Genomic DNA, 144,179 nt, shown 5'->3' on the forward strand with positions numbered 1-144,179 from the left:
CGAGCACCCAGTACCATACGTTCATACTCAAAATGGATTGGCGGAATCTATGATTAAACGCATCCAAATTATTGCTCGCACCTTGTTGATGAGATCTAAGCTCACTAGTATAGCATGGGGCCATGCGGTATTACATGCATCAGCATTAATAAGATTACGCCCGACGGCTTATCACATGCATTCCCCAATGCAACTGACATTGGGCTTTGAACCAAATATTTCGCATCTACGTACATTTGGATGCGCTGTACATGTGCCAATTCCTCCTCCTCAGAGGACGAAAATGGGTCCCCAACGCCGACTTGGCATTTATGTTGGGTTTGATTCGCCGTCAATTATCAGGTTCCTGGAACCAATGACGGGTGATTTATTCACCGCTAGATTTGCGGATTGTCATTTCGATGAGACAATATTTCCAACGATTGGTAAGGACAAAGACGTCCCGAATAATGATAAATCAAAACCAATCGAGGATCTTACATGGTATGAACAACGTTTGTCTCATCTCGACCCTCGTACCTCTGAGTGCGAAAATGAGGTCAATAGAATCATCCATCTACAAAACATTGCCAATAGACTCCCTGATGCATTTAATGATGCTAGTAGGGTCACAAAGTCCCATATTCCAGCTGTAAATGCTCCAGCTAGAATTAATATTCTCAATGAAAATGAAAAAATGGATGATGGTCCCCCAAGACAAAAACGGGGTAGACCAATTGGTTCAAAGGACTCTATTCCTCGAAAAAGAAAAGGAAAGTTAGACGAAACCACTAATCAAGTGGGTCCTAGTGAGCAAGCTCCAGATGAATCTGTAGAGCCTTATACCCCAGAAAAGGAAATTTTAAATCCCGGGAACACCGAGAATTCCATAAGTTATTACAATGAAATATGGAATAGAAAGAATATAAGCATTGATAATATTTTTGCATTCTCGGTTGCTCAAGAAATCATATATGATGATTACGATAGTGAACCACGTTCAGTAATAGAATGTCGCCAGAGAAAAGATTGGCCTAAATGGCAAGAAACCATAAAATCTGAATTATCTTCCTTAGAAAAACGAAGTGTATTCGGGCCAATTATTCAAACTCCGGATAATATAAAGCCCGTCGGATACAAATGGGTATTCATCCGTAAGAGAAATGAGAACAATGAGATTGTAAGATATAAAGCTCGTCTTGTAGCTCAAGGATTTTCTCAACGACCTGGAATTGATTATGATGAAACCTATTCACCAGTAATGGATACAATCACTTTTCGTTTCCTTATTTGTATGGTTGTCCAAGAGGAATTAGACATACGTTTAATGGACGTAGTAACGGCATATCTATACGGTTCATTAGGTCCTGATATATATATGAAAATTCCCGATGAATTTAAAATAAGTACACCCAATACTCCTCGTGAGTTGTACTCTGTCAAATTACAGAGAACATTGTATGGTCTTAAGCAATCCGGTCGCATGTGGTATCATAGATTGAGTGAATACCTTATCAGGGAAGGTTATAAAAATGATCAAATTTGCCCATGCGTGTTTATCAAAAAATCTGAACCCGGATTTGCTATTATTGCGGTTTATGTAGATGATATAAACCTAATTGGCACCCCTGAAGAGCTACAGAATGCTGCTGAATATCTAAAGAAGGAATTTGAGGTCAAAGATCTTGGAAAAACTAAACTATGTCTTGGTCTCGAGCTTGAGCATAGAAACGACGGCATACTTATTCATCAATCAGCATACACTCAGAAATTACTCAAAAGATTTAATATGGAGACTGCTCATCCCTTAAGTACACCTATGGTCGTACACAGTCTAGATCCAAAAAAGGATCCCTTTAGGCCTAAAGAATCCGATGAAGAAATTCTGGGTCCAGAAGTACCGTATCTTAATGCAATCGGAGCATTATTGTACCTAGCACAATGCACTAGACCGGATATCTCTTTTGCAGTAAATGTGCTTGCTAGATATAGTTCTGAACCAACCCGTAGACACTGGAATGGCATAAAGCATATTTTCCGTTACCTTCATGGTACTACGGATTTGGGATTATTATATTCAAAGAAATCCCCAAGCTCGGGGTTAATAGGTTATGTTGATGCCGGATATAGATCTGATCCACATAAAGCTCGCTATCAAACCGGATATTTATTTTGTTATAACGGTACAGCTATATCTTGGCGTTCCACCAAACAGACATTGGTAGCTACTTCTTCAAATCACTCTGAAATTATAGCTCTTTATGAGGCTGGCAGAGAATGTGTTTGGCTAAGATCAGTTATAACACATATAAGAAATACATGTCAATTAAATCCGGTTACAGAAAGACCCACCATTATCTATGAAGATAATGTTGCTTGTATAGCACAAATAATGGGTGGATATATAAAAGGAGATAAGACCAAGCATATCTCACCAAAATTTTTCCATACGCACGAACTTCAGAAAAATGGAGAAATAGATGTTCAACAAATTCGCTCATGTCAGAACCTTGCCGATTTGTTTACCAAATCATTACCAACATCTACATTTGAAAAATTGGTATACGACATTGGTATGAGACGAGTCAAGGTAAATCAAGATTGACAACTATTTTGGGGAATTTTATAGCTCGTTTTCAGGGGGAGCGATAGTGCGCTGTACTCTTTTTCCCTTATGTCTGGTTTTTATCCCATTGGGTTTTTCCAGCTTGAGGTTTTTAATGAGGCAGCTTATGCACACAACTTCAGATTTGAGTAATGCACTCTTTTTCCTTCTGATCGGTTTTGTCCCAATGGGTTTTCCGACTTAAGGTTTTAATGAGGCATAAATTTTACTCATTTGAAAATTGACATTTACTGAATGTGTTTCGTCCCAGGGGGAGTATTATAATATAATGGACTCAACACAATTATGTGCCAAGTGTAGACACAAGATAGGAGAAAAGGCTAGTGTTGACAAGTGTAGAATTAGGTGTCCTTTGTTTTTCCTAGTGTTGACAAATGTGTAATTGTAATTGGGCAAAAAGCCTATAAATAACAATGTGTGCAAAGTAATAAAACACACTATTTTTTGCTGCACTTTCTCTCTCTACTTTCTCTCTCTCTCTCACATACGCACTCTCTCTCTCTCTCTACTCACACACTTTCTCTCTCTATACATATATTATATTATATTATGTATAATATTATATTATATTAATTAGTGTGCGTATTTATACATATATACATAACCGTATATACATATATATATATATATATATATATATATATATATATATATATATATATATATATATATATATATATATATATATATATATATATATATATACAAGTTCCATATTAAATATTAAAACTAGTTAATATTAATTAATTAATAATTTTCACACCATTAGTGTTTCTAATAAAATATTTAATAATCTAATATCTATTTCACAACACAATTATTAATATTTTTTTCAATGAATTGTTACCATTGTTTTCTTATTAATTGTTAATCATGATTAACAATTAATTATTCATTAATAAACTAAATCTTTAAGAAATAATTATTAAATATTTAAACAAATAATAATACCACGTCCACCTACTGGAAGAATGCAAATAATACCTTGATCCACTATTCACTAAAACAAGCAAATCTTATCCGAAGCTGAACCCCGGATGAGTATAACTCAACTAGTTCAGAAGGTGGTAAGTTGGTGCAAAGTTTTAGGCAATGTTTTCAAAATCGGACCGGACATCGAACCGGAGAGCCGACTGGGTCACGGTTGGACCGGTCCAACCGGGGTCCAACCGGGCTTTTTATTTATTTTGTATTTTTCATTATTTATAAATAATTTGAAGTGTTATATTACAAGTTTACATTAAAGACAACGGATTTATCTTAAACTGCACCAACAACGACTTTAATTTAATTATTAATTATTAATTATTTTTAATCCAATTTTTTTTGATGAATTTATAATACAATTAAATACATAGAAAACTAATATATGGATATTTCTTAATAGCTTTGTCACTCACTTTTCATCACGTTATTTTTTATATCCTAATTTAAGCAAATAAACAAAAGAATAAAAGGTAAACCCTAACACCCATTTTATTTCATCCGCCGCCCAACCAACTCACAAAGACTCACACTTCTGATCTCTTTCTTCTTCTCAACCATTCACCCAGCTCCATCCACAACCGAAGCACAAACTCTCATCTACCGATATTCTACTTGAGATATTTTAAATTCACAATAAATATTTTTTGGCTTCAATGATCAGACACTAAATTCACACTCTTTATCTTCAATGTTTGTGCTGGTGCAGTACACTACCATCCATTCTTTTGTACTTGGTGATGCATTAGATCTGAATGCGTTTTTAAAGAAACAGAGATGAAAACCCGGTTTTGATCCCGGTTTCCGGTTTTACGGTTGAACCACCGGTTTTCCGGTTTGTTGCCTTTCAAACCGGGTTTTTGCATTTTCCGAGTTTTGGAGTCCAACCGAACCGGATCAGTGAACGGTTCCCGGTTGAACCGGTCCGACCGGCCGGTCCGGTCCGGTTTTGAAAACATTGGTTTTAGGATCGAGTACTGGCAGCCGCAGTGTGAGAATATCAACTCCAATGAAGGTCGATTCCTTGTGGGCACCAGACCCGGGTCCACCATCTAACGGACCGTTGGAGTCTCCATGATTTACATCTCTCCCACAACTAGTTCTGAAGGTAATAAATTGGTGCAAAGTCCTAAAATCGAGTATATAAAGACAATTTATATATAAATAAAAGGTTATGTATGTTTATATAGCATATTTGTAAATATATCCCGATAGTTTTTATATTTACACATTTCCATTGACTTCTTCCGACAGACGCCATGCCTGACCTTTGACTCTTAGACTTTTAGACGTGAATTGAATTATTTGGGACGGAGGTCATATTAAATTCAAACGAGTTGAAAATCGAAAGAAATTTTCCTATTTTATTCAATATTAAAACACTTTAATGAAATTGCATAGAATTTCCGAGTTAAAGAAATTTCTCCGCTAAAAGAAAATTCGTGGACACTGTTCCTACAACACAAAGTCAGACACTCACGAAAAAGGGGCGTTTAATAGTCAATCTCCTCAAGTTGTTTCACAATTAAATGTTACGTAGACAAGCGGTCATTAGTGATAAGCCCCTCATATCGCTAATAAATTGTGATATATTCAGCCCTTAAATCTTTTTTTGTGATAATCCCTAAAAATTTTATTCTCAATACTACCCTTATATCAATTAGCACATTTTGTCCCAATTATTCCTTTTCCTTTTTTTTTTCTTTTTTTTTTCCTAATTGCTGAAAATCTGTAACCTAACAAAAAAAAAATGAATTTTTTTATTTTTTATTTTTTATTATTTCGAATATTATTTAGCATTTCTTTTTAATAAAAATATTTTTTTAAACAAAAAAATGATTTATTTTTTCTCTCCACAGGTTTACTACTTCGAATATGACTATAGTTGAATATGACTATATGTGACTATATAAGTTGTAGTCATATTCTTTCTTTATCTTGCAGTTTTTTACATTTTTAATTTAAAAAATTCCGATTATGTATGTAGTACAATCCAATCAACATCCACACAAAATATCACAATTTGAATCTTATTATTACAAGTCAACTTGAAAAGTTTAGATAGATGTAGTCATAGTCATATTCACAATAGTCATATATTCGAATATGACTATAGTCATGTTAAAGTCATGTTACTAATGCTGTTTTATCTAGAAAAAAAAAAGACGACAACAAAGATTGTCTATTATTTACGAAAACAATCCAATCAACATCCACACACAAAATCACAATTTGAATCTTGTTATTACAAGTCAACATGAAACGATAAAATAGAACATATTCGAATATGACTACAGTCATATTCAACAAAAGTCATATTCGAATATGACTATAGTCATATTACTATTGTTGTTCAAATCTGAAACTATATTTTCAGATCTGAAAAAAATTAAAAAAATACAGACATAAAACACACACACACAACGCACACATATACAAAACACGCACACATACACACACACACAAACACAAACATTTCACCCACAGACCCACATACAAAATCACAAGAGATCCAAAGATCTAAAAATCACAAGGGAAATATACAAAGAAAAAAAAATCACAAGACAAATCTAAAGACGCACATACAAAATCACAAGAGACGGATCTAAAGGAAAAAAAACACAAGAGAGAAAGAGAGGTAGTGAGAGAGAGAATATTTCACACACAAATACAAAACACACGCACACAGACCCACATATCTATACATATATGATAAAGTGATTTGTTGGGAGGTTTGACGGCAGAACCCTAGGCGACAGTTGTGATCGGTGGTGGGTTGAGTCGATAATGGCGGTGGTGTGAAAAAGAGGGAGGAGGGCGGCGGCGCTGGTGTAAATCTCGAAGGAGAACGACGGCCCTGGTGTTGATTTCAAAGGAGAACGGCAGCCTGGTGTAAATCCCGAAGGAGAACGGTGACCTTAGTGTAAATCTCGAAGGATAGTGTTACAGATCTGCAAAGAAAAAAAAAAAAAAAAAAAAAAAAGAAGAAAAGAATAGAGGGAGAGTGAACGTGTGAGAGAGAGAGATATAGAGAGAGAATGCGTGTGAACGTGAGAGTGATAAAAGAATGAGGAATAATTTTAAAACCCTAATTAACACATATGGGCACTTTAGTCTTATCATATCTGGTAAGGGCCTAAGAGGGGTCTCACTAATTTAAATTGTGATTTGGGTTATGGGAAAAATCTTTAAAGTCAATTGGGTTTAATTCAAAATATTTTCCAAATGAGGGGGGTATTGCATATTTCCCCGGTAGACAAAAGTAAATAGGAAAAATTATAGTTTTCACCTTTAAAATTTGCACGGATTCCACATTTGGTCCTTCATGTTTATAAAAAACATATTTGGTCCCTCATATTTCAAAAATTCATCATTTTTAGTGTTATTTCCGTCAATTTTTTGTAAGTACCAACGGAATCAAGCGTGTACTGATGATTGCCTTAACTGACGAACTAACGGTAAATTGACGAAAAAGACCAAAAATGTTAAACTATCGAAACACAATGAATTTTGATCGTAAAATAGCTTTTTGGACGCTCCACCAATGTTAACTAAAATTTGTGTTTTATAGTCTACAGTTTTTTGTGATTTTTATCGTGAAATAGTTTTTTAGATGTTATACCAATTTTAACCAAAATTTGTGTACTATAGCATACAATTTTTGGTGATATTGATCGTGAAATAGTTTTTTTGGACGTTACACCAATTTTAACCAAAATTTGTGTAGCATACAGTTTTTGGTGATATTGATCGTGAATTTTTTTTTTTTGACGTTCCACCAAGTCTACCCAAAAATATGTGTATTATAGTATACAGTTTTTGGTAATTTTGATCGTGAAATAGTTTTTTGGACGTTGCACTAATTTTAACTAAAACCTGTGTACTATAAGTATACAGTTCTTAATGATTTTGATAGTGAAAAAAGTTTTTAAACACACTACACCGAAAACACATACTAGACCGAAAACACACACTACACCGAAAATAACAAAAAAATTACACACACTACACCGAAACACACACACTAAAAACAATTGCACACACTACATTGAAAACACACTAAAAAAATATACACACACTACACCGAAAACACACACTATTCGGTGTAGTTGTGTGTGTTTTTTTAGTGTGAGTTTTCGGTGTAGTGTGTGTATTTTCGGTGCAGTGTGTGTTTATTTTTTAGTGTGCGTTTTCGGTATAGTGTGTGTATAGTTTTTTAGTGTCTGTTTTATGTGTAGTGTGTGTAATTTTTTCTAGTGTGTGTTTTCGGTATAGTGTGGGTATAATTTTTAGTGAGTGTTTTCAATGTACCGTGTGCATATTTTTCTAGTGTGTGTTTTTGGTGTTGTGTGTGTTTTCGATGTAGTATGTGTAATTTTTTTAGTGTGTGTTTTCGGTGTAGTGTGTGTATATTATTTAGTGTGTGTTTCCGTAGTAATGCGTGTGAAATTTTGTAGTGTGTGGTTTCGGTGTAGTGTGTGTGTATTTTTTCAATGTGTGTTTTCGGTGTAATGTGTGTATTTTTTTAGTGTGTGTTTTCGGTGTCCTGTGTATATTTTTTTTAGTGTGTGTTTTCGTTGTCATGTGTGTATTTTTTTTAATGTGTGTTTTTTGTGCAGTTAGTGTGTAGTTTTTAGTGTGTGTTTTCGGTGTAGTGTGTGTACATTTTTTAAGTGTGTGTTTTCGATGTCGTGTGTGTATTTTTTTTAATGTGTGTTTTCGGTGTAGCGTGTGTATAATTTTTAGTTTGTGTAATTTTTTTTAGTGTGTGCTTTCGGTTTAGTGCGTGTAATATTTTTTAGTGTGTGTTTTCGATGTAGTGTGTCTATTTTTTTAGTGTGTTTTCGGTGTAGTATGTGTATATTTTGTAATTTGTGTGTTCTGTGTAGTGTGTGTATATTTTTATAGTTTTTGTTTTCGGTGTAGTGCGTACGTAACTTTTTTAGTGTGTGTTTTTTGTGTAGTGTGTGTAATTCTTTTTAGTGTGTGTTTTTGGTGTAGTGCGTGTATTTTTTTTAGGTTGTGTTTTCGGTGTAGTTTGTGTAGTTTTTTAGTGTGTGTTTTCGGTGTCGAATGTGTATTTTTTAAGTGTGTGTTTTTCGTGTAGTGTTGGATTTGTTCGACCCTACACCCGGTGATAAACACCGGGTGGGTCTTCTGCTGCCACGTGTCTCTTTTTTGTATTTTATAATATATTCCCCGCTAGGATTTACCTTTAGGGGTTTTAGAAAAATAAAATAAGGGACACGTGGCAGCAGAAGACCCGGTGTTTTTCACCGGGTGTAGGGTCGAAGGAGCCGTAGTGTTAGTGTATTTTTCAACTTGCGTTTTCGGTGTAGTGTGTGAATATTTTTACAGTGTGTTTTCTCAGTGTCGTGTGTTTATTTATTTTTAGTGTGTGTATATTTTTTTCGTGTGTGTAATTTTCTTACAGTGTGTTTTTGGTGTAGTTGTGTGTAATTTTTTTAGGGTGTGTTTTCGGTGTAGTATGTGTAATTTTTTTAGTGTGTGTTTTCGGTGTAGTGTGTGTATATTTTTTAGTGTGTGTTTTTGGTGTAGTGTGTGTTTTCGGTGTAATGTGAGTATATTGTTTAGTGTGTGTTTTTGGTGTAGTGTGTGTAATTCTTTTTAGTGTGTGTTTTCGGTGTAGTTTGTGTATTTTTGGTGTAGTGTGTGTAATTTTTCCAAGTGTGTGTTTTCGGTGTAGTGTGTTTATATTTTTTAGTGTGTGTTTTCGGTGTAGTGTGTGTAATTATTTTTAGTGTGTGTTGTCGGTGTAATGTGTGTAGTTTTTTAGTGTGTGTTTTCGGTGTAGTGTGTATATATTTTTTAGTGTGTATTTTCGTTGTAGAGTGTGTTTTCGGTGTAGTGTGTGTATATTTTTTTTATGTATGTTTTCAGTGTAGTGTGTGTATATTTTTGTAGTGTGTGTTTTTTGTGTAGTGTGTGAATTGTTTTAAGTGTGTGTTTTCGGTGTATGGTGTGTATTTTTTTTAGTGTGTGTATTCGGTGTAGTATGTATAAAAAAAAATTCACGAAAAACTGTATACTATAGGACACATTTTTAGTTAAATTTTGTGCAACGTCAAAAAAACTATTTCACGATCAAAATCACCAAACACTATATACGACAGTACACAAATTGTAGATAAAATTGGAATAAGTTTTTGGTGATTTTGATCGTGAAATAGTTTTTTGTACGTTCCACCACTTTTACCCAAAATTTGTGTACTAGTATACAATTTTTGGTGATTTTGATCATGAAATAGCTCTTTGGACGTTCCACTAATTTTACCAAAATCCGTGTACTATATAGTATACAGTTTTTAGTGATTTTGATCGTGAAAAGTTTTGTGGACGTTCCACAAATTTTACCCAAAATCTGTGTACTATAGCGTACATTTTTAGGTGATTTTGACCGTGAAAAAGGTTTTTGGACATTCCACAATTTTTTTCCAAAATTCGTTTACCATAGTGTACAATTTTTGGTTATTTTGACCGTGAAAAAGTTTTTGGGACGCTCCACAAATTTTACCCAAAATCTATGTATTATCTATACAGTTTTTGGTGATTTTGATTGTAAAAACGCTTTTTGGACACTATATAGCCTACAGTTTTTGGTAAATTTGACCGTGAAAAAGTTTTTGGGGCGTTCCACCAATTTCCCCAAAATCTGCATATTGTAGTATACAGTTTTTGGTGATTTTGATCGTGAAATAGTTTTTTGTACGTTCCACCACTTTTACCCAAAATTTGTGTACTATACAATTTTTGGTGATTTTCATCATGAATTTTTTTTTTGGACGTTCCACCAGTTTTTCCCAAAATATGTGTACTGTAGCGAACAGTCTTTTGTGATTTTGATCATGAAAAAAGTTTTTTGGACGTTCCACAAATTTTACCCAAAATCTATTTCTATATAGTATACAGTTTTTGGTGATTTTGATCGTAAATTAGTTTTTTGGACGTCCCACCAATTTTAACTAAAATATGTGTACTATAGTATACAATTTTTTGTGATTTTGATCCTGAAAAAGATTTTTGGACGTTCCACCAATTTTACACAAAATCTGTGACTATAGCGTACAGTTTTAGGTGATTTTGTTCGTGAAAAAGTTTTTTCGACGGTCCACTAATTTTATCCAAAATCTATTTATATTGCGTACAGTTTTTGGTAATTTTGATCGTGAAAAAATATTTGGGACGTTCCATAAATTTTACCCAAAATCTATGTACTATCGCGAAAAAGGTTTTTTGACGATTCACCAATTTTATCAAAAAATTGTGTACTATATAGCATACAGTTTTCGGTGATTTTGATCGTGAATTTTTTTTTGGGACATTCCACCAATTTTACCAAAATCTTATTACTATAGTACATAGATTTTGGTGATTTTGATCGTGAAATAGTTTTTTGGACGTTCCACCAATTTTACCTAAAATCTGTATTCTAGTATACTATTTTTGGTGATTTTGATTGTGAAAAGGTTTTTCTGACGTTCCATCAATTTTACCATAAATCTGTGTACTACAGCGTACGGTTTTAGGTGATTTTGTTCGTGAAATAGTTTTTTGGACGTTCTACCAATTTTATCAAAAAATTGTGTACTATAGTATATAGTTTTTAGTGATTTTGATCGTGAATTAGTTTTTTGGACGTTCCACAAATTTTACCCAAAATCTGTGTACTATAGCGTACAATTTTTGATGATTTTGATCGTGAAAAAGTTTTTGTGACGTTCCACCAAGTTTACCCAAAATTTGTGTACTATTATATTATACAGTTTTAGGTGATTTTCATCGTGAAATAGTTTTTTGGATGTTCCACCAATTTAACCCAAAATATGTGTACTATTATAGTGTATAGTTTTTTGTAATTTTGATTAGGGCTGGGACTTTGGGATCGGGATTCGGGATCCCGTCCCGTCCCGATTAGAATTTTACTATTTGGGATTAAAACATCGGGATTACGGGATTCGGGATTCAAGATTGGGATTAGGAACAAATACGGGATCGGGATTCGGGAATTGGTTCAATCCCGATCGGGATATTTTAATCCCGAATTAGGAAAAAAGAAAGAAAAAAACTAATAAACACACACACACACACACACACACACACACACACACACACATATATATATATATATATATATATATATATATATATATATATATATATATATATATATATATATATATTTGTCAAGGAGATGATAAATACAATATAATATATCGTTTCAACTTATTTTTAAATTTTTCAAATTTCATTTGTTCCAAGTTTTGTGGTAAAAATAAATAGTGCAATAATAATAGTATGTATATAATATATTCAAGTTGGTTTAATGTATAAAATAATACTAATGAAAAAAAAAAACAATATTTCTTAGTTTTTAGCCAAAATATAGGATCCCGATCCCAATCCCGAATTCCCGAAATATTTAGGGATACCGATATTACCGGGATTTAATATTATGGGACGGGATTGGGATTTAAAATTTCTATCCCGAATCCCGAAATCCCGATCCCGAAAATCCCGAATTCCCGAAATCCCGTCCCGAACTCACCCCTAATTTTGATCGTGAAATAGTTTGTTTGACGTTCCACCAAATTTATCCAAAATTTGTGTACTATAGCATACAGTTTTTGGTATTTTGATCGTGAAATAGTTTTTTAGATGTTGCACTAATTTTAACTAAAATTTAATGTCCTATAGTATACATTTTTTGGTGATTTTGATCGCGAAATATTTTTTTGGACTTTCTACCAATTTTAACGAAAATCTGTGTACATACAGTTTTTGGTGATTTAATTTTGATCGTGAAAATTTTTGTTGGACGTTCCACCAATTTTATCCAAAATATGTGTACTATGGCATACTATTTTTGGTGATTTTGATTATGAAATAGTTGTTTTGACGTTCCACCAATTTTACCCAAAATTTTTGTACTATAGTATACAGTTTTTGGTGATTTTGAACGTGAAAAAGTTTTTGGGACGTTCCACCAATTTTACCCAAAATCTGTATGCTATCAGTATATAGTTTTTTGTGATTTTGATTGTGAAAAAGTTTTTTGGGACGATCCAACAGTTTTATCAAAACTTTGTGTACATCATACAGTTTTTAGTAATTTTGATCGTGAAATAGTTTTTTCAACGTTTCGTCAATTTTACCCAAAATTTGTTTACTTATTGTACACTATTTTTGGTAATTTTAATTGTGAAATAGTTTTTTGGACGTTCCACCAATTTAACTAAATATTATGTACCATGGTATAAAATTTTTGGTGATTTTGATCGTGAAATAGTTTTTTGGACGTTGCACCAATTTTAACTAAAGTCCGTGTACAATATAGTATACAGTTTTTTTTGGCTATTTTGATCGTGTAAAAGTTTTTTGGACGTTCCACCGATTTTACCCAAAATCTGTGTACTATAGTCTATCATTTTTGTTGATTTTGATCCTGAAATAGTTTTTGGACGTTCCACCAATTTTATCCATAATCTGTGTAGTATAGTATACATTTTTTGGTGATTTTGATCGAGAAATAGTTTTTTGGACGTTGCACCAATTTTAACCAAAATCTATGTATTATTGTATACAATTTTTTGGTGATTTCGATCGTGAAATAGTTTTTTGAACGTTTCACCAATTTTACTCAAAAACTATGTACTGTGTAGTATACAGTCATTGGTGATTTTGATCGTGAATTTTTTTTTGGGATGTTCCACCAATTTTACCCAAAATTTGTGTACTATGAATACAACTTTTGGTGATTTTGATCGTGAATTTTTTTTTTGGACGTTCTACCAATTTTACCCAAATTTGTAAACTATAACATACAGTTTTTGGTGATTTTGATCGTGCAATAGTTTTTTGGACGTTCCTCCAATTTTACCCAAAATTTGTGTACTATAGTTTATAATTTTTAGTGATTTTGATCGTGAAATAGTTTTTTTGGCGTTCCACCAATTTTACTCAAAATCTGTGTACTATTGTGTACAGTTTTTTTTTTATTTTGTTCGTGAAATAGTTTTTTGGACGTTGGATCAATTTTAACTAAAATCTGTGTACTATAGTATACATTTTTTGGTGATTTTGATCGTGAAAAAGTATTTACGTACACTACACCGAAAACACACACTAAAAATAATTACACATACTACACCCAAAACACGCACTAAAAATAATTACACACACTACACCGATAACACACACTAAAAAATATACACATACTACACCGAAAACAGACACTAAAAAAATACACACACTACACCGAAAATACACACTACAAAATATACACTAACTACACCGAAAACACACACTTAAAAAATACACACACTACACCGAAAACATACACTAAAAAGAATTACACACACTACACAGAAAACACACACTAAAAAATATACAACACTACACGGAAAACACACACTAGAAATAATTACACACACTACAACTAAAATACACAAACTACACCGAAAACACACACTACACCGAAAACACACACTAAAAAAATATACACACACTACACCGAAACACGCACTAAAAAAATTACACGCACTACACCGAAAACACACGCTAAAAAAATTACACAAACATAAAAATATACACACACTACACCGAAAACACACACTAAAAAAAGCGGCTTTGACTTTTTATTTTTCGTAATATACATCATTGTATAGTTGGTATCGAACGGGAGATTCCGAAGCAACGAGCACAGAGCAATAACTAGCTGCGTTGGACCAAGAATATCCGTGGCGTGTTTTTTCTCGGGAAATATAAATAATTGGAATAAGATTTACGGCCCCATAAAAGAGATGATATCGCAAGAAAATCCGGCAATGTACAGAGATATTGTGTTGGGTGAATATATTTCCAGATTTTTCAAAGCTGGACTGGACGATTATCGTGGTCTCGATTATTATTACAAGGTGTGAATATTAGTTGTAAGTGGTGAATAAAATCATTCATTGAGACTGAAATTATGGAATTTGTAATAACTTAAACTAAAATATCATGTAAGAATAGATTGTGTGTGTGTTTTAACTTTTAAACTATGCAGCACGTACGGGAACTTCAACTTCATAACGTTTCCGCGTTTCGAACAGGTTTTGTGTCCGACGCTCGAGGAGACCTGTCGAACACCTTATGAGCCATTTTGCAATTTCAAAAAAGTTACAAAAATGTTTGAATAGCATATCTTCAAATATTTTTTTTGCTTTTCTAATTATTTACATGGTTTAATGATCAATTGCAAACTGATAGTTGATAGTAAAATTTATTTTGAATGTGTCTGTATGAAAATATATAAAGACAATTTATATACAAATAAAAGGTTATGTATGTTTATATAGCATATTTGTAAATATATCCCGATAGTTTTTATATTTACACATTTCCATTGACTTCTTCCGACAGACGCCATGCCTGACCTTTGACTCTTAGACTTTTAGACGTGAATTGAATTATTTGGGACGGAGGTCATATTAAATTCAAACGAGTTGAAAATCGAAAGAAATTTTCCTATTTTATTCAATATTAAAACACTTTAATGAAATTGCATAGAATTTCCGAGTTAAAGAAATTTCTCCGCTAAAAGAAAATTCGTGGACACTGTTCCTACAACACAAAGTCAGACACTCACGAAAAAGGGGCGTTTAATAGTCAATCTCCTCAAGTTGTTTCACAATTAAATGTTACGTAGACAAAAGTAAATAGGAAAAATTATAGTTTTCACCTCTAAAATTTGCACGGATTCCACATTTGGTCCTTCATGTTTATAAAAAACATATTTGGTTCCTCTTATTTCAAAAATTCAACATTTTTAGTTATTTTTGCCTTATGAAAATTCGAAACGAGATACAGAAAGTGAGTGCGTGTTGTTGTGAGAGAATGAAAGGACTTTGAGAAATTTCGACACTCATCAAACGTAATAACGAGGGTATAAGAGTAATTGTACAGTAAAAGTTAACACTGTCAAATGTCTGGGCATTGACTGTTAAAAGCGGGGGGGTGGGGGGTATTTGTAGATTTTGATAGTACATGGGGATGAATGCGATCTTTTCGATAGTACAGGGGTGCAAACTGTAATTCACCCTAATTATTAAATTTGTTATTAATTAATTGTTAATCATCATTAACAAATAATTATTCATTAATAAACTAAATCTTTAAGAAATAATTATTAAATATTTAAACAAATAATAATACCACATCCACCTACTAGAAGAATGCAAATAATATCTTGATCCACTATTCACTAAAACAAGCAAATCTTATCCGAAGCTGAAACCGGATGAGTATAACTCAACTAGTTCAGAAGGTGGTAAGTTGGTGCAAAGTTTTAGGACCGAGTACTGGGTGTGAGAATATCAACTCCAATGAAGGTTGATTCCTTGTGGGCACCAGACCCGGGTCCACTATCTAACGGACCGTTGGAGTCACCATAATTTAAATCCCTCCACAAAAACCTGTCCGACAAGGGACAACACGAGGGCGTGAGGGATTTCGCCTTTCGACGATCCAAGCAAATCTTGTCCGAACGCTAAATAAATATCTAAATAAAATGATAAATATGAGACTCAAAGTGAAACATTTCCTACAATTAATTTGAATTCAAACTTCAACATCTTTTTTAACCAAAAAAAAAAAAAACAAAAAATGAACATCATCTCAAGCATGAAAGACTCTCTACCAGAGGCAACAACACAAAGCTACGACCGCATCAAAGATTTGAAGGCTTTCGACGAAACGAAAGCCGGCGTCAAAGGACTCATCGACTCCGGCATAAGGAATATTCCGAGAATCTTCATCAGGCCGTCCGACGAGATCGCCGCCGATCAGAAGTACTCCAACAATACTCAGCTACATATCCCTGTAATAGATCTCAGTGGAATCGGAGAAGACGACAAACACAAGAAAATCGTCGGCCAAGTGAAACGCGCATCGAAAGATTGGGGATTCTTCCAGTTGGTGAACCACGGAATCTCCGAGAATGTTCTAGAAGGTATGCTGGACGGAATCAAAAGATTCCATGAGGAAGATGCCGATGTGAAGCTAGGGTTTCATTCTCGTGATTTGATGAAGAATGTCAAGTACTCGAGCAACGTGGATCTGTATCGGTCAACTGCTGCTAATTGGAGGGACTCGTTGACCGTTTCTTTGCCCAATTTTGACCCGATTGAACCTCTTCACTTGCCTCAAATTTGCAGGTCAATTTCCTTTTTTTTTTTTTCTTTTCTTCTTGATTTAAAAATATTGATTTTTCAACAGATATTTTTAGTTGTATAATTTAATTATTCTTTTAGTTATTATTTAAAAAAAAAATAAACAATTTAAGGTATTAGGATTTAAAATACAAATTGAATTGAGCTTGAGGCGGCTAAGTGTTACAAATGATACTTTATGATGGTAAATGTTACAGAGGGTATACATTAGGGGTGTAAACTGTATTGAACCCTATATATTATTCACGAAAATTGGTTAATCAAAGTACAAAAAAACACAAATATTTAGTTCATGTAGGTCCAATTTGATTAAATACTTCAGCTTCAAAATCGTTCGAGCAAGGGGTGATTTAGCCGTTGGAGCAAGTGAGTTTGTGTCAGTTGACTCAAATTCGAATCCGCTTGCCAACGGTCGCTAGGTCGAGTTTGTCACACGTGGTTAGCTTAATATGGTTTGCGTCTTCCGTATGGTTTACAAGTTATTATACGATAGTGTAGGTTTACCCAGTGCACCTATATGGTTGTATTACGTCTAAGATTATAAAAATTCATACATCTTACTAAGGAAATTAATTAGTTAACTAGTACGAAATTGCTGCAATTCAATCTAATCCAACTCATCTAATTGAACTTGCCTCAAATATTAGATACTATTATCGACGAAAGAGACAAATTATAATGGTAATCTATCCACGATTTCAAATAGTGCTAAGTGCATAAGTGAAAGCGAATAGAAACTCGAAATTACGACGAATTTCGACATTGTTTAGACCCTTATCTATCCAATCTTGCAAAAAAAAAAAAAAAATTAGGAGCTTAATATGTTGTTTATTAGGAAATACGGATTTTATTTCTGTAATTTGGGTTGTTCGTACGATTTTTTCAGCACTATTAGAAACTTGACCTTATAAACTCATTTTCACCTTCAATTTTAAAGGGATTCAACAATCGAGTACATCAATGAAGCCACGAAGCTAGCACAAACTTTACTTGAGTTGCTATCGGAAGCTCTTGGCCTAAAACCCGAACACCTAGCATCCATCGAATGTGGCAAAGGGCGCACTTTCACCGGCCACTATTATCCACCCTGCCCCGAGCCAGAACTTACTATGGGCGCCGGGGCCCACACAGACCCGGCTTTCTTAACAATTCTATTACAAGACCAAATTGGCGGACTACAAATTCTTCATCAAAATCAGTACGTAAATGTACAACCCCTCGCCGGAAGTTTAATAGTCAATATTGGAGACATGTTGCAGGTTCTTCTAATTATTTTTAGTGAATTTTTTTTTCCAATTTTACTAACGTAAAAAATAAATTTGAATTTTTGGATTTTTTTTATTTTTTTGCAGATGATTACGAACGATGAGTTCATAAGCATGGATCATAGAGTTGTTGCGAACACAGTTGGGCCGAGAATTTCTGTTGCTGGATTCTTCTCCGGTAGTTCTTCGCCGGAAAATGTGTATGCTCCGATTAAGGAGTTGGTATCGGAGAAGAATCCACCTCGGTATAAGGAGTTTACGGTGATGGATTATATTTCCAAGTTTATGTCGAGGTCGATTGATGAATCCGGGCTTCGTCAGTTTAGGTTGCAAGAGTAGAAAAAAGAAAAAAGGTCCGAGTGATAAACTGATGTTGTAATAAATGTGTAATAATATCTTTATATATGCTGCAAAAAATTTATGTGCTATGACAACAAATAATAAAAATAAATAAAAGATTAATGCCTTTAGTATATACTAGCATTTTTCCCACGTGCGATGCACGGGATCGTATTTTAAAAGTGGAAAAGAATGATCAATTTAACAAATCGAATTTCTGTTTTTATTTCTTAGGATTGAGATATATTGATGAAAAAAAAGGAGATTGAAGCCGTAAGGATTCTTAACGGTTCAGTGTCAATTTTGATAATTGCTGAAAATATAGTTAGAAAATGAGTACAAAAAAAAAGTTATTAAAATATTAATTACATAAATGCCATTAGAGTTTGTTAGGGTTACCCAACGTTTCTTTCTTTTATATATAAGATTAATTGCACCTGCACCCTCCAAGTATTAATGCCGGCCTGCGAAAGAAGATATTATTTTCGTTCACTTGCCTTCAATTATTATTCTACCTATCTACCAAAATATGGACTCAAACAAAATTGGGCTGAATTGTTAAATGCCTTATCACAATCCATATTTTATGTAAAACCCAGTTAGAAAAGCAGAGCCAATTCCACATTTGAAATTCAAGTTCCGGTGATTGATCTGAGCGAAATCGAGAATTCGGACACTCTAGTCGAACTACTTTCCAAAGCCCTCGGACTAAAACCCGATCATTTAAATAACATATTGGAATGCTCAAAAGGTCATCATATTAGCTCTCACTACTATCCACCGTGCCCCGAGCCACAACTAACTCTCGGATCGACTCAGCATTCCGATCCTGGTTTTTTTACAATCTTTCTCCAAAACGAAAGCAATGGATTACAAGTTTTTTATCAAGATCATGGGTTGATATTGAACCCTCTCGTGGAGGTTTGGTGATAAACATTGCAGATCTTTTCCAGGTACTTATAAAACTTGTGACATTTTTCTTTCCTTCTTTCTTAGGGTAAATTACCAAAAGCCCCTGAACTAAGGTCTAATTACAAAAACTAAGGGTAAAATTGGTATTTTTTTGAGGAATATTATTCCATGAAATAAAACAGATTCCGTCATAATTCACAGTATAAGGGGGGGGGACAATGTAATTTTATAATTTGACCGTAGTTCAGGGGTTTTCTCATAATTGACCATTTTCTTACAATCATGTTTTTGGTTTTCGGGATTATGATTTGTTGTGATTGATTTCGGGATGGATATATATAGTTAATGTCGAATCGGAAATTTGTGAGCAATAAGCATAGAGTGGTGGCAAACAAAATCGGACCAAGGATTTCGGTGGCATGTTTTTTTTCTCGACCCGTTCGTGAAGTTAAAGTTTATGGACCAATCAAGGAGCTGATTTCCGAAGAAAATCCTACTAAGTATAGAGATATATTATTGAGTGATTATATGCTCAAGTTTCTGAAAGTTGGACTTGATGAGAATCTTGGTCTTGATTACTACAAGTTGTGAAGACTATTGTAATAATTTGCTATTACTTCACTACTTAATGAAGACTCAACTCTTGTATACGTAATTACAATCACCCCATCAACTATAAATTTTCTTACATGTCCACACTTACGGTGGCAAATTCAAATAATCTTCTAGATTCCGTGAAATATTCTTTAGTAGTACTCGTTTTGTGCAAAAATGCAGTTTTCGATGCACCACAATCTGATGTTTACAAGCTAAGAGACACATCATATGTTTATCTTATGTCAAAATGTGGAGCTTCAATGGGATAAACGGGTACAAATTAGCTAAGAGACACATCTTATAATCATCTTTGTAGCAGCAAATTCTTATCTGCGATTTAGACAAACAAGAAAAAAACTTGCACAAAAATAATTTATTGAATTAAAATAAAATATTACGGGTTACAAACTCTAATTTAATCCTCTGATTCTTCTCTCAAGAATAATGTGCGTTTGACTTTGAATTTCGGAGTCGGGTCGTTGACTTGATCTTCTCCGGATTTGATTTGGATTTGAATAACGTCTTCCGAGGGTATTGCGACTTGAATATCAGATCGAACAATGAACTTTGACGGGTTTTGACTTGAAGATCTTGGAGTTCTTGATGGATTTGGCCCTTCAATCTTCCTTCGATCTTGATTTGTTGAACTTTGACGGGCTTTGACTTGAAGATCTTGGAATTCTTGATGGATTTGGGCCTTCAATCTTCCTTTGATCTTGATTTGTTGAAGAACGTCCTCGATTTGATGAAGAACGCCTTGAATTTGATGAAGAACGACTTGAATTTGATGAAGAACGACTTGAATATTGTAGAGAGAATTTTCTCCTACGGTTTTTCTTCTTCTTGGGTTGTGTCTTGAATTGTGTAGGGAGGGTCCCTATTTATAGTGGTAGAATAAGAGTCCTACTTAAAGTCTACTTGATGACGTGGCACGATTTGATTGGCTCTCTTTAAATTGATATTTATCTCTTATAACTTGGAAGAGAAGAAACAATCCTATTGGTCAATAATTAATTGATAATTATCTCCATGACTTATTTTGCAAGATAAATTATAATCTTGGGATTCAATTTAATATAATATAAATTATATTAAATTTACGTGTCTACAATCTTATTTCAAAATGTGGAGCTCCAATGGGATAAACGAGTACAAATTGGAGAACATTTCAAATAATCTAGAAGATTCTACTAAATTTGACACCGCATGAATGAATGTGTAAGAAGATTCGTAATTGAGTTGGTGTGGTTGTAATTATCCAAACATGAGAGTTTTTTTCTTCGTAATTTGACTTTATCTTAGAGGCGGCCGTAATTTGTTCCTATTTTTTAAGTAAGCTATCCAAACGAGCCCTTACTTTATTAGACAGCGCGACAAAAACGTGAAGCAATGCTATAAATAAGATATTGGTTCTTTGGACCATCGCTGGTGACTGGTGAATATAGATACGTCATCGGTTACGACATCATCTTTTGTCTTTTGGAGAAGACAAAGTTCATCCTTATCTTTATGTAATGAAACAAACCACGTTTTTTATGTCTAAACATCATACTCATCTTCCAACTACTCCAATATAAGGGTAAACACACTTAATTTCACCTGGTTGCAATCTTTTGCGGATGACTTCTTCGTGTTCGTAATATCAGTACATAACCTCATTAGTACTCATCAGTCATCACTACCTCAAAAAAAAAAAAAAAGAAAAAAAAAAGAAAAAGAAAAAAAAGAAAATGGCAGGTGGAATTGATGCTTCAGACTATGAACACCAGGTGTTCGACAGAATGCAAATGCTAAAAGCCTTCGACGAAACAAAAGCCGGCGTCAAAGGGCTAACCGATTCCGGACTTCTCGAAATTCCCGCCATTTTTGTACGGCCACCCGATGAGCTGGCTGAAGAATCGACGTACAAAAAGACGCAAATTCAAGTTCCGGTGATTGATCTGAGCGGAATCGATGATTCGGACGTGCGGAAGAAGATTGTCGAAGAAGCAAGAATTGCGTCGGAAACGTGGGGATTTTTCCAGGTTGTGAATCATGGGATTCCTCAAACTGTTCTTGATGGGATGATAGACGGAATACGCGATTTTAACGATCAAAATATCGAGGAGAAGAAGAAGTATTACTCGCGAGATAACACGAGACGAGTGAGGTTTAATAGCAGCTATGATTTGTTTACGTCAGCAACTGCCAGCTGGAGGGATTCTTTGACCATTTCCTTCTCCGGCCCTGATCCAATGGATGAAGATGAATTGCCCCCTTCTTGCAGGTATTATTAACGGTAAATTGCACTTAACCCCTGTAGTTTGAGTTTTATGCACATGACCCTCTGTAGTTTGAATTTTGTGTAGATGACCCCCTTTTACTTTCAATATAAGCACATAAACCCCCTATGATATTCCATTTGATAAATAATCATGCTCATTAGAATTACGAGATTTTTAAAAGTACAAGGGGTAGTGTGCACAGGGTTCAAACCACATGGGGTAAGTGTTATTTACCATATTAATCTTGAGTTTTATTAGAGATTTAAATATTAAATGATTGAAATCACTAACAGTTTAAAAAACATAACACGAAAAACGTGAAAATAATTACAAACTACTACGTCGTTCCAAATTATGTCGCTTTAGAGAAAGAAAAAAAAAATTATGTTATCTGTCATTTAAAAGTTTCAATAATTCATTACATGCATTTTTAAGCAATAGATTCCGGAACTAATTATCACATTCTTCTTTTCCGTACGCATGATTTACAAGGGAATCATCTCTAGAATACTCGAAACACGTCGAGAAATTCGGAAATACTCTGCTCGGGATATTATCCGAGGCCATGGGGCTCAAATCCGACCACCTGGAAAAAATGGAATGCTCTAAGGGCCACCGCCTTGGGGCCCACTACTATCCACCGTGTCCTAAACCCGAACTAGCTATCGGGACAACAAAACACTCTGATCCTGGATTTCTTACGATACTTCTCCAAAACCAAATCAATACTTGTCTCCAGGTTCTTTATCAGGGCCAATGGGTCGATATTCACCCCATTCCAGGAGCTTTAGTAATAAACATTGGTGATCTTCTCCAGGTATCTATATCTGTATATATATATATATATATCTATATCTATATCTGCATAGACTCTGGAGTTTATTGCAATTAGTACCCCTGTGTTATATCGGATTGATAAAAAACTATCCCATGTTATTTTATTTACATTTTTTTTATAGTATAGAACCCCTACACAGGGATACTAATTGCTGGGGGTTTTTTTGCTAATAAAATAATATGGGGTGGTTTTGTAGCAATTCAATATAACAACGGGGTACTAATTGCAATAAACTCTAGATTATATTGTTTGTTTAATTGCAACAATCAATGTTTTTTTTTTTTTATAAGTTGGTATCGAACGGGAGGTTTCGAAGCAGCACGCATAGGGCGATAGCGAGCTTGACGGGACCGAGAATATCTGTGGTGTGTTTTTTCTCGGGGCCCGCTAATGGGAGTACGATTTATGGGCCGATTAAAGAGCTTTTATCAGAAGAAAATCCACCGAAGTATAGAGATGTTGTGTTGGGTGAATATGTCACCAAATTTCTCACTACTGGATTGGACAATTATCGTGCTCTTGATTATTACAAGGTGTGAAGATATTACGGTGTAGTTCGTGTTTTTTTACATCTGTAATTTTTCAGTGCAATGGAGTGCTCTTTTTTATTTATTAAATTCACTTTCGGTTTACGGTGTAGATCGTGTTTTTCTTTTGCTGTTCGTTTATGGGAGTTATTTGAACATATCTCCTTGTGTAATCTGTAATGGCTTAAAAAAAGTCCCCGTATTAAAAGAATTAGCAATTACCCCTTATGTTGCATTTTATTTAGTTCATCAGTGCCCCTTAGCGGAAATAAAGCATCAATAAAAATAAATGAAGGGTCGTCTTCCATGTGCCACCTCCCCACCACACCAAACAAATTGTAATAAAAAAAGTCTGTCATCTACAACTCAACATGGTTCTTCCCCATTCATCTCCACCGCCATCTAGATCTCTCATCTGCCATTTGCCATGGTCGTCTCTGTATCGTACACCACACTCGCAATGAAGGTACCAAAGGCGAAGGAGCAGCAGCCACGGAAGCCTATAAGGGTATAACGGTGGGCTACTATCGAGAGACGTCGGAGAAGAAGCCAAAAAAATGCAAAAAATAAATTTTTTTGTTGGATTTTTTTTCTTCTGAAAAGCTCTGTTTATTCTGAAAATTTCCGATGAGCGCAAATGTTTTCTTGGATTTTCACGAGTTGTTGATGGATTTTGTAGAAGAATAATAAGCTTGAATCTTAGATATTTTCCACTATTTTTTTTTTTTTTTTTTTATCTTGGTCAGAAGAGAGTTGAGTCTCAGATTTGGGTTTTTTTTTTGTTTGGAGAGAACATGGTGCTCCAAAATTAGAGAGAATAATGAGTTAAATGTACTCTACAATTCAATAATTTGAATCCTTTTTATCCGTCGCCGAAGTTTTGCCTTTCGTAGTGGAGGAGCCGTGATCGAAGCTGAAGGGCCGCCGGAATTTTGCCTTTCCTCTTTTATTCGGCCTTGTGCCTAAATGGGAAAATTGCAATTCAGTCTCCTGACTTGGGGCTTTTCTGAAATTTCAAGGGACTCAATTGAAAATATTGAAAGCTTTATTTGGGGCTTATTTTTAAAATTTATAATTCAAAGGGTATTTGAGTCTTTTCACGTCAAAAAAGCGAACCCCATTCGCATATTTGGTGAGTGTACCACACAACCAACTCACAGGGTTCTTACTGGCTTTGACTATCTTACTCGGAGGGTTCTTACTGTGTTAATTGGTTTAACATAAAGGCTTTTTTAGTCATTAGAGATTACACAGGTGTACTGAATGCTAAAAATTATTGTTTATGGTGTAGTGCGTGCTTTTTTTTCACTATGTTTTTTCGGCATCGCATACAAGTGAAGGATGAGTAACTAGATGTTACACCTGATTATTTATAATCACACACACCCAATATGTATGTGTGCTTATTGGATAATTATTTAATCAGATTTACGATTCAAATTCACCCAATATAAATAACCAGGTATAGTAACTCTAACTCCCGTAAAAGATTATAAAGTTTGTTCTTTGTTATAACAAATGGTGTAACAAGTTGACGTAATCAAACCTGAAAGGATATTTATTTATATTTTCAAACTTGGTGGGTATAGCTGAGATTATGCAAAATCTTAAGTAGGTGGATCACGGAAAAATTAGATGCTACACCGGATTATTTACAGTGGATGAATTTGAACCATAGATTTACACATAATCGCACACACGCACGTGTATGTGCTCTTAGTAGATAGTTATTTGATCAAATCTACGATTCAAATCCACCCAATATAAATAACCAGGTATAGTATCTAACTCCCGGTGGATCATGGGTGTAATTTAATCTATTTTGTTATTACTCTCCCACAATCACATAATAATTAATAAAATACATATAAAGCCAAACAAATTGAACTAAACTAACATGTGATAAATACCTTATCCCAATATAAAGTTGACTAAAAAACAATAATGCAAGTCACTAGTTTGGGGCCCCAAGTAGAGATAAAATATTGCCAAATTTGATCATCAAAACACAAATCAGATTCAGAACCACTCTCTCTATTACAAAAAAATCAAGTAAGAAAAAACAAACCAAGGACAATCACAACTAAATGGCAGGAGTAGTTAGTCCCTCAGATAATGAACACCAGGTGTTCGACAGAATGTCAATGCTAAAAGCCTTCGACGAAACAAAAGCCGGCGTCAAAGGCCTAACCGATTCCGGACTGCTCCAAATTCCCAAGATTTTTGTGAGGCCACCCGATGAACTAGCTGAGGAATTAACATACAAAAAGACTCAACTTCAAGTTCCGGTGATTGATCTGAGCGAAATCGATGATTCGGAAAGGCGAAAGAAGATTGTCGAAGAAGCGAGAATTGCATCGGAAACGTGGGGGTTTTTCCAGGTTGTGAATCATGGGATTCCTCAAACGGTTCTTGATGGGATGATCGACGGAGTCCGCCATTTTAACGAGCAAAATATCGAGGAGAAGAAGAAGTATTACTCGCGAGATAACACGAGACGAGTGAGATTTAATAGCAGCTATGATTTGTTTACATCAAGAACTGCTAGCTGGAGGGATTCTTTGACCATTTCCTTCTCTGGCCTTGATCCCATTGATCAAGATGAATTGCCTCCTTCTTGCAGGTATTATTTATTAATCAGTGATTATTAACTGTCGATCTGTACATAATTGCACACACATATCTATGTGCATGTTATGTGTATGTGTATTTACTGGGAGGTTATTTAACCCATCAATAGTTAACAATCATCCAGTGTAAATAAGTCAGTTAGTATCTAGATCCCATATTTAGACTCAATTAAATTTCAAAATTCCACATTTGAAATTTGATTCCGGCCGCGGCCCGTGGGACTCTTTAGGATCTGCAAATGAAATTTTACGGGCCGCGGCCTTTAATATTTGTGTCCTTATATTCGACTCGGACTCAGTTGCATTTGTGTTTTGAGTCTTTTGACCTTCATTAACCATTTTTTTAAGTAGCTACTTATTTTATTTTATTAAATTCAAATCATGTTACAAATTGAGATGCACAGGATTGAACCCTAGTGAGGTTTGGCCAGTAGTTACTTAATTGGTTATATACGGTTTTGCATACATCAGAGCATCGATAAATTAATACTCGATAAATTAATAACCTCGATTAAATAATAGTTTCTCTCAGTCTTGACTCGGTGAAAACGTGTTAAATTATTAACTCGATAATTTAATAATTCGCTAAATTAATAGGATTTCCCTAGTCCCGACTGTATTAATTTAGAGAAGTTTAACTGTACTTAGTGATTGTTTTAAAACTCGATCGACAGGGAACCGGCTTTGGAATATTCCAAACACGTCGAAAATTTGGGAAATACTCTGCTCGAGATATTATCCGAGGCACTGGGGCTCGAAACGGATCGCCTGAAAAACATGGAATGCTCCGATGGACACCGCCTCCACTGTCACTACTATCCGAAGTGCCCCGAGCCCGAACTAGCTATCGGGACGGGCAAACATTCCGATGCCGGATTCCTCACAATTCTTCTACAAGACGAAGTTGTCAACGGCCTCCAAGTATTGTATCAAGATCAATGGGTTGACATTCAACCTATTCGAGGAGGTTTAGTAATAAACATTGGTGATCTTCTCCAGGTATCTAATTTTATTTATTGCATTGTGTACCCCTGTATTAGGGAAAAATACATTTCATGTCCCTCAATTTTGCATCGATTTCACATTTGGTCCCTCATGTTAACAAAAAACACATTTGGTCCCCCACGTTTCAGAAATTTAACATTTTTAGTCATTTCCATCAATTTTCTGTCAGTACTAATGGAATCAAGCATGGGGCCATCACTGTCTTGACGGTAAATTGACGGAAATGACCGAAAGTGTTAAATTATTGAAACACGAGGGACCAAATGTATTTTTTGTCAACATGGAGACTAGATTGAAATCAATGCAAACTTGAGGGATGGGAACTATAATTTCATCATATTATTAATATTAGCAAAAAAAAACAAAAACACTATAATATACTTTTTTAGCACTCAACCCCTAAATAATGAGTTTACTAAAAGAAATTGATAATTAAAGAAAAAAAGACTAGGGTACTGACGGTAGTAAACTCATTTAATTTTTATTATTCTGGCGTTGATTTTTTTTTTTTTTTTTGTAATATATATCATTGTATAGTTGGTATCGAACGGGAGATTCAGAAGCAACGAGCACAGAGCAATAACTAGCTACGTCGGACCGAGAATATCCGTGGCATGTTTTTTCTCGGGAAATATAAATAATTCGAATAAGATTTACGGCCCCATAAAAGAGATGATATCACAAGAAAATCCGGCAATTTACAGAGATATTATGTTGGGTGAATATGTTTCCAGATTCCTCGAAGCTGCACTGGACAATTATCGTGGTCTCGATTATTACAAGGTGTGAAGATTAACTGTAAGTGGTGAATAAAATCATTCATTGAGACTGAAATTATGGAATTTGTAATAACTTATACTAAATATCATGTAAGAATAGATTGTGAATGTGGGTGCGTTTTAACTTTTAAACTATGCAGCACGGAAACTTCAACTTCCAAACGTTTCAGCGTTTCGAACAGGTTTCGTGTCCGACGCTCGGGGACACATGTCGGACACTTTATGGGCCGTTTTGTAATTTCTGAAAAGTTGGAAACATGTTTGAATAGCGATTTTTTATGTTTCCCTAATTATTTACATGGCTTAATGATCAATCGCAAACTGATAGTTCATAGTAAAATTTATTTTGAATGTGTATGTATGAAAATATATATATGAAGAAGAATTTATATAAAAATTAAAAGTTATACATGTTTATATAGCATATTTATAAATATACCCCTCTAGTTTTAATATTTACACGTTTCCATTGTCTTCTTCCGGCGATTTTTGAGTCAGACGCCATGCTTGACCTCTGACTCTTAGAATTTTAGACGTGAATTGAATAATTGGGGACTGAGCTCGTATTAAATTCAAACGAGTTCCCAACAGTTGAAAATCAAAAAAAAAATCAAATTTTATTCAACAAAAGACTTTAATGAAATTACATAGAAATTCTAAGTTAAATAAATTTCTCCACTAAAAAAAAAATTCGTGGACACTGCTCCTACAACACAAAGTCAGACACTCACGAAAAAGGGGCGTTTAATAATCAATCTTCTCAAGTTGTTTGACAATTAAATGTTAGGCCGACAAAAGTAAATAGGGATAATTATATTTTTCACCCCACAAGTTTGCACTATATCCACACTTGACCCCTTAAATTTACAAAAAAAACATATTTGATCCCCATATTTCAGAAAATCAACATTTTTAGTTATTTCCATCAATTTTTCGTTAGTACTGATGGAATCAAGCGTGTGCCGATGACTGCCTTAACTGATTAACCGACGGTAAATTGACGAAAAAAACCAGAAGTGTTTAAACTATCGAAACACGATGGATCAAATATGTTTTTGTTTTGTGTGACATGAGATACCAAATGTAAAATCGATGCAAACTTGAGGGGTACAAACTGTAATTTTCCCAAAGTAAATATTATAATTCTAAATAATGACACATAATGACACATCAAACCCCCCCCTCCGCCCCCCCCCCCCCCCCCCCCCCCCCACACACACACATATATATATATATATATATATATATATATATATATATATATATATATATATATATATATATCAATAAAAAAATAGAGTATCATAAGTTAGTTGTGTCGATGATGCTTCTTCTTACGCGTGTCCACCACATTTTCTTGCAACTTGGGTGCGATTTTCTCGTAAATGCCAACACCTTTTCCGCATTTCTTTGTCTTGACCATTTTTTCAATTTTCTTGATTTTGTTTTTTTAGTTAAATGTAACTAAAAAAAAAAAAAAAAGCAAGCCCATCAAGAATTGATGAGATTTAATGGGGTTTTGAGTAATTGATGAGATTTGATGAAGAATTTTCCAGGGACACCTGGCACTTGGACTGGGCTAATTTTGAGGATGGCACAGTGCTTATTTGCAGCTGGTTCAATTGCTTCAATGGCCACTACCACTTCATTCTTCAATTACACAGCTTTCTGGTATTTTTTTTTTTTCTTTTTTTTTCTTTTTTTTTTTTTAATTCTGCTGTGAAAATTAACACTAATAATTATTTGAACTTGTGTGTGTGTGTGTGTGTGTGTGTGTGTCTGTGAAGAGGGGTTTCTTTACACACACATTTAAATAAGCAAATGTTGTGAATTCAAGAAATGTATTGGAGAAATGCTATTACTCAAGAAAAGAGGTGAAATCTCGTAAAATCGAAGCGTTTTGTTGTTTGATCATGGTTCGTTTAATCCGAAGATTTGTTGCTTGATCATGGTTCGTTTAATCCGAAGATGTGACACGTTCACTCTTACGTTGTCAAATTTACATAGGGGTGTTCATCCAGTTGGTAAGCAGACCGAACCAAACGAAGATTCGGTAGATGCCGGTTACTGAACCAGTAATTCGGTTCGATATATACGTGTGTGTGTGTGTGTGAAATATTAGTATTTAAACTAAAATTAATTAAAAAAAAAAAAAAAAAAAAGCAAATTTTAATTTTTTTTAATAAAATTTCGATTCAGTTATTTACCAAACCTATGAAAATTTGGCGTACAGTACGATTTTACCGAATAAACACCTCTAAATTTACCAACTGTAAGGGTTTTTTTGTAAGACAATATATAGTTGAGGGGTAGCTCTTATTATGCAAACAAGAGGGTTTTTTTCGTAATTTAACCTTATCTCAAGGGTGGCAGTAATTTGTTCATAATTCAAAGATATTCTTACACTTGTCGGTCTCATTGATTTATTTCTTGATTATATATTTGTCTGAACGTTTTAGTTATATAATGTCAATGCCACAACCTTCTTGTATACTTTCAACGAAATATGTTTAAAAAAAAAACAAAAAAAAAAACCAACTATTTTTCGTCTATTTCAATTTAATCGACCACATTTCCTTGTAATTGCTCCAGCTATTTAATTGCTTCAATGGGTCTGCAAGTAATCTGGAGTTGTGGGCTCGCTTTAATGGATGCATACTCCTTACTAAGGAAGAAAGTTCTACACAGTCCTGCCCTAGTCAGCCTCTTTCTAGTCGGGGATTGGGTTCGTTTTTCTTTTTTTTTTTTTTTTTGTTAAATGCAAATTCAAGTTAAACTCTCTTATAAGTTTTAATTTTTTCAACAATTTTTTTAATTTTTTCGTTAAGCAGGTGACAGCAACGTTATCACTTGCAGCATCTTCTTCCTCGGCGGGAATAACGGTTCTTTATTTCGGAGATTTGGGAGTTTGCGGTTTGGGGGAAGAATGCACTAGATATCAAATGGCAGTTGCATTGGCTTTCTTAGGTTGGATTAGTATTGCTATTTCATCCCTCATCATGTTTTGGCTTCTTGCAGCTGGTTAAGGGATTTTTTTTTATTTTTTTTTCGTCGATCGACTATTGTAACGACAAAGGTTGTCTTTTTTTTCTTTTTTCTTTCTTGAGAGAGAGGAAGTGTGTGTATACCAAATGGTCGTAATCAAGATTTAATGATTTTCAAGAATAGGCTAGATTAATTTTCTAATATTATATTCTAACAAAAAAAGGAGTTAGGAAGAATAAAGAATATATTATATTCTAACAAAATGATAAATGGTTAAATCACATTAGCTTAAGATTTTTATAGTGCAGAAAATGACGACAGCGTAGAGCTCCAGAATATTGTTACTTTAGTATCTTATGCTTCAACTGATGTAATTATCAGATATTGCAATTTAAATATTTAATACAAAGCAAATTCAAGAATGTAATAAGTTGTGGGGTGACTTCATGATGACAGTGAGTGGAATTTAGATGTTTTTTAATTAAAAAAGTCACCCATCTAAATATCCCTTTATTTTATGAGTAATATTTGATCATGGATAGGTTTTAAGCTTAAATTACGAAATAACCTCTCATGTTTGGGTAATTACAATCACCCCTCAAGTATCAATTTTCTTACACGTCCATCACCCCTCAAGTATCAATTTTCTTACACGTCCATATTTGCAGTGTCAAATTTAGTGGAATCTTCTAGATTATGTGGAATATTCTCTAGTTTGTACCGTTTTACCGTATTCGAGCTCCACATTTTGAAACAAGATGATAAGATGTGTCTTTTTGGTTTGTAAATATCAGATTGTCGTGCATCAGAAACTGCATTTTGCACAAAACGAGCATAAACTAGAGAACATTCCACGGAACCTAGAAGATTATGTTGAATTTGACACCATAAAGGTTGAAGTGTAAGAAAAAATTCACAGTTGAGGCGGGTGGTTGTAATTATCCAAACATTAGGAGTTTTTTTGTAATTTGACCTCACCTCAGGGGTGGCCGTAATTTAACCAAAAAAATTATTATTACTTGCAACAACCAGAAACAGAAAAAGAACAAAGAAAAGGATGAAAACAAACAACAGAAGAACTTTATTAAAAGACAATGCCCAAAATTAGCAACTTCTACCAGACTTCAGTTTTTTTTTTTTTTTTTTTTGCAATAATACTTGTGATCTATAAATCGTGCACGTATATACATTAACGCAACAGCATATTTTCGATTCCCCATTCTTCGACTCGATTCTGACATCATGTTGGGAAACTGTCAGGTCTCGGGCCCATAACATGGAACATGATACCAAAAAACAACATGCAACAAGAATCAAATCAATCCTCACTTGTTCTTTTCTTCCTATATTATTACCAGTGGCGAACATTTGTAAGAAAATGCAGTTTGTGAAGAGAGTACGACAATAAACCTTTTTAATTCTCCAAAAAACGAGAAGCAAAAAAATGCAGCCGATTACGGGATTTTACCTGCGTTTCAAGCCTCACATTCTGATGGTTCTTGCTCAGATAGCCTACACTTTCATGTACATCATTACGGAAGCTTCGTTCAACCACGGCATGAACCCTTTCGTCTACGTTACTTACCGGCACATAGTTGCCGGTGTAATAACGCTGCCTTTTGCCTATTTCATCGAAAGGTAAAATCAAAACATTCAGCAACACAAATTAATAACACAACCTTGTTGAAAAAGGTAAGACACTAACCAGTGGAATTTTTCTCGATAAAAAAAAATGCAGAAAAATTCGACCAAAACTGACGTTGGCTCTTTTCCTGGAGATCTTTGTCCTCTCTCTTCTCGGGTAAGAAAACCACATCGGCATATTTCTTGTAATTAATTCAAGAAACGATTTTCAGACATTAAACTATAATTTGCAGGGTGAGTTTGACACTAAACATGTACTTCACGAGCTTGAAATACACGTCTCCAACGCTACTGGCATGCATGGTCAATACTATAGCTTCCTTGACATTTATACTAGCTGTTATACTCAGGTAAATAAAATAAATATATGCAAGAAAAAGACTATAGTTTATACGAACATTCATACCGGAATTTTCAAAACATGGATTTTTATTTTTGCAGAATGGAGATCGTAAATATTCGCAACCCTCGAGGGATTGCGAAAATCCTAGGAACAGTAGTCTCGTTGGTCGGTGTAATGACTATGACATTGTACAAGGGACCAGCTCTGAAAAACATCGGACATGCACTTATACATATAAAAGGAAGCACAGGCGTTGTAGAGGGGAACTGGTTGAAGGGTTCTCTTCTTACCGTTGCAAGCTGCATCACATGGTCTATTTGGTACATCATGCAGGTATTTAAAAAAAATCCAATTTTTTTTTTACGAGCATATGAATATCGAATCATAAAAGGGTCTCTGAAAATATGATCGATAAGGAGATTAATAATGCTTCAAACATATTTTTGTTCGGCTCAAATCATTTAACAATATCTTAAAGAAAGAGTAGTGAAATAAAATTCTCTGACATCAAACATAAGCTTGTACAGTCGATAGAAAAAACTTACAGATCAGTTTATACTATGCAGGCATATACTCTGAAAAGATATCCAGCACAGCTTTCACTGACCACATGGATGAATTTTGTCGGAGCAGCACAGTCGGCTGTATTCACAGTTATCGTACAGCACAAACGAGCCGCATGGACAATCGGTTTCAATATTGATCTCTGGTCTACCTTATACGGTGTAAGATTTCAACAAATTACGATAATATTTGCAATCACGATGAAATTAAATTTGAACTAACCTCGTTCGCTGTAAGGAAATTACAGGGAGTAGTTATCTCGGGTATAGTGACTTTTGTTCAACTGTGGTGCACGGAAGCTAAGGGGCCGGTATTCGTGACAATGTTTAATCCCCTTTCGACATTGCTGGTTGCAGCTTTAGCGTATTTCGTACTTGGTGAAAAATTGAACGTTGGAAGGTATGTGCTAGTTTACATATATACCCCTCTCTGTGAGTGTGTGATGTGGACTAAAACTGCATTCGTGGTTCTAATTTTTCAATCTCGTGTGCTTTATTCGCAGCATACTAGGTGGAGTTATTGTTGTTATGGGACTCTACTTGCTACTATGGGGAAAAGAACTCGACGAAGCACAGATAAATCTGAAAGGGAATGAAGAACCGAAATTCTCTTCTGATGAAAATAATTTTAAAGGAGAAGCATAGAAGTTCTTGATATTTCCTTGGCCAGAAAAAAAGAAGAAAAAAAAAAAAAGCACAAATAATATATGTAGTATTGAGACACGAGAAACAATCAAAGCACTCATGCCTGCAGTATGGAGAAACAAAAGACAAATTTGAGTAGCCTATGGTTATTCGAGTACTAAATTTCTTTAGATCCTAACAACGTAAAAAGCAAGAAAGATATTTCGACATCTTGTGGGAAGCATTTTGTATTTGAGTAGCTCACTAAACCGTCTATCATGACATAGTCAAGGAAGAGCATTTACCTCATTCGACGTATGCATTCTCAAACCGAGTAAAATAAATGGCACCAATTCCTCGGAAAATCTGAATATCCTATTTGATATCCATAAGCACCTCTGCCTGTAATAAATACCATGATGGCATGACGATAAAGATGCTCTCAACATAAAAAAAAAAAGTTACAAATAAAGACAAGGATATAATATAATGTAAACGGAGTTGAAAAGATTAGACACAAGATGGTAAATGATAATGTAATCCATAGCTTTTAAGATCTTTCCATTTGTCCAATACCCGATGACAGATTAACTGAACCAAGATTAAATTAACCAGCACCTAATTATTATTTACAATTATGTATGAATCTTCTTCGAACAGCAGCAATTTGTGCGAATATCAAGCGGCAGGTGGCCTGAGCTCGTGGTCTTGGGAAGTGTCACGGGTTGACTGTGGTAGATAATGCCACATTGGAACAAACCCGTAATTGGGAAACATCGGCACTTTGTTTACCTCAGCTTGATATAACGGCGGATGAGCTGGCATGAACCCGATCGGCGAAACACTCGTGGTTTTCAACTGCTGCTCTATTTTTCCTTTATCTGCCTTAAGCGTCAGTTTCTCTTCACGAAGCTCATTCTTCTCAGCCTGTTTTAGAATAAAAAAAAGTGATTGGCTGTTTCATTATTAAAAAGAACTGCAGAATTACGAATTGCTGCATAAATGTGCTGTCTAACCTTCAAGCTTTTTATCTCTTCCAAAAGCCTTTCGTTCATCTCTGTGTATTCCTGGGTATCAGCTTTCAGCTGGTTTAGAGCTCTTATGGCATCGGTGAGTATGGCCAATTTGTCAGTTTTCACGGGTTTTCCAGGTTGCAATACAGCACACAATTCCGAGAACCTGCATTAAGAAAAAAAAAAATTTATTCTATTTGTAGAAAAAACAATCTGTGTATACTGTGTCTGAGCTAATAATTGAAGTATTCGGACGCATTGGAAAGGGTTACATACAATTCATCATTTGCTCTGAATAAATATGCATTAAGAACAGAATATTATTTTCCTACCTCTCATTTAACTTCTCTCTCCTCATTCTCTCACGGCATGCTTTTGTTCCGGTTCCACCATCTGGATCACTGCGCCCCCTGCGTACACAACCAACAAAGACAAAAAAAACTTTTGCTGTTAATTTAATACATTTAATTAAAACCATCAAAAAACTATATTTTAACTTTAGGTTACTCATAAATTCAGGTGAGTGACACGATTGGTCTGTCTGAGAAGTAAAGTGCACATAAATTTTTTGATTGTCAAATACATAAATTGTTAGTTCCATTTCTAAATTCACCAGTGAACCCGTATTTTCTTTTCCTAAATCTTTGTTTCATTTCAAGACAGTCATATTTTACGGGAAATAAAATGCTTAAAGTGGAAGTCAAACGAAGGAAACTGATTGTTAATCTTCAACGATTCGTTGTGTAAACAGTATACCTATTTACTCATACTTTGGTCTTAAATCTTAACAGAAGCAGATGCTTACAGAAATACTACTCGAATCGATCAACTTATCCTCTATCATGCATAGATCACAAAATACAGAGTACGCAAATCTATGTAATTTTCTGCGTAGTCCTACGCGTTATTATGCTCGTACTCGTTTTTTAACTTTCCTGATGTTTCAATCTACTCAAAATCATTCATTTCTATTGAATTCAATATCTATTGAAACATGGGCTATGCCTAAGATAATTCCACGAATTTTACCTCTTTCTACGAAATTCTCTCTCTGCACATTCGCTTACTTGCGATGAAGTTTCGCTGATCGAAACATCCACTGCCATACCAACACTGCAATAAGTCAATATAACACGATCAATATAAATAAAAAGCCTTTATTTTTCTATTTAAAAAAATAACAAAATTCAACTAATCTACATCTCATAGGCAAAATCCCAGCATCAATCACGATCTAGCTGTGTCACACCAAAATTCAATTAAAAAATTAACAAAAACATTACTTTTTTGGACAAATGTTGCAACACTGGCTCAATTTCAAACCCGGAAAACTAAAACCTTCAGGAAAAAAAAATGTAAAATTAAATTCCGACACTCACTTTTGGGTCTGCTGCGGCGGCGGAGGGTTCCGACTAAGATCGGCCGGCGGAACGACGTCGTCTAACAGGCTGCTGTAATCGAGCAAGTCACACCAGCAATTCTCATCGAAAGACTCCACATGAACGTGGTGGTGATTCATTTTCTAAACCTAATTTCAAAATCGACTAAGAACAATCGTTGGATTCAGGAGGTGGGAATTTAATCGAATGATAAGGAATTTCTCTGTTTTTGGGGGAGAGAGAAGAAAGGATTTGGGGATTTTGAGGTTAGGAACAGAGCCAATGAGAAGAGGACACGTGGATGAAATGGTCAAAACAAATTATTGAAGTTAGCGAAATTAGCAATTATTTATTTTTATTTTTTTTCTGACGAGCGTTGAAAGCTGGATGTGTGACATTTGATTTGATTATACATGATTTAATAAATAAAAATTAAGTTTCTTTAATATTTATGTTTCAATCACATACTGATTTGGTCCGTGGGGCTCTTCCTCGCGTCCTCTAAGCTCTCTGTCGGATTCCGGTAGAAAAAAGACCTGCAACGCCGGGAGGTGTTCCCGGCGGGAAAGCTCCGACGATCAAGTCAGTATGATTTCAAAGCGAGTTTTTAGAAAGTACGTAAAAGTGTGTGAAGAATGTATATTATCTGTGTGGAAAAACGCAATATCATTCCCTATTTATAAATGAGGAAACCTTGGCCTCCAAGGTTTCCTTTTTAGGGTTTTTTCCCCTCAAGCCATTGTGTGTATTGGGCCTTTTATAACCCTGGGCTCGATTTACCACGAGCCGATACTGGGCCTGCGAGCCGAAGTTCCGCAGTTCGTCGTTGAGGTCGTACGACCTAATGGTCTTTTTATATCATTGGGCTGAATTGCCATGGGCCTTTTGTCGTGGGCCTAATTCGTATTGGATCTTCCCAGAATGGCCCGTATCAACTACTCCCCCCTACTCCTTAATTATCGGGCGAGATAAAACTTCTGTTTTGTCCCGTTCGATGAATATGGAGTATGGAGTGCGAGGTAACAGTTCGTTTTAGCGTTTAATCTTTGATGGGGAAGCGTGCTCTACCGCCTTCTGCTGTCCTATCAATCAATGCAGTCGATTCGAGTTCCCTAGGTCATAATGAGGGAATTTCAATCGGTGCTTTCCGCGCCGAATTCGAGGCGGCCTGCTTTTGATCTCGTTCGTCCGAATGAGTGGTTGAGATCTAATTTCCTCTTATCTCTTTCCCTATAAATACCTCATTAACCCAACTTGTAAAAGTTTTTTCTTTTTGCCTACACGTCTCTCCTCCTGCTTGATTTCTGGTGATTCCATTTTCTGAGACAGAGCTTTCCTCCCTCAAGCCCACTCTTTCTCTCTAGCCAAGGTATTACTTCTCTTCCCCATCTTTTATTACCTCCATCTTATTCTTCAATTCGATAATGTCAGCCCATTCCCCTGACCCTTTTGGCCAAAAAGCGCCTTCCGGGGAGGGGGGTGAAAACCCTGCTTTTTCTATCTCTTCTTCGTCGGAGGAGGGGCCTTACTTCTCCCCTTCGGGTAAACTCTTGGAACGACCCAAGAAGAAGGGCAAGAAAGAGGTTTCTTCTTCTGCGAGGAGTGGTTCGCCCTCCGTATCTGGGGGGAGGGATTTAGATGACCAATGGGGGCCCAGTACCCTGACCGACATAGATCTGGCTAACTTAGTCCGCGACATAGGCCTTTCCACCGATGTCGAGTTGATTCTTCCTTCGCGAGATGACCGTCCTTTAACTCCCCCCTTAGGTTTCAGTACTTGGTTTTCAGAGCAGTTTTATTTCGGTCTGTCCTTCCCTATCTCGCCTTGGTTTTCTGAAATTGCCCAGCTATGTAATGTGTCCCTTAATCAATTCCACCCTCACGCTATAATAATTATGACGGGATTCCGTATGCTATGTGCTTGGTCGGGGGTGATTCCTACACCAGCTCGATTCCGAAGTGTCATGGTATTGAAAAATTCCAGTCCTTTCCATGTTTCTATCTCGGCTCGTCCGGGTTTTAAAATTCTGATGCCACCTAATAAAACCGATGGGTGGCAAGGTCATTATTTCTTTGCCAGAAATCCTGTTGACACGCCCTATTTATGTCCTTGGCTCGCCACCCTACCTGAAAAGAAAAGAGGTAAACCTTTGGCGGTTGACGAATGTTTATTAAAAATGATATCCCATTTTCAACCGAGTCACGGCGTCCCGGATAGCCTCACCAGCTTTCCGCCGATGCTCCGCCACTTCCGTTTTCACGACAACGGCACATATTCTCTAACTCGAGAAGATTTAGGTGGGTTCGGTTATAACACTAATTCTTACTTCGACTCACTGTCTCACTTGGGTCGGTTTGTCTTTTGTTGCTTCGCTAATTATGTACTTGAATGTCTCGTATCTCACCCACGTATCTCCCCTTGCCCGTTTGTTTTGGTTCGTAGATCTAAGGATGAAGAGGATGTTCCGAGGTGACAAGCCGGCTACCCGTCCGTCCGATCCGGAACCTGGGTTCGAGGCGTCTGAGTTTCAGCGTCCTCTAATCGCCGAATCCGAGAAAAGATCCTCGGAGGAAGGGGCTCTAAGGCCCAGGCCATCGAAGAAAAACGCCGCTCCTCCTCGCGCCCGTGGTGGACCTGCTTCGCGAACTGAGGATTCTGAGCCTCTTAAACAATCCTCTGCGATAGTTCTCGCCCAGTCACCGCCTCCTTCCTCGACCGAAGAGGTGGTAGAGCGAGAACCTGCTCCGAAGAAACGGAGATCTGAGCTGGCCCTTGGGGCGGCTGGGTCAGCTTTACCGGCCGACTTTGGACTATACCTCTGCCGGAATGCTGAAAACGCCATTGCTGCGTGCCGGTCCTTGGCATTCCCCACCGATGTCGCCCATTTCGGGCAAATGAGTAAGGGCGACCGACTTGAGTTGCTTCTCCATAACATTACACAGGTTTGTTTCACTCTGTCTTTGTGAATCAATCTTTGCCATTGCATCTTGTATTTAAGATTAACTCTATTTAACCTCTTTGTGGGTGCAGCAATTCGCCATCGCCTTTTCGGGTCCTTTGGGGTGGGACGATGTGTCACGCGAGGCGTATGATAATCAGAGGAAAGAGGTGATGCAGCTCCGGAAGGAAGTCCGGGGTTTAAAGGAGAGCCTGGGGATGTCGGAGTCTTCGAAGGAGGGGCTGTTTGCCGAAGTGAAGAGGCTGAAAGAGAGAGAAAAAATCCTTGAAGCTGAAAAAGACTCCCTTGCATCCCACAATGCCAGTTTGGAGGAGAAAGCTAAGGGGCTTTCCAACGAGCTGTTCGCAGCTGGAGTACAAGCTTCCACCAATTTCACCGAAGGGGTGAAAGAGGGGCAAAGGTTGTTCCCGGGGTCGCCCGAGGGTCTTCGCTTCATCGAGGAGTTTGTTCGCCGCTTCTTTCACCGATTATGGCGTTCCACCACTTTTACTCGAGAAGCTTCAGGTTTAGCTCGTTTCTTCTTTTCGTCAGCGGTTGCGGCTGTTCGGAAGAGGTTAGGCGGTGCTGGCATCGAGTTCCCGTTGGTGGAAAACGAACTGGCGGAGGACCTCCCCGACGACGTGATCCCGGGTTTTGAGGGGGATGTAAATGAGGATCCCAACTTAGAGTGGTGGAGGCCGGTTTATCAAGGCCTTGTTGAAGAATTCTCCCGTCAAGGGGCTATCACCGACTTTGCCGGAGATATTGGGGCCCTTGGAACGGCGGTTAGTTCCGAAGAGGCACAGCCAGGTCTCGTTTCGCCGCCCCCTCCGGATGCTGAGAATCGGAGTGAAGCAGACACGGCCATCCCGAAGTGAAGACTATGAAGAAAACTTAACCTTTTTCTGTTTTGTATTCTGAATATGTATCTTTTTTTTAAACATTATATTTTTTACTCCCTTTTTGTCATGTATCCTTAGCAATTCCTCCGTTTTTCCATATGTTCAGAAGCGTCTTTATTCGTTTTTCAAATTCGTGCTTCGAGCTTTGATATTCATCTTGTCTTGACTTCAAGTTCAATTCATGTTTCCATATCTCAGATCATTCTCATTTGTGCTTATCCTCTAAGCTTATCAGTTAACTTGATCTCAGAAAACTGTTTTTATATTTCAACTTGATGCTTGACCTCATCATCTCGCTTATGAATACGCGACTTAGCGCTGCAACAGAAAACACAAACCATTGTCACACTAAAACATGCTTTTTACTTACTTTAGTAAAACACGCGATTTAACGTCATAGTGAAACACGCGTTTTAACGCCACAGTGAAACACGCGAGTTAACGCCACAATGAAACACGCGAGTTAACGCCACAATAAAACACGCGAGTTAACGCCACAATAAAACACGCGAGTTAACGCCACAATGAAACACGCGAGTTAACGCCACAGTGAAACACGCGAGTTAACGCCACAATAAAACACGCGAGTTAACGCCACAATGAAACACGCGAGTTAACGCCACAATGAAACACGCGAGTTAACGCCACAGTGAAACACGCGAGTTAACGCCACAATGAAACACGCGAGTTAACGCCACAATAAAACACGCGAGTTAACGCCACAGTAAAACACGCGAGTTAACGCCACAATAAAACACGCGAGTTAACGCCACAATAAAACACGCGAGTTAACGCCACAATGAAACACGCGAGTTAACGCCACAATGAAACACGCGAGTTAACGCCACAGTAAAACACGCGAGTTAACGCCACAATGATACACGCGAGTTAACGCCACAATGAAACACGCGAGTTAACGCCACAATAAAACACGCGAGTTAACGCCACAGTTATAACTTAAGTAAATAACACAAGTACTTTTTTAACGTGGAAACCCTCCAAATAAGGAGAGAAAAAACCACGGGGCCTAGCCCAGATCGGAAAATGGATGTTTATTAATGGTTGTTTTGTCTGTACAAGGTGTGTCTCGATTTTGCTGGCGTAATTGCCTCGATTTCCTTTATCTCTCTCTTTTTTTTTTTTTTTTTTTTTTTTTTTTTTTTTTTTTTTTTTTTTTTTTTTTTTTTTTTTTTTTTTTTTTTTTTTTTTTTTTTTTTTTTTTTTTTTTTTTTTTTTTTTTTTTTTTTTTTTTTTTTTTACGCGAAGAAGCGTTTCAGATGTATTATGTTCCAAGCCCGAGGTAACGGCTTCCCGTCGATGTCTGCCAACTCATATCCTCCGCCGGCCAAACACCTGGTGACTGTGTATGGTCCTTCCCAATTAGCCTCCAACTTTCCGTGTGTTTTAGCGCGTCCGCTCGTCGCAAGACGAGGTCTCCGATCTGGAATGAGCGGGACCGCACCCCTTGATCATACCGAGCTTTGATCAAGTTTTTACTTCTTTCCATGTGCAAATACGCCGTTTCCCGAAGATCGAAAACTTCGTCCAGTTGCGATCTTAAAGCATCATCGTTTGTTACTTCGTCAAATGCGGCGATGCGGAGTGTGTCCATTGCCACTTCGACCGGTATAACCGCTTCAGTTCCGTAGGTTAACCGGAACGGTGTTTCGCCAGTAGCTGCTTTGGTTGTGGTCCGGTAAGACCAGAGGACGGAGGGCAACTCGTCTACCCAACTTCCACCTAGCTCGTCTAACCTTTTCTTCAACCCATTGACAATGGTCCGGTTTACGGACTCCACTTGTCCATTGGCCTGGGGGTGCGCTACTGCTACAAATTTTTGTGCAATTTTCATCTCTTCGCACCAAGCTCGGATTTTCTTACCGTTGAACTGAGTGCCGTTGTCCGATACAAGGCTTCGAGGTAGGCCAAATCGACAGCAGATATTCTTCCAAATGAAGTGCATGACTTCGTCTTCTGAAATTTTCGACAAGGCTTCAGCTTCAACCCACTTAGTGAAGTAGTCTACCGCGACAATGATGAACTTTTTCCGACCCGTGGTTTGAGGGAATGGCCCCACCAGGTCGATTCCCCATTGGGCGAAAGGGCATGGAGCACTCATGATGGTCATTTCTTCCCCCGGTTTGTGGATGAGCGAGGCATATTTTTGGCATTGTACGCAGTGTTGAACATATCGGTGCGTGTCTTTCTTCATGCCAGGCCAGTAATATCCGGCCCGATGTAATTTCTGCATTAGGGCCCGAGCTCCTCCGTGCTCACCACAACCACCTCGATGCACTTCATCCAGAACATGCTTTACCTCCTGCTTTCCCAAACACCTTGCATCTACTGTGGTGAAGTTTCTTTTATATAATGTCCCATGCCGTACGTAAAAGTGCCTTGCCTTATATGCCAAACGGTGCTGCTCCCTCTTGGTGCCAGCTCGCTCTCCTCTGAAGTATTTGAATAACGGTGTTCTCCAATCCGGCTCTTCGTCTATTACCATTACGCCCGTCGTTGGGGTAGGGGCAATAAGGATAGTGATCTTTCTTTCAATACAATCGACGACTGACGACCCGACTTTAGCGAGGAAATCAGCTCGCTGGTTGTCGTTTCTCGGAATTTGATGCATGGTACAGACTTCAAAAGCTTCTTGCACAGCTCGGGCTTTATTTACATAACTTTTCATTCTATCGTTTTTTATTTCGTAGTCCCCTTCGAGTTGGTGTATTACCAATTGAGAGTCGGAGTATATTCGCACCACTCGCGCCCCGAGCTCTTGAGCGATCTCCATACCTCGGATAAAGGCTTCATACTCTGCCTCATTATTGGAGACCCGAGGTAACCTAACGGCAAACTCAACTTCCGTTCCAGTGGGATCAATAACTATTATCCCTGCCCCTGCTCCTGTGGTTGTAGATGAACCATCCACATAAATTTTCCACTCCTTCTCGATGGGTATCCTGGTGGTTTCTCGGATGAAATCTGCCAGCGCCTGTCCTTTGACCGAGGTACGGGGTTGGTATTGGATCTCGTATTGTCCCAGCTCGATGGCCCATTTAACAATTCGCCCTGACGCGGTAGGCTGACCTAGTGTCTGCCGAAGGGGTAAGCTTGTGCGAATCACCATGGTATGCGACAGGAAATAAGGCCGGAGTCGTCGCGTAGTGAGGACCAGTGCGTACGCTATTTTCTCGACTTCGGAATATCGGCTTTCCGACGTAGTGAGGATCTTACTAGTATAGTAGATCGGCCTTTGTTGATTATTAACTTCCTTAAACAACACCGAACTGATGGACTCATCGCCCACTGACAAGTATACAAACAGGGTTTCGCCCTTTTCGGGGGTGCTAAGAATCGGCAAGCAAGTGAGAGATCGTTTTAATGCTTCGAATGCGAGCTGGCATTCGGTGGTCCATTCGAACTGAGCTGTTTTCCTTAGTACTTTGAAGAAAGGCAGGCTCTTATCAGCCATTCGTGATATAAACCGAGCTAGGGCTACAACTTTTCCTGCCAAGGATTGGACTTCCTTGATGGAACGAGGAGGTGTCATCTGAAGTACGGCCTCAACTTTATCTTGGTTTACCTTAATGCCTTCCCGATTAACAACGTATCCCAGGAACTTTCCCGCTTGTACTGCGAATGCACACTTAGCAGGGTTCAACTTCATTCCATATAAACGAAGAGTTGCAAAGGTCTCAGCTAGGTCTGCGAGATGCGTAGAGCGCCTCTTGCTTTTAACTAACATGTCATCAACATAAACTTCAATGTTGCGTCCGAGTTGGGCCCGAAACATCCTATCCATTAGTCGCTGATACGTGGCTCCCGCATTTTTCAGGCCGAAAGGCATCACCACGTAACAGTAAGTCCCCGTGGCGGTGACAAAACTTACTGCTGGCTGGTCCTTTTCGTCTAGCGGAATTTGGTGGTATCCCTGCGAGGCATCCATCATGCTAAGTAGTTCGCATCCAGCGGTGGCATCTACAAGCTGATCTATGCGAGGTAAGGGATAATCGTCTTTCGGGCAAGCCTTATTCAAGTCCCGAAAATCGATACACATTCGCCATTGGCCATTGGCTTTCTGCACTAACACCGCATTGGACAGCCATGTAGGGAACTGGATTTCCCGGATGTGTCCGATTTCCAGAAGTCGCTGCACTTCCTTTTGTATGATTTCGTCCTTTTCGGTACCGAAGTGCCGTCGTTTTTGTTTGACAGGTTTACACTCGGGCCGCAAATTGAGCCTGTGCACAACAGTACGAGGTGAGATACCAGTTAGGTCACTTGGTTGCCATGCGAAGACGTCTTCATTACATCGTAGTAACGCTATTAGCTCGTCTCGGAGAGATGGTTCTAAATCCTTGCTTATCCGGGTTTGTTTCATCATTCCGGGGACGAGATCAATCATCATTAATTCGTCCATAGGTTGTACATGATTAGTCTTATCCTCGGGGTCAATTCGAGGGCGTTTCTCGTCTCCCAAATCTTCTTTGGTGAGGGTATCACGTCGGCCTTTCTCTGCTACTTTAACCATTTCGACATAACACGATCTCGATTGGGCTTGGTCGCCCCTGACCTCTCCCACCGTTCCATCAACTGGAAACTTAAGCTTTTGATGAATGGTTGAAGGGACCGCCCGAAAGGTATGTAACATCGGTCGCCCTATCACGATATTATACGAGGTTGGCGATCCTTCGACAATGACGAAATTGACGGTTTGAGTGCGTATTCGAGGTGGCGTTCCTATAGTGACGGGGATTTTAACTTGTCCAACCGGCGTCAGGGATCCTCCCGTGAACCCAAATATCGGAGTAGTGACAGGGAAGATTGGGAGGTCAAGCTCCATTTGCAGGAAACATTCGTAGGATATGACATCCACCGAACTTCCTGGATCAACGAAGGCGCGAGCGACATCGTACCCCCCAACGTTAATCGTGATGAGGAGAGGGTCACAGTGGAAATCCTCTAGGTCCGCTTCATCTTCCGGACCAAACGAGATAGTGGGATATTGACGATACTTCGGTGTCGAGATTTGGCAAACCTCATGATTATTTTTGAGGCTACCGAGGTGGCGTCTCCTAGCCCGGTGAGTATCTCCTCCCGTAGGACCCCCCGAAATCATCTGAATGTACCCTCTTTTCGGTGCTGGTGGTGGTGGCGGTGCTCGTGGCGGGTTCCCAAACTGGGCTTCACGCTTTTGTCCCCGAGGTGAATCTATCTTCACAAAATCCCCGATTTTGTTATCTCTGATGAGACGTTCCACTTCGTCCTTCAGATGTGCGCAATCGTCGGTCGTATGTCCATATTCATTATGAAAACGGCAAAAAGTACCCAACGTTGGATCTCGACGGGGGGCTCCGCGAGCAGTTCGAGGCCATCGAAGATCAGCCCTCTTCTCAATCGCGCACAACACCTGGGACAGAGGAGCCGTAAGGGGCTGATATGATTGAAAACGAGATCCCTTAGCATCCGGGACAATACTCCGACTAGGGGCATTGGCATCCCTGCGAGGTAACATGAGCTCCCTGCCTTTCTTTACTTCGCTGACTCGTGCATTTGCGACTTGGTGAGATTCTTCCACTTTCTGTTGGCGGGCCTCTTCTAAATTGATGAACCTAGATGCCCTTTCTAATAGGTTATCGAAATCAGGGGACGGCTCCAGCGCCAAAGCTCGGAAAAACTCATCATCTCTCAGTCCTTGAGAAAGAGCTGCCATGAGTACCTCATCACTGGTGGTCGGGACTTCCAGGGTGGCCGAGGTGAACCGTTTGATGTAACTCCTGAGGCTTTCTTTCTCCTTTTGGCGAATGCTAAATAGTGACAGGGAGGTTTTTTTGCACTTCTTTGAGCTGGCGAACTGGTTCATGAAAGCCTTGGCAAATTGCTCGAAAGATTGTACGCTCCCGGAAGGCAGCAAACCGAACCAGGCCTGAGCAGATCCGGCTAGAGTGGTAGCGAAGGCACGACATCTCACCCCTTCTGTGAGCTGATGAAGCGATGCTGTATTGTTGAAACGGCTTAGGTGCTCGGCGGGATCCGATGTGCCATTGTACTCGAACGAAATGGGTCGGTAGCTAGCTGGTATGGGGTCATCATCAAGGTGTTTTGCGAAAGGGCTAGATCCCACGAGATCTCGCGCTGGCCTGTTCCGTAAGGCCTTTAATTCATTCATATCGCGTCTCAGGCTGTCTACCTCGGTCCTGACTCTATGACTATCGCCTCTTCGATTTTCCGAATAACTGTCGCCTTCGTCATCAGCTCGTCCCTCGTTCGGGGAATGTCTGGGATCCCTCCTGAGTCGGTTATCGTGAGGTAAACTTTGGGTGTAGTTTCTGATGGCCGCGGTGATCATGGTTTCCACCTCGTCTCGGGTATACGTGCGCTCATGGGGAGCCTGAGCGGGGGTTGTGGCTGGCCTTCTCGAAGCAGCTTCGCCATCCTGGAACTCGAAAGAGGGGCTGCTTGGAGCGAAGGGGATCCGGCCCTCCTTTTCAGGTGTAAGGAAGCTACACCCCGATTTATCTTTCTGAACGGACGATGGGTCAACCGGTGCACCACGGGCTACCGCATCCAAATCCTTCTGCAAATTCCGGGCGACTGCGTCTTCTCCGTCCATTCTTTCTCCATGTTCTCAGCTCAGATCTGGACTTCCGGGGGTAGATCTGATTTTTCCCGGAAGCTGTTTTTCCAAAACTTCAAGCTTTCCCACAGACGGCGCCACTTGATTTGGTCCGTGGGGCTCTTCCTCGCGTCCTCTAAGCTCTCTGTCGGATTCCGGTAGAAAAAAGACCTGCAACGCCGGGAGGTGTTCCCGGCGGGAAAGCTCCGACGATCAAGTCAGTATGATTTCAAAGCGAGTTTTTAGAAAGTACGTAAAAGTGTGTGAAGAATGTATATTATCTGTGTGGAAAAACGCAATATCATTCCCTATTTATAAATGAGGAAACCTTGGCCTCCAAGGTTTCCTTTTTAGGGTTTTTTCCCCTCAAGCCATTGTGTGTATTGGGCCTTTTATAACCCTGGGCTCGATTTACCACGAGCCGATACTGGGCCTGCGAGCCGAAGTTCCGCAGTTCGTCGTTGAGGTCGTACGACCTAATGGTCTTTTTATATCATTGGGCTGAATTGCCATGGGCCTTTTGTCGTGGGCCTAATTCGTATTGGATCTTCCCAGAATGGCCCGTATCACATACTAGGCTATATTTGGTGCAGTTTTCATCTCATTTTTATTATTTCCTGAAAATGAATTTATGTTTGTTAATATTTTCAAAAGTTTATGTTTGCTCCGTGCATTTGATTGCTACTGTAAAAATATTTGATTCCTATAGTAAAAGAAAAAAAAAATTACTAATAAACAAAAAAAATTATTGATTTTTTTATTTTTGTCTTATAAAATACTTTATTTTCCAACACATTTAAACATAATTTAACTAGGGTTGTGCATGGATCGATTTTAACCACCAACCAATCCATTTTCGACCTATAACTTGTGACGGATAATCAACCATCCCATTTAAGTTGGGTCGATAATCTCAACCAACCAATGTATAGTTGGGTCGATAATGGTTTCCAATATGCTATAAAGTTGGTTAGTCGGGTAATATCGGCCAACCAACTTTATCTATTAATTTATTTTTTATTAATTTTATTTAAAATGTTTAATATTTTTAATTTCAAATTTCTATTTTATATCACATTTATTAAATTGTTTAATATTGACCAAAATCCTAAAAGCAATAAATCTAACCTAATTATCTATTTTGAACTATTTTAATTTTAAGACATATAGCCTAAATATTTGGACGATTATTATTTGTTGAACTATTTATGTTTAATTACAAATTTGCAATATATATGGCTCGTAATGTTTTTAATTTTTTATTTGAAAATTATTGAACTAGTCATTTAATTTATAAAGATATAGTGTTGTAACAACTAATAAAATATTAAATAAAATTAAAAAAATATTTAAATGGATGACTCATCAACAAAATTACCAACCGACCCATTAAATTGGTTGTCAACCATCACCCAACACATGTAAATTGGGTCGATAACGGTTTCCAATATTGATCAAAGTTGGTTGAATGGGTTGGGTTGGTTTTATGGCTGGTTTTTAACCAACCCAACCAACGCACAACCCTAGATTTAACTGCTACACTATATCTTGTCCCATCCCAAAATATAAGCAAAACATAACTTTAATTGTCAAATTATTCCCTCAAACATAATTCCCCAAAATAAAGTAAAAATAACTCTCAAAACGAATCCAAACATATAACTTTTGGTCGAACACCCTAAAAATCAGTTCACCACAAAAAAATAGTAGATTTTTGCATAGAAAACTTCAGAAAAAATTCCTCTCAAATATGATTATTTTTTTAGTACAATTAATTAACATTGTTTTTTAATTCAAAAATAATAATAGTAACATTCTTTCAATTATAATAAATGCCCTTTGAAATAATGATGAGGCATGGAAAAAAAACCCTTCCAAGCAAATAAAATATTGGCCTCACTCATTTTCAACCATAAGATTGTAGTTCAATTTGAACTCAAATTATCTTCCACATGTTAGTTAATGTTCAAGTAACAAATAAATATGAATATAATTTATTAAACTTTGTTTTATAATAAGGTTATGTGGCCTTGCTTTGGGGCCATTTATGTTATGGGAGACCAATTTGTAACAAAAAGTAATGTTTTATTTTTATGATTTTGAGAAGAGATATTTTACATGAAAGAAAATTTGAAAAAATAAAATAATATTTTAGTGTATTATAATAAATATATTTGTTATTGTAGGTGAAGGCCCACTTACCAAGCCCATTAGACCCACGTGCCAAGCCCATTAATTAATCCAAATTCATTAGAGAACTAACTAGTAACTACTAACATTAAACACACTTTAATGCTTCCACTATTTTGAGGGAATGTTTGCAAAACCTTTTGTGTAAGTAGAAGTTATGATTGTGAGTAAAGATGAAGATACATGTTTATTTTAAGAACTTGGGGATGTTCGTATATCCTTTAAAAAACAGAAAAAAACTATAAGCTGTCGATTTATAAGTTGTAGTTGTTTGCAAATCAACTTTATTTTTCAACTTATTTTGGTGAAATGGCTAAAATACCAATACAAAAAGAAGTTAGATATATAAAACAAAAGGATATGGATATAGTTATTTGGGGAGTGTTTTTAGTATAAAAGTTAACTCATACATGTTTTTGAGATTATATCCTAAAGCATATATATTTGCTTCTTCTTCTCGTCTCTTTCTATGCCCATTTATGTACATCCGTCCTTCTGCTAACTTCATTTGTCCTCTTCTGGAGTTATTTGAATCAAACGTCACTGTTGGGTGCTAAATACCAACACGCAAGTGCACGTATCGCAAACAAGTAATAAAGTGGACTCGTGAGAGTCGGATGTCGATCCCACAGGGAATACGCAAATTACCTAATCCTAAGTACCAAATTCTAACAATTATGATTTTTATCCAGCCTACGCAAGTTTGTCAAATTAAATTAATTAAACAACTAAACTCATTAAGAAAGCAAATAACACGGGAAAATATCAATTAAAACGGACCTAGGATTTTATCTTCCCCCTATGCAAGAATTGCTCACCCAAAACCCCTCAATTATGAAATATATGATTCATGATTATTAACCCGAGACACTAATTTACTCATAACCCGCTGTCGCGTGTATTATGAGTCTATTATTCATAAGCGATTCACTATATGTCTATGCAAACCAATTATGAGTAAAGCATTAACTAACAAATCTCGTAAATGGCTACCTAAGGTGATATCTGTATGTCTACGACACCACATGCAATTGACACACTCATCCGGTGAAAACTACTCGAAGGTTCTTCTACTTACCGTCTAATTATCAAAATAGCTCTGTCGAGTCAATCCCAATAATCACAGATAAAGCACATAAATTGATCAAGTTCATGCACTAACAATCATAACAAGTAGAAGAAATAATCATAAAATCATAATTGCATAATCTCAAGAAAAAGGGTTCGCAATCCCGACATAGGGTTCCAACAAAATCCTAGATTAAAAACTTAGCTACGCATGTTCGTTACGAAAAACATAATAAAAATACGAAAAATCATAAAACTATAAATAACAATAAAAGAGGAGAACTATGATGAAGATTCGTCAAGTCTTCGTCTTCGTTCTTGTGCTCCTTGATTGCGTGTAGAAAGATGAAAGATAAAAACTAAAAATAAAGATAAAAGGTAGAAAGATCCAAGATAATCCTAATTGTGTGCTTGTGGCCTTTAAATAGGGTGCAAAAATATAATAGGGCGGGTTTCCTTGTGTAATTAAAATTCCTTCACTGCGCCATCACGACCATCCGGACGGCCGTGTGAGATTTATGCCTAAACTCCGCACGGCCGCGCGGTTCCTTGATACTCCAGAATTCTGCTTTTTCACTTTTGGCCCACTTTTTCTCCGAATTTGCAGTTTTCACCCCAAAAGTTGCCAATTCTTCAATTTGCACCTAAAATACAAATAATAACCAAATTAAGCACCAATTATCGTAAAAACACATCAAAAGCTCCAATTAAAAGGTACAATTAAGTGTATAAATATACACTTAACAGTCACCAACCATGATTGACTTTGACTTTGAGGCGATTTATCTGTCGACGATTGTTACATTATAAATGTATGCTTCAGTGAGAGCGAAAATGTAACACACATACTAGAGTCTTCATTCTTCATTTTCGATCTCCATTCTATTGTGAATGAGAGATTCACTGTCTATGATGGAGGAATCTGAGTAGTTATTTGAGTGTGTTCGAAAGAATGAAGGGATCTGGACTTGAATTATTAGGGACTGAGTCGTTGCTTACTGATGCGTGTTCTCTACTTGTTTACCTATTTATATTTAGATATATTTTGTAATCTTTTAGTCTCCTTTTCTGTAGGTTCTATATGTAATAATCTATATTTTTGGGGGATAGAGAGTGTGGACATATTATTTATCTAAAGTGTGATGCAATAGATTGCATAATGGACCTTAAAATGGATGATAATTGATAAGTGAGTTTGGTAGCTTATCTTTATGGGTTCATCAATAGATTACTAGGTTAGGGTATAATCATTTTCCAGCCTGGAAAACCTTTTCACAATAACTCATCCTTTTATTACCAATTTCCTCAAGTTTGGTAGTATGTCATTCTTCCAATTACATTATAGGTGAGTTTTTTTTTTCCCCCTTCTAGGTGTTATATTGGATGACGCGTACATTATATGTAGTATGGGCACGGAAACGGTGATGCGGAAAAACATAGAAACGGACATGGGAAACGGCATATCCCAAAGATGAAGATACTGGAGTTTGGGAGAAACGTGGTAAATATTAAAGTTATAATGTTATATGGTTATATTTATAAATATGCATATAAACATATATAAATTCTTTTTATGTATTTTAAAAATAAATTTTACTATCAACTTTCAGTTTGCAGTTGATCACTAAATCGTGTAAATAATTAGGGAAGCGACAAAAATATTTAAAAATTTGCTATTCAAATATGTTTTGAATTTTCTAGAAAATTGCAAAATGGCCTATAAAGTGTCCAACATGTGTTCTCGGGTGCCAGACACAAAACATACCCGCTACGCGAAAACGTTAAGAAGTTGAAGTATAATGTTAATTAAAATTTACCAGTAATTTATATGTGGATACAATGTTTTTTTTTTCACAAATAAATCTTAATAAATTGTTTTATGGTAAAAATAAATAAATTAATTGGACCACTAAATGAAATTGCAAGAAACAGAAATCACATTCATCTGTGCCCATATAAGTTGACATCAACCAGAATTGTGGACGGTGGACTTATTGCCCACTCTATACCTATTATCCTTTCCTTAATAAATTAGCTACTACATGATAGTGTTTCTTTAAATATTAGCTCAAACACATAAATATGGCAATTAAATTTTTATTGTATATCACATTAGCTTGAGTTAGACAAGATTGGATTCATTCTCTACTGACTAGTTAGTTATTTAGTAAGTAAGACGGTCGGTTCATTGAATTAGATCTCGTATAAAAAATGTTATGTTCTGATATTATATGGAACTATGGTGCACGGACACGGATACGTGGACACGACAATACGCGGATACGGATACGGTGATACGGCATTTCCAAAAAACTAGGATACGGACACGCGGGGGATACGCGTAAATATAAAAAATATAGGGGTATATTTATAAATAATAAAAATATAGGGGTACAATTATAAATTGTAAAAAATATGTATAAGCCGTCATCACATAAGACAACCGCTAGCCCTTGTTGCTCGTGTTCTTGGTCGCCGTCGCATGGTAGACTTTTAGAGTTTTGGGTGGACTCACAAAGAAAACAGAGGAAATATGTATTATAGAGAATAGAAAATGAGCATTTTTTTTATTAGGGTTTTATCTTAAAACGTAAGAGAAGTGTTCCAACTTTTTTAAAATTGTGGACACTGTCCGACACGGGTGTCCTACTTTTAGCGAAATTATGACACGGCCCGACACGGGTATCCGAGAAGTGTCCGGGTGTATCCGAGTGTCCAAGTATCGGATACGGGGACTCTTCACCTTCTAGAAGTGTCCGTGCAGCATAGATATGGAATTTATCGATAAAACCTTATGTTTGATAAAATTAACATGTAATTTGAAGAATGAAATAGCATTTTACTTGTTTAGTCATTCTATATTAAATTAATGAAATAATAGTATTTAGTAGTGAGATTGAAGAAGTGTGAATCTTGACAACCGAACATGTTACTAACCCCTAGTATTTAGTCAGCAAAACCTTATACCAGTAGCCGAACGAGCAGTAAATGAACATGGGAATCATTCAAAGATTCATCTTCACTATCTAAACTACTTACACATATACGAGACACTTTTTCTTTTTTTGAAATAAACACGCTTCTCGCCAAAGTTACATACTACGCCCAATAAATTTTACCCAATCATTCACTAAACTCTCAACCAAAAAACATAGATCATGATCTGCTAACTAAACTCTCCAATTGAACTGAACTCAATAAGCAAATACGGATCATCAAATTGTGTTCGTCTCCGTTTATATCACGTTTTCTTTACCGTCAAGAGGCTCATGACATTAAAAAAAAAAAAAGTTAAAAATGAATTATAATTATATAATTTTATGTAATTCAAGAGCTTATTTCCTATTTTTTGCTTATAAAACTTACATTTTTTTAATAAGATATCACAAAATATATATATACATATATTTTTTTTAATCACAATTGGTAGTATTTTAATTTAGGGTAAATTCCACTTTACCCCCTGTACTCTGCCCAAGAACCACTTTACCCCCTCGTACTCTTAATTTCGTCGATTTACCCCCTTGTACTTGTACAATTTCCCAATACAACCATGTTCGTCAACTTTTTTCGATTTTGACTCTGACGCCATTTGGTCAAGAGTCAAAATATTGACGTAAATATTGAATTTTTTCGATTTAGACTCTCGAGATTAGAAAAGAGAAAGTTTCACACATTCATATATTGTTTTCTTTGCACTGGGTGGAATCGATCAATTTTTGGGTCTTGATTTTTACTAAGTTAGGGGTTCAATTTGGGGATATCTTGGAAGGGGAAGTGGTGGGAGAAGAAGAAATGACAATGTTGACGGAGGAGAAACGACGCGTTATAGGCAGTGGCAATTTTGTAATTTACAGAGTTGACCAAATGGCGTTAGAGTCAAAATTGACAAAAATTGAAGGAAAGGGTTGTATTGGGAAATTGTGCAAGTACAATGGGATAAATCGATAAAATTGAGAGTACGAGGGGGTAAAGTGACTCTCAGGCAGAGTACGAGGGGGTAAAGTGGAATTTACCCTTTAATTTATTTGGCAACCAAAAAAAAAACATATTTCCTCATTGGACGCCGTGATATTCACCAACTATGTACAATTTTTTCCTCTGTTTTCTCACCTTACTCTCTCTCTCTCTCCTTTAGCTTTCTTCTCCAACACCACAAAGCATTTATAATCCAAACCTTCTTTCAAACAAAATTATCTCTTTCGCAATCCGGCCCGGTTCGATTCTCCCAATCTCGAAACGGGTCGACCCGTTTTCCGCCATTGTCGTCTCCAATGGAGTTTCATGCATATATCGATTAAGATCTCATCAGAAAATTAAACCGATACGTTCACAATATTCTCCAAAATAAAAAATGGATACATTTTCGGGCCGGAAAATATTCCACCCGCCGCCGCCGCCGCCGCCGCACTCCTCCCACACCAGCTTCCCCATCATAGCAGTCGCCATCATCGGAATCATCGCCACCGGCTTCCTCCTCGTCGGCTACTACGTCTTCGTGATCAAGTGCTGTTTGAACTGGCACAGGATCGACCTTCTCCGGCGGTTCTCCTTCTCCAGACGGCGGCGCGTCGACGCCACCTCCCCAACCTCTCGTTCTCCGGCGGCCGCCGCCGCGAACCGGGGCCTCACCGAATCCGCCATTCGATCCATACCCGTATTCAAATTCAAAAAAAAAGCTGCTTCAATCATTAACAACAACAACAATAATGCAGCAATAATCAAGACAACCTGCGATATCGATTGCGCCGTGTGTCTGAACGAATTTCAAGAAGACGAAAAGCTCCGAATAATCCCGAACTGCCGCCATCTCTTCCACATCGATTGCATCGACGTCTGGCTCCAAAACAACGCCAACTGCCCACTCTGCAGAACAAGCATTTCATCCAATTATACCAATTACACTTTCCAAGAAAATCAAGATCCGATTTTTACGAACGACGACGTGGTGATCGAAATCGGACGAGAATCGTCGAGCCCGTCATCTCGGCCCGTAATACCCGAAAGAGAAAGAACGGGCTCAGACGGGCTTTTAACGAATGCTAATAATAGTATTGTTATTAGTCATTCGCCGAAGATTTTATCGAGAAAAAAATCGAAAAAACTAAGCCATGTTTGGAGCATGGGAGACGAGTGGATCGATAATCGGGAAAAAGACGAGCAATTTGTGGTTAATCAGCCAATGAGGAGGTCTTTCTCGATGGATTCGGCAGCTGATAATCACCTTTACTTAGCCGTGCAAGAAATAATTAAGGGACAATTATTACAAGATTTAAATAATTACCAAGTTAATTATCCTCCTAATGAAGTATGCAGCAGTAGCAGCAGCAGCAGATCAATTAAAAGATCATTCTTTTCTTTAAAGGGTTCAAGATCAAGTGCAGTTCAACCAGTTACAATATTAGAGCCGTGATTTTTTCTTTTTCCGGGGGGGCTATGGCCCCCTGTTGTTCGTATTGTATACTGGCTCCGCCACTGTTTTAAGTCGTGTTTAATTTTTTAGGTATATAGAAATATTGGTGATAGATTTGTTTAGTGACTAAAGGATGGTTGTCATCATCTAGTAAAGTAGTGAAGAAATTTGAAATGTGCACTTTGGTGAGTTCTTAGTTTGTATGGGATTTTTTTGGATTTCTTTTTTCATTTGATGACAAATTGCAAAGATGATAGTGATAGATTGCCTAAATACCTAACTTTTTTTTTTAATTATTTATTCACTAAAGATATTATTGTGAAAATCATTGCTTAACAACTTTTTTTGCTTATTCCCCCCACTTTTGTTCCATCTATATTTGAATTGTTATCATGATTGAATCCATAAATCAAATGATAACATCTTTTGTTCTTTTAGTAGGATTATAGTCCATCATTCACACAAGTAAAACATGGAGACTTTTCTTGTACATAAGTCTAGTGGTGGAGCCAGCATAGGCCCAGAGGGGGTCATAACTCCCCAACAATTCCCGAATCTCAATTTCTTACATAAAGATTAAAAAATGGTATATTCTATGCTACACCGGGTAATATACACCAGGTAGATCTTTACCATTCATATAGACAAAAAAACACACACACACACACCCACATTGGTATGTGAAGATCAACAGTTAAAAATCACGTATGAAGCAATCACTTTGGATAAAAAGTTAAAAACTAGTGCTGGTAAATAAATTTGTCAATAAAGTGTATTAATTTGCTTCTAAAATGATTAATCGTAATTATGATCTAATCCATCCTTAATCATTGGAAATCACAAGAAAAAGCTTTTTCATTGCACATGCAAACCATTAACTGAATTTTAAGTATATTGCATCCTTAAGTGAAATTAGACAAACTTACCTCTCTAAGTGCATAATTAAAAAGTAAGGACAAAATCTCTATTATGTATAGTCTTTGGCTCCACATTTTATCCCTTAAGCTAATTAATGAGGATTTTCCAATTTCCCTAATTATCTCTGCAAATCAATATTCAACAATATAATATACATTTTCGTGTGATTTGTAAGCTGTTACACAGAGACTCGAAGTCTCGAATTAACACAGTGCACATCTATTTTCCTTTATAAAGGAGAAAAAAATGGTAAATTACAATCAACCTCAAAGATAAGGACTATTTAGAAAGAAAAAAAAAAAAAAAAAACCCTTATTTTTCGATAATTACACTTATCCCCTGCAATTTATAGATTTCTTACATTAAGACCCTTTTGTAAAGGGTAGCGGTAAGAAGTTAACAAACCGTAGAGGGTTAGATGTAATTTCTCAAAAAAAGGATCTTTTCTTATAATTACACATTCTTCATGGAGATTGTTGTAATTAAAAAAAGAAGAAGATATGATACTTTTGAGTCAAAATTGGCCAATGGGGGGTCAACCACAATACGAAAAACTTTCAAGTAACCAAGAAATCTTGTACACACGTTTTCAATTGGGTCCCATCTAAGAAATAAACTATTTGGAAATTGCTAAAATGAAAAGAAAAAAAAAAGTCAAACCCACCAAGAAACAAAAGTCAAACTATGTGTGGAAAAAGAATCCTATAAAAAGTGCAAAAATTGGTGAAATAAAAAGGACCGACACCTTACATGCTCAATTTTGTTGACTGATTAAAGAAAGACAATTCCCATCCATATTTAATATTTTTTCAATTAAATAATAATATGTTGGATCGAAATAGTTAGAATTCAACTTTTTAATTAAGGGCTAATTTCATTTAACAGCTAAGCGTTTTATGTTCTCTATTTAATTAATTAATTGATTAATTAACTATATTCTCTCACTATTACTCAACAACTATTCATGTTATAACCTATTGAAAATGACATTGGGTATATATGTTTTTTTTTTCTTAAAACAAAAGTTATCTTCTAAAAAGATATTTTCCCAGTAATGATGTTTATTGATGATCCGTAAATCGATCGAATCGTACCGAATTGAAATTTCGGCAAAATTTCGTAGTAAAAATTGAAACATATTAATTATTATATTTCTTAATATTTTCATACAAAAATTTCCACTATTCATTACAAATTTCCACTCTGTACCAATTTATTTGCTACCAAAATTTATAAAGATGGGGTTTTATCGAGCGAATACTCTTTCAATGCGCCGTGACTAGGGATGAAAATCGAACGAATCAGATCGTATTTGACCCTTTCGGAAATTTTTCGATTTTTTCTTTTTGGAATTCCAGAATAGATTCCGATTCTGATTTCTTCGAAAATTGGAATTTTTTTTTTCAGAACTATTTCGGATCGAAATTCGCAAATTCGAAAATGTTGATATGTATTCCCAATTCCTATCCAATTTTTTTCGCAAGACTTTCGGGATTCGCAATTGAAAAAATCGTTCCAAAATCAGACTTCTTCGAATCGGATTCAACGAAAATCGGAAATTTCATTCCGAGTCCAGCCCTAGACGTGACATTGCCAACTACTCACATCACTATTTTTAAAACCAAAAGTTTCAAAAACAAAATCATTTTTTGTTTTTTGAACCATGAAATACTCCATCAAAAAAAAAAAAAAAAAAAAAATATATATATATATATATATATATATATATATGGAAGAAATAATAGATCATGTGGGTGAAGTGCACATGGGGAGAGATGTAAGACTTTAGCAGCAGGTGTCAGTACAGTCAGAGCCAAGTTTTACTTTGAACATATATTTCCAGTCCAGATGTGAACTATCCTTATTTTTCTCATCAAATCATATCATACTCTTCTGTGTCAGTTTTCTTACATTTTTTTTATTTATAGCTTTGCACACAAGTTTGGACATTCACACATTTATTGCACAGAAATTTATACATAGTGCACTAGAAAATTAAATTATTGTAGTATTTAATTTATTAATTAGCATTTGCATGAATATGGTACGTGTAGTGTGTGTGTGTGTGTGTGTGCATGAATCTTGCGACTGTTTTATGTGTGCTGTCGCCTTGTTAGCAATTCTGGCACCTCATCTTACACTTCATTTAGGGGCTAGAATATGAGGTAATTTAATAGAACACTTTTTTTTTTTTTTTAAATGGACTAAAGTGTATAAATTTGAAAATTAGAGGTATGAAAATGCATTAACTAATAGATTACAAATAAAAATTAAATAGAGAGTGTATAATTCAGGGCAAAGTTCGTGTGTTTAGGGTTGTCTCTAGATCTGACTCTCCATCAATCCATCTCATGCTCTAGATAGGGACTCGAGTCAAAGTTCGCCGGTGAATGGACCAATGCTTGAGTCGAAGACTATCGGGTACCGCCGAAGTTTGACCAAGGTTGACATAGAACAAGAAGACATAAGGAGTAGATGAGGAGAGCATAAGGGTTCTGGGAATCAAACGGGCAAAAGAGAAGAGATTTGAGAGATATGTATTTAAATGAGAGATCAATCAACATGATGTAACACCTCGATCCAACGGATGAGATCAGTTATTTTGTTTATTCGAAAGTGTTTTATTTTGTAAACAAATAAAAAAGTTGTTAAGTGTCCCAATTTTGCTGATAAGCTATTCATGTATATTTTCTTAGGGATTATTTTAGGGACCCCCTAATTTCGTAATTATATCCAACTAACTACTAAGCGGATACCACCCTATGGCTAACCCCCCTAGTTTCGAAAATAATTTGACGGACCCCCCTGGGCATACATGAAGTACCTAAACTGCCCTTAGTAGCCCTTTCCATAATCGTGGACGTTAGGGGTGAGCAAAAAAACCGAAAAACCGAAAAACCGAACCGAAAACCGAAAAAACCGAGCCGATATGTACCGTCCCGACTTAAAACCGCATATACGGTAATTTTTTTTTGAAAAACCGAAAATATCGGTTTGTGTATGGAGAATTTAAAAATTACCGAACCGATTTCCCGAACCGAACCGATTTATACAAAATGATGTATTTTTTATATATATTATAAATACGTATCCTAGCGTGCCTCTATCTTTCGAGCGCCTCCATGTGACATCTTTTTCTATTAATTAATTTTGGTTGTGACGTGTTTTTTATTAGTTAATTTTCGGTTGTTATTTGTTAATTTTCTCAAATAAATATAATGAAAGTCCAAATATATGGGTTTTATGCCGAACCGGTTCGAACAGATAGACGAAATCGAAACCGAAAATAAACCGAATTGATACCGAAACCGTTTACCGAAAACCGAAAAACCGATTCACACCGAACCGAAAAAAACCGACATATTCGGTTTTTAAAATATGAGAAACCGATATTATCGGTACGTGTTTGGTTTATTGGAAAAACCGAGCCGTACCGACCCGTGCACACCCCTAGTGGACGTTACCATGTACACGTGATCCCAACGTTTTAAGTTTTCTGTGAATGCGGAAAACGTGCGACGTATAAGGGAAACTGAATTTTTTTCGCGATTTGGTGAGATTTTCGTTTCGTTTCAAACATTGCGGATTTCGTTTTCGGTGTAATTTGTGGATCTTTGTAGCAGTCATTTTCGAATAAGCCGACGTCTGTTAGGTTCCACCTTAGGAATCTTGGGAATGCGTTCGGTGTTGTTGACACTAACAGGTTACTGCGCTCGCATAGCCAGTACTGCAGATATTTTTGAGGGAATACTTGTTAGTTTAACAGAAACAGCATTGTTTAACAACATAACTATACATAACTACATATATCTATATATAACTATGCTTATTTAGATGTCGTAGGCAGAAGTATTACCAGCAGTAATGGAGTGCAACCTGTCACCTTATCGGCGGGGGATGATCTCACATGATCTAGTAAAAATTCTGTAATCCCTCGTGCCCAGTTGTACCTCTCCATGTTTGCTATGCTGTCACAATACTTGAACATCCACCAAGCAACGATGCTTGGTGATGAGTTGAAGAAGCAACTGCTCATTAGGTGAAGTACTATCAACTTGATAACGTCTTCGTTGTCATCTTGTTCTCTCCCTGCTAAAGATGCCATAAGTTGTCTTTTGACATCTTAAAATGTCACTTGACTATGATTGTGAAATCTCCTATGCACGAGCCCGTCATTTGGCCTTTGTGATCTGTCAAAACGCATCCGTACTGGCCCAGACTTTATTCCAAAAATTAATTCACATTCTTCTGGTTCGATTGTCAGAGTCTTGCCTCCAATTACAAACGACTGTGCTTTAGCATCGTAAACCCTGATAATTTTCCAAACACCGGTTTGTGTTCCTCTAACCGAAGCCTCGCTTATTTTGTGTTTGGCGAAAGGTAGGACAAGATTGTAGAACGGTGTACGTCGAAGGCAATCGTAGTGCTCTGGCCGGAGGTGGACATCTGAGAAGAATTTAACAGTTTTATGTAGAGTTGAACGGTATTGCGAACTGTACCCCCTTTGTGTAAGGCCTGGCGCGCTAGCAATGTTTCTTCATCTATACAACAAAAAACAAGTATGTATTGCAAGGTAATGAGTGACATTAGACACAATATAACTACATGTAACTACAGAGTATTCTAACTAAAAACGTATGTTGTTGATTCAGAGATGTGCCGATCTATGGCCAACCGTTAATACAACTATGCAAATCTATAGAAAATGTATATATGGGATGCGCCGATATATGGCTAACTGTTAATACAACTATGCAAATCTATAGAAAATACATATATTTGGTGCAAGCTGACATAGATGATGTAGAACATAACAAATACCTGCGTCTAGGTTTTGCAACTCCTCTTCCGCCGCTCGTGTTGATTTTCCTGTGTTATCGCAACAGATTTTTGGTGAGATTACAAAACTACATACAACATTCAGTGACTACATATCACTGCATGCGTCTCATAGATCCTTTAGAACAGGGAAACGAAGAAAAAAAATCGAGAAATAGTGCGAATTCCCCTGTACAGAGTTTTTTTGTAAAAAGTACCTGTTTTCTTCATAGCTTTTGCTTTTTTCACCATTGTTTTGCTTTTCGGGAGGAGATTTAGTACGCCGGCGTAGGAACGAGTAGATTTGTGTTTGTGTCGGAGGTGGAAGACGGAAAATGTTCGTGGTCGGCGGTTTCCACAGTCGGAGGTAGGTTGGAGACGAAATCCTCTGTCCTGATATGTTGCGTGTAATTGAGAATTTTGGGGAACTGCGCGGTTATTTTGTCGAATATTTTATTTATGTCGCCCAGCGTTTTATGGCTGCAGAGGTAGTAATGTACTTTCCTATCCCCAGGGGGTATGTCAAAGACAGATTTTCCTTTGGGTTTAGCGCTAGTTAATTTGCCTCTTCTAAAATAAGCCCATTTTCTTACCATAAAAAAAAAAGAAAATAAAAAGAATAATTCAAGAATATTTGAGATATTAAACTTGGGCCGTTGCAATTTAACCGGTCCATTCAGTTGGGTAAGAAACAAACAAGCAAATGGCCCAAATCCAATTATTTGGGATTTCGATCCTTTTTTTTTAATTATTAACCGGCCCAATTTCTTCATTAAAGTTGTTTTAACTTAAAAAAAGATAATTAAAAATGCTAATTATATTTCCTTGTATCCATTTTAATTTTAAATTTTATCATCTACAAATAATGTAATTTCCGATGTTCCACTAAATATCACGATTTCAAAAATATTGAATACGAAATGTTGAATAGTCAAGTCAAAGTCAAAGTCAAAGTATCAAACTGCATAATAGACCATGGTCCATTTTCGTATTCTTGTCCATTCGTAAAGACAAACTAGTAATCGGAACAAAACTTTTCCCATGTTTTTTTTATTTATTAAATTTTAGAAATATATTTCATTATGAATTATGATCATCTCATTTTTCGATTTTCCGAATTTTCTTAAAAGCGGAATTGTTATACACATTAGATCCCTGATTCGATCCGATTTTATTTCAGATTATTATACCAAAATTATACATACTATTACATCTTTTAAGTTACATATGAATAAAAAAAAAATTGGAATTTTCGAATTCAGCCCATTTCAAATGACTACTTAACATTTGCATTTATATGCAGTGTCACATCTAACATTTTCAAACATAAGTGCTATCCAATTTATACATGATTAATTAATGTTTTGAATGTTCTTGCACTTATTCCATCAAATCAATGTATATTAACCTATGGGACCTATTGAATTTCCATTTGACATAGATGTCTACTTTTCTTGATGAATAAATTGCAGCCAATAATATATGCGTAAAATTACACTATTATATAATAATTTGTTAACTATACGAGAGAAGTAAACCACACTATGTTAATTATATGTGACAAGTTTAATTTAACGACAACTGGCAAGCAGATTCGACATTCGATTAACACAAGCTCAGTTGCTCGAATCGATAAACCACCCCACGGGAAACATAACCCATTTCAAATAATTAACTTTTACCATTATTATGGAAAAAGATATGCTAATGCAAGAACTCCCAATTTTGATTATGTCAGACATGACGTCAGCAACATGACCTCACATCAATCTAGACCATTTCTCTCAACTAATTTTTGCACGTGCGAATCCTTTTTTGTTTTTAAAACAAACACCTCATTTGATTCTTTTTTTTTTCCATCATAATTAATAAAATAGTTTCAATCAAAATTACTAATTAAATCCCAAAATTAAATACAAAAGTAATTGTCCCAAAAGCCACCACACATTGACCAGCCCAGATACAATGCACACTAAGTTTTGGTCTACATGGAAGGTTCTATCCACGTGGTGCTTCTTCCCCACCGCATGACCGTCCACGTGGCAGATTCTGGACCCTCCATTTCGCCACATATAAAAGTACCACCACCTGACTTATTACAACAAAAATAAAAATAAAAAATTAACAACACACAAAAACCCAAAAATAAAAAAAATAAATAAAAAAAAAACCTGAATTTTTTTCCAACATGGACAAGTACAACCAATCATCGTCAACGAAGAGCGGCGGCGGCGGCAGCGGCGGAGAGATAAAGTACAGAGGCGTCAGAAAGCGGCCGTGGGGAAAGTACGCGGCGGAGATACGCGACTCAGCGAGGCACGGCGCAAGAGTGTGGCTGGGGACGTTCGGCACGGCGGAGGAGGCGGCCAGGGCGTACGACAGGGCGGCGTACGCCATGCGGGGCCACCTGGCGATTCTCAACTTCCCCGGGGAGTACAACTTGCCGAGCACGTCGTCCCACTTCGCCGCCGCTTCGGGCTCGAAGAGGGAAGTGATCGAGTTCGAGTACTTTGACGATAAGTTGCTCGAAGAGCTTCTTGATTACAATGACGACGACGGCCAATCGGGGAAGTAGACCAGGGGTATGAATGTAATTTCAACCAAAATGGCGAAAATAAATAAATATAAATAGAAATATTAAATATATGAATTCGAATAATCCCATATAGATATAGGATTCTTCATTCTTCTTAATTTAGTTTTTTTCTTTTTCTTTTGGTTGTTTTAGGTTCTATGTTCCCGCCTAATTTAAAAAATGGCGTTTTTTTCCTTTTTCTTTCTACTATATACAATGATACACATATTTGCCACTAACTAATTACTAATTAAGTAACTAGTAATCAAATGACGTCATAGTTTATTTAAATTTTTATTAATATGTGATCGATAATTAAATTTTATGGCATGTTCGATTTTACTAAAACAAAATGGAAAACTAGAAGAAAGAAATATTAAGAATTTAAATTGTTAATTAAGTGGCTCACCTTGCAAACTTTAAGTGGGCTTTTAAGTTGATCCACATCCCCTTGGAAGGCTCTTAATATTTTCTCATGAATCTTATTACAAGCTATTCGGCTGGTATATTCCATGTATATTTGTTGTATTGATATATATAGCCATATAGGGTAAATAATTATATATGGGTTGATATGAGATCCTCCTCACGCCTCACTAAACTAGAGTCAACGCATTCAACGTTTTTAACCTCACATTGACCATTAGAATTGATCGAAATTACCATGAAAAGATAGATTTTGATGAGAGGGATCCAATATTAGGTAGCTCGTCAAATTCCGGCCGTCGGACAACAAATTACCCCTCCAAGAAGACCCGTAATCACCGAAATATGCGTGCATGGTAGAACAATTGTAGAAACAGATCCAAAACTTCAAACTCTACGAATTCACCATCAAAAGAAATAGCTGGACGAGAGGAATCTAACGGTGGTTAAACATCAAATATGACGGCCGAAAAGAAAGTTACAGCTTCGAGAAGCACCGTCGTCGAGTAAATACGTGTGCACAATAAAAAAAAATTTACAGAAACAGATCAATAACTTCAAACCGCACGAATTCACCATCAAAAGAAAGAGTTAGACGAGAGAAATCCAACAGTGGTTAAACCATCAAATTCTGACCGCCGGAAAGAAATTTACGGCTCCGAGAAGCACACCATCATCGGTCGGAAACATACGCGGCGGAAATTCGGATCTGAAAGTTGAAAAGAAAGAAATAGTCGGTTGTGCGTTGGCTAGAGCTTAAAACTAATTCTATAAAGGTAGTTTAGGCACTTCAAGTGGCCGATAGGGTATGTCAAATTAAAAGAAAAATAAAAAGTGAGGGGATATCGAATAATGTAATCTTTTTGACAAATAAAATGAATTTTCATTCTCTAATACATTTCAAGAGAGATTACAGAATGTATACTAGTGGACGAAGATCGAACAAATGACAGTGACCCTGCTTTGACAGAGATGCTACTTCGTCAGCCACCAGATTTCCTTTTCGGAGTATATGTTGGACTCTAAATCCTTCAAAATCTTCGCTAATACGTTTCAGATCCATTATGATATTTCCATATTCCGCTCGAGAATCAGAAGTTCCCTTTGTGACTGAGGTAACCACAGAAAAATTTCCCTCTACGATGATCTTCGACCAATTCCTTTCGCGAGCTAAATGGACCGTCAAAAAAACAGCTTTTGCTTCCACCAATGTAGGATCTAGAGGTTGTCTGACATACAGGTTAACCACCCTAAGCATACACCCGAACTCGATCTACCGATAGCTCCTAATCCACAAACTCCATCCACATAATTAACTGTTGCATCGAAGTTGATTTTCACCACATCATTTTCCGAGGGTTCCCAACGCACCGAGTTTCTATCACTTTGAACACATGGCTGAAACACAACTGATGTGGCAGCATGAAGTTCTTTCCAGTGCTTCTCCGCGAACGCCACAATTTCTACTGCTTCAGTTTGCTTCCCTTAAAAAAATTGTTTATTTCGAGCATGCCAAATTGCCTAGCATAATAAGATAATTTCTTCAAACATTTTGGAATCAACTTTCTTTCTAACTTCTTGCAACCACTTATATACTTCTATTGCTGATGTATGATAGATCTCCCGAGGGAGGTCACTCAGTGCCCAAACTTAACGTGTGAAAGAGCAATAGAACAAATTGTGTAAAACATTTTCTTCTCTCCCCGCCGCATATCTATATGGTAGTTATTTCTACATATTTTTCAATTTATCCCTTTATATAAATTGCATTCGAAATCAATTTATTTTCTAGAAGAAATGAGAATTTTGAACTTCCATTTCAAATTAAAGACGATAAAATTAGAAAATAAATCATATATTCTTCATCAAAAGGGAACAAATTGTATATTTTTGTATTTAAAGACAACATCTAACATAAAAGCATATTCTGGTGAAAGAAAATTGTTGGCACAATATTCGGGTGAAAGAAAATTTCACCAATGTAAGGCAAATCCGACAATGTGGATTTAGTACTTTATAAATGTTGTCGAATGGAGTGTACTTTACGCTATTAGAATAATTAATTTCCTATACTAACATTTGACTAATTAATTAGGGACTATTAGTGAGAACCCCTTCTAGCATTCTTTTAATAAGGTTAGATCCAGTCCCTTTTTCATTATTAGTGATAGATCCAACTTTTTAATTATTCCAAATTTACCCTCCCTCCTATTCACTTCCATTACTATAATATATATATATATATATATATATATATATATATATATATATATATATATATATATATATATATATATATTAATTATAATATTCATTTATTTATTTTAAAAATAATTATTTTTAAAAAAAATGTTTTTTAAATATATTATTTTCCATATTTTTTTTAATTCTTTTTTTTTTATTTTAATTTTTTTTTCAGTTTTTGGTTTTTCAAAACGACTATTAAATATCCGAAAACAACTATTTTTCTTTGAAATCAACTATAATTTTTTTGGCTGACTATTAAATATCCGAAAACAACTATTTTTCTTTGAAATCAACTATAATTTTTTTGGCTCAATTTTCTTCGTAATCGACTATAAAATTGCTAAAAACAACTATTTTTTTGTTTTTTTATTTCCCGAAGCAACTACAAGAAACTTGTAAAACGACTACAAAAATTAGTGGTTTACGAGAAACTTGTAAAACAACTACAAAAAGTAGTGGTTTTCAATAGCAGGCGTACCAAATAAAGTCAGCTACAAATTAATAATCTCGATCATAAAAAAATCAAAATCAACTACAAAATTGTCGAAATGAACTATAAAATTATTGAAATCAACTATAAAAATCGAAAACAACTATAATTTATCTAAATCAACCACAAAATAAAAAATCCCAATGTCAGAGAAAACTGAGTACAGGCTTCGTGAAATCAAACGATGCCGTTTCGAAGAACTTTTGTTAGTGTGCTATGGATGTCAGGGTTCCCGCGCCGCCGTCTCAGTCGCTCCACATCTTCAAAGAAACATCAGGTGACCGAAGAGATCACTTCACCATTCTCTTACTAGATCCTTCTCGAGACCAATGTCATCCAAGTGGAACGATGCAGAGAAGTGGATTATGAATAAGCAAAATAATGCTCCTCAATCCAATGTCTCGAAAAAGACCAATCTAGCTAACCAAGCCAGTCGCCCGCCAGCCGTCACGAATGCGGTGAGAGTTGCCCCAGAATCTACTACAACTTTGGTGAAAAGGGTCGATTTTTGTCAGCCTAATTCGCAGACAGGATTATCCAAGTTTGCTTTAATTGATTTATGTCCCAAAAGTAAGGATCTGGCTGAGGTTGACGACGAAGACTTGTCTTGCACAAAGAGCGTGACCGAAGAAACAACAGGTGATTGATTGTTTGATGACTTGATTATACATATCTTAAAACGTTGTTCCATGCCCTCTCTCTTTAAAGATGTTGTCGGGTAGTCTGTGTAATCTCCGCCGTTGTCGCGCCGCCAATCCTCGTCTAGAGAGATGGGGATGTCGAGAAGGTGGTGGGGATCGGTGGCAATATATTGAGAGCCGGCTGGGCAGAGATGGGGATCGATGGCAGGGAAGAGAAAGGCAGAAAAGCGAAATGGCAGGGGAGAGAAGCGAGAGAGGTGACGGCTAGTGGAATAAACTTGAAGAATGAATTAGAGAAATAGGGTTTGGTGTTTTTATGTAGTAATTTAAGGGTAATATAGACATACCATATAAAATTTGTATTTATGCTAAATTAAAATATGAATATGGGGGGTTCTCACTAATATGCAAAATGAGGGTATATCCATCCTAATATAATCAAATGTTTTAGGGGGGTTTCACTAATTATCCCAATTAATTAACTTATGCTTCACTCTTTCCAGCATTTTTCATCTTCAGATTGACATCTTACTCTTTAAATAAATCAAAAAAAAAAAAAAAAACCATTGGAAGAAATATGATGTGAGCTATATATATATATATATATATATATATATATATATATATATATATATATATATATATATATATATGATTCATAAAAAGATCGAAAATGTCAATGAAATTAATATTTGATTCTATCAGAAAGTTCCTATACAAAATTTGACTAACTAAAATGTGCATGAATTCACTATTTTGGTCATTATATTAACAGAAGATTCAGAATAAATAATATTATTCGATAAATCTGATGATGCATGCATGAAATTTAAATTACTTTAATTTAACCAACTTTATATATAAAGCCTTTATACCATATTATTAATATATTATTATTATTACAAGATCGTATCTATGGATTATTCTTTTGAGCCTTTATTCTTGCAAAATGCAAATTGAGTCATGCAATTAACAGTGGCCGGTTTTGAAATTATTCATATTGATTTATTTAATACCTGGTAAAATCTTATTATATATACACATTACTTAATTATAGATTTTTTTTTAATTTTTAATTTAATTTCCTATGATTTTATTATTTATTCTCAACCTCTGAACTATATTATATCCATCAATGATAGATAAAATAAATATAAACAAAAAATGAATTCCTTTGATTTTAATTGAATTATATTTAATTTTGGTTCTCAATCATCGAATATTTATCTATTTGAATAAAATAAAAAATGTTTAAACAATGTTACACATTCACATAAGTCATAATTAACTCGCCTACATTTTCTAATACCTAATTTTAAGGAGTTAATTTGACAATTATAATTTTAGGCCCCGTTTGGTTGCCAAGATAAGCCATGATTAACTAAATAGTTGGACTTAATTTGATGTTTGGTATCCTCAATAAATTGCCGGGTCGACCTGCTAAAATTATATAATCATGGTTTATCTTGCCTTTTAATGAGTTTTTTTTTTTTTTTGACGTTTCCGATAAAATAATTGGGTCTCATTTGATTATTTAATCTTATCCTGCCTAATTTTATCTTGCCAATCAAACAGGGCCTTAGGGTATTATAAAAAGAAATAGTTTAGTTTTATAATGTAGATAATTTTTTTTTTCTTGTGCTATTTTTTACATTTACACTTGAAAAAATTCACTACCCTCGAACCTCGGTAAATTTGTGCCGCAACATCTAAAATTCTCGATCGGCTTACGTTCCTGGTTCTGCCACTGCATGCATGTATTATGTATATTTTCGTATTCGTATATTTATAAAAACACAGCTAAAAAAACCCGTAAATTAACAAAAACACACGAACAAAAAATCGAGATTCGTAGATCGTCTAGTCATACATAGTACACATGATATTCATTTCTTCTTATTCTTCTTTTCCGACGAGTCAAGAAGCTCCTCCAGCAAACTGTCGTCCAAGCACTCCAGCTCAATCTTCTCCGGCGACATATTCCGGCGAAACCCACCCAGAGACGACGACGGCAAATTAGCCGTAAACGCGGGATTATACGGAGGAATAACGAGCTGCGAGTAATACTCGTTCGGAAAATTCAGAGTTGCGAGATGGCCCCTCAGCTTGAACGCCGCCCTATCGTACGCCCGCGCCGCCTCCTCCGCCGTGTCAAATGTTCCCAGCCACAGCCGAGCCCCCTGACGAGTGGGGTCGCGTATCTCCGCCGCGAACTTCCCCCACGGCCGCCGCCTCACTCCCCTGAATCTTACTTCCGCCGCCGCGGCTTTGCCTCTTGAGATTGATGAACTCCCTTCCATTATTATTAATTAAATTTTTTTTTTTCCTGATGTGGGTTTTTATCTGGTTGTATGCATGTGTTTATATATATAGACTGGTGATGACGTCAGCAATTGGTTGATGCTTAGATTATAATAGGATAATTGCATTTTAAACCCTTTAAATTGCATAAGTAGTGTTTCTGCACCCTAAACTGTTTTTTTTATTTGATTTTCGTGTATGTTAATTTCAATTTTTTTTTGTATATCTAATTTCTATTTCACCTAAGATCTTAACTATCGTCGAAAATTATCGAGTTGATTCGAAAACGATGTAGCAAAATAATTGGGAATATTTTAATTTTAGTTAGAGTTATAAATGCATGCACGGAAACGAAGTACATTAAGATTGTTGTATGCAGAAACAATTGATAATTGATTATATATACGTCTTTTTCGATTTTGCTCGAAAACAATGTTTTAGTTGGCTTTTAGGATATTTGCAAATACGCTCGCAACTTTTGAAAATAAAAGATTATTAATTTTTTTACTCACAATCCCTAATTTTTATATTTAAAAATTGTAAATAATCAAGTAATGTCCTTTCCTTTTATTATTATAGTAAAGTATTTAATTGAATATGCGGTTCAAACAGATATTAATTTAGACCTCGTTAAATTTTAATAAATCCAAATTTTGTTGCATATAAACGGAACCCTAGACCTTTTATCCTATTGGTAAGTCAATAATATGAAATGTTGCTCCACAAGAATTGAAAACGAATTAGTTATTATAGAACTATAACGGTAAATAGAAAACAATTTAGTGGTTAAAATTGTAATTTTCTTTAATTAAAATTGTATATGGTTGCCAAATGTTTATTTTCCAAGAAGTTTCATCAAAAGATGTAAGAGAATTTGATATTCAAAGGGGATAAACTTTTTCCTTAGCTAAGCAATTAGTTCATAAAGTGTCTTAATATTAATTATGGAATATAATTTTTTTCCATGCTAAGAATCTTCAGATTCTTATAAATGTCACACCTCTTTTTGGGATAATTTATATTATTTTGTTTAATACGCTTCGAGCCACTGCGAGTTCTCTTATCAATTAAAAAATATATAAAAAAAATGATATTATATTATATAGTTTAGTCAAACCAATATATGTTGATCAATTACGGGCACGAGTTAAATATCTTATATATGAAAAAGAATACTAGAGCAATTTTAAAGCAATTTATAACAATTGTTTCTATAATATTTTTTTTTTCTGCATTAGTTTTTTAATTATAAAAAGTTCAAAATTCAAATAAAACTATATAGAACCCTTTCAACGTCAGTCACTTATTTTTTTCTCTAAATTTTTGCTTTACTAATTGTGTCATTTATTCAACGTTCAATTTCAGTTTATGACAATTAAAATCTTTCACATAGTGAATTTGTATTATTAGATTTATGTGAATGTTGATATTATTATAAGTGTAACTTAAATATCACTAATAAATTTACTATAAATTTAAATATCATATTACATGATATGTATTTTTATTATAATTTGTAATGTCATATATCCAACCAATTAATTTTTGGGGAAATATGCAAAACCCCCCTCAAACCATAAATATTATGAGTTAAATCCATTTAACTTTTAAGACTTTTGCCCACACCCAAAGTACAATCTTAATTAGTGAAACCCCCCTCAACAATTGTGATAAGACAAAACTATCCTTATCAGTAGTTTTTAAAATAATTGCAATATTTATTTTCCATAACCGTCTCACGTGATTGTAGGATTACATTAATTCTCTCCATATATCTCTCTTTCATTCTCTCTCTTTCTCACGCAACTTCTCTCTCTTTCTCTTTTTTTTTTTCTTCAAACCAATAATCCTCCACCACTCGCCAATGGAGACCACTCAGCCGCACTCGGCGCCGACGCCGGGTTTCGATTCTCCTTCCGAAGACCGGGTGAAAAAGGAGGAGAAAAATCAAGTTTTTGAGATGCAGCAGTTTTCGTGCAGAGGCCAGATCGGAAGATCTAACCGTCGGATCGGTTCGATATTTTTATACAGGACTCTTAACACATCAATAGAACTTATGACCGGTGGAGATTGGAATCGGACTTCTCTAAATATAGATCGAATCTTAAAACTCGCTGCTGGTTTTTGTTACTTAATAATTCAGGGCAGCTAGATTGGACGCGTTTTTCGTGCAATTAAACCGTTGGATGTGGCCGAAATTTGGATAGAGTATTCGGAGTATATATTTTTATATATTGTACGGAGGAGATTGAATTTGGTGCTCCCTAGCTCTGGATATAAATTGTGAAAGTATCACAATTTGGTGAGATTTTTTTTCATTTTTTAGTCTTCACTTTTAGAGATTTTCCATTTAAAATTTGTTGGGATCATTTGTGTTTGATTTTGATATTCCAATTGTTGTTAATCAGTCAATTTGTTTTTTGAAAAGATGCAGTTTGAGCATGAGAATGCAGTTGCAGCAACATGACTATAGTCATATTCGAATATGACTATACTCGTATTTATGTATTTAGTTATTCGAATTGTAATTTTTTTTTTTTTTTTTGTTACTTGATATGTTAGTGTAAGTTTCAATGTGTTTGTTGTGGCTGAACTGAATTCACGTAATATTATGTGAATTGCATTTACAGAATAGTGCAGATTCATTCTGCAGAATTATTGACACAATAGTCACATTCTCATGTTTTTTTGTAGTGTTGCACATCATGTCGTCAACCTTGATGATTGTGTTGAAGTATGGAGGGTCGTTTGGGGTGAAGATATGCCAGGGTGATTTTGTGGATGAAGACCTCGTCGACTCCTGTCCCTCTCTCTCGTTATTTTTCTATCTTTATTTATGTTTTTCGATTTTTTTTTTCCAAATCTGAACAGCAGTAGTAACATGACTATAGTGATACTCGAATATGACTATAGTCATATTTATGTTTTTTTCGAATATGAGTGTAGTCATATTCGAATACGACTATTGTTGAATATGTTCTATCTTCTCGTTTTCAAGTTGACTTATAATCACAAGATTCAAATTGTGATTTTTTGTGTGGATGTTGGTTTTCGTAAATAATAGGGAATCTTCGTTGTTTTATATGATTTGGTTATTTATATGATTTGGTTAACATGACTATGCCATATAATCGGAACTTTTAAGTTCAAAATGTAAAAAAACAACAATATAAAGAAAGAATATGACTACAGTTTATAGTCACATATAGTCATATTCAACCATAGTCATATTCGGCGTTGCAAACCTGTTGAGAGAAAAAATTCGATTTTTTGTTTGAAAAAAGTTTTAAAAAATTTAAAATAATATTTTTATCAAAAAATATTAAAATTAAAAATAAATTCAAAATGACTAAATAAAGTCCAAAAATAATATTAAAATAAAAAATAAAAATAATAAAATCCGATTATTTTATTTTTTTGATTTCGTAGCAATTTTTTAGGAATTTGGAAGCAGATTTTGAGGAATTAAATTGTTATGGGAAGAGAGAAAATAGGAATAATTGAGATAAATTAGGGAAATATATAATTAAGCCTAATTAGTGGGATTATGTGCCTCATTAATAGGGATTTCGAAATTACTTGGATAATTATAAAAAAAAAAAACGTGATACTGATACACTACTAGAGGGGTAAGATTGGAAATAAATATTCTAGGGGGTTTTCACAAAGAAAGAATTATGGTATGGACATATCACTAGTTTTTATCTAAATGAGGGGTGTATTGCTAATGACCCCTTAATTTTTTTCATTTTTAAAATGTTATCCCGTATTTTGCACGGGCCTAAAAACAAGTTTATTTAATACTAAATTTGAATTTATTTTCTGTTAAAAGTAAAATGATATCTAGTGGGAGCACATATCTGTAATCTAATCCATATGTCTAGATTTCGTTGGGCCTATCTGTAAATATATAACACTTTATTGGGGTCAAAAAAAAAATATACCATGAATTTATTGCAAAGTTAGGATCGAGAAATGCCACGTGTCGCATCATTATTTGTACGTTAGATCCATTTCGCACCATTAAATGGCAAAGTAAAATAATACTAATATAATATCTTCAATTAAATTTATCTCCCATTAAATTGTTTCCTAAATTTATTATTATTATTATTATTATTATTATTATTATTATTATTATTATTATTATTATTATTATTTGCCTCTTCTTTTTTTTAGTGTTGATATAATGAAGTGAAATGACCATACAACTATGCAATTATATATCCTCTTAAGATAAGATAAGAAAAATTCTATGTATGTAACTTTATTTGATTTATATTCCATAAAATCCTTTTATATTCAATTCCAGAATCACTTGGAAAAAAATAATAATAATCTTAACCTATAGTCGTATTTTCACCTTTGTATCAATGACGACAACATGGATTAATTCCAAATAAATTGTCCCTGATATGATTCTTATTTAACCCGTACTAAATTATATTTACCGGATGGAACGTTCTTCCTTTACTTGATGACGTTATGCGGACGTCAACTTAGGTTAATTCTTCATTGCGTTAGTTTCCAACCTTACTGGAATCTCGGTCGACCGTCCTTCCTGCAACAGCGGGACGGGTTTCTCGAACTGACGATACCCATAAAGGCACAAGATACGTCTTATTCTTTTACGCTGATTTTTTAGTAAGTGAGGACCTCATGATGATCAAATTCGGAAAAGCCGAAAATCAAATTTTCGAAATTTGAACTAAAAATAAATGGTTCCAAAATCTTTTTTTTTTCAATCGAAATCGACATGACACAAAAATCAGATTACAATTTCGACTCCTGTGACCCTGTCTACACCAAAAAATAAAGTGACATAATTATATTAATTGCATATTTCGGCCTAATTGTATTAGGGTAAATTACAACCACCTCCCTGATGTATGGTTAAATTATAAAAAACCCCTCACGTTTGGATAATTACATCTACGCCCCTCAACTATGAATCTTCTTACACCTCCACCCTTATGGTGTCAAATTCAACATAGTCATCTAGATTCTGTGGAATGTTCTCTAGTTTGTACTCGTTTTGTGCAAAAATAAAGTTTCCGATGCACCACAATCTGATATATGGAAGCCAAAAAACACATCTTATGATCATCTTGCTTCAAAATATGGAGCTCGAATGGGATAAAACAGGTACAAAATTGAGAATATTCCGTATAATCTAGAAAATTCCACTAAATTTGAAACTGCAAGGGTGAAAGTGTAAGAAGATTTATAGTTGATGGGGTGGTTGTAATTACCCAAACAGAATGAGGTTTTTCGTAATTTAACCAACCTCAGGGGGTGGTTGTAATTTACCCATTTTATTACAAAGTTTATCACTAATCAAGATCTGAACTGGGCCCTAAACTTCGATTGTGGGCTTGCTGGGCCATTTTACATGATGGGTCTTTTTAATTAAGTTATATAAATTAAGGCTTAGGCCAGGGGTAGAATAATATTTAGGATTGTAATTTAATTTATTTTATTAATTAGAAATGGAGGGTAAACGAATCAAGTTGAGCCGAACATATGTAAAGATCTTGTGAATTTTTACTTATTTTTCAAAACTCGTGCTAGAGTTTTTGTTCGATATGCAATAGAGTCGAAAAATGAGCTTTTTGATCGAGATCGAGTAATTTGGTTTTTTTTTTTGTTTATATATATATATATATATATATATATATATATATATATATATATATATATATATATATATATATATATATATATATATATATATATATATATATTGGACGATTTGAATATTGTTATAATCAAAATATTTTCAAGTAATGGTGCGAATAGTATTTAATCCGTAAATAACTTAATGCAACTTTAACTGGAGGTAATAAATAATTTTATATGTTTAATTACTCAGTCAGTAGGCATGTGACAGATAGTTGAATAGTTTGATAGTATTTCCTTTTTGTTTTTTTGGTTGTTGAATAATTTGATACATTGCATTTAAACTAACAAACATTGAGTTGCTTTACAATTCCATATTTTTTTTCAAACGAATGGATATATATAAATAGATTTAATTACTTCATTTATTTTTAGGTACTGTGTAACAGTCAGGATTGATGGTTTTTTTTTTTTATATTATGCTCGTTCAGTTTTCTATATTGGATTAGATTAAATTAATTTCCTACTGACTAATTAGTTATTTAGTTAGTAAGTTTGCTCGGTTTTTTTGTTCAGATCTTCTATTAAATTTATTAAATTCGGTTATTGTATATGAATTGTCAATAAAACCACTTAGTTAACAACAATAATATATAATTTGAAGGATAAAATTATCATTTTCCTTTTTAGTCACTCCTTATAAGATTAATGATAATGAGGTGATGCTACTAATTTAATGAATAGTTTATAGTAGCACTTAATGCTTCAACTTTAATAGTAGTTTTGAATAAATAGAAATTTTGTTAAATCGAATGTCTTACTAGCTACTAGACATGGCCACGGGTCGGGTCTGACCCGGACCCGGCCCGGACCCGACCCATTGACTGCCCCGCCCCGCCCCGGCCCCGACCCGTTGACCATGGACCCGGACCCGGACCCGGCCAAGTATGGGTCGGCTTCGGGTCCCGACTTCTTGGACCCGAGACCCGCCGGGTCTACCCGGCGGGTGGACCCGAAGACCCGGACCCGAGGGCCCGGCCCGAGGGGTCCACCCGGATTTCTGATGAAATAATCACCAAAAATGCAGCTTCTGGGTTTCGAACCCGGGTAACCCGAGTGGATTAGAGAGCACTAACCACTCGGGCAAAGTAACTTATTGCAATATTAATCTTAACTATAAATATATAATTATAAATAATACTATAAAATAATTATAACAATTGAATAACTAATGTTAATAAATTATTAATTGTCAGGTTCGTTATCTTTAATATTAAAAATCTCACCTAATAACAAATACATATATATTTAAAAATCTCCCCTAATAACAAATGCATATATAAATAATTACGATTTAATTTAAAAGAAAGATTGAATTTTGAAATTTTTTTTAGTTTTGAAATTATGAAACATTTCTCATATTAATTATTATTAAATAATTTTAATTAAATAATTAACAAATGCAATATAAGAAACTTTTAAAAAAATATATAGAATCACGGTTCAATACATCAAAACATCTATTATTAATTACTATATCAATATAATCTCCACTATTGAAAAATATAAAGTATTGAATCAATTCAATATATAAACAAATGCGTTGACTTATTACAAATTAACTTATGTTATTAAAATCGATAGTGTGAAAAAATCGATTGAAAAATAAAATAATATGTTTATTTAAAAAAATAGATTATAACTCATTTCAATTAATTTAAATCGATTTACCTCAATTATTGACAAGAACTTATTAATATTATTGAGGATTTTATTATAAGATAATTATTTAAAAATATAAATGATGTTTGTTTTAACAAAAATAGATTATATCTCATTTCAATTAATATTCTTACTTTAAAAATAACATTATATATGACTAGTATAATCAAAATATTATAATGTGATTTCTCTTTAAATAATTGGTTTAGTTTGTAAAAATCGTAAGAATTAAATCGTAGATCATATGATTTAATCTTTTTTTTTTACATTTACATTTTATTCAAATATTAGAATCGAATCGAATCGTAAGATTTAAATGGATTAATCTAAAGTCCTTTTAATTTTGATATTATATTTGTTAATAATGTAATTAAAATTATTTAATAATTATGAATATGATAATTAACAATCCATTTAACATTATTTATTAAATCATTTTATACTGTGTTTATATGGTATATTTATATTTCTTGCAAGTAATTTACCAAATATTTATCTTGTCACAGTGGTTCGGATTCCTTTTCAAGTGCGTTACAACCCAGGTTCGAACCCCATTTGAAGCATATTTTGGAAAAAGTTTCAAAATCCGGTTCGGACCCGGAACCGACCCGGACCCGGGTGGACCCGAGTGGACCCGCCCCGGACCCGGACCCGCCTCCCCGCGGGTCGGTTTCGGGTCCTCCAAAACTCGGACCCGGACCCGGCGGGTCCGACCCGGACCCGGACCCGACCCGGGGCCGTGTCTACTAGCTACTACTCTTTAGTCAGCAGAACGTAATTGAAATAACCAAGCGAGCCCTTTAAATACTAATTGGGGGTAAAGTTTGATATTGAAGGTATTAAATAATGCAAGGTACCTCAAAATAATTAAAATGTGGAGTATCTAGTGTTTAGTACTAGAGAGTAGAGAGTTGTGTTGAATTTCTTCATGGGAAATTGGAGTTCAAAAATTATTCGTTCTCCTATTTTCCCTGGAGTCGAATTCGTGATCTTGACTCTAACACTAATTGTACGAGCTCATACACTATCAGTTATCCTAAAATTAACCATTATCAGAAAATAAGCAAATTTTAGTCTTTTAGTGCACTCAGCCCGCAAAACGCTCACTGCATGCATATATACTTAAGCCTCCGCATGTGGACAATTGTCCCAAATCCAGGCTAATTAACTTAAATAAAATAATTCATCTTGATTATTAACATCAATTAATGTGAAAATTTTGTGTTATTTAATTTGAGGGCGGCTCGATCTAAAGTTTAGAACCTGGAAAATTTGAATATTACAATAGCAATATTAATTAAACAGACAATAGGCATTAATTAAATACAGTATGAGGAGTAATATATTCGACGACCCAAAATAGAGCAATCATCAATTGCAAATACCAAGAATGTAACTGGGTTTTTATTGACCATTAAAATGAAAGCTGACAGAAATAAATAAATTAATTAATTATTAATTAATTAATTAATTAATTAATTAAATAAAATCAGTAAAGCAAAAGAATTAAAATTGGGGACCAGTAAAACAAACGTGGAAATATTAGACAAAATCGACTAAGTACTCTGTATCAGTACACATCGTTGTTCTGCCTAACCCTATTGGCTATTACCTATCACATATTATTTATTTATTATTATTATTATCTACGTGGATTATAACTATTTGATAATGACGTGTACATATGGGCCCACAGTTTAACATTTTAAATACGATGCGTTATCGTTATTTGGCGGCGCGGTCTTAATTTTCCTTGAATTTAAAAGAAAACTAATTAAAAAAATATAAAATTGATCCGAATAAATTGGCAATTTGCAATGTTTTAGTATTAAGTAGGGATTAAAGCTAGTGCCTAACTGGATGGTGGAAAGTAGAAACTAGAAATCATCAGGTTCATGAATTTGCTGCTTAATTATTGATTATCATCTTATTAATTAATAATTAGGATTACGATCGGACGACTAATTCCGTTAGCGACTTGGGTTTGAATCAATTGTCTTATAAAATTTATTTATGTTAAACTAAGGATAAACTGACGAATCTTTTCGCGAGCTGAGTTACTCTTCCACGCTGTTTCTTTTTAAGTGTCTTCAGAGTTTGAATTCTGGAGTTTAAATAATTTTGCAATTTATCCTTAATGAATATTTATGTGGTATGTGCAAAGAGTAATATTGGACTTTTGTATTAGATAAATATTATTTATTAAGGTTTTTAATGTGTGTGCATCTAAGTTAAACGTCACTTGAAAAAGAAAACGTAGCACGAAAATACTATAATGAAATTCGGTAAATGGCAGTTTATGAACTACTACAATCTAAACCTTGGTAAAACTTATCTTCAAACGAATTACAACAAACTTTAAAAAGTACAATTTCGATCGTGATTATGTAGCTACATTACATGATTTGGGGTTGTTTTATTGTTATTATTACATGTCGTGTTGAAATTCAAAATTTCGGTTGTGATTTACATTTTAGAACTAGGTTGAGAAGAATCGTTTCAATTCGAATTCAATCATAGGTTTATATTGAAATTGAAAATATATAAGTTGTTAGGTGAATTTTATCCGATTAAACATAAATTTTGGTCAATTTTTTTTTCGATCAATGAAGCTTCACAAACATTTAAAAGTGTGCTCATGTGTCGTGCGTAATTCGGTTGTCGTCACACTTGAATGAGACACACGATTATGTCGTCTTTGCGCCTTTGCGAGGTTCAATTTAGTTGTCATTATGTCTGATGTTTATTTCAGGCTAACTATGTGTGACAAGCTCGACCTAACGACTTTACACACACACACACATATATATATATATATATATATATATATATATATATATATATATATATATATATATATATATATATAAGTAATAATATTTTATGTTTTAATTAAAAGTTAAGGGTTCAATGTATGTAGTTAAAGTAAAAGTCTTGGTTAGGAGACTTCTTAGAACACCATGAATAACATAAGAAATGTATATTTGTGACATGTGCTTAGAATAATTTTCTCCTTTCAATACTCTCTTTCTAGAATTTATGTAAGATAAGGCAACATACGAAAATTAATTTATTTAATAATGTAGTTTTGATTCAAGTTTAACTATCGTCTTCTAGAAGCATTGTTACCCGCTTTGTGTTCTTCTAGAAGTGGTCTAATTAGACGAGTGAGAGAGCGCGTTATCATTCGATTTGAGTCTTATATCTCCGTACATGCATGGTTAGTCTACTGTTTACATGATTCGCACAGATTACAAATTATTGTACGAGAAAGATGTTTACCAACTCCATTTTTGTTAAAAAATAATTTTAATTTTTCTCATAAATATTATTTGTTGCTTTAGAGTTCAAGGCATAGATAATTAATTTCTTTTACCAATATTTAACAGTTTTTTTATATAAATATGTGTAAAGGGGTAATTTTGGATTTTCTATTAAAATGGATGCTATTTATTAGATTTCTTAATTTGTATGCATCTCTCTGAAACGGCACTTCAAAAGACATTGTGTTTCTTAGGCTCACGTTGCCTATATCGACAAGTGCATAGAGGTACACAAATTAAGAACAAATCAACTAAAGATAATAATATAAGTCCGAGCTAGCTAAGGCCAAAACTAACTATGATCTAAACACTTAGGTCCAAATCGGCCTAGTTAAGTGGCTTAAGGCCATGAAAATATATATCTCCATATAAATACTCATAAACCTCACAACTAAACGTACGCAATTCATAATTCCCGAGCAGTCTCTTGAATTCTCTGAATTCTTTTATCATACAAAGCTGACTTCAGCGTCGGAGGGCTTTCGCCGGGAGCAATCCCGACGCCCTAACAACTTTTTGTGATGCAAGTAGTGCTCACGAGAGGAATCTAGAAGTGCGAGGGAGCAATTGCAAAACGTAACGTGGATCAGTATTTAATCTAAATGAATCTTTTTAAGATAATTATTTATTATCCATAGAAAAATCTGTAAAGTTGTAAAATAGGGTGAATATAATTACTATGACGTATAAAAATAAAATCAGTAAAAACAAAATCCTACCAACTCCCCTACGAGGATTCCAATATGCAAAAGTGTATGCTTATGATTTACTTGGATGACGATTTGGAAGAATATCGTCTACCTTAATTAGGATTTAGTTGGACAGAATTCAAAACATTGAATTATAAAAATAGTAATTAAGAGGGTGTTTGACTTAAAATTATAAGTTCCTAAAAAGATTTTATAAGATGTTTAAAAGCTTATAAGCTCTTCTAAAGTGTTTGGTAATATTCTATGTAGCACGTACAAAAAAATGGGGTTACGAGAAAACGGGGAAACGACATATCTCAATATCTCATAAATGGGGATACGAGCTTGGGGAAACGTATGAATACTAAAATTATAGGGGTATATTCATAAATATGCTATATAAACATGTGTACTTTTTTATTTATATATAAATTATTTTCATATTTTTTCATACAAATATATTCAAAATAAAGTTTGCTATCAACTATCAATTTGCAATTGATCATTAAATCATATAAATAATTAGGAAATCAATACAAATATTTAAAAATTTGCTATTTAAAAATGTTTCTAACTTCTTAGAAATTGCAAAATGACCCATAAGGTGTTCGGCAGATATCCTTAAGTGTCGGACACAAAACGTGTCCGAAACGCGGAAACACTACGAAGTTGAAGTTTCCGTGTTACGTAGGTAATTTAAAAAAAAAAAAAAAGCTATTGGAAAGCTTTTAAGATCTTTTTTAAAAAGTATCTCTATCCCAGTATTTTTATTTAAGATCTTATAATAAGTAAAAATAGCTTATAAGCTCAGTATCCAAATAGTTTAAAAATCAATTCTAAAAATAAGAATTAACAACTCATCGACTCTTAAAACAACTTATCAAACATAAAGACTTATCAGCTCTTTAAAATAAGTTTAAAATTCCGTTAAAAAAAAGTGTACATAATTATTAATTCTAGTAGTTACAAAGTCATAAAGAAAAGTCAAAATATTGAAAATTAAAATCATTTTGTTAAAAGAGGCAATGTTATCCAAAAATTACATGCGGTGCTCATGTGATCAATTGTCATAATCAATGAAAGATTTGTTGTATTAGAGAAAAGATTACAACTAACCATTCATGTAATTACTAATTAGACTAAAGCATTAGGGTCCTAAAACTAGCCATTTAATTTGGCATCATAAAAAAGTGACATAATTGTCTCCTACCAAGTGGTATACCCAAAAACAATATAATATAATATAGTTAAAAAAAAACACTACTTTTTAATAGTTTAATATATAAATTTGGACACCTAATCTTCTTACCGAAGGAATTAGGAAATTCATGTGTGGATGTGATATGCCAATTGCCAATTCTAGTCGTAAACGAAAACGGGTTTTGTAGATGCTACATTAGGTGAGAAAATAGAAATACATCTGATGATTTTAAACTATAAATCTACATTATATGTATGCGTGCTTAATTAGTGGTTATTTGTATAAATTTACGGTTTAAAATCAGCCGATGAAAAGTTTGTCCTGTTCCTAAAATAATTGAAAGAAAATTAAAAATGTACTTCTCTTCAATTTTCTTTTTGTAGTATTTTTCAAATTTTTTTTTTTTTAAATATTTCAAATTTCAATGGTAGCAAATAGGGCACTGTCACGCTCCAGTGAGAGGTCAATTTATTTTTGTTTTTTTCTGGGAAGAATGCTTACAAATTCTATTTGGAATTTTGAATTATTTAATTTGGTGGGGGTGGGGGTGGGGTGGGGGTGTTTGGGGTTGTCTGTATTTGGACAATTACACACACCAAACTCCACTATTTAGAGTAACGTATGTTGTTGTCATATAAGTTTATATCATAATATTTCGAAAGTTAACTATCTGAAATTTTATTTCTGTTATGTGTGACGAATTCGATCAAGAAAGTGTTAGGCAGAATAAAATCATGAACTCCTGTCTTGGTCTTACTTCATCAACTAAAGTCACACTTGGCACGTGAATTCTTACATTTTTAACAATAATTAAGAGCCACGTGGATTTAGCAGTAATCTATGATTAATATAATTATCCTTAAAATTAAAATTATTAGTTCACATGTAAACCGAATCACAAAGGAAATATGAGGTCCTACACGCAACTACAACATTTCTAGGATGATAAGATTTAGATATATACAAAAAAAAAAAAAATACAAACTAATTAAAGAAGTCCCATTGTTAAATTAAGTTAAATCAGATTTTTTTTTAAGTTAGGAAGATTCGGACAAAATATTAAGAATTATAATTAACAGTCAAACTTATTACTTTCTCTGTTCCAATATAACTGTCAATTTAAAAAAATATTTTTTAACAGGTAACCAATTTCCTAGTCACACATGGTTAGTGTACTGTGGTTTACATTCCTCGTATGGTTTGCAAGTTATTATACGATAGTGTAGGTTTACCCAGTGCGCATGTATGGTCGGCTGCGCGTTCCTTCATTACCAAACGAGGGTTCTACTTTGATAATTCTTCTCTTGGGATGTAGATATACTTGTTGGAAATTGAGTTATAAAAATATGGTTACCTAAACATCCAATCACAAGTTGACTTGCGACAATTACAAGTAAAAAATCACGCATAAACTTCCAGTTGATAATTAATTAGATAACCGTGATTGAAATATTTAAACCAATATTACAATATTATCTCAAATGTCAAATGAATATTTAATAACTTAATTTTTATCTCTAACACTAGAGTTGCTCTAAATAAATATAATCATTTTATGTGATTTTGCGTAATTGCAAATTTATTGAATTTATTAATACTTGTATAAAGCTGAAAAAAGACAATTATTTAGAAACCGAGGAAGTATACTTATAAAAATGGCCAATTAAAGAATTAGTAAGTTAGTGATAATCCAAATCAATTGGATATAGATAATAGTAGGAATGAAGTATGGAAAATTATTGCTCCATCAATTCTATAATAACTGTCTATTTTTAAAAATATTTTTGTTCCGATACTGCATTAACTGTATTTTATATTTTTTAAACTTATTAATTCGACTATTAATATTAATTCTCTTTTATCGCATCATTAAATAATCAATTCTTATTTTAGTCTTTTTAATGTGTTTTTACTAAAATCAAGATACACTTATTGAGATTCTCAACACTCGTGTAAAGCTAAAAACGCGACAATTAATAAAAAACGGAGGGAGGAAGTAGTTAATTAATCTTATCATCATATCCAAAGTTTCCTAACTAAGAGCATCTCCAACCGGACACCATAACACCACTTTTTCATCTAATTTAGGTGTTTTTAGCCTCCCACCCAAAATTCCTATATCACCATTACACCTAAAATTATAGAGATTTGGTTTTAGCCTCCAACCGTGGTCAACCCCCATATCACCAAATACTCAAATCCTATTTTTCCACCAAATATTTTGGTGAAGAAATTTTCATCTCCCACCGGTCCACCATTTTCCTATTTTTTCCACCAAATCCTATTTTTCCTACCAAATATAGAGGTGAAAATAGGATTTGCCGTATTTAACACCATTTTATTAAGTACCATATAAAATGACGATTTTAACTAATTGCACCCGATTACCAACTTATTATCATGTTTATCGTAAATACATTGATATTAATTATTAAACTAGGTTTTAAAATAAAAATACATTTGTTATTATTAACAAAACATTAACTCTAAAAATATAAATATGCTTATTTTTAATTAATTTGTTTATTTTGTTGGTATCAATGTTTATTAGTTCATTTCTTTAATTGATATTAATAAAATACGCTAATTGCTTAACTAATACGCTAAATGCTTAACTAATATGCTAATTGCTATTAATAAAATACAATAAGCAACAATAAAATGATTAATAAAACACACTTTAATTGATGAAATACAGGACGTGACATTTAAATTGAAATACATAGCTCATAAAATAACAAACAACATAACATGATAACAAAACAGGATAAACAATAACACAAATTATATAAATTTAAATCATAATAAACTGCTTATTTAAGTTCTCATGCCGTACTTAATAGTCTCTGTTGTCATAGTTGTTGTCGTTTGGAGATTCCGGGACATAAACATCTTCATCGGTTCCTCCACTTCCCCCTGCACTAAAATTTAAATTCCTAGCATCGTATCGCAAAGATGTGGAACGGACATTTGGAGTTCTTCAAGCTCGATTTGCAATTATTAGAGGAGCGGCTCGATTCTGGAAGAAAGAAGACTTACACGAAGTCATGTTTGCATGCATTATTCTGCACAATATGATAGTTGAGGAAGAACGCAGTGGATATAGAAACGCTTATATTTTTTATGATACTCAATTTCCCACAAACCTTGACTATGAAAGTTCGTCCTCTATCCCGCCCGTTGAGCTTTTGAGAGATTTTAATAATACGGAATATGTTAGTTTTCTTGGTCGACATCGAAATCTGATAAATCAAGGAAAACACAATGAATTAAGAAGGAGACTGGTAGCACACTTGTGGGATAAACGTGCTCAAATCGGTGATGTTGAAGATTATGATGGTGATGATGATGATAATAATGGTGAATGAGATTTTTTTATGATTTCAAATTGATTTATGTTGTAATATTTTATTTATGCAATAATTTATGAGATTATTGTTTATGTATGATTTTATTATATTTAAAATAATTTGAGTTCATGTTATTTCATGTTTAGACAATTTTTTAAGATTAATAACATAATTTTTAAATTATTTAGTTGAGAAAATTTATTACTTAGCATTGGTTCTATAATTAATATTTAGGAAATAAAATATTATAAAATTACGATTAACATGAGATTTATAGTTTAGGGGTATATATGGTGAAATGCCATTGGAGACCAAACCAAATTCCATTTCCTATAAGTGGTGAAATGGTGAAATATTATTATTTTAATATTTGGTCTAAATTTTGGTGATACCCATTGGAGACCAAAACCACCATTTTTCCACTAAAAATGGTGGAAGAGTAAAATGGTGTGCTACCGGTGGGAGATGAACCCATTTTTTCACCACCATAAATAGGATTTGGTGAAAAAATGGCGAAACCGGTTGGAGATGCTCTAAGTGTGCAGCTCAAACAAGAAATCTTCTCATCTTCAACTTGGATTCTACAAAGTGTATTAAAAAACAAAAAAAAAAAAAAAAAAAAAAAAAAGAAAGAAAAATGAACCACAATCATTAAAAGTCTTTACCAACAAATTAATAATTATATATATATATATAATATTAAATATGAGGCGAACAGTAAGCATTCCAATTTTCTTTCTAGAATTAGATACATGTGACGTATTTACCGAACTTTATCCTTTAGATGGTCAAAATGTTCTGTGGAAAAAAAATCTTCTTATTGTAAGATTAACATGTAACTATAATATGTCGTAATATGCTGTAATAATCATAATTTAAACAATATATATATTATATTACTTTAATTAGTAATGACAAATGACAAATTGATTAATTAGTCAAGCATATTAATGCAAGCAAAATACAAATGCATAATAAATATTAGATTGTGATCACGTTTAACTTTGAATAATTTGCATATAGAACAATTATTTGAATTTTCTTTGTTTTTGACAAATCAAAAACCGTTAACAATAAAATAGTAACGATATATATATATATATATATATATATATATATATATATATATATATATATATATATATTAGAACTTCGATAAATTAATAATCTCGATTAAATAATAGTTTCTCGCGGTCCCGACTCCATGGAAACTTGTTAAATTATTAACTCGATAATTTAATAACTCGCTAAATTAATAAAATTTCCTTGATCCCGACTCTATTAATTTATAGAGGTTTAACTGTATTATTGAAAAAGATCTTAGCCAAAATCTCTGTTTGTCAAGCTAATTTTAAATAGAAACGTGCAGCAAACTATCTAAATCAAGGAAAGAAGATTTTGTAAAGTTTAAATTGGACACATTGTAAAAAAGAGTTTTTCATTTTTAATGTTTTGTATCAATTTCAATTTTATCGGACCTGATTTCACAGGTATACATGCACTTCTCGTTCCATAATTACTGCTACTTTAGAGAAATATTTTTATTTTATATTATCCGTCACTTTAGAATTTTAATACTGCATTAAATAAAAAAATTTCCCTGTTTTATACATATTTATTCAACTCTAAATACTAATTCATTACACATCATTAAACAATCAAGGTTATTTTAGTCTTTTTAGTGTATTTTTCCTAAAATCAAGAAATATTTATTGGAATTCTTAATCCTTTTGCAAAACTAATTTTTTTCCAAGTAATATAATTAAATATAATCTAGTTAAACAGTCCGAAAAAAATACTACACACTAAAATGAGAAATTACTTGATAGTGAAATTTATGACCTCAATTTTTTTGGTCTTGGAGAAATATTTCATTCTGAATTTCAAAAATTCTGATTTTTTGATTTTTTTTTACAAATTATTTTGTATATATTCCATGCATGCATGCATACAATTAAGTCAAGTTATATATATATAGGTAAATGATGCTACTAAAACAAGATCCCAAATTACACTCTATTTTCTTGAATAAATAGGTAAATGATTAAACAAGCACAAAACATAACAATAGAATGTTGGACAATAGACGACAAGATTGCTGACGTATGAAATCCGAAGTATGATGACGTAAGCAGCCGCCTGGCTGGCAAGTTTTGACCCACGTGTAATATTATCCCCACTTGTCCCACAAAAAACAATTTTTATAATCAAGAAACATCCTCCCTGGCAAAATCCCTTTCAGTTATTTTTATTTCCTCTTTTGCCCCTCACTTTTTTTTTTTTTTTTTTTTTTTTAAAAACCATCTTTTTTGTTTTTACCCATTTGACATATTTTTATATTTTATTTGACATTTAGATCCTTTTTTTCCCTCGTTCAAGGGGTATATATATACAGCCTTCGTTCCTACATTTCATTTCCCAAAAAATAATTTCCAACAAAAATAAATAATTAGCAAAAAAAAAATGGATTTACAATATTCCTCTGTTTTCCAGTCAACAATGAGCAGTGACTTTTCCTCCGATATTAACTCGCCGGAATATTCCTTCTTGTCGCCGGAATGGGATTCGCAATCCTTCACGAGTTTCCTTCCGTTCAACGAAAACGATTCCCAGGAGATGTTGTTGTTCGGCGTTCTGGCGGAAGCGGCACAAGAAACCACCTCGGCCTCCAACTCCGGCGAGCGGCGGCGGAGCCGAGCGAAGGAGAACGAAGAAGTGAGTTCCTCGCCGGCGGCGGCGGCGGCAGCGGCGGAGATGGTGGTGAGGCCGCCGGCGAACGGGAAGTCGTTCCGCGGCGTGAGGGCGCGGCCGTGGGGGAAGTTCGCGGCGGAGATAAGGGACTCGACGAGGAACGGAGTGAGGGTGTGGCTGGGGACGTTCGACACGGCGGAGGCGGCGGCGATGGCGTACGACCAGGCGGCGTTCGCCATGCGGGGGCAGGCGGCGGTGCTCAACTACCCGGTGGAGAGGGTGAGGGAGTCTCTGAGGGAGATCAGGAGTTGCATCGACGAGGAGGAGGCGGGGTGCTCGCCGGTGATGGCGCTGAAGAGGAAGCACTCCATGCGGCGGCGCAACGGCGGCGGGAGGGCGGCGAAGCGGAGGGAGGTGGTGAAGGTGGAGAATGTGGTGGTGTTTGAGGACTTGGGTGCTGATTATTTGGAACAGCTCTTGAGTAGTTCTACTAGTCAAGAAACTAGTACTCTCTTTTTTTGTGATTAAGCCCTTACTCTTTCTATTTCTTTTCAATTTGTGCAAAATCAAGAATTATTATCCTTTTTTACCCCTTTTTAAGTTTTGTTTTTTTTTTTTTAAAGTAATTTTCTGCAATTAGAAAAATCTTTTTGCAATTGTTTTTTAGTCCATTTGTCATTCCTTCATTAGATTAGTTTACCTGTTCTTTCTTTTTTTCTTTTTTTTTTTTTTGTAAATGTATATTATAATATGTACATAAAAGTGGATTTTGGCAAATAATTAAGACCACTGTTGTCTCAATTGTTGAGGTGGAAGAAACAAAAACAGACCAAGTTATATATATGGCTTAATTCCACTTTGCACCCTTGAAATATACCATTTCGGTATTTTGCACCCGTGAAACAAATTAGTAGCATGTTGCACCCTAGAAACACAATAAATCATGCATAATGCATCCCAAATCAATTTCTAGAACTAATAAATGTAATTTAATATTTTTAGTGGTATTTTTCTAGGATGCCGAATGTCAAGTAAATTTTATTTTACTCATTAATCATTTTGAAATTATAAAGTGCAAAAATAAATATACATTTCATCAAGATATTTAAAACTTATATTTTTATCACAAAAACAAAAAAAAATTCGTTCAGCTACTTCGTTATCAAATTATCTGAAAACCATATTTTCTTCCCAATATTTTTATCTAATATTTTCACCAATTACAATAAAAGATCCATCAATCGAATAATTTGGTGAAAAAACTTTATTTTGTAATTTTTTTTCAAGTATCCGTTGTGATTTTTATTTTTTCGCACTTTGTTTGCTCAAAATTAGGTTGGAGGTTGAAGAAAATAACAGTTAATTTTTAATTTTTGCACCCCGAAAAAAAAAACTAATAAAAATGTAATTGCCTTTATTATTCTATTTAAGGTGGATTGTGAATGATTTAATGTGTTTTGAGGGTGCAAAGTGCTACTATTATTTTTCAAGAGTGCAAAGTATCAAAAGACTTCATTTCAAGGGTGTAAAGTGGAATTAAGCCGAAGTTGTATAGTAGCTAAAAATTGCACAAATAGAAAAGGACAAAGAGTGATGATAAATAGCATAATATTGCTTCGTTTTCATAAATAATAGAGACATAAAATTGAATATTTTAAATATTATTCCAAGTCCAAAAAGCAATTGGCTGTAGGAATATGACATTTTTTTTAATGGAGTCTTGCTTAGGATTAGGTTTTAGACATTAATTTATTGTTAAGAATTAATTCTTAATTCTAATTAGGTACTAAATTTGGAGTTTAAGGATACTATAGTAAGTAATTCCCAAAACATATCGTTTTTGGATCAATTGATAAAATTTAGTCCCGATATTCCATAGTGTTCAGATATACTTGACGAATTTCACTAGATTATATCATATTAAACATGTTGTTACGCACATGTGGTACACAGTTAAATATCTATAAATTAATATAATTTGGAAAGCATAGTCTACGACGACAGCAATCAAAAACTCATTTTTTTATTATAATTATTTAAATCGGGAGGGGTGGCGTTTTTTGTAACTTTCAGACCTTATACCAAACGGTGTTAAAGTCAAATGTCTGAAAACTAATGGCGAGGGCCTCAAGTGCACGGGAGCTATTCGATGCAATCGAGAATAGAAGGGGGTAAAGTGGTACCGAGTCAAAGTACAAGGAGGGAAAGTGAAATTCGCCATTTAATATAAGCACATAACATCCTTGCACTTTTAATAAAAGTTTCATCTTTCAAACGAGCATGATCATTTACCTAGTGGAATACCATAGGGGGGTTATGTGCTTATATTAAAAGTATAAGGAGGTCATGTGCCCAAAGTTTAAACTACAGGGAGTCATGTGCTTAAATTGAAAGTACAAGGGGGTTATGCGCACAAAGCTCAAATTACAGGGGAGTTAAGTGTTATTTACCTAAAATTAAAGGTGAAAAATACCAAATGATGAGTGATGATACAATTATACTAATGAATTGTAATTAACGAAAATAAATATTAAAATAAGGTACCTTTTTGTATTTATAAATAATATAATCCTAATGGGGGTTAAACTAATCACATACACTTGCTAATGCAATACGTTCGCCCATCTAATACCCTAGATATGCTCTATGGTTTCAGAAATATCTTACATAGCTCCTATGTTTATTCATGATTAGTATTCAGACACATTTTGTAATAGTAATAATTTCAAGAATTTAGAAATTAAATTCATTCATGATTAAGGTGGTGTTTGCAAATGCTTTTTGAAAGTGATTATGCAGTTTTTTTTTCTCATAATCTGTTTTTAGGTGTTTGCAAAATCAACTTTTGCTTTTGCTTCTCTTAAAATAATCTGTTTTAAGCTATTTTTTTAAAAGCACCCCTAACCCTGCTTTTTCAATTTTAGTTCATTTTCCGAAATATTTGCAAACACCCCCAACTTTTAGAAATAAGCTCTTAAAACTAACTTAAATCACAATCACTAACTTCTGCTTTTAAATAATCATTTGCAAACACCACCTAAATAAAATAAAATTGAAACAAGTAAAATTCAAATTAATGGAGAATTTATGCTTTAGAATATTCCAAGGAATATTATTCAGAAGTTTCAAACTTTGATTCTTTAACAAAAGTTCGCAATATAGATTTTCAAAAAAATCTGCACTAAATCCCCTTTTATTAATTTTATTGCGTAAAATTATTTATATATATATATATATATATTTTTTTTTTTTATTTTTCTATAGGATCTGTTTGGTTCATAATGGAGACTGAATTCGGGCCGTGGGCCGAGCCCATATAGGAGGATCCATGTACCAAAGGCAGTAGGTCAACTGGACTGGGCCGAACATTAAGCCATGGGCTAAGCCTGCGGAATATTCCGGATTATTTATATCCAAATATTTCCGATAGTAGAACAATATTTTTCATTTCGAATCTTGAAAGTTCTGATTTGATAATTTAATTGATTTTAAAAAAAGGAATAAGATACATATTAGATTTCAATTTCTTATCCCATGAATATTTAAATCTAATAATGTCCTAATTTACTATGAATATTGATGAATCAGTACGATGAGATGAAAGAGCAAAGTGGATCACTGGCTCACGAGTTTGATGATCACGAGGTACCGTTGATCAGAGAACACGTAAATTAAGCCGGAGGTTGATCCGGCGGAAACTAGCAAAAGTCGTAGAGAGAATACTGGAAGTCGTATCGATAGAATATTAGAACACACTTAACAAAATGACTTATAACCTCTTCTGAGTTGGTTGGGCAGAAATTTGTTGACTATGATTGTCGGGTCCAAACCTTATTTGAAGATGATTGGACCTTCGTTATAATGGTCTTTAAAGTTGGGCTCGTGGCCCAGTAAATTAAGAAATTGTAGACCCATTGAGACTGACCCAATTAGACATATCAAATATACAGCTTATTTTACCGTATTATCTCGGATCGCGCAAATTGTGAAACGCCGAGTTTGTAATTTTATTTGTTGTCATTTTCGTATAACTTGAGTCAGTGCAATCGGAGTTCAAAGCGAAAGAGTTGCCGTGCAAGATATCTTTATTTTAATGTATTATTTCAAGCAATGTACTTTGTACTTTTACTTTAGGTGGTTAAAAAATCTTCATTAACCATAGGATAGGAAAAAATAGGTAATACATTATTGTGTAAAGACTTTGAGTATTGAATATATGTAAGAGGTTTGGCGCGGGTAGGGTTTGGTATGGTAGATTATAACTTCACTAGGACGGCTCAATTAAACTACATGTGAATGTGATTAATTATATGCATTATTAGTTAAAACTGAATTGCTAAATGTCGTTTCAATCTTTTAGGTAGGGGTGTAAACGAGCCGAGCCTGATTATTTTGGCGAGCTTGAGCTCGAGCCCATTTTGACGAGTTCGAGCTCGTCGAGTATCATTTTTTGGGCTCGAGCCCGAGCTCATTTGATTTTTTTCTTTTTCTAATTTATTTATATTATTAATTTGTATATGTACTTTTTATATTATTATTATAATATTGTATCTTATTAATATGTTATCTGAATTAAAAATAATTTATAAAAATAAAAATGAAAATAAAAAGTAGGCTTGCGAGCCGGCTCACAAACAATTAAGAACAAGCTCGTGCTCGAAAAACTCGTGTTCGAGCTATTGTTGAGCCTACTGATCAACTCAGTTACACCCCTACTTTTAGGTATTAATCTGACTTCAAATGTGATTTTGACCGTTTTTCAGTCTGAATGTAGCAAAATTTTTGAGAGGCCTTTAAATTGACTTTCTAATCTAACTTGAATCAGTTTAATTGCATGTCGGATGGGATAGATATGCATTAATGAATTATATTACGAATGTAAACAAATAAAAACACAAAAAAAGGGGAAATTTTAATTTGGATTGCATGGCCAGAGTTATTTAAATAGTCGTAGTGTGGCTAGTAGTTACACAATACTATTCCAAATAAGGTGTTTGTTGAAAATCCTAAACGAAAAAAAAATGGTTGCTAATGCTACGAAAACGCCAACTATCCAACAATGTGACTCCGAGGGGCGAGAAAACGACAGCGTAGTGGCCGACATGGACGGAGCTCTCCTCACGCAGCGCGGCGCTTTCCCGTATTTCGCCTTGGTTGCTTTCGACGTTGGCGGGATCTTACGGCTACTCCTATTGCTATTGGTTGCACCCTTGGCTTGGATTTCTCGGCATCTCTTGTCGGAATCTGCCGAGGTTCGAGTTCTCGTGTTCGCAACTTTTGTTGGGGTTAAAATTAGGGACATTAAGTCGGCTGCAAATGCTGTGTTGCCGAAGCATTACTCGGAGGACTTGCACCCCGACACGTGGCGCGTGCTGTCGGCATGCGGTGGGAGAAAATGCGTGGTGACGGTGAATCCTAGGATTATAGTCGAGCCTTTCTTGAAGAACTATTTGGGTGTGGATTTGGTTTTGGGTACTGAGATTTTGTCGTGGAGGGGCGTTGCCACCGGGCTTGTGGCGGCTCCGGGGGTGGTTGCCGGTGAGGAGAAGGCGGTGGCTGTTGGAAAGGCGTTTGGGAATTCGCCGGTGCCGGAGATTGGGATTGGTGATGCGGAAACTATTGATTTTTCGTTCACGAATCTCTGCAAGGTTATTACTTCTCCCTTTGTTTATAAAACTTTATTATTAACCGAAATATCGGTACTTCAAAATTCGGTTCGGTACAGTTTTTTTTCGAAATATTCCATGCATTACGGTTCGGTACAGGTACAACCAAAATATATTTTATAATTTTAGAAAAGGTAAAAAAATCAAAATTAAACGAAATAATTCTTGAATTTGACATTCAAATTTCAATATTCAACCCTAAAAACCAAAAAATAATTATCAATAAAGGTTAATTTGTAAAGAATGGAAAAAAATTATCAATCTATAAGTATTTTAAATTTTTTAAGAACATAAAGGATTTTAAATTTAAAGAAAAAAAAAAAATATTTTGGTATTCGGTACGTACGGTATACCGGGCATCAATACCGTATTACCGTATCGAATACCAGAGTTCAAAAAAAAAAAAAAATACCTAATACCGAACCTAATTTTTTTTCCAATTAACAAAAAAAAAAACATCAATTCTTATAAGAGTTGTTGGGAAAACTTTTTGCAGGAGAAGTACGCAGTCCCATCAAAGCCGCGTGCCCGCCCCGTGAGGCCCGATGAGCTCCCGAAGCCGGTGATCTTCCACGACGGCCGTCTCGTTCAAAAACCCACTCCGTTAACGGCGTTACTAATCGTTCTATGGTTCCCAATTGCCGTTCCGTTATCCATACTTCGTACCCTCATCGCCACACAACTAAGCCCTCTCTCTTTGTCTTACTACATTTTCCATCTAATAGGCTTCCCAATCATAGTCAAAGGGGCCCCACCTCCCAAACCGAACCGTTCCCACGGAAATGGCGTCGCATTCGTTTGCTCCCACAAAAGCGTCGTCGACAGTGTCATGGTCTGCGTCGCCCTCGGCCGCCCCGCCGTCAGCATAGTCTACTCCGTATCGAAACTCACCGAGATTGTCTCCCCGCTTAAATCGTGTTGGCTCATGAGGGACCGGGCACACGACGCTAAGTTGATTTCGGACATTCTCAAATCGGGGCATGATTTGGTTATATGCCCCGAAGGAACAACTTGTCGCGAGAACTATCTCCTAAGGTTTTCGTCGCTATTCGCCGAACTAACCGACGAGATTTTGCCGGTGGCTATTAATTTAAGGGTAGGCATGTTTTATCCGTCGACTGTAAGAGGTCGTAAATGGCTTGACATTTTCTTCTTCACTATGAACCCTAGGCCCGTTTACGAGATCACGTTTTTGGACAAGTTAACGCCCGAGCAAACGTGTGGGGGGTCCGGTAAATCGAGCTACGAGGTTGCGAATAATGTGCAAGAAATGATTGGTAGGGTTTTGAAGTTTGAGTGTACTAATCTTACGAGGAAGGACAAGTATCGGATGTTGGCTGGGACCGATGGTCTTGTTGGGGACAAAGTTAAATGTGGCTGAAATGAATCTTCGTACATGTCTATTCGTGAATTTAAATGCGATATGTAAACTCGTTTTACGATAAAATCACTAGTAACTATGTAGTTTCTTATACTAGTGGTTTGTTTTTTAGAGGATTTATACTAATGAAACGATGCTTTGCATATGAGCTACGTCGAACCTCGTCAGTTCGACTTTTCCTAGGTCTTCCGAGTGTTTATTGGTTTGTTACGTTGTTTCCGGGGTGCAAAATAACGAATTACTTTTTTTATTTTCTTCTACCTCCGACATAAATTTGAGCATACAAAATGTTGAAAAAAAAAAATTCAAAACAAATTATTGAAAAAAACTATAATTTCTTGCAGAAAAAAAATTCTCACCAAACTATTCGCTTTATGGATCATTTATTGTAATTGGTGAAAATATTTGATAGAAATTGTTGGAAGAAAATATGATTTTTAAATAACTTGATAACATAATAGACGAAGGAATGTTGTTCTTTTTGTTTTTTTGTAAAATATTTGTGTGTGATTTTTTTTAAATATAAGGGTAGATTACTGTTGGTCGAAAACCTACACGCAAGTGCACGTATCATACAAGTAATATAGTGGACTAAAAGTCCGGATATCGAACCCACAGGGAATATTTAATTATCTAATCCTAGACGCTAAATTCTACCAATTATTATCAAGCCCACCCTACACAGTCGAATTTTAGAGAGAATTAACTAAATTAAATTAAAAGGCAAATTAAAACGACAAAACAAGAAAACAATTAAAACGAAGATTTATCAGAGTAAACGAGCCTAGGATTTTGTTCTTCCCCCTATGTGATTATTATTCCCCCAACTCCTTCAATTATGCAAACAATTAACCCGGATTATTAACCTGAGATGCTAAAATAATCATAACCCGCTTCCGCGTGTATTACGATTCTAATACTCTAGATTCAATTACTATATTCCTATGCAATTAATTCTAGAACACAACATTAAGCACAAATCTCAATAATGGCTACCTAAGAGATTAACTATATTCCTATGTTAATACCACAAAGGCTCTTCTACCACAGTTCTAATTATTAACCCGATCTTCCGATTCATGCGATTAACAATAACATAAAAGCACATAAGTTGATCAAGTTCATGCACTTAATAAAACAAGTAGAAGAAATAATCCGGAATTAAAACTTGCATAAAATCATAGAATTGGGTTCATAAATCCCACATAGGGTTCCAAATAAAATCCTAGAAATAAAGACTTAGCTACTCGTGATTCTTATGATAAAGAAAATATAAATTAAATAAGAAAAACTATGCTTGAGTCTTCGTTGATCTTCGTTCCTCGCGTTTTGTGGTGTCAAATTTCGTGCTTATGGTGTAGGGACTTGTTGATTTTATAGGCTTTTCTTGATAAGGAAGTAGTAGAAACCTAATAGGAATCTATTTCCGCCACTTTCCTCCACCAGGATTTGTTCTTCGATTTTCGCCATGTTGGAGTCCGAATTTCGGAATGTTGCGTAAATAAGAGTTGTAGCCCTTGAAATTAGATTTCCAATGCCGCCAAAATCAGCTGATTTGGAGTTCGTATGAGAGAGATATGCTCGAAATGGTGGACATTGCCAAAGCTGTGGCGGGATTCCTTCTTCCAATTCGATTTATTTCCTTATTTGCAACTTTTTCCTTTCTTTTTGATATTTTTTCCTTCATGGACACCTAATTCTCTTTTTCACCTATAAAACACAAAATCAATCAATTAAAAGCACAAATATAATTAAATCTAAATAAAAGATTCACGTAAAGTAAACGTATTGAGCGTAAAATTTACACTCAACAATTACAACCCCTCAACTATAAATTTTCTTACACGTCCACCCTTGCAGTTTCAAATTTAGTGGAATCTTCTTGATTACATGGAATAATATCACTTTTGTACCCGTTTTATCCCTTCGAGCTCCACATTTTGAAGCAAGATGATCATAAGACGTATTTTTTGGCTTGTATATATCAGATTGTGGTGCACCAAAAACTGTATTTTTGCACAAAACGAGTACAAATTAGAGCACATTCCACATAATTTAGATGGTTATGTCGAATTTGACACCATAAGAGTGGAAGTGTAAGAAGATTCATAGTTAAGGAGTAGATATAATTATCCAAACAAGAGAGGGGTTTTCGTAATTTGACCATACATCAGGGGATGGTTGTAATTTACCCTAAATATAATGATCACATATGTTTTTATTTTTGCACTTTGTAGTTTCAAAAAAATTGTTAAATATAAAAGGAAAAAATGATTTAAAATTTGGTATTGTAAAAAAATACCTCTAAAAATATTAAATTACTTTCATAAAAATTTATTAGGAATTCATTATGCGTGTTTTTTTTTGTTGTGCTTCAAGGGTGCAAAGTGCTATAAATTTTTTTGAGGGTGCATAATACCAAAAAACTATATTTCAAGGGTGCAAAATGGAATTAAGCCAATTGCCATATACAATTTTCTTGTCATTATGCCTAATAGCTATATGCTAATTACATACGATAAATTAAATATCCAGTTCTAATTTGTACTTGTAGCGTGTGATTTTGGATTTCTTTCGTGTGGCATTAATGGCATTAATGGAGTACTAAAGAGTAAAGATGATACGAGGAATAGGTAATAATTAACAGCTAATCCATTATTTAAACCATCGCCAGCGTAGCTAATTACACATTAAATCAATCACAACAAGGTGTTTGTTAAAAAGCCTCAACGAAAAAAAATAATGGCTGCTGGCAAAACACCAACCATCAAACAGTGCGTATCCAAGGGTCGAGAAAACGACAGCGTTGTGGCCGATATGGACGGAGCTCTGCTCGTGCAGCGCGGCTCTTTCCCGTACTTCGCGTTAGTTGCTTTCGACGTTGGCGGGATTTTACGGCTACTGTTATTGCTCCTGGCTGCACCATTGGCTTGGATTTGTCGGCATCTATTGTCGGAATCTGCCGAGGTTCGAGTTCTCGTATTCGCGTGTTTTGCCGGGGTTAAAGTGAGGGACATTCAATCGGCTGCAAATGCTGTGTTGCCGAAGCATTACTCGGAGGACTTGCACCCCGACACGTGGCGCGTGTTGTCGTCTTGCGGTGGGAGAAAATGTGTGGCGACGGTGAATCCTAGGATTATGGTTGAGCCTTTCTTGAAGAACTACTTGGATGTGGATTTTGTTTTGGGTACTGAGATTTTGTCGTGGAGAGGTGTTGCCACCGGGTTCGTGGCGGCTCCGGGGGTGCTTTCCGGAGAGGCGAAGGCGGTGGCTGTTGGGAAGGTGTTTGAGGATTCGTCGGTGCCGGAGATTGGGATCGGTGACGTGGAGACTAGTGACTTCTTATTCATGAACCTATGCAAGGTTTACTCCTTCCCCCCTTGTTTTCAAACTCTACTATAAAGTTTTTTCTTTTTTTTTTTTTTTTTTTTTTTTTTGTAAATAGAATAATTTTTTTTATTTTTTTTTTCTTTTTTTGAAAACTTTTTTTTTTTAAAAAAAAAATTATTTTCATTAATATTAGTGTCTTGGCCTGCAATATTACCGTCGGAGACAGTAATATATTGTCTGAGACAGTAAGTTTTTTGTACAATTATTTTTATCGTCTTGGCCTGCAATCTTGCTGTCTTCGACCGTAATATTACTGTCTCAGACAATAATTTAAAGAGGAGAAAAAGTCAACGGCGGTTAACCGACTGGAAAAAAAAATCAGAAAAAAAAATTAAAAACAAAAAGTCACATGCCGAAAAAACGCGCGGTCAACGCCGGAATTTGGCCGGAAAAAAAAAATTCAGAAGAAAAATTATTTTCTAAAAAAAATATATGTTTTCAAAAAATTATAAAAATATGGGTTTATGTGATATATTTGTTAAAATACGGGGTCAATGTGCAATATTGATGAAGTTAAAGTATAATGGATGGAATTGATGAAAATTATATTATGAAAGGTATATTAGACAAAAGACATTGGGATGAATTTATTAGCGAGACTGTTTTTTGTCTGAACCTATTTACATTTAAGTCCCTTGTCATTAACCTGTTTGCCATTTGTCCTATAGTAAGTGCATCTGGTTGGAGTAATTAAATTTTTCAAAGAGATATCAAAATAATATAACGAGCATCAAATGAGTATTTGATAATCCATTTCTCAATTGGGGTTGCTCGTACCGACTCTCGGCAAAATTAAACTGTTTGCAGGAAAAGTACACAGTTCCGTCGAAGTCGCGCATACGCCCCGTGAAACCGGATGGCCTCCCGAAGCCGGTTATCTTCCACGACGGCCGCCTCGTTCAAAAGCCCACCCCATTAAAGGCGTTATTAATCATTCTATGGTTCCCGATCGCCGTTCCGTTATCCATACTCCGCGTTATCTTCGCGGCACTATCCCCTCTTTCTTTAACTTACTACATTTTCCATATTCTAGGTTGTCCAATCACAATTAAAGGGGCCCCACCTCCTAAAGCCAAAAACTCTAACGGAGTCGCGTTTGTTTGCTCCCACAGAAGCCTCATCGACAGTGTCGCCGTCAGTGCCGCCATCGGCCGCTCCACCACCAGCGTAGCCTACTCGATAGCAAGACTAACCGAGATAGCATCTCCGGTAAAAACCCGTCGGCTGACGAGGAACCGGATCCACGATGCTAAGATAATATCGGACGTCTTGAAATCAGGACTTGATTTGATCATTTTCCCCGAAGGGACAACATGTCGGGAAAAATATCTGTTGAGGCTTTCATCCTTGTTTGCAGAATTGACCGACGCGATTGTGCCTGTGGCGATTAATTTAAGAGGGGTAATGTTTTATCCGACTACCGTAAGAGGCCATAAATGGCTTGACATGTTCTTCTTCGCTATGGACCCTAGGCCCAAATACGAGGTCACGTTTTTGGACAAGTTGTCGCCCGAGCAAACGTGTGGCGGGTCCGGTAAATCGAGCTACGAGGTTGCGAATAATGTACAAGAAATGATCGGTAGGGCTTTGGAGTTTGAGTGTACTAATCTTACGAGGAAGGATAAGTATCGGATGTTGGCCGGGACGGATGGTCTTGTCGGGGAAAAACGTTAAGGGTGGTGGTTGATACAAATGAACGCCGTACGTGTATATTGTATAAGGTGTATTCGTGATTTAGATTCCTAACGTAATGTCAATTTGCAATAAGATAAACTTCGAAATAATTAGGATTAATCATGGATCGATACCAATATATTATGGATTTTTTTTTAATTTTTTTTTTTATTATTACGACTTTATTTACTATAAAATAGATTTCGTAACAACACAACTTGAACAATCGAAACCCATACATACAACTTAGTCATTATTTCTATTCATATTCCATAATTTCTTATTCTAATTTTTTTCGAACGGGCGCCTTTGTGACAATAAATGTTTCTCCCTTAGGGCATTTAAAGGTGTGAGTGGTGGCCAAACGGGCGGCCAGCCAGGACCAAAACGGGGAGGCGACTTCTTTTTATCCCGTTTAGGTATGCAAGGAAAAGGGGAAAAACGCCCCCAACACGGGGTTTTGCCCGGGGGTTTCGGTTTCTTGCCCGAGGGTTTCGGTTTCTTGCCCGGTTTCTTCGGGGGCTCCTTTTCCGGTGGCTCCTCTACTATGAGGGGCCCGCGAATTCCGTCACGTCCCGGTTCGGGCCGTTTCACCCGTTGAGGGTCCAATGCGCCCTGCACGTGCTCCTGAGGCGGCTGATCTTTGTCGCATGTGATAAATGTGCTTGAAAATGACAGAAGTACGAGAAAGAAAAATGAGATTGAACACGCGGTGCTCATTGTTTTTTTTTTTTGGTGTTGTGGTGCTTACATATGCTTAGTACCCTATTTATAAGGTTGTACTTGTCACCCATGTTCTATAAAGCAAAAAACCAAAAGTATGTTAGATGAATAGATGTGCAGAAAAAAAAAAAAAAAAAGAAGAATGTGGTTTAAATGTGTATTTATCTGTTGGGGAGAATATGTGATGAGTTGGTTTATTTGGAGTTAAAACAATTTGCCACATTTTTATTTTGGAGTGTTTTTGTGTCCTTGCCAGAATTTGTCAATGTTCGAGTTTGTCATACATGGTTATTCTAGTTTGGTTTACGTTTCTGGTATGGTTTGCAAGCTATTATACGAGAGTGTAGATTTACCCAGTACAACTATACAGTTGGCTGCATGCATATTCCTTCATTATAAAAAAAAATAGTGGTGGATTCAGTCTTATTAAAAAAAGGCTAGAGAGGTCCGGGTTATCACTAATAGCCCGGCTAATTTATGTTAAAATATAGGATTTGTTACTAATTAATGAAGACAGTTGACCTTCCTTTAAGTTTAGAGCAACTTATTATTCCTCCCTTGGCTAACAAAAATAGGAATTGTGGAGTACCGGCCAAAATTCAGGTTACATGTGTTATTCTATACTGAAAATTTATTATGTATAATACTTTCAAGTTTCAACTAAACATAATTAATAGCTTGGTACGACTTTTTTTTTCCCTCCAAATGTGACATACTTTCTTCGGCCAGATGGAGTACCTATTATACCCTTTGAAGTATCGGATTTAAATTATAGACATCCACAAACGTCTCTATGTATCTTATTTTTCTCTTATATTTGAATTTCCGTTCACAAGTTTGTTGGCCGACAATAGTGTTTCTGAGAGTCATAACTTGATAGTCAAATCTGTTTATCTGATTATATTCATTGAGCGCTCCGACGCTCCGAACCTTAGGTGATTAGTGGCTTCTATGGTTTTAGTAGGAGATGTTTTGGATGAGGAGTCCTTAACTGTTTGGTGGAAAATTATGTCTTCTCCGTTTCTCTCTCTCCTTCTCTCTGAATTTTTTGTTTATTTTTAGTGTTATGAAGTTTCATCATCTTTTTGCTAACTTTTTAAATTTAAATTGAATAGCACAACACTGTATGCAATGTTACTTGTATGCCCCAAATAACACAACTAAATAATTATATTTTTGTTCGATTTTGCAATTACAGCTCAATGGAAGTCATTAGTCTTCTTGATGCCAAAATTCTAGTAACATACGCATGTGATTGTGTATTAATGTGCTACGAGTTAATTTCTAATATAAATATTTGAATTATGAATTTTGTTGTTGGTTTTGATGATTCTTTTGTATATAAGCGGTGATATTCGTAAATGCACATATATAATTGGTCGATCATGACTTTAGGATAACAAGAAAGAATATAACCACAAATAACAACAATCATTGGTAAATTTTTCTTAGTACAGTAACCATATAGAAAAATTATTTTTTCCAGCAACTAAAAACAAAATAAAAATAAATTTAAAATAAATAATAATAATAAATAAAAAAGAACATATATATAAAAGAATAACAAAACAAACAAATAGATGTTTATTAAAAAAAATCAGTTAAAATGATAAATGCAGATAAAAAATACTAAATGCAGTTGGCGAAAATATTGATGTAGTTGAGAAAAAAATGCATATAAGGGCAGCATAGTACTTTTGTGCGTACAGAGGGTATCCACATGGACGATTTTCGATTACGTTTTTCTCTAGTTTAGTGTAGGGGTGTGAACGAGCCGAGCTTGCCTGTTTTGGCAGGCTGAGCTCGTCAAGTTTATTTTTTTTAGCTCAAACTCGAGCCCAGGCTCAATTTTTTTTATTATTAAAAAATATTTAGATTATTATAAACAAATTCAAAATAAACAATAAACTGTAATAATATATTTTTTTAATATTTATATGTTTTTTTAGATTATTTCAATAATAAATAAACAAAAAACCCAAATAAAAATAAAAATAAGGCTGAGCTCACGAACAACTAAAAACAAGCTCGAGCTCACGAGCTCGAGTTCAAACTCTTTTCGAGCCGACTCATCGAGCTCACGAGCGACTCAACTCGTTTACCACCCCTAGTTTAGTGAGGCTCGAGGACATCTTATATATCAACTCTTTCTTGTACATGCTATATATAGTATTGGGGTTTACCAAACCTAAATAAATATAGCTTGCCAGAACAATCTAAACTGCCCCATATATAGTGGCTCATTCATTACTCATTAACACAATCACAAGGTGTTTCTTACAAATCAGTTGCAAGTAATTACACACTAACACAAAATCAATCACAACAAGGTGTTTGTTAAAAGTCCTCAACGAAAATGGTTGCTACCAAAACACCACCAATCATCCAAAACTGCGACTCCGAGGTGCGAGAAAACCACGGGGTCGTGGCCGATATGGATGGAGCTCTCCTCACGCAGCGCGGCTCTTTCCCATATTTCGCCTTAGTTGCTTTTGACGTTGGCGGGATTTTACGGCTACTCTTATTGCTCTTGGCTGCTCCGTTGGCCTGGATTTCTCGGCATCTATTGTCGGAATCTGCCGAGGTTCGAGTTCTCGTATTCGCATGTTTTGCCGGGGTTAGAATCAAGGATATCAAGTCGGCTGCTAATGCCGTCTTACCGAAGCATTATTCGGAGGACTTGCACCCCGACACGTGGCGTGTGCTGTCGGCGTGTGGTGGGAGAAAATGTGTGGTGACGGTGAATCCTAGGATCATGGTCGAGCCTTTCTTGAAGAACTATTTGGATGTGGATGCGGTTTTGGGTACTGAGATTTCGTCGTGGAGGGGCATCGCCACCGGGCTTGTGGCGGCCCCGGGGGTGCTTTCCGGTGAGGAGAAGGCGGTGGCTGTTGCAAAGGTGTTTGAGGATTTGTCGGTGCCGGAGATCGGGATTGGTGACGTGGAAACTAGTGACTTCTTATTCATGAATCAATGCAAGGTTTATTCATTCCCCTCTTCATTTCAAACTCTATTATAAAGGTTTTTTAGATAGCATAACTTTTGTAAATAAGAAAGGCAAAATTATAATTTTTATTGTGTAAGCCACGTAGAGGTGGAAATCGGAATGATCGAATCAAAATTAGCTCTTTGGAAGAAAAAAAAAGCAACTTTTTTTCGTAAGTAGACAAACTATTCCCAAATTCATTTTCAGAAAAAATCGATCAAGATTGAAACCAGAACTTAGAAATTGGAAACGAAACAAGTTTCTCCAAACTTGAAAATTTTCAGATCAGAATCAGCGGAAATCGAATATTTTATTTTCTATTCATCTATAATATAAAATACATAATAATATTGAGGTTATAAGTTTTTTTTTTTTTTTTTGATTTTTCCTTTTTTATGAAATTCTCGGAATTATTACCTGGAATTAAAATTGAACTCTTAAATTTCGATCCGAATATTTCTTTGTCTAAAGAGTGTTTGATAATAAAATTTCATGTGTTTGAATTCGAAAAGTAAATTGTTTGCAGGAGAAGTACACAGTTCCATCGGAGCCGCGCATCCGCCCCGTGAAACCGGGTGACCTCCCGAAGCCAGTTATTTTCCACGACGGCCGCCTCGTTCAAAAACCCACACCACTAACGGCGTTACTAATCATTCTATGGTTCCCGATCGCCGTTCTGTTATCCATACTCCGCGCAATCTTCGTGGCGCTATCCCCTCTTTCTTTAACTTACTACATTTTCCATATTATAGGCTGCCCAATCACAATTAAACAGGCCCCACCTCCTAAAGCCAAAAACTCCAACGGAGTCGCGTTTGTTTGTTCCCACAGAAGCCTCATCGACAGTACAATCGTAAGTGCCGCCCTCGGCCGCTCCACCACCAGCGTGGCCTACTCTATAGCAAGACTAACGGAGATAGTGTCGCCGGTAAAAACCCGTCGGCTGACGAGGAACCGGGTCGACGACGCTAAGATAATATCGGACATCCTTAAATCAGGACACGATTTGGTCATATTCCCCGAAGGAACAACCTGTCGGGAAAATTATTTGCTGAGGTTTTCATCGCTGTTTGCGGAATTGACCGACGAGATTGTGCCTGTGGCGGTCGATTTGAGAGTGGGTGTGTTTTATCCGACTACCGTAAGAGGCCGTAAATGGCTTGACATGTTCTTCTTCGCTATGAACCCTAGGCCCGAATACGAGGTCACGTTTTTGGACAAGTTGTCGCCCGAGCGAACGTGTGGCGGGTCCGGTAAATCGAGCTACGAGGTTGCGAATAATGTGCAAGAAACGATTGGTCGGGCTTTGGAGTTCGAGTGTACTAATCTTACGAGGAAGGATAAGTACCGGATGTTGGCCGGAACCGATGGTCTCGTCGGGAAAAAAAGTTAAGGGCGGTTGATACAAATGAATGTTGTAGAAAAATAATATTACATGTGCACTTGTTAATTTGAATGTGGAATGCAATAATAAAATTAACTAATAATCATGATAAATTATTTACATTTTTCTTTTGAGAAGTTAATTATTTACAAATTACAACTTATTATGTATAACATTGTCAACTATACATAATCAGGGGCGGATCCAGCAACTTTTTGTTTGGGGGGCGACGAGTTGGGTAATAATGAACAAATGGTTTAAGGGGTTCGGAGGTAGCGGCCCGAAAATTTTTAGGGGTATTTTAAAGAATTAACAATTGATAAATATATGTTTAATATTTTAGCTAATATAATATAGCCATATATCATTATTTAGACTCATTCAATAGGAAATAACACATTATAAGTGGATTTTTTGAATGGGGGTGGGGGCAAAATAGCCTAATATATATAAATATAAAAAATTAAAAAACTTAAAAGAAATAAATTAAAAAAAAAAAAAGTTCTGCAGGTTCGGCAGCCCCCTTGGCTAGCCTGGGTCCGCCTCTAAATACATTAGAGCTATAGGAAAAGGCTATGAATATGTAATAGTTTGATCTCTATGTTTATAATCTTCGTAAAATAACCGGTCTATTCTTACCGGGTGAAATACACCGGATACATTTTTACCATTCATATACACACAAATAAACACACTCACATTGATATGTGTAGATCAACGGTAAAAAAAACACCCGATGTAGTCTTCATCGGGTGTAGCATAGAAATAACCTAAAATAACCTCGCGGAATTAGAGGCAATTAGTCTAATTGATGACAAGAACCATACTAAATTAGATTCAGTTTGATAGATTTGAATGATTCAAAAAGTTTTATAATATTTAGTTCTCACATAGTTCTCGTCCTCGAAATCAGAACCAGTGGTGAAGCTGGCACCGGACCGGGGGGGCCATGGCCCCTAATATTTTTTAAATTTCTATTAATTTATATAGAGAAAAAAAATTTGTGTGCGAAAGCATTAAAGGACCCCCGTTATTTTTTTTTAAATGCATTCAGTCCCCCAGGACTTAACATCCTGACTGACTCCGCTAATGACCAGAGCCCCAAAAGGAATAACTGAATCTCGCCGTATCAGTCTAAGTAATGCCGTCTATTATAATAGTTTCTAAAATGATCGGCAATCATTTTAAGTCTCTCTTAAACGACATTATTTCCCCGACTCAATTTGCATTTGTCTAACAAGCTTAGTGGGGTAAGCAAAACGGGTCTGCAAATTTTATTTGGAGATCCATTTAGAAACCAATAGTATTTTACGGTCTCTATAAAAAAGTCTCTATAGTAAGTTATATTAGAGTCTCCAAACTCGGATCCCAATTCTAGGAAAACTCATAGACTTTGAGAAAATCTCTAAATTTGGAGACCCTTTCGAAACAAATCTCTAGATTACGGATTCTCAACGAGTTTGAAGACTGCATTGACGATGCACTTATCACTGACAATGTTCTTGTTGCATTTGAGATTAATCATCATATTCGAACGAGGGCAAGCCAAAAAAATAATTTTATGACCATTAAACTTGATAACAGTGAAGCATACGATCGAATTGAATGGAATGTGTTTTCACCGTTCCTTATTTAAATGGCTCTGAGTGAGGCTCTCTACGCCAGATCTATACTACGCTACATCGGGTGAAATACACCGGGTAGATCTTTACCATTCATAAGCACACAAACACACACACACACACACATCCACATTGGTGTGTGTAGATCAGCGGTAAAAATTCACCCCGTGTAACCTTCACCTAGGGGTGTGAACGAGCCGAGCTCGAGCCGAGCTCGCCTCTTTTGGCTGGCTCGAGCTCGAGCTCGTGTTAATTTTGTCGAGCTCGAGCCCAATCCCTTTTTTTTTAAATTTCTTTTTTTAAATATTATTTTATTATTATTTTATTATTAAAAAATATTTTAAAAAATTACAAAATAAACACAAAATTGTGATTATATATTTTTTTAATATTTGTATTTATTTCTATAATATTTTATATTATTATACATTTTTAAATAAAAATAACATATAAAAAATAAAAAAAATAAAAAAAATAAAAAAATATTAATAAATCCGGCTCGCGAGCTGATGAACAACTAAAATCGGGCTCGAGCTCGGCTCGTCAGAAAGCTCGAGCTCGCGAGCTCGAGCTCGAGCTCGAAAACCTCGAGTCCGAGTTCGAGCTTTTTACGAGCCGGTTCGTCGAGCTCACGAGCCGGCTCGGCTCGTTTACCACCCCTACCTTCACCTGGTGTAGCATAGAAATAAACCCTCTCCTAAATCAAGGCGATAGTTTGGGCAGATTACATGGTGTTCGCATCGCTCCAGATACCTATTATACCCCTATCAATAAGTTAAGAGCATGGATTACTTATGATGAATTAGGTAAAATGTGAATGATCTCACAATTAATACATTTATTATAATCTCCATCTTCGTATAATCATATCAATTTCGAAGATGTAAAATAATTTGTATTGTTTTATATATCTATCGAATATTTATATATAGTATGTCTCTTAAGAGGGGCTAATATAAGATCTACCAAGGTTTTGACCATCAAGTATTTTAAACATGACTTTGCAGTTTTCTATTGTTCGACTAACCTTTTTCACGTGTTTTCTCGAAATCTCCAAACTCCGTCATATAATTTTATCCAGTTACTCAAAAGCACAATCTCGTAACAGTACAAATTTACCAACTTGCCTATAAAGGAGCATGAAATTAGCTATTCATATTCAAGAAAAACAAACGAATTCATGCTGAATGCAGATGTCGATATTTGTACGAAATCATAATATTTGTCCCACATCGACTTATTCACGAATTGCCAAACAGGTTATAAAGGTTTACTTCGACACGAACAGACAGGTAGTCGGTCGGGTTGTCTGACACGTAAATGAAAAATGCGAACCGGAAAAAATCCTAAAAACCCAAAAACGGCAACTTGACCGGCTACCTTTTGCTAAAGTCTGAAAGGTTTCGAGTAGAGTACCATATATGACAAAAAAATTAATGAAATAGAATAAATCTTTCTAATCAAATTCACAAGATTTCTTGAAGTCATCTTTAGAAAATGTTACCTTGTAATTTAAAGGGAAAATTACTGTCACCCCCCTGAGGTAAGGTCAAATTACAAAAAAACCTTCATGTTTGGGTAATTACAACTACATCCTCAACTATGTGTTTTCTTACGAAAAAACCCCTTATTTATTAGGTAAATTTGACACCGTAAGGGTGGCCGTATAAGACAATACAGGGAGGTGATTGTAAATTGTAATTACCCAAACAAGAGGTAGATTTTCGTAATTTGGCCTTACCTTAGAGGGTTGGCCATAATTTGCCATAATTTAAAAGAAAAAAAAAAGGAAAACTTTAGCGTTTGCATGAGAGAGAGAGAGAGAGAGAGAGAGAGAGAGAGAGAGTAACAAAACGACGGAGAAAATAAAATCAAGATATAAATGACTACAAATTGGAGAAAGGAAAGAAGATTTGATGCTGTGTAATGTTTATTTTAAGGCTAAAAATAATAGAATTGAAAAATAAGAAAAAAATATTAATAATAATAAAGTGAGATGCCGTGTACAGAACTTAGTCCGTGTAGTCCCACATCGATTACGCACTGAAATGTTATGCTGTTTATTAAGCTAAAACCCGCTTGAAAGGGACAGGTAGTTGGGCGAGATGTCTACCACGTTATATTCGGCAACTTTCCCAACTACCTTTTGGCTAAATTACGAAAAAGGGTCGCACCCACTTGTAGTAATACTAACCCCGATTATATATGAACCAACAAAATCCTGTTGAATATTTTTTTTTGTTTTTTGAGTAAAATTTAACCACTGGAAACCAGTAAACATGCTTTGATTATTATTACCTAATGAAAACAATACGATTAAGAAGAAACGAGATTCATCAAATATAACGTAAATAGGTAAATAAAATTGATCAAGTAAAGCAAGTATTTGTAAGAACTCACCGGATATGATTTTTTTGCTGTCAGTGAAATCTTTTGGCAAGACAAACTTAACCCTGATTAGATTGTCATTGAAGAGGTGAATAAATGATCTTCAAGAAATTCCCGAAACAAGTTTCAAGCACTCTGTCAAAACAAAATAAATAAATAAAAAATATTTAGCAAACGCTGAATCGAACGGCAAATCTTATTCATTGCAATTTTCAATGAATCGTATTTGAATTGCTCACATGAAAGATTCACGAGAAGATAAGAATTGGTCCAAAAGAAGGAAAATGATCGACGCTACGGAATCAGATAATTAATAATTATTCTTGAGGAGAAGACAATGGAGAACATAAAATCAAGTGATATGTCTACACAATTGGAGAAAGGGCAGAAAATTTGTCTATGCAATATTCAGCATATTCTTCATTAAATGGAAAACTAAAAAAAATTATTCAATAAACGAACAAAATATTGTTGCTAAATTCAGTTTGTGCACCACCACGTCGCATGCATAAATATGGCATCCTTTGATTACTATGAAGTTTTTTAATTCTCGTATTTTCTAGCTTTTATAGATAACAAGGTGATCGTCAATAACCCTAATTGAACTCAGAAACTTAATTCGCTAAATTTGATCATCGTTGATATCTGCTAAAATAGGCATATAAAATTTATGGCTATATTTGAGAACTAGAAAAAATACGAAAAAACTAATAATAAAGAGAGATGCTATCCCACATCGATTACTCATTGAAATTTTAAGCTGTTTAAAATGCGCAAACCAGCTCGAAATGGACAGGTAGTTGTGTGAGCCGTCTACCACGTTTAAGCTAATTCGGCGACTTACTCAACTACCTTTTGAGAAAATTACTAAAAAGGGAAGGACCTATTCGTAAATTCTTCATATTCTTATTTTTACAATTTTGATTGGAATATAGAAAATTCATTTGAATAAAGAAAATTTTCCTATTGAATATAAATATATTTAAGAAGAATCGAGATTCATAAATATAATATAAATTAGTAAATGAAACGGATCAAATAAAGAAGGCATATATATATAGGGGGTGAAGAAGTTTTCTCCAAGAAAATTCCTAAACAAGCTTTATGTACTCTTTTAAAAATAATTATAGGGTAAATTACACCCACACCCCTGAGGTATGCTTAAATAACTGTAAGGTCCCGGTGGTATCGACAATTACACTCACCCCCTGAAAGGTAGTTAAAAACTCTAACGGGATAATGCATTGGATACATTATTCCGATAGGGTTCTAATGGACTATTACTTTTAGCTAGTTGTGGAGATAACATAGAGTTACGGGGAGTTATGGGGTGACATGGCTCCCCCAATATTTTTTAAATCACCCATAACTCTTTGTTGTCTTCACCACTTTCTGAAACCAATAGTCCATTAGAACCCTAACGGAATAATGTATCCAATGCATTATCCCGTTAGAGTTTTTAACTACCTTTCAGGGGGGTGAGTGTAATTATCGATACCACAGGGACCTTACAGTTATTTAAGCATACCTCAGGGGTGTGGGTGTAATTTACCCTATAATTATATGGGTAAATTACATTTATACCCCTGAGGTATGCTAAAATAACATTAAGATCCCTGTAGTATTGGTAATTACAATCAACCCCCTGAAACATTTTATGAAACCCTAACGGAATAATTCTTTTGTTAAGTTATTCAGTTAGGGTTCTAACGGACTATTAGTTTCAGGCTGTGGTGGAGACAACATAGAGACAACATAGAGCTAGGGGGTGACATGGGTCTCCTAACATTTCTTAAATCCTTATTATTTTACATAAGATTTATAATTTTTCGTTTATGGTACCATTAACAGCGCGAGAAAGGAATATAGTGCATATCGGTCCCCAGGGCGTGAAATCTTGGCTCCGGTAATTATTCCAGGGGTGTGGCTGTAATTACCAATACCACAAGGACCTTAAAGTTATTTTAGCATACCTTAGGGGTGCAGGTGTAATTTACCCTTATTATATTTTAACAAACGTTAATGAAACAGTAAGACGTTCATTTTATATTGAAACGGTCAATTGATCGATGATTAATAATAGCAATTATAGCAATTGCCAACGCATTTAATCATATTTCAATCATATAAAAAAATCAAGAGAAGATAATTCAAAGTCCATAAAGGAAACCGAGTGATGCCATTGAATCAAATACGCGTTTTTTATGGAGGAAGAGACAAAGCAACGGGACGATTGAGAACATAAAAAATCAAGATTGTGTGATATTTATTAAGGCTTGAAGTAATAGAATTACTAAAATCCGATAACTTAATAAAATTGTGTCTAGAATTACTTAACAATTTAGCATATTCTTCGTTAAATGGAAAACTAAACAAAATTAAGATGCCTCTGTCGAAAATTTAGTTTTTCTTGTCCCACATCGATTACGTATTGAAATGTTATGCCGTTTATTAAGCTCGAACCAGCTTGAAAAGGACAGGTAGTTGGGCGAGGTGTCTACCACGTTATATTCGGCAACTTACCCAACTACCTTTTGGCTAAATTACGAAAAAGCCACTCATAGTAATACTAACCCCGATTATATATGAATCAACAAATATCCCGTTGAATATTTTTTTTCCCTACTGAATATCATAATTGCTATGACTAACTGCAGTAGTAACTATGGTTTGAGTAAATCTTAACCACTGGAAACAAGTAAACATACTATGATTATTATTACCTAATGAAAACTATACGATTAAGAAGAAACGGGATTCAGTAAAATATAACGTAAATAGGTAAATAAAATTGATCAAGTAAAGCAAGTATTTATAAGAACTCACCGGATATGATTTTTTTGCTGTCGGTGAAATATTTTGGCACGAGGAACTTAACCCCTCCTAAAGTAGAAAATATCATAAAATTAGTCAGAAAATTTCTCAGATCTCATTAGTTTTATTTTATAAAAATTATAACATCACGTAATTATTCTGGAGGAAAAAGAGAGTAACGGAACAATGGAGAAGATAAAAATCAAGAGATATGTCTACACAATTGGAAAACTAAACAAAATTATTCAATAAACGAACAAAACATTGTCGCAAAATTCAGTTTGTGCACCACCGCATTGCATATATAAATACGGCATCACATACGAAGTTTTTCAAGTCTCGTAATTTCTAGCTTACATAGATAACAAGGTGATCGTCAATAACCCCTAATTGAACTCAGAAACTTAATTCGCTAAATTTGATCATCGTTGATATTTGCTAAAATAGGCATATAAAATTTATGCCTATATTTGGGAACTAGAAAAATAACGAAGAAACTAATAATAAAGAGAGATGCTATCCCACCTCGATTACTCATTGAAATTTGAAGCTGTTTAAAATGCGCAAACCAGCTCTAAATGGACAGGTAGTTGTGTGAGCCGTCTACCACGTTTAAGCTAATTCGGTGACTTACTCAACTACCTTTTGAGAAAATTACGAAAGAGGGAAGGACCTATTCGTAAATTTCTTGATATTCTTATTTTTTAAATTTTGATTGGAATATAGAAAATTCATTTAAATAAAGAAAATTTTACTATTGAATAGAAATATATTTAAGAAGAATCGAGATTCATAAATAGATAATATAAATTAGTAAATGAAACGGATCAAATAAAGAAGGCATATATATATATATATATATATATATATATATATATATATATATATATATATATATATATATATATATATATATAGGGGGAGAATAAATTTTCTCCAAGAATATTCCTAAACAAGCTTCATGTACTCTTTTAAAAATAATTATATGGGTTAATTACACCTATACCCCTGAGGTATGCTAAAATAACTTTAAGGTCCCTGTAGTATTGGTAATTACAATCAACCCCATGAAACATTGTTAGAAACCCTAAAGGAATAATGCATTGGATAAGTTATTCAGTTAGGGTTCTAACGGACTATTAGTTTCAGGCAGTGGTGGGGACAACATAGAGCTAGGGGGTGACATGGCTCTCCTAACATTTCTTAAATCCTCAATATTTTATATAAAATTTATAAATTTTCGTCTATGGTACCATTAACGGCCGCGCGGGAAATAAATATAGTGCATATCTGCCCCCAGGACATGAAATCTTGGCTCCGGTAATTATTCCAGGGGTGTGGCTGCAATTACCAATACCACAAGGATCTTAAAGTTATTTTAGCATACCTCAGGGGTGTAGAAGTAATTTACCCTAATTATATTTTAGCAAACGTTAATGAAACACTAAGACGTTCATATTATATTGAAACGGTCAATTGATCGATGATTAATAATAGCAATTATAGCAATTGCCAACGCATTTAATCATATTTCAATCATATAAAAAAATCAAGAGAAGATAATTCAAAGTCCAGAAAGGAAACTGAGTGATTCTATTGAATCAAGTACGTGTTTTTATGGAGGAAGAGACAAAGCAACGGGAAGATAGAGAACATAAAAAATTTCAAGATCGTGTGATATTTATTAAGGCTTGAAGTAATAGAATTACTAAAATCCGATAACTTAATAAAATTGTATCTCATGAGAACTTAACAATTTGGCATATTCTTCGTTAAATGGAAAACTAAACAAAATTAAGATGCCTCTGTCGAGAATTTAGTTTTTCTAGTCCCACATCGATTACGTATTGAAATGTTATGCCGTTTATTAAGCTCGAACCAGCTTGTAAGGGACAGGTAGTTGGGCGAGGTGTCTACCACGTTATATTCGGCAACTTACCCAACTACCTTTTGGGTAAATTACGAAAACGGGATGGACCCCACTCTAAGTAATACTAACCCCGGTTATGTACGAATCAACAAAATACTGTTGAATAATTTTTTTTCCCTACTGAATACAATTCAATCCGATAGCTATAACTACCTGCAGTAGTGAATATGATTTGAGTACATAGAACCTCGATAAATTAATAACCTCGCATAAATAATAAATTTTTTTGGTCCCAACTTCGTGAGAACGTGCTAAATTATTAACTCGACAATTTAATATTTCGAAATTAATAGAATCTCCCTAGTCCCGACTGTATTAATTTATAGAGGTTTAACTGTAATTATAATTGCTAGAAACAAGTAAACATGCTATGATTATGTTACCGAATGAAAAATTATATGATTAAGAAACAAGATTCGTTAATATAATGTAAATAAGTAAATAAAATTGATCAAATAAAACAAGTATTTATAAGAACTAACCGGATATAATTTTTTTTCTGTCGGTGCAATCTTTTGTCGTGCTAGAGGAACTTAACCCTGCTTATATGTCATTGAAGAGGCAAATAAATTCTCTTCAAGAAATTTCCGAAAAACGTTTCGAGCACTCTGTCAACAAAATAAAAAATCTTTAGCAAATATTGAAACTAATCGCAAAGGAATAACCGAGCAAAGTGAAGACTAAAGAGAGCACACAATTTATACTATGTCGAAACAATCACTTGATTGGTACAATCATGACCAATTATAGTACTCGAAGCAAAAAAAAAAAGTAAAATTGATATTTGTTCATCGTTTATATTAAGGCCATAACTCAACTTTAATTAAAATAGGCGTTATATATTATGTGCCTATATTTGGGAACTAGCAAAATAAGAAGAAAATGATAATAGCGTGAGTTGCCTCAGTCCCACATCGATTTTTCATTGAAATGTTAAGCTGTTTAAATGGCGCAAACCATCTAGAAACGGACAGGTAGTTGGGTGAGCCGTCTTCCACGTTTGAGATAATTCGGCGACTTACTCAACTACCTTTTGAGAAAATTACGAAAATGGGAAAGGATCTCTTTCTTGATGTTCTTATTTTTTACAATTTTGATTCGCACTAATCTTTCCAAACACTAAGCCAGCTTAAGTGATTCTAATATAATATCAAGATTCATAAATATAATATAATGGGTAAATTACATCTAACCCATGAGTTATGCTAAAATAACTTTAAGGTCCCTGTGGTATTGGTAATTACAGCCACACCCCTGAAATAATTACCGAAGCCAAGATTTCACGCCCTAGGGACCAATATGCACTATATTTTTTTTCCCGCGGGGCCATTAATGCTAGCATAGACGGAAATTTATAAATCTTATATAAAATAATAAGAATTTAAGAAATGTTAGGAGAGTCATGTCACCGCCTAGCTCTATGCTGTCTCCACCACTGCCTGAAACTAATAGTTCGTTAGAACACTAACGGAATAACTTACCCAGTGCATTATTCCGTTAGAGTTTCTAATAATGTTTCTGGGGTGATTGTGATTACCAATACTACAGGGACCTTAAAGTTATTTTCGCATACATCAGGGGTGTACATCAGGGGTGTAGGTGTAATTTACCCTAATATAATAAATAAAACTAACCAAATAAAGCAAGTTTTTTCCAGTCTAATATATTTTGATTTTCATAGTTAACACAGTGATCATCAACGACCCTAGTGAAATTCAGAAGGTTGATTCGATAAAGTTTGATTTTATTACTCACCTTTAAACAAAGCATGCGAGTAATTATGCCTAATTAAATAAGAAAAAAAAATAAAATAAAGAACTAAGATTCATCTGTCGAGAATTTAGTTTTTCTAGTCCCACATCGATTAAGTATTGAACAGTTATGCTGTTTATTAAGCTAAAACCCGCTTGAAAGGGACAGGTAGTTGGGCGAGGTGTCTACCACGTTATATTCGGCAACTTACCCAACTACCTTTTGGGTAAATTACGAAAATGGGATGGACCCACTCGTAGTAATACTAACCGCGGTTATATACGAATCAACAAAATCCCGTTGAATAATTTTTTTTTCCTGCTGAATACAATTCAATCCGAAAGCTATAACTACCTGTAGTCATAACTACCTGTAGTCATAAAATTCAATCTGTTGAGTAATTTATAATAGCTGGAAACAAATAAACATGCTATGATAATATAACCTATGAAAAACTTTATGCTTAGGAAGAAACGGTAAAATAATGTAAAACAGTAAATAAAATTGATCAAAATCGGAAAACGGAAAAAACAAATTGTCCAGTACTTTTTAATATTAATTAAGGCTGAAACGAATTGAATTGCTAAAATTCACTATATGTCACCGGAAAATGGTATCTAAGGTAGCTTTAGATTGATCCTGATTCGCTCGTGAGAACTAAATAATTTAGCATATTCTTCGTTAAATGGAAAGTTAACAAAATTATTTTTCGTCGCAAAAATAAGTTCGTGCACCACCGCATACATATACAAATATGAGGAGTTAGATGCTACACCTGATTATTTACATCGAGTGGATTTGAATTGTAGATTTGATTAAATAACTACCTGCTAAGCACACATACACATGGGTGTGTGTGATTATGTGTAGATCTACAATTCAAATCCACCCAATGTAAATAACCAGATGTAGCATCTAATTTTCCTACAAATATGGCATCAAATATGGGGATGGTTGGGAGTATAAATTTATTCATACTTTAATTACTATGAAGTTTTTCAAGCCTCGTATTTTTTTAGCTTTCATAGAAAACAATGTGATTGTCAGTGACCCTAATTGACTCAGAAACTTAATTCGCTAAATTTGATCGTCGTTTATATTTTTAAGGCCATAACACACCTATAACGGAACTTACGTATACGAAATTTATTCCTATATTTGGGAACTAGCAAAATAAAAAGAAACTAATAATAAAGGGAGATGCTATCCCACATCGATTACACATTGAAATGTTAAGCTGTTTAAAATGCGCAAACCATCCCAAAAGGGACAGGTAGTTGTGTGAGCCGTCTACCACGTTTAAGCTAATTCGGCGACTTACTCAACTACCTTTTGGGTAAATTACTAAAAAGGGAAGGACCTATTCGTAAATTTCTTCATATTCCTATTTTTTCAATTTTGGTTGGAATATATACTACTACTTTTCATTTTGAATAAAGAAGTTTTCCTATTGAATCAATCGACGAGAAATCAATCCTAGGTGCAGCAGTAAATATGATTTGAGTAATTTATAACCACAGGAAACAAGTAAAATGTGTGACATGGTTATTACCTAATGAAAGGTGTATACTTAAGAAGAAGGGTAAATTACAAACACCCCCCCTGAGGTATCGTCAAATTACAAAAACACCCCTCTTGTTTGGATAATTACAACCACCCCCTCAACTCCTCAAATTTAGTGGAATCTTCGAGATTATATGAAATATTATCACTTTTGTACCCGTTTTATCCCATTCAAACTCTACATTATGAAGCAAGATGATCATAATATGTGATTTTTGGCTTGTATATATTAGTTTGTGGTGCATCGGAAACTGTATTTTTACACAAAACGAGTACAAACTAGAGCACATTCCACGGAATCTAGATGATAATGTTGAATTTGGCACCATAAGGATGGAGGTGTAAGAAAAAATTATAGTTGAGGGGGTAGATGTAATTATCCAAACAAGAGGGGGGTTTTTGTAATTTGACCATACCTCAGGGGGGTGTTTGTAATTTACCCTAAGAAGAATCAAGATTCATGAATTAATATAGATAAACATATCAAAATTGATTACATTAAGCAAGCGTATATAAGAGGTGAATAAATTCTCTTCAAGAAATTCCCAAACAAGCTTCTTCAATTTTGATTTTTTTTAACAAGTGTTAATGAAACAGTAAGACGTTCATATTCGATTGAAACGGTCAATTAATCGATACAACTCATGAATAGTTATGGCGATTAAAAACAAAGCGACTTTCAATAGTTCAATTGTTCAATTGCCTCTGTCGAGAATTTAGTTTTTCTAGTCCCACATCGACTATTTATTGAAATGTTGTGCTGTTTCTTAAGCTCGAACCAGCACGAAAGGGGCAGGTAGTTGGGCGAGGCGTCTACCACGTTATATTCGGCAACTTACCCAACTACCTTTTGGCTAAATTACGAAAATGGGATGGACCTACTAATCTACATTCGAAGTTGATTTTAATAATTCAGACGAGTCAGAGGTACATACTCTTTTTGTCCAGTTTCCGTTACAAATTGCTTCATGTTCTTATTTTATTATTACACTTTTAATTGGAATAGATAACTACAGTTAAACCTCTATAAATTAATACAGTTGGGACTATCGAAATTTCATTAATTTAGCGAAATATTAACTTATCGATAAATTAATAATTATTAATTTATACATTAATTAATAATTTATTAATTTATGAAATTATTTTTATTATTATTTTCAATAAATACATTTTTTTTTTATTTCTTACGTGTATATTATTCATTGTACCATTAGTTCAATGCACTATAGAGCCTGTTTCACGAACGGAAGCTCTTAAAGCAACAATGGTATTGAACAATTTCATGTTGTTTTATACGAAAGTTATACCAGAAGTTCTAACCGTGTTAAGAAAAGTGAGGCACGAGATTGATGGTAATGTGAACTTCAACAAGAAACAAACGGCAATGAAATTTTATTTTAGTAAACCTTCATAAATCTATAAAATAAAAATATGTATTGTACCATGTAATTTAAGAATTATTTTAATGAATTATTAATTTATATAATATATGGGGCTTCTTAAAAATTTCGAACGTGTATTATCTTATAAATTTAGCGAATTATTAATTTAGCACGTTGTCCCCGAGTCGGGACCGGAAAAATTTATTATTTAAGCGAAGTTATTAATTTATCGGGTATTAATTTATCGAGGTTCTACTGTACTAGTTTTGGATTCATAATAGTAATTAATGGGAAAATTACAGTTTTTGTCCCTCAAATTTGCCCCCTTAGAAAAAAACACATTGGGCCCTCATGTTTCAACAATTTGACACTTTTGGTCATTTCCGTCAATTTAATGTTAGCCCATCGGTTAAAAGAGTGGTGAACACATGCTTGATTCTGTTAGTACTGACAGAAGTGACCAAAAATGTAAAATTAGTGAAACTTGAGGGACTAAATCTATTTTTGTGAACATAGAGGATTAAATGTGAAATTAAGGTAAAGTTGAGGGATGAAAATTTTAATTTTCCCATTAATTCATCTAGCCGGCTTAAGTTTTCGTGGTTAGGCGGTCAGCTAACACCAAATATATATGAATCAACAAATTGATGTTGAAAAGAAAAGTGAAAAATACAGTTTTCGTCCCTCAAGTTTGCATTGATTTCACATTTGGTCCCTCATGTTTAGAAAAAACACATTTGGTCTCTCGTGCTTCAGAAATTCCACATTTTTGGTCATTTCCATCAAATTTCCATTAGTACTAACGGAATCAGGCCTGTGCCCACAACTGTCTTAACTGACGAACTAATGGTAAATTGACGAAAATGACCGAAAGTGTTTAATTATTGAAACATGAGGGACCAAATGTGTTTTTTGTAAACATGGGACCAGATGTGAAAACTGTAATTTTCCCAACAAAAAATCCTTAGTTGCATATAAGTATGATATAGTAATTTGCAACTACCGGAAACAAGTAAAAGTGTGATCATCATTACCTTTAAGAAGAATTGAGATTCATAAATATAATATAAAATCAGTAAATAAAGTTGATCACATAAAAAAGTTATATATAAAGAACTCACCGGAAATTAATTTTGCAGTCAAAGAACATTCCGAAGCATCTGTGTCGAGATCAGTAGCCAAATGAAATTAACCCCGATTAGCTGTCATTCAAGAGGTGGAATAGTTTTTTCCTAGAAAATGAAAAAAATAGAAAGCACAGTAAATAAATGTTCTAGTTTTTTTCCTAGAAAATCATCACTTTACAATATGGCATGACTGAGTTATGCAGTTGATTATATATATACATGCTACTATTTAAAACAGGAAATGCATTATTACGATGGAAATCGAATACTGATTGACCTTTGGATAGTGAGAGCTTTAACAATCTAGCATAATCTTCGTTAAATGGAAAAACTAAAACAAGATTGACGAATACCAAATTTAAAATATTAACGTCAACAAAGAGTTTGTGCGCCACCTGATTATGTGATTCATATCCAAATATGGTATATAAATAAATATAGGGTAAATAGCACTTAACCCCCTTATGGTTTATCGGTGATGACCATTTTGTGCTCGTAATATCAGCACATAACCCCCTTGTGGTTTATCCGCAAAAAAATACTTTGACGTTTGACACAGTTAAGTTTGACGGAAAAACTAACGGAAACTACCCTCATCAACCACAAGGGGGTTATGTGTTGATATTACAAGCACAAGGGGGTCATCTACAAAAGCTTGTAACCACAGGGGGGTTAAATGCTATTTACGCATAAATAAATAAAGCGAGATGCCTCTATCCCACATCGACTACTCATTGAAATGTTATGCTGTTTATTAAGCTCAAACCAGCTCCATAGTGCAAGGTAGTTGGGCGAGGCGTCTTCCACGTGAGTTAATTCGGCGACTTACCCAACTACCTTTTTGAGAAAATGACAAAAAATAAAATACTTATCTCCAATAAAGGCCTTTGTATTTTTGCAATTACAATCAGCAATAATCTCGCCAGCTTAAGTTTTTCGTGATTATGCCATCAATGAAATGGAACGGATAGATATAGAATGTCAATTACATAAGAAAAAAAAATCGGTTACAATTTAACATAAATCATATGTAAGCAATCTTGTTGCATCAAATAAACGATAAGGAACATTGAATAGTGAATACTCTGGTTTCTATCGGTGACTAACGAACTTACTTTAGCAGAGTAGTGAAATTTAAGAAAGATCTAGATGTTATTCTACAAAGTCTCCTCAAATTTATATAACTTCATAGTATTACTAAAACGAGATATATATGAACTAACAAATTTATGTCGAATATAAAAAACCATTCCTAGTGAATACAATTAGGCCGGAAAGCATTACTACCTGTGTATAAATATGATTTGTACGTTTAACCAAATAAAGCAAGTATATATATATATATATATATATATATATATATATATATATATATATATATATATATATATATATATATATATATATATATATATATATATATATATATATATATATATATATATATATATATATATATAAGAAGCTAAGAACTCACCGGATATAATTTTCCAGTCAGCGGAATATTTTGACTAGCTTGATCAATCAAAGAATATTCCAAATCACTCGTCAACGAGGAGGTGAGGAAGTTTTTCCAAAACAATCTTCGTGCACTCATTCCACATCAATTCTTCCAATATTTCCTCCATAAGATCTGAGAGCCGAGAAACAATGCACAGAAAATAAATGCTTTAGTTTTTTCTAGAAGAATAATAATCGCTTTAATCAAAGGATTTGCATACGAAATTATGCCTACATTTGGCCCTTTATAGTCCCACATCGATTACGCATTGAATTTTTGTACTGTTTCTTAAGCTCGAACCAGCTTGAAAGGGACAGATACTTGGGCGAGGCGTCTACCACGTTATATTCGGCAACTTACCCAACTACCTTTTGCTCCATTTTCCATCATAAATTGTTTAATATTACTTATTTATTGCCCTTTTCATTTGAATGGATACTATTACTCCTGAATCATATGATCAACATTCAGCAGTGATCTTTCCAAATACTAATTTGGGTAAATTACACCTATACCCCTGAGGTGTGCTAAAATAACTATAAGGTCCATGTGGTATTCGTAATTACAGGCACATCCCTGAAACAAATTACACTATATTTGTTTCCCGCGGGGCCGTTAATGCTAGTCTGTTAGAACCTTAACGAAATAACTAATCCAGTCATTATTCTGTTAGGGTTTCTAACAATGTTTAAGGGGTGATTGTAAATACCGATACTACAGAGGCTTTAAAGTTATTTTAGCATACCTCAGGGGTGTAGGTGTAATTTACCCTACTAATTTAATCTAGCTAACTTAATTTTTCGTGGTTTGCCGAAAGATACAGATTTATTCTACAAAATATCCTAAAATTTCTATAATCATGGTATGATTAACCCGGATATATATACACACATATGCATCAACAAATTAGTGTTGAATCAAAAAATTGCTACTGAATACAATTAGATCGGACGGAAAGCATTAGCATATAAATATAATGAGAGCAAACAATACGATATGATTACCTAACGAAACCTACATACTTAAGAAGAATTAAGATTCATAAATATAATACAAATCAGTAAATAAAATTGATCAAATAAAGCAATTACATATGAACAGGAACTCAATTTTTTTTCCAGTCAGTGGAATATTTTCACTAGCTATGTTCGGTCAACGAACATTCCAAAGCATTATTTCGTATTATGATAGGGAAAAATCATGGTCGTTAAAAATAGTTCGTGCAGCACCACCTGAGTCTGCGATTCATGTACAAATATGGCATATAAATAAATAAAACGAGACGCATTTGTCCCACATCGACCACTAATTGAAATGCTATGCTGTTTAATAAGCTCAAACCAGCTCGAAAGGGCAAGGTAGTTGGGCGAGGCGTCTTCCACGTTGTTCTACCTAATTGGGCGACTTACCCAACTACCTTTTTGAGTAAATTACGAAAACGGGCCCATCTTAATTATTCATAGCAATAAGGGTGTAGATTTTACTACACTTTTGAATTGGAATATATAATATTACTTTTTGTATTCATAGGGTCAGAGAAATGGCAAAGGGTAAATTACGGCCACCCCTGAGGTAAGGTCAAATTACGGAAAAAAAACCTCATGTTTGGATCAACTGCCCCTCAATTATGAATATTCTTACATGTCCACCCTTGTGGTGTCGAATTCAACAAAATCTTCCAGATTCCGTGAAATGTTCCCTAGTTTGCACTCGTTTTGTACAAAAATACAGTTTCTAATACACCACAATCTGATATTTACAAGCCAAGAGACACGTCTTATGATCTTTTTGTTATTAAATGTGGGGAGCTCGAATGGGGTAAAATGGCTACAAACTGGAGAATATTCCACATAATCTAGAAGATTCCACTAAATTTGAGGTGGACACATAAGAAGATTCATAATTGAGGTGTGGTCGTAATTACCCAAACATGAAGAATTTTTTCGTAATTTAACCTTACCTCACGGCTTCGCCAAAATCAATTACCGGAGGCATTTGTAACCTAATGAAAACTATATATAAAACATATATAAAAAAAGAAAAAAAAAAAGACTAACTGAGATTCATAAACATAATACGAAACAATAAATAAAATTTTATCAAATCAAGCTAGTATTTTATAAGAACTCACCAAATACAATATTTTCAGAAGTCAAAAAAAAATTGTTCATGAAACTCCACATCTAATTCTTATATATCACCGAATCAGATGCATACGATTAATTTGTTTTAATTATTCATATAGGAATTGGCAATAGGAAGAACATGCTGTCAATTATTACATTACATTTCATATCATATTCGAATCAACAACCAGATATAATTATGGAACAAAAGGCAAATATTGCGAACCCTGAGAAATAGAAATCAAACTGACGCACCTTGTAAATTTCAGGCGGCGGCGCGTGGCTGTTGGTGGAGTCAAGTGAGCGGAGAAGCCTGGCGGCGGAAAACAAAGGTGAAGAAAAAGGCTGAGGAGCTTCTTTTCGATTTGAAAAAATGTTTGTAAGGGGAAATTTTTGTTTGTGCCGTATCTTATGATATTTGCAGAAAAATATTTCCAAAAGAACATTTATTTTCAATCTTGCCCCCACATTTATGTTTATTCCCGAATCCACATCATATTTTCACAAAAATCTGATTACACCTTTAACATTATATTTCTTTTGGGCAAATTACGGCCACCCCTGAGGTATGGCCAAATTACGAAAAAACCCTTCTTGTTTGGATACCTACAGGCTACAGCCACCCCTTCTTTTAAATATTTTTAAATAAAATTTATGTAATTCGGTTATTTACCTAACCAAATCGTATATTCAGTTCGGTAAACGCTATGAAATGTTGGCGTACCGAAATTTTGGTTCGATTTTACCGATTTAACATCCCTAAATTTACCCACTGAGGGGTATTTTTATAAGATAATACCTGGCTGAGGGGGCGACTGTAATTACCTAAACATGAGGGGGGTTTCGTAATTTGATCATAACTCAAGGGGTGGCCGTAATTTGCTTTTCTATAAAACTAATAATACTCTTACACCACATCATTTTGACACGACTCGTTTTCCACATACATCGTCAAGGGGGGTGGCCGTAATTACATTAAAATTAATTTAAACCAACGCAAAATTTATTAAAATTTCCATTTTATTGAATTAGTTTAAATTACTGCCACCGTTAAATTTAGAAAAAAAATCCTCATGTTTATGTAATTACAATCAATCCCTCAACTATGAATTTTCTTATACATCCATCCTTGTGGTGTCAAATGTATTGGAATCTTCTAGATTATGTGGAATATTCTCCAGTTTGTAGCCATTTTATCTAATTCGAGCTCCACATTTTAAAACAAGATGATCATAAGATGTGTCTTTTGGCTTGTAAATATCAGATTGTGGTGCATAAGAAACAACATTTTGCACAAAATGAGTACAAACTAGAGAACATTTTATATGGAATCTAGAAGATTATGTTGAGTTTGACATTAGGTTGACGTGTAAGAAAATTCATAGTTGATGATTCGTGGTCGTAATTAACCAAACATAAAGAAATTTTTCGTAATTTAACATTATATCAGATGGGTGGCTATAATTTACCTTTGAATATATGATATAAGAATATTATTAATTTTGTCCTCTATCAAATATTTATCGGGTCAAATGATGATGACTCATGGTCGAGGGATTTCGCCTTTTTTTTACAAGAATATTATTAATTTTGGGCCTAGGCCTATCAATATTGGGTTTTATATAAAATATTCATGTACCCATATATTTGCATTTGGATCGAGAGATTTCTATTTCATGAGCAAATTTATGGAAGGTCTTAAAATTATTTTAAATAGGAAAAATTTGAAATCCATAACAATGGCCAAAAGAATAAATAAAAAAATCGAAAAAATCGGAAATTCGAATATTAGAAATGATTCCTACCCACAAGAACTAAAACCGTGGACATAATAAGGGTTTGAAAAGCACTTTTCGGGGACTATGTTGGATTTGAAACCAACTCAATCATGATCGATATTCATAAGCTCTGCTTGTGACGTCTATTGGAGATATTAATATTAAATAATACATTTCACTAATAGCTTAAACTTTTGGTTAAGATGGTCATTCAAGATGGTATCAGAGCCAGGCCAAATGAAAGGTCCTGAGTTCGAATCCCACAGCCACCCATTTAAAAATATTTCAAGTGCAAGGCTTCAAATGTAATTTGCCTGCACTTGAGGGGGCGTATTGAAGTTATTAATATTAAATGATACATTTCACTAATAGCTTAAGCTTTTGGTTAAGATGGTCATTCAACAACGTCCGTCGGATTTCAGCAATACGACATCGTTCATTCTCTCAAAAATCGATTCGCTTCAGAAAATTTTAGAAACTTAATATCAATTCGTAGAAAAAAATCATATTAAAATTACAAGTTGTACTAGAATCGGTCTTCAACCCATTTTTGTCATATTTGGTACTTTTCTTTTATATAACTGTATTTTTTAGCTTAATTAGTTAGATTTTTTGATTTTATCATGAATTTATTATTTTTCAAAGTAGAAATAGTTATATACTAATAATTAGAATTTCATAAATTTCAGCATTAAGCCAATTTTGACCGGGATAAATATAATAATATATTAATATAACCAACACATTAATGAATTAACCTTCAAATTGTTAATTTAAGATTACTACAAACGAGCATTAAATATACGCATGCATGCATGTCGCTCATGCACCGACAACATGCCGCGCCGGCGGCGGTGACTTCTTCCTCCCCCAGGGCTTCCACCACGGCCTCTTCGGCGGCTTGCTCCCCGGTGCCGGCGGCGGCTTCTTCCTTCCCCAGGGCTTCCACCACGGCGGCCTGCTTCCCGGTGGCGGCTTGATCCTCGGCGGCGACTTCTTCCACGGCCACCTAAAAACCGGCTTATGCGGTTTTCCGTGACCGGCTGGCGGTGCCGGCACTGACAAGTCATCGCCTCCTTCGGAACCCGGAGGCGTTTCCAGAAGCTTCCTCGAGCTGCTCATGATTTGCTCCGCCGCGAGAGCCGCCACCGCCGTCTCCTCCTCCTCCTCGTATGGGCGGAGATCGGCCGCCGGACATGGAGCGGCGAAAGCGGTTACTCCGAAGAGAAGTATCAGAAAAAGTGTGGCCGTTTTTTTTCCTTTCTGCCAAACCATATTGATTTTGATTTTTTGATGGAGAGGAAAGGAATTTTGGTAGGGTTTTTATAGTTGACGATGGCATTAATGCAATTTTGCTTGTTGTATTGCATGAAAATTGCATTAAATATTTCCGGCTTTATTGATCTGAGATGCTGCCACGTAGCGCTCGCTTTTTTGAGGATTAACTGTGTTGCTAAACCATAATTAATTAATTAATTTGGGTTAATAATCATAATTAAGGAGTAGTAAACAATGCTACTTGACTTGAGATTATCTAGCTGTGTAACTCACACGGGATCTATGACATTGTTTTTACGATTTTATGAAAAAAGTACACAAAAGCCCTTTGCTATTGACTAATTTGAAAAGAACAAAAAAAAGGTAAAAGGAAAAGCCCGTGCACTTATACACCTCGGGATATATACATTTTTCGTCCTTATACTTTATCATTGTAACAGTTTTCGTCCTCAAACATTTGCACCGACGAAATTAGTCCCCAAATTCACCAACTTTTTGACATTTCTAGTTTTGCCTTTGCATTTTTAGTTTTATCATTGTATGGCGCACACGATGTTTATTTGGCGGTCAAGGTCTAATCAGAACACACCCACAATCACCCTCACACTCCTCCCTAATTTATCTAACCCAAATTCACAATTTTCCTTTCACTCTCTCTGTCCAGTAGACCCCATCAAACCTATATTCCCAAATTTTCTTTCAATCTCTCAATCCCCAAGCCCTAGCAAACGTAATCCCAAAATCCGACACATTTCTCTTTTTCAATCTGTAAACCCCAGTTCGTAATCTCATAAATCCGCAAATCCATACGTAGCCGAAGTTCAAAGATAACCACTTTGGAGAAACTTACCACAATCGAAGATTATTACACCATTGTGATGGTTCAACTCCACAAACATTTGAACATTTGCGAAATTAGGATTGGGCAATTCTGCTATTGCCTAACTTCACCTCAATTGGAGGATTCATAAAGGGAATTTAGGAATAGGGTTTAGGGGTTTATTGGGAATTAGGGATTTAAAAATAGAAATGGGGGGGGGGGGGGGGTAGGGGGGTTGGGGGATGATGTGTCGCTCCACCTCATGTGTTTAATCGGCCAAGTAGATTAGGGAGTGTCTCAACTCGACATTAAACAGCCAAATGGACATCACGTACGCCACACATGACAATTTTGCCAACTTAATCAAATGTTGTGGCCGCTCTAAAAGTGTAAAAAAGTGGGAAAATTACAGTTTATGTCCCTAAACTTTACCGCTAAAATGATTTATGTCCTCAAACATTTCAATCCACTAAATATGTCCTCAAACTTGTCACTTTTGATCACTTTATGTTCTGCCGTTAACGTCGGCAGCTAACTTCGACGGAAATAGCACACGTGGCTGACGTGACGTCTATGTGGCCGTTAAATGTCGAGTTGTACAACACCCAGTGCCTACTTGGCCGACGAAATGTAATGTGGAGCGACACGTCATTCTCCTCCCCTATTTCTATTCTAAAATCCCTAATTCTCCATATCCTCAATGAACCCGTAAATCCAATCTCTAAAACCCCATTTCGAATCCTTCAATTGAGGTGAAATTCGAAAATAGAAGAATCGTCTATGAATCCATGGCCATTTTTCCTGATGTTTTACCAGCAAAATATCCCAATAAAAAAATGCCGAATGTTTCATCGATTTCACTTTCATTTCGGGCTGAAATATCATGTCTTCTTCCACTTCGTTGGGGAAGTCGGGGAGCTCGAATCCGTTCTTGGGCACTCTATTCTTGGTGAAAAAAGAATTATATGCAGCTTTGATAGGTGTTGCATGTTTTTTTTTCCCGGAATTGGTTCAGACATTTTGTCGAACACCTTCTGTGCAGGTTCTGAAACTGCTGAGTTGGGTAGAATTTGTGCCATCTTCACCATCCTTGTGCTCGCTTCATCGAGACCACAAGGGGCACAAGCATCAGCAGACGAAGAATCACACATTTACCTTCTTCCTTTCGATTGCAGGCACGTGTTTGCACGTGAATCTGCTGTTCTTTGAGAAGGAAAAAAACTCTTCAAATGTGAGAATGTTTGGATTTTTTATGGGTTTATGACTTCGATTTTAGTATGGGTTCAAGCAAGAATGCAGATTGGATTGAAAATTTGGGAATGGGTTGAGGTGATTGAAATTGTGAAGTGTGGAAAATTAAGGTTCATGTGAATGAAACGTGATTTGGAATTTGGGAGAGTGAGTTAGAGGAAATTAGTATATTTTTGTGCCACGTCAACATTTAATATTCAATATATTATTCCACGTCATATTTAACGGCCAGATAGACGTCACGTGAGCCACGCGTGCTATTTCCGTCGAAGTTAGCTGCCGACGTTAACGGCAGAACATAAAGTGATCAAAAGTGGCAAGTTTGAGGACATATTTCGTGGATTGAAATGTTTGAGGACATAAATCTTTTTAGTGGTAAAGTTTAGGGACATAAACTGTAATTTTTCCTAAAAAAAGTAGTGAAGTTGGGGACTAATTTTGCGGGTGGGAAAGTTTGAGGACGAAAAAATCGTTTTAGTGCTAAAGTATAGGGACAAGAACTGTAATTTTCCTCAAATTGCTCCTATATATAAAAAAATAAGGTAAATTACGGGCAACCACCTGAGGTAAAGTCAAATCGCGAAAAAAACTCATCTTGTTTGAATAATTACAATCACGTTCGCAACTATGAATCTTCTAACACGTCCACACTTATGGTGTCAAATTCAACATAATCTTCTAGATTTCGTGGAATGTTCTCTAGTTTAATTTGTACTTGTTTTGTGCAAAAATGTAGTTTATGATGCACCACAATCTCATATATATTGCAAGCGAAGAGACATATCTAATGATCATTTTGTTTTAAAAATGTTGAGCTCGAATGGGGTACGTAAAACGGATGCTAACAAATATTCCACAGATCTAGAAAATTCCAGTAAATTTGGCACCGCAAGGATGGATGTGTAAGAAGATTCATAGTTGATGGGGGTAATTGTAATTACCCAAACAAGAAAGGTTATTTCATAATTTGACATCATACCTCACGGGTGACCGTAATTTATCTTAAAAAGTATTTTAAAATTTTCATATTGTAAAACATAAATTAATACATATATGTTATATTTTTATAAAATTGATCTAGCTAATTTATTAATTTATGTTTTACAATATGAAAATTTTAAAATATTTTTTAGGATAAATTACGGTCACCTCTGGCATATGTCAAATTACGAGAATATAGTATTATTTTATTGTTGGTCCAAAATCTGAAATTCAACCCAATTAATTAATTTATAAGTATTTAGGGTAAATTACACCAACACCCCTGAGGTATGCTTAAATAACTTTAAGGTCACTGTGGTATCGATTATTACACTCACCCCCTTGAAACCTAGTTATAAACTCTGATGGGATAATGCATTGAATACGTTATTACGATAGAGTTCTAACGGACTATCGGTTTCAAGAAGTGGTGGAGACAATAAAAAGTTAGGGGTAATTTAAGAAATATTGGGGGAGTCATGTCACCCCATAACTCCCCATAACTCTATGTTATATCCACCACTAGCTAAAAGTAATAGTCCATTAGAACCCTATTGGAATAATATATCCAATGCATTATCCCGTTAGAGTTTCTAACTACGTTTCAGGGGGTGAGTGTAATTATCGATACCATAGGGACCTTAAAATTATTTAAGCATACCACAGGGGTGTGGATGTAATTTACCCAAGTATTTATTCTAATTATACCCAACTATACTGCTTTATTTGTAGTTTAATTAATTGAATTATTAAAAATATACAAATACGTACATATTTATTTTATATTAAAAATATAAAGGCCTTTTTTTTTTTTTTTCGCCAAGTGCCCCTGGAACCCTAAGATCGGCCATGAAGTACATATTAAAATTAAGCTATTATCATTATGTACCATTTTTGTAGTATCAATTTAATGAACAAATTATTTAATTAATTTATTTTATAAGTCTTTATAATATTATATTGTATGTACACAAATCAATTATGTTCATTAACCAACCAGAAATAGATAAATAAATATAAACTCCACCTAATTAAATAATATAATACGGCCATTCTTATATATATATAACTCCGCAGCCACATTTTCTACACATATAGTACTATAGAGGTGGCGCTCATGCATGCAGCGGCGGCGGCGGCGGCGACTTCTTTCTCCCCCAAGGCTTCCACCACGGCCTCTTCGGTGGCTTGCTCCCCGGTGCCGGCGGCGGCTTCTTCCTCCCCCAGGGCTTCCACCACGGCCTCTTCGGCGGCTTGCTCCCCGGTGCCGGCGGCGGCTTCTTCCTTCCCCAGGGCTTCCACCACGGCGGCCTGCTTCCCGGTGGCGGCTTGATCCTCGGCGGCGACTTCTTCCACGGCCACCTAAAAACCGGCTTATGCGTTTTTTCGTGACCGGCTGGCGGCGCCGGCACCGACAAGTCATCGCCTCCTTCGGAACCCGGAGGCGTTTCAAGAAGCTTCCTCGAGCTGCTCATGATTTGCTCCGCCGCGAGCGCCGCCACCGCCGTCTCCTCCTCCTCCTTGTATGGGCGGAGATCGGCCGCCGGACATGGAGAGGCGAAAGCGGTTACTCCGAAGAGAAGTATCAGAAAAAGTGTAGCTGTTTTTTTCCCTTTCTGCCAAACCATATTGATTTTGATTTTTTGATGGAGAGAGAAAGGAATTCAGGTAGGGTTTTTATAGTTGACGATGGCATTAATGCAATTTTGCTTGTTGTATTGCATGAAAATTGCATTAAATATTTCAGGCTTTGTTGATCTGAGATGCTGCCACGTAGCGCTCGCTTTTAGAGGATTAATTGTGTTGCTAAACCGTAGTTAATTAATTAATTAATTCGTGATGAGTGTATTAAAGTTGGGTTAATAATCATAATTAAGGAGTAGTAAACAATGCTACTTGACTTGAGATTATCTAGCTGTGTAACTCACACGGGATCTATGACCTTTTTCTTTACGATTCTGTGAAAAAAATACACAAAAGCCCTTTGGTATTGACTAATTTGAAAAGAACAAAAAAAATAAAAGGAATAGGAAAAGGAAAAGCCCTTGCACTTGTACAAATTGCTCCTGCATATAAAAAATAAGGTAAAACCGTACGAGGTAAAGTTAAATTACAAAGAAAAAAAACTTTTATATTCGGGTGGTTATAATCAGCTCTTAACTATGAATCTACTTACACGTATATCCTTATGGTGTTAAATTCAATATAATCTTATAGATTTTGTGGAACGTTCTCTAGTTTGTACTCGTTTTGTACAAAAATACAGTTTCTTATGCACCAGAATCTGATATTTACAAACCAAAAGACACATCTTATGATCATCTTGTTTCAAAATGTGAAGCTTGAAAAGAGTAAATCGGGTACAAACTGGAGAATATTCCACATAAATCTAGAAGATTCCACTAAATTTGATACTACATCGTGGACGTGTAAGAAGATTCATAGTTGAGGAGATGTTGTAATTACGCAAACAAGAGGGTGTTTTCGTAATTTGACCTTATCTTCATAATTTATCCTAAAAATATTTAAAAATTTCCATATTGTAAAACATAAATCAAATATTATTAAATTAATAATTAGCTAGCTCAACTTTATAAAAAAATACAACATATATATATATATATATATATATATATATATATATATATATATATATATATATATATATATATATATATATATATATATATATATATATATATTATGTCAATTCTTGAAGGATAACTAATACTAAAAAAAAAGATATATATATATATATATTAAAATTACATAATTTTTTAAGGGGAAACTACAGATAAATCCCTAATTCAAAACTCAACACACAGATCAGTCCCTAGGTAGTTTCCCCAAGCAATTCAGTCCCTATTCACGCGTCTGACATGCAGTTCAGTCCCTAATGTGAATTTTATATATTTTATTATATTCTCTCTCTTCTTTTTCACTCTCACCATTTTCTCTCTCTTCTTTTTTCTCTCTCTTCAGCTTCTCTTTCTTTCTTCTATTTCTTCTCTGTTTCTACTGCTCTCTTTCTTCTCTATTTATTCTCTCTTTCTCTCCTCTGGTTTCCTCTTTTTCCGACGAAAAAATCACTGTAAAACCCACCCACCCAACAATGGTTTCGAATCCCGGAAGGTTATTTTACTGTTGCCCACACCATGGCTACTCCCATTGGTGTGAACCATTTGAAGTTGGGCAAACTTTTTCCAACTCAAATCGTGAAGAAAATGAAGCTACAAGTGCGTCGATGAACCAAGTCCATCAAGAAAGTGAAGTGAAAATTGCAATTCTGAAGGTGGAGTAGTTCATAGTTTGATAGTGTTGAATCTAGTAATATTTGCAGTCTACATGCTATGTAAAACCTATGTACTGTTGTTTAATTAGTGAACATAAGAGTACAATGTATAAGCTGGTAAAGTTCGAGTTATTCGTGAATATAATACGCTTTGTCCACCAAATAAGTACAATGTATAAGCTGGTAAAGTTCGGGTTATTCGTGAATATAGTACGCTTTGTTCACCAAATAAGTACAATGTATAAGCTGGTAAAGTTTGGGTTATTCGTGAATATAGTACGCTTTGTTCATCAACTAAGTACAATGAATACACATGTGAAGTACAAGTGATTCGTGACTATAGTACGATTTGTTCACTGATAAAGTATATGTTTGCCATTTATATAGTATTGTTACAGTCTATATATTATTGTCGGTCCAATGCATCCATATGATCGCATTTTAAGACACAACTCTTCATTTTAAGACTATTAAGAATGAATGGAGACAATGTGGGAGTTGATCAATATCGATTATGGTAACAATTGAAGAAAATATTAGTTTTACACTTGAGCATTGTAGACATGTATGAAATTCAACATATTTATGGGATCTTGTATTCCAAACGCAACAATAATTCTCACCTACCTTAAAATAACCATCTAAAACATAATTTATGCATCTCCAGTACTTATTGATCATTAAAGCGTCAATGAAATTGGTACAATGCAATTCATCAAAAAATATGGTACGCTTTGTTCATCAAGTAAGTACAATGAATACACTTGTGAAGTACAAGTGATTCGTGACTATAGTACGCTTTGTTCACTGATAAAGTATATGTTTGTCATTCATATAGTATTGTTACACTCTATTTATTATTGTCGGGCCAATGCATCCATATGATCGCATTTTAAGACACAACTCTTCAGTTTAAGACTATTAAGAATGAATGGAGACAATGTGGGAGTTGATCAATATCGATTATGGTAACAATTGAAGAAAATATTAGTTTTACACTTGAGCATTGTAGACTTGTATGAATATATTGTATAGTATATGAGTATCATGTATGAAATTCAACATATTTATGGGATCTTGTATTCCAAACGCAACAATAATTCTCACCTACCTTAAAATAACCATCTAAAACATAATTTATGCATCTCCAGTACTTATTGATCATTAAAGCGTCAATGAAATTGGTACAATTCAATTCATCAAAAAATATGGTACGCTTTGTTCATCAAGTAAGTACAATGAATACACTTGTGAAGTACAAGTGATTCGTGACTATAGTACGATTTGTTCACTGATAAAGTATATGTTTGCCATTCATATAGTATTGTTACACTCTATTTATTATTGTCGGGCCAATGCATCCATATGATCGCATTTTAAGACACAACTCTTCAGTTTAAGACTATTAAGAATGAATGGAGACAATGTGGGAGTTGATCAATATCGATTATGGTAACAATTGAAGAAAATATTAGTTTTACATTTGAGCATTGTAGACTTGTATGAATATATTGTATAGTATATGAGTATCATGTATGAAATTCAACATATTTATGGGATCTTGTATTCCAAACGCAACAATAATTCTCACCTACCTTAAAATAACCATCTAAAATATAATTTATGCATCTCCCGTACTTATTGATCATTAAAGCGTCAATGAAATTGGTACAATTCAATTCATCAAAAAATATGGTACGCTTTGTTCATCAAGTAAGTACAATGAATACACTTGTGAAGTACAAGTGATTCGTGACTATAGTACGATTTGTTCACTGATAAAGTATATGTTTGTCATTCATATAGTATTGTTACAGTCTATATATTATTGTCGGGCCAATGCATCCATATGATCGCATTTTAAGACACAACTCTTCATTTTAAGACTATTAAGAATGAATGGAGACAATGTGGGAGTTGATCAATATCGATTATGGTAACAATTGAATAAAATATTAGTTTTACACTTGAGCATTGTAGACTTGTATGAATATATTGTATAGTATATGAGTATCATGTATGAAATTCAACATATTTATGGGATCTTGTATTCCAAACGCAACAATAATTCTCACCTACCTTAAAATAACCATCGAAAACATAATTTATGCATCTCCCGTACTTATTGATCATTAAAGCGTCAATGAAATTGGTACAATTCAATTCATCAAAAAATATGGTACGCTTTGATCATTGACTGCAATCTTCTTTTACATCAATTCCTGCAATTACATACACATAAAACTACAATTATAACAAATACAACGTACTATAAAGTTCCACATGTCAATACCATCCAAAGTTACTAGTAATACCATTCAAAGGCACTAGTAATACTATTATGGCATATGACTTATACTACAGGACCATCAAACATTATACTTCTAGTACCATATGTCAATACCATCCAAAGTCACTAGTAATACCATTCAAAGGCACTAGTAATACTATTATGGCATATGACTTATACTACAGGAGCATCAAACATTATACTTCTAGTACCATATGTCAATACCATCTAAATGCTTTCGGGACAGTACTTCGAGTACCCTGTGTCAATACAATCTAAATGCATTATTAATACCATTACTGTCCATGACACATACTATAGAACCAGTATGAAAAATACAATAAGCCTCTTTCCCATATCCTATATGAAACCCTTGTTAAACCCTTTGGGGACATGCTAATGTCACCGAAGAATAATACCCATGAGGAAACTGTTACAAAATCATGAAATTCGACAACAAATAAATGATCTTTGCAAACCCAAACAACAGAAAAACAGATATTGGAACCGATTTAATGATTAGGGAAAACACCGAATAAAGTCGAGGCATAATACCCATGAGAGGATATGTTCAAAATCATGCAATTCGACAACAAATAAACCTTTTTGCAAGCTTAAGCAACACCCAAATGGGTCTGTTTCCAAGAAAATGAAAGAAAAAAAAAATCAAACCTTGTTGTTTACCCTGCTTCACCATTGTTGAGAAATGGGTTTGTTTATTTTTATTTTTCCTTTCGTTGTATAATTTTTCTGCGTTTTGTTGATTCTTCGTGCTTCGTTGTTTCTTCCTTCTTTGAAATGTAACGGGCAAAGAGCGTGTAACACAAACGGCGCGTTGGAGGTTGGAAATAAGTTATGTAAAATTAGTATAAAGTAAAGGGTATTTTAGTATTTGCACATTTTATTAGGGACTGAACTGCATGTTAGGCGCGTGAGTAGGGACTGAATTGCTTGGGGAAACTACCTAGGGACTGATTTGTGTGTTGAGTTTTGGATTAGGGATTTATCTGTAGTTTCCCCATTTTTTAAAGGGTTAAATACATTCTGCACCCCTAAAGTATAGCATATGTAACACTTACCCCCTTAAAGTATCATTTGTAACACTTACCCCCTCAACATTAATTATTTTATATTTTAAAATTTAAAACATAATAAACATAACAATCTAATAATTATTGGATCATATAAAATTGAAAAATAATTAAAATTAAATTATTGGAAAAGAATTAAAAAGTTATATATATTGTATAATAATGAATGAAAATATATTTTAAGAAATTAAGGAACTAAAAAAAGTTAAATACTTAAGATTACTATTAGTTATTAGTTATGAATTGATTTCTTAAATTTTATCGATATAAATATATTCGATTAGTGGTCCAACAATAATTAGATGTTATTTATTATATATGTAGTCAACGCAAGATAATATTTTTAAATTTTAAAATATTACCTTTTCAATATATATTTTTAGTTGTATGATTGAATTATAATTTATTTATTCCTTTCAATAAAGGAGAAAATTTTAAGGTATTAGAATTTGAATGACAAATTAAATTGTGCTTAAGGGGTAAGTGTAACAAATAATACTTTAAAGTGATAAGTGTTACAGAGAGTATACTGTATGGTTGTAAATTGTATTTAACCCTTTTTTAAATAAATGACAAATTGCAAAAAGAAAGAACATATATCCAAAAAGTTAAACTATAATATTATTTTATTGTTGGTCCAAAATCTGAAATTCAACCCAATTAATTAATTTATGTCTATTTATTCTCATTGAACCTAACTATACTACTTTATTTGTAGTTTAATTAATTGAAGTATTAAAAAATCATACAAATAGTTTAATTAGTCGCAAAGAGCCTCTCGAACCCTAAGACCGGCCATGAATTGCATATTAAAATTATGCTATTATCATTATGTACCATTTTTGTAGTATCAATTTAATGAACAAATTATTTAATTAATTTATTTTATAAGTCTTTATAATATTATATTGTATGTACACAAATCAATTATGTTCATTAACCAACCAGAAATAGATAAATAAATATAAACTCCACCTAATTAAATAATATAATACGGCCATTCTTATATATATATAACTCCGCAGCCACATTTTCTACACATATAGTACTATAGAGGTGGCGCTCATGCATGCAGCGGCGGCGGCGGCGGCGACTTCTTTCTCCCCCAAGGCTTCCACCACGGCCTCTTCGGTGGCTTGCTCCCCGGTGCCGGCGGCGGCTTCTTCCTCCCCCAGGGCTTCCACCACGGCCTCTTCGGCGGCTTGCTCCCCGGTGCCGGCGGCGGCTTCTTCCTTCCCCAGGGCTTCCACCACGGCGGCCTGCTTCCCGGTGGCGGCTTGATCCTCGGCGGCGACTTCTTCCACGGCCACCTAAAAACCGGCTTCTTCGGTGCTGGAGGTGGGAGGTCCTGATCGTCCCCACCGGAATGCGGCGGCGACTGCAGCAGCTTCCTGGTGCTCATGATGATTTCCTCCGCCGCCGTGATCTCGCCGGCCTCCTCCTCCTCGTATGGGTAGACGTGAGCCGCCGCCGCCGCCTGAGTAGGGGCGGCGAAAGCGGTTGCTCCGAAGAGCAGTATGAGATAAAGTGTAGCCATGTTTTTTCCTCTGTGCCAAACCATGATTGCTTTGTGAGTGAAATGAAATGAATTCACGTGGGATTTTATAGTTGACAATGGAATTAATGAAATTTTTCTTATTTTATTCGATGAAAATTGCATTAAATTTTTGGGATAATTAGCAATACCCCCCTCATCTAGGTAAATGAGTTAAGAAAAACCCCCCTCCCAAAAATAATTAGAGAAAACCCCCTTACCTAATATTTTACCCAAATATTATTTAATAATTCTCAAACCACCCTTTCTCACTCTTATCTCTTCTCTCTCTTTCTCTCTCTCTCTCTCTCCTCTTTCTCTCGCACACATAAAAACACACACACACACACACACACACAAATTCGTACGGCAGGGTATCGATCATGGCCTTGCCGTCGCATTAGTTGACGGAGCACGACGAGCCCTTGGCGGCGGCGGCGCCCATTAGGGGGTGGTGGGAATTGGCGTCGGAGGAGGAGTCGATGACTTTGTCCATGAGGTGGGCGCGGGTGATGCTGTTGAAGCCGCCGGTGAAGAGGGAGTTGGAGACGAACTGCTCCTCCACTTTTTGGGCGGAGCCGGGGTTGTTGCCGGTGGTGTTGTTGTTGGGCTGGTTGTCAGGTGTGGGCGGCATCTGGACAGTGTAGTTGAGGAAGTCGTTGCTGCCGAGTTCGCTGTCCAGGTCGTCGTGTGAGTAGCTGACGTAACGGCCGGAGGAAGTGCGGCGGGCGATCCCTTCTCCAAAGTCGGTGTTGAGCATATCGGAAGGTTAATTTAAATAGAATTTATTTTTTAATCGACTATGTACATGTTCATAGTCGATTAAGCTAATCGACTATGTTCTGGTATTCGATTAAGGTTGATCGACTCCAGTTCTTTTTATTTTTTTTGGATTTCTTGTTTATTGTTTCAATTGTATAAATCATTTATAACGTTTGTATATTTTTTTTTTCTTTCTAAAATATAGTTGATTTTGCATTTTTTCGCAGTTGTAATTTGTTATGTTTAGTAGCAGATTCTTAATCGACTATGCTTCATCATAGTCGATTAATACACCTGATATAGAAAAATAAAATTAAAAAAACAAAAAAAAAATTAAATAATTAAATAATTTCCTTAATCGACTATGAAGCATAGTCGATTAAGGCTTAATCGACTATGCTTCATAGTCGATTAAGAAAAAAAACGGAAAAAAAAAAAAAAAATTGCTGAGCGTGACCCAGTGATGATGTGGCGGGTGGGGACAAAGCTGGAAAGCATAATGGCTGAAAATGGGTGTGGACTTTTCTCAAATGGACTAAAATATTTTGGGCCTCCCTCAATTAAAAAAAATAATGAGGGGGTTTTCTCAAAGAGCCCCTAAATTTTTAGGGTTGTCGTTGGAGATAGCCTACAGTCTCATGAGATGCTGCCACGTGTACTTCTTGCACTTTTTCATCTTTATCATTTGGGCAAATTACGGCTAACATGAATTATGGTCAAATTACGAAAAACCCCTCATGTTTGGATAGTTACAGTCACGCTCTCAAGTATGTATTATATCTTATGAAAATACTCCTCGAGAACTAAATTTAGGGATGTTAAATCGGTAAAATCGAACCGAAATTTTGGTACGCCAACATTTCATACCGTTTATCGAACTGAATATACGATTTGGTTCGCCAACATTTCATACCGTTTATCGAACTGAATATACGATTTGGTTCGCCATATAACCGAATTACAAAAATGTTATGTATAAATATTTAAAAGAGGGGTGGCTGAAATTACCCAAACAAGAGAGGTTTTTCGTAATTTAGTCATACCTTAGGAGGGTGACCGTAATTTGCCCTTATCATTTACTCATGATGCACAAACACACGATATAAGTTAGATGTTTCACCTAGATTTGATTTAATAACTACCCACTAATTAAGCACACATACATATGTGTATGTGTGATTCACTACTAGAAAAACAAGTTTTTGTGACGCCCAAATCTGTCACGATAGCAGCTTATTATGACGCTCTGGCTGTTGTGACGCCAGGTAGAGGCGTCACATAGGTGGCCGTCATAATATCTTTTCGTGACGCCCGGGCCGTCTTAAAAACCACAATGTAATGACGCCTTCAGGCGTCTCAAATATATATAATTGGTGACGACTTAAGGTGTCACTTTATCAATTTTTTACAACTATAACCACTTGTTTTTATGACAATTATAGGCGTCTCGAAACATGGATATAATGACGCCATTTTTATGTTTTCTCAATGCGGTTATTGTGACGGCTTTATAAGTCACATAATATAGCTGTCAATACTTTTTACTATATTTTTTGGTTCTTAATACATTTGCATATCTCACAATGAACCTGCTTGGAAAATTCGTATACTGGTTGCATCTTAAACGTATAAAACTATTATTAAGCACCATAAGTATAAACATTCAAACACAAACAAAAGATATGCAAGATTCTTCCACAAACACAGAAAATGTGTGCATACATGACCAAAAAGCGTTCCTCAAATCGAAGACATTCATTTCAAGGATCAAAATAACAAAAATATTTTAATAACATGTATTCAAACATCTAAAATATAAATCTTCCCTTTACATATATTCAAAATACATCCAAAAGTATTACTTGGCCATAAAGCTGCCACCATAATTGTCTCTTGTTTTCTTTTATCCATCCATGGATCTATTCAAATAATCAAATATCAGTCAGTAAAAAAAATAAAGATAAAAAATAGAACGTTTGATACGATGTATAGTAGATCATTTCCGAATATAGGGCCAAACAATCATCAATCCAATAACCTCGCTAATAGTATAGAAAATAGAGACAAATAACCATCCTTATGCTTTCCATTACTGCAAAATCAACATATGTTAATAACAAAGAAATGCATGTATATTGTCCCTTTATAATTAAAAACATAATAGAACATCAGATTAAAAACACCAAAATTAAACGTCTTACAAGATGTACGGACTTAGGCTGCATAGCAGGAATCATGAGATATTATCGTAAGGCTAATTGGACTATATAATTTAAAAGAAACATGGTGGGGAACATGAATAACTCTAAAATTTATGTAGAAATAGGTTACCTAATCCTTTGTGGTCAAGAGAATAGCAACAAAGGAAAGATTGTACACTATGCTGAATATTTCATATGTGCTCTGTCCCATGGACATTCACATAGCTTGTACTGTTAACATAGACAAATTCATAAAACAAAAATAACATATTATATAAAACGATATAAAGTCATCATACACGGATGAGATCTAATAGAAGGTTACCAGTATTGATTGGCTTTACAGAATCTGGAGCAGACAATAATACACTTCCTTTAACGAATTCATTCACTACTAGTTTGTATGAAGGAACCAAAACCTGTTTCTACCTGAAAAAAGTGTTAATTGCAATTGAAAGTAGTAGATATGTTTAAATGCTTAAAATATTGAAAGAAAACTATAGAAGAAATTTGTATAACACCTGGCTAATAAAACTTACCCTCAAAATACATAACAAACCTTTAACAATTTATCCAAACCAATTTCGCCTCTCTAAAGTTACTCTGAATACCTACCTGGCTCATGATTAAAACAGAAACGAGGTGATGATTTAGTTTACAATCTCCTCGAAACTAATCGTAAATAAGCACATAGTGAATGTTTACTAACACATAGAATCTGATTATCAGAGGTTATGGTTATAATTTGTTAACACATATCTCACCTATGAATGTTGAATTTTTTTAGTGAGTATTAAACTGTGCAACATTTAAAATCTAAGTACAACATTTTGATATAAATCCAAAATATACATGAAAAACACTAATTTACTTTTAGAAAAAGATAAGGTACCACTTAGCAGACTATCCATAGCTATACGAATATGTACACAATATTTATTTCTATTTTTCTACTTTCAGAAAAGCGTAAAGTACCCACCCAATTACCAGAAAATAAATAGAATTCATGAGTTGCACAAATTAATCGAAACATTAATTTGAACATGCTGATGCGTTCAATAACAAATAAAACAAAAATTAATAAAGTTTCATTTGTTTAAATCTAAAACGAACTCAAAACCCTAATACACATTCCTTAGATTGACAACTAAAGAAAACCAACAATAGCAATTGGGTTTTACCTGTACCGTGGTGAAATGTTATTTTCAGTACCTTTATGCACAATTGCAATCGGTCGAGAATTGCCCATGAATTTGTGTTCTGAAGTCTTTAACGAGAAAAGGGTTAGAAAGTAGTGGTCTGTAGTGAGAATAAGGGAAGTTGAAAAGAGAAATGGGTTAGCAGATACTTATGTGTGTGCCCACGAAAATTGAGGGGAGTTCATTTTTTTATTAAATTATTTTGGTGACCTGTAAAGACGCCTTGTAAATATTGTCTCAAAAGAATTATTATATTGTGACGAGCTATGCAAAAGCGTCATTTTATAATTTTTTTTAAGAATTACAAAAAATAAAATTAATAAACATAAAACTAGCGGAACCCTTTTAATTGTATGCGTCATGATAGAGTGGTTATTGAGACGAGTTTTAAGAGGCGTCACGTTAGAGCGTCATTACACCGTCACTAAAGACTCTTTTTCTAGTAGTGATTATGTGTAAATTTCCGATTTAAATCCACCCAATATATACAATCAGGTGTAACATCTAATTTCTTCATAATACACACACGGTTGCGTGTGTAGATGAACAATGTAGACTTTTGTTTCTCTTTCCATAAATTATAAATAAAAAAGAAAAAAAATTAAATGATTTGTGTGTGACAATATCTATCAGGATCGGATAGTTTATCTGGTTTTTTGATGTGTATCAAACAAGGGTGCAAATCGAACAAACTGGATCGGATTCGAATAATTTCAATTTGTTTTTTCAAATGTTAAAAATCAACTATGACTCAGATACAACAAAAGTGGAAATTAAAATTCATTACGATTACTGAAATTTTTAGAATTAAAAAAAAAAATTAGTTATACTTTTGCTGAAAATTGGTATAAGTTTTAATTAAAATTTTTTTTTTTAAAGGTATGGTTTAAATTTTATAAATATAATTTCCTCTTTAATTTCTCTTGCCAATTAAATACACTATAACCCATAATGTATATTTTATTTTCATTATATGAATAAAATTTAAAATACATCATCTTATAATATGTAATAATATTAATATCAGAATTTGTTTCTTATAAGAAATTAGAAATACTGGAATATGTTTCAAAAATCATGGGGTCGAGGACACCTTGCTTATGAAGCTTCAGTACAACCAAATAATTTATTTATTTATTTTTTGTATAAATTAAAATATGTATATAACAATTAGTAAAGACAAAAATGCAGAAAATTAAAAAAAGCCCTAATTTTTTATTACTCACTTTAGGCCTCAAAAGATCTAAATACGCCTTGAATTTCAAAGGCTTATTTATTGCACAAACACATTAAAAAACGTAAGATAATAACTTATATTTGCTTAATAATTAATTCAGAGTCTCTTATACTAAATTATATATTAGTTAATGTTTTCGGCAGTTTATTCATGTCGATCGACCATCTCGGTGAGTACCCGTGAACGAGTAATTAAGCTAGTGATTGTTCCGGTGGTTGTGTTTGTGATAGTGGATCGGATGAGGAGGCAGGGCGTGATGTGGTGGAGGTGCAGAGCGGCGGCGGTGGTCCACCGTTGGTGGTTGTGGCGGCGGCCATCTCCTCCGGTGATTCCACGGCGGAGATTTTGGTTTCGGGAAGTGTATTGGAGGGAGAGGGATGTGGCCGCGC

At 35.0% G+C, this 144,179-nt stretch overlaps 13 protein-coding genes and 3 long non-coding RNA genes across 20 annotated transcripts; 11 read left to right on the top strand and 5 right to left on the bottom strand.

Annotated features, from left to right (window-relative positions):
* The first annotated feature begins 16,173 nt into the window (after positions 1 to 16,173).
* LOC105970775 (1-aminocyclopropane-1-carboxylate oxidase homolog 1) lies at positions 16,174 to 18,556 on the top strand. The gene is made up of 3 exons (XM_012995605.2): positions 16,174 to 16,803; positions 17,756 to 18,077; positions 18,171 to 18,556. The coding sequence occupies exons 1-3, from the start codon at positions 16,253 to 16,255 to the stop codon at positions 18,420 to 18,422; spliced, it is 1,125 nt and encodes a 374-aa protein (XP_012851059.2). The 5' UTR covers positions 16,174 to 16,252; the 3' UTR covers positions 18,423 to 18,556.
* A 2,763-nt stretch (positions 18,557 to 21,319) lies between these two features.
* Positions 21,320 to 23,788, top strand: LOC105970770 (1-aminocyclopropane-1-carboxylate oxidase homolog 1). Its single transcript, XM_012995601.2, has 3 exons — positions 21,320 to 22,197; positions 22,688 to 23,012; positions 23,324 to 23,788. Exons 1-3 carry the CDS (start codon positions 21,662 to 21,664, stop codon positions 23,570 to 23,572), a joined length of 1,110 nt encoding a protein of 369 aa, XP_012851055.2. The 5' UTR covers positions 21,320 to 21,661; the 3' UTR covers positions 23,573 to 23,788.
* A 1,787-nt stretch (positions 23,789 to 25,575) lies between these two features.
* Positions 25,576 to 28,267, top strand: LOC105970769 (1-aminocyclopropane-1-carboxylate oxidase homolog 1). 2 transcript variants are annotated; one of them, XM_088820687.1, is made up of 4 exons: positions 25,576 to 26,183; positions 26,865 to 27,189; positions 27,733 to 27,993; positions 28,115 to 28,267. In XM_088820687.1, the coding sequence occupies exons 1-3, from the start codon at positions 25,648 to 25,650 to the stop codon at positions 27,982 to 27,984; spliced, it is 1,113 nt and encodes a 370-aa protein (XP_088676813.1). In that variant the 5' UTR covers positions 25,576 to 25,647; the 3' UTR covers positions 27,985 to 27,993; positions 28,115 to 28,267. The 2 variants fall into 2 exon arrangements, with proteins under 2 accessions (XP_088676813.1, XP_012851054.1); XM_012995600.2 differs by lacking the exon at positions 28,115 to 28,267 and having other exon boundaries at positions 27,733 to 28,106.
* Positions 28,268 to 29,323: 1,056 nt separating this feature from the next.
* On the top strand, positions 29,324 to 31,160 carry LOC105970767 (CASP-like protein 5B3). 3 transcript variants are annotated; one of them, XM_088820689.1, is made up of 4 exons: positions 29,324 to 29,342; positions 29,531 to 29,645; positions 30,567 to 30,699; positions 30,806 to 31,160. In XM_088820689.1, exons 2-4 carry the CDS (start codon positions 29,566 to 29,568, stop codon positions 30,998 to 31,000), a joined length of 408 nt encoding a protein of 135 aa, XP_088676815.1. In that variant the 5' UTR covers positions 29,324 to 29,342; positions 29,531 to 29,565; the 3' UTR covers positions 31,001 to 31,160. The 3 variants fall into 3 exon arrangements, with proteins under 3 accessions (XP_088676815.1, XP_088676814.1, XP_012851052.1); XM_088820688.1 differs by having other exon boundaries at positions 29,337 to 29,355; XM_012995598.2 differs by lacking the exon at positions 29,324 to 29,342 and having other exon boundaries at positions 29,427 to 29,645.
* Positions 31,161 to 31,954: 794 nt separating this feature from the next.
* Positions 31,955 to 34,203, bottom strand: LOC105970774 (uncharacterized). Its single transcript, XR_016032127.1, has 3 exons — positions 32,665 to 34,203; positions 32,428 to 32,582; positions 31,955 to 32,302 (listed from the first exon to the last, which is right to left on the bottom strand). It is a non-coding gene; the product is annotated as an uncharacterized LOC105970774 (long non-coding RNA).
* LOC105970772 (WAT1-related protein At4g08300) lies at positions 32,261 to 34,498 on the top strand. The gene is made up of 7 exons (XM_012995602.2): positions 32,261 to 32,597; positions 32,698 to 32,760; positions 32,837 to 32,953; positions 33,045 to 33,279; positions 33,513 to 33,671; positions 33,758 to 33,909; positions 34,013 to 34,498. Exons 1-7 carry the CDS (start codon positions 32,404 to 32,406, stop codon positions 34,152 to 34,154), a joined length of 1,062 nt encoding a protein of 353 aa, XP_012851056.2. The 5' UTR covers positions 32,261 to 32,403; the 3' UTR covers positions 34,155 to 34,498.
* A 157-nt stretch (positions 34,499 to 34,655) lies between these two features.
* Positions 34,656 to 36,837, bottom strand: LOC105970773 (transcription factor bHLH104). Its single transcript, XM_012995603.2, has 5 exons — positions 36,526 to 36,837; positions 36,176 to 36,259; positions 35,479 to 35,556; positions 35,150 to 35,312; positions 34,656 to 35,060 (listed from the first exon to the last, which is right to left on the bottom strand). Exons 1-5 carry the CDS (start codon positions 36,663 to 36,665, stop codon positions 34,812 to 34,814), a joined length of 714 nt encoding a protein of 237 aa, XP_012851057.2. The 5' UTR covers positions 36,666 to 36,837; the 3' UTR covers positions 34,656 to 34,811.
* Positions 36,838 to 54,275: 17,438 nt separating this feature from the next.
* Positions 54,276 to 55,833, top strand: LOC105970766 (RING-H2 finger protein ATL16). The gene has a single exon (XM_012995597.2). The coding sequence runs from the start codon at positions 54,595 to 54,597 to the stop codon at positions 55,651 to 55,653; it is 1,059 nt and encodes a 352-aa protein (XP_012851051.2). The 5' UTR covers positions 54,276 to 54,594; the 3' UTR covers positions 55,654 to 55,833.
* A 7,671-nt stretch (positions 55,834 to 63,504) lies between these two features.
* On the top strand, positions 63,505 to 64,045 carry LOC105970768 (ethylene-responsive transcription factor 14). Its single transcript, XM_012995599.2, has one exon. The coding sequence runs from the start codon at positions 63,578 to 63,580 to the stop codon at positions 63,962 to 63,964; it is 387 nt and encodes a 128-aa protein (XP_012851053.2). The 5' UTR covers positions 63,505 to 63,577; the 3' UTR covers positions 63,965 to 64,045.
* Positions 64,046 to 69,593: 5,548 nt separating this feature from the next.
* Positions 69,594 to 70,087, bottom strand: TDR1 (Integrase-type DNA-binding superfamily protein). Its single transcript, XM_088820690.1, has one exon. It carries the CDS (start codon positions 70,066 to 70,068, stop codon positions 69,655 to 69,657), a length of 414 nt encoding a protein of 137 aa, XP_088676816.1. The 5' UTR covers positions 70,069 to 70,087; the 3' UTR covers positions 69,594 to 69,654.
* Positions 70,088 to 88,250: 18,163 nt separating this feature from the next.
* On the top strand, positions 88,251 to 89,320 carry LOC105949775 (ethylene-response factor C3). Its single transcript, XM_012973092.2, has one exon. The coding sequence runs from the start codon at positions 88,437 to 88,439 to the stop codon at positions 89,190 to 89,192; it is 756 nt and encodes a 251-aa protein (XP_012828546.2). The 5' UTR covers positions 88,251 to 88,436; the 3' UTR covers positions 89,193 to 89,320.
* Positions 89,321 to 93,500: 4,180 nt separating this feature from the next.
* Positions 93,501 to 95,960, top strand: LOC105949763 (glycerol-3-phosphate acyltransferase RAM2). The gene is made up of 2 exons (XM_012973082.2): positions 93,501 to 94,312; positions 94,827 to 95,960. Exons 1-2 carry the CDS (start codon positions 93,686 to 93,688, stop codon positions 95,709 to 95,711), a joined length of 1,512 nt encoding a protein of 503 aa, XP_012828536.2. The 5' UTR covers positions 93,501 to 93,685; the 3' UTR covers positions 95,712 to 95,960.
* A 2,449-nt stretch (positions 95,961 to 98,409) lies between these two features.
* LOC105967869 (glycerol-3-phosphate acyltransferase RAM2-like) lies at positions 98,410 to 100,981 on the top strand. Its single transcript, XM_088820691.1, has 2 exons — positions 98,410 to 99,074; positions 99,909 to 100,981. Exons 1-2 carry the CDS (start codon positions 98,454 to 98,456, stop codon positions 100,773 to 100,775), a joined length of 1,488 nt encoding a protein of 495 aa, XP_088676817.1. The 5' UTR covers positions 98,410 to 98,453; the 3' UTR covers positions 100,776 to 100,981.
* A 2,776-nt stretch (positions 100,982 to 103,757) lies between these two features.
* LOC105949871 (glycerol-3-phosphate acyltransferase RAM2) lies at positions 103,758 to 105,988 on the top strand. The gene is made up of 2 exons (XM_088820692.1): positions 103,758 to 104,478; positions 105,011 to 105,988. Exons 1-2 carry the CDS (start codon positions 103,855 to 103,857, stop codon positions 105,875 to 105,877), a joined length of 1,491 nt encoding a protein of 496 aa, XP_088676818.1. The 5' UTR covers positions 103,758 to 103,854; the 3' UTR covers positions 105,878 to 105,988.
* Positions 105,989 to 108,157: 2,169 nt separating this feature from the next.
* On the bottom strand, positions 108,158 to 124,497 carry LOC105949859 (uncharacterized). Its single transcript, XR_016032128.1, has 8 exons — positions 124,332 to 124,497; positions 121,927 to 122,082; positions 120,444 to 120,554; positions 115,105 to 115,230; positions 112,705 to 112,761; positions 109,891 to 110,013; positions 108,518 to 108,617; positions 108,158 to 108,254 (listed from the first exon to the last, which is right to left on the bottom strand). It is a non-coding gene; the product is annotated as an uncharacterized LOC105949859 (long non-coding RNA).
* A 16,396-nt stretch (positions 124,498 to 140,893) lies between these two features.
* Positions 140,894 to 142,671, bottom strand: LOC148768975 (uncharacterized). 2 transcript variants are annotated; one of them, XR_016032129.1, is made up of 2 exons: positions 142,567 to 142,671; positions 140,894 to 141,969 (listed from the first exon to the last, which is right to left on the bottom strand). It is a non-coding gene; the product is annotated as an uncharacterized LOC148768975 (long non-coding RNA). The 2 variants fall into 2 exon arrangements; XR_016032130.1 differs by having other exon boundaries at positions 142,536 to 142,671.
* Between the last annotated feature and the right edge of the window lie 1,508 nt (positions 142,672 to 144,179).

The sequence above is a fragment of the Erythranthe guttata genome, chromosome 7, assembly GCF_056151865.1.
Source record: "Erythranthe guttata isolate IM_541 chromosome 7, IM_541, whole genome shotgun sequence".
Lineage (NCBI taxonomy): Eukaryota > Viridiplantae > Streptophyta > Magnoliopsida > Lamiales > Phrymaceae > Erythranthe > Erythranthe guttata.

What these genes read in the sequence shown, in the direction of transcription:
- LOC105970775 (XM_012995605.2), top strand. Translation starts at nt 16,253, where the DNA reads ATGAACATCATCTCAAGCATGAAAGACTCTCTACCAGAGGCAACAACA. An exon ending in CACTTGCCTCAAATTTGCAG is followed by an intron (nt 16,804 to 17,755) that starts GTCAATTTCCTT and finishes TCAATTTTAAAG; the next exon opens with GGATTCAACAATCGAGTACA. An exon ending in ATATTGGAGACATGTTGCAG is followed by an intron (nt 18,078 to 18,170) that starts GTTCTTCTAATT and finishes ATTTTTTTGCAG; the next exon opens with ATGATTACGAACGATGAGTT.
- LOC105970770 (XM_012995601.2), top strand. Translation starts at nt 21,662, where the DNA reads ATGGCAGGTGGAATTGATGCTTCAGACTATGAACACCAGGTGTTCGAC. An exon ending in GAATTGCCCCCTTCTTGCAG is followed by an intron (nt 22,198 to 22,687) that starts GTATTATTAACG and finishes ATGATTTACAAG; the next exon opens with GGAATCATCTCTAGAATACT. An exon ending in ACATTGGTGATCTTCTCCAG is followed by an intron (nt 23,013 to 23,323) that starts GTATCTATATCT and finishes TTTTTTTATAAG; the next exon opens with TTGGTATCGAACGGGAGGTT.
- LOC105970769 (XM_088820687.1), top strand. Translation starts at nt 25,648, where the DNA reads ATGGCAGGAGTAGTTAGTCCCTCAGATAATGAACACCAGGTGTTCGAC. An exon ending in GAATTGCCTCCTTCTTGCAG is followed by an intron (nt 26,184 to 26,864) that starts GTATTATTTATT and finishes CTCGATCGACAG; the next exon opens with GGAACCGGCTTTGGAATATT. An exon ending in ACATTGGTGATCTTCTCCAG is followed by an intron (nt 27,190 to 27,732) that starts GTATCTAATTTT and finishes ATCATTGTATAG; the next exon opens with TTGGTATCGAACGGGAGATT.
- LOC105970767 (XM_012995598.2), top strand. Translation starts at nt 29,515, where the DNA reads ATGAAGAATTTTCCAGGGACACCTGGCACTTGGACTGGGCTAATTTTG. An exon ending in TTCAATTACACAGCTTTCTG is followed by an intron (nt 29,646 to 30,566) that starts GTATTTTTTTTT and finishes TAATTGCTCCAG; the next exon opens with CTATTTAATTGCTTCAATGG. An exon ending in TCTTTCTAGTCGGGGATTGG is followed by an intron (nt 30,700 to 30,805) that starts GTTCGTTTTTCT and finishes TTCGTTAAGCAG; the next exon opens with GTGACAGCAACGTTATCACT.
- LOC105970772 (XM_012995602.2), top strand. Translation starts at nt 32,404, where the DNA reads ATGCAGCCGATTACGGGATTTTACCTGCGTTTCAAGCCTCACATTCTG. An exon ending in ATACTAGCTGTTATACTCAG is followed by an intron (nt 32,954 to 33,044) that starts GTAAATAAAATA and finishes TTATTTTTGCAG; the next exon opens with AATGGAGATCGTAAATATTC. An exon ending in TCTGGTCTACCTTATACGGT is followed by an intron (nt 33,672 to 33,757) that starts GTAAGATTTCAA and finishes AGGAAATTACAG; the next exon opens with GGAGTAGTTATCTCGGGTAT.
- LOC105970773 (XM_012995603.2), bottom strand. Translation starts at nt 36,665, where the DNA reads ATGAATCACCACCACGTTCATGTGGAGTCTTTCGATGAGAATTGCTGG. An exon ending in AGAGAATTTCGTAGAAAGAG is followed by an intron (nt 35,557 to 36,175) that starts GTAAAATTCGTG and finishes TTGTGTACGCAG; the next exon opens with GGGGCGCAGTGATCCAGATG. An exon ending in AAGAGATAAAAAGCTTGAAG is followed by an intron (nt 35,061 to 35,149) that starts GTTAGACAGCAC and finishes ATTCTAAAACAG; the next exon opens with GCTGAGAAGAATGAGCTTCG.
- LOC105970766 (XM_012995597.2), top strand. Translation starts at nt 54,595, where the DNA reads ATGGATACATTTTCGGGCCGGAAAATATTCCACCCGCCGCCGCCGCCG.
- LOC105970768 (XM_012995599.2), top strand. Translation starts at nt 63,578, where the DNA reads ATGGACAAGTACAACCAATCATCGTCAACGAAGAGCGGCGGCGGCGGC.
- TDR1 (XM_088820690.1), bottom strand. Translation starts at nt 70,068, where the DNA reads ATGGAAGGGAGTTCATCAATCTCAAGAGGCAAAGCCGCGGCGGCGGAA.
- LOC105949775 (XM_012973092.2), top strand. Translation starts at nt 88,437, where the DNA reads ATGGATTTACAATATTCCTCTGTTTTCCAGTCAACAATGAGCAGTGAC.
- LOC105949763 (XM_012973082.2), top strand. Translation starts at nt 93,686, where the DNA reads ATGGTTGCTAATGCTACGAAAACGCCAACTATCCAACAATGTGACTCC. An exon ending in CGTTCACGAATCTCTGCAAG is followed by an intron (nt 94,313 to 94,826) that starts GTTATTACTTCT and finishes AACTTTTTGCAG; the next exon opens with GAGAAGTACGCAGTCCCATC.
- LOC105967869 (XM_088820691.1), top strand. Translation starts at nt 98,454, where the DNA reads ATGGCTGCTGGCAAAACACCAACCATCAAACAGTGCGTATCCAAGGGT. An exon ending in TATTCATGAACCTATGCAAG is followed by an intron (nt 99,075 to 99,908) that starts GTTTACTCCTTC and finishes AACTGTTTGCAG; the next exon opens with GAAAAGTACACAGTTCCGTC.
- LOC105949871 (XM_088820692.1), top strand. Translation starts at nt 103,855, where the DNA reads ATGGTTGCTACCAAAACACCACCAATCATCCAAAACTGCGACTCCGAG. An exon ending in TATTCATGAATCAATGCAAG is followed by an intron (nt 104,479 to 105,010) that starts GTTTATTCATTC and finishes AATTGTTTGCAG; the next exon opens with GAGAAGTACACAGTTCCATC.